The sequence below is a fragment of the Carettochelys insculpta genome, chromosome 24 (genome assembly GCF_033958435.1).
Source record: "Carettochelys insculpta isolate YL-2023 chromosome 24, ASM3395843v1, whole genome shotgun sequence".
NCBI classification, from domain to species: domain Eukaryota; kingdom Metazoa; phylum Chordata; order Testudines; family Carettochelyidae; genus Carettochelys; species Carettochelys insculpta.
In genome coordinates this window covers 5,263,864-5,403,328 of record NC_134160.1, presented here as the reverse complement: position 1 = coordinate 5,403,328, position 139,465 = coordinate 5,263,864, and the positions used below count along the sequence as shown (strand labels likewise).

The following is a 139,465-nucleotide window of genomic DNA, read 5'->3' as shown; positions in this document are numbered from 1 at the left end:
CTGGTGGGGGCTGGTGGGACAAGGGAGGTAAACCACTGGCTGGGCCATAGGGTTGGGGCCGGCCTGGCCCCTTAATGCCCCCCCCCCACCTGCAGGCCTCCCCTGCCATTGCACATCGGGGGGCGGGGGGGGGGGGGGGGCGGGACACGACACGATGACTGACACACACACTCTGCCAGGCTGTCTTTGTCACTGAGATTTTACTAAGCTGCTGGCTGCCTGGACGCACAATGAGGGTCCTGGCAGTGCACACCCCCCCCCCCCCCGGCCTCCCCCGGGGCCCCGGGGACACTGCAGCCACACAATGCCGTGGAACACCCCCACTGCCCCTACCTGGGCATACGCGGCCTGGAGCACAGCAGTGTATGGACCTAGCGCCCCCCCCCCCGCCCCGCCCCCACCCCCGCCCACGCCCACCCCCAGGGGTGTTGGCTGGAGCACAGAGCCTTGTCTCCAGCACAGCCACCGCTACACTGCTGTATGCAGGTGCCCACGCAAAGCGCCCCCCCCCCCCCCCCCCCCACACACACAGCAGCAATGCATAGCGACACATACGGCCTTGCCCTGCTGTGTACAGCCCCAGCCCAGCGTGACCATGCCCAGCCGAGGCATCTGACCGCCCCCCACCTCACAGCTCTGCAAGCGCAGCCCCCACCCCGCCTTTAGGCTGAGGGTTGCTGAAGTCTCGGCAGCGCTATTACACTCAAAACCTGAACCAGGGGGCCGGGGTGTGTGCAGCAGCAGTTAGTAACAAGGCTGGCGTTGAACAACTGGGTGCTCCACCGGCTGCCGCCCCCCGCCCCCACCCCGCCCCGACCCCGGGGCTGGTGTGCATGGGACATGGTGCAGACCGATGGGGCATGCACCCACCTGCAAGGCATGTATCCACGGCAAGGGCACGGAGCCCTCTTATTTTTTTCATCTGTGTGTGGAATAAATTTTGTTCTGTGCACCGAGGGTGCACCTCCCAGAGACACACAGGTTGCCACCTGTGGCTGCTCTGCTCATCAGCTGGATGGCATTGGCGTCTCTCCAAGCACTCAGCTCAGCGGGTGGGGGGGTCCACCGGGCAGCCAGGCTGGCGTCAGTGGGTGCTGAGCAGCGTATGGGTCACCGGTGGGCGCTGCGTGGGCCTGATGGGTGTGTTGGCACAGCTAGCGTAACACGGCCATGCATGGGTACAGCACAACCACTGGCACCAGCAGGGACATCCCCGCCCAGCCCACGCGCTTGTCTGGCTGCACGTTCCTGGCGTGTGTGCCTGACCAGGGTGTTCCAGGGGTCAGCGTGTGCTGGCAAAACAGGAAACCAGACAATGACAGGCCCTTTTATCTCACACACACATTCGTTCTGGGGGCTGGCCTCGCGAGGGGCAGGTGAGAGCCAGCAGGGCCCCTGGCTTGCTGGCGGGCTTGGCCCTCGTGCCAGGAGGGAGCATGCGTGGGGTGCGGATGGAGGTGGAGCGGGTGTGGGGGGGCGGGGGGGGGGGGGTGACATTACTTGAGCTCCTGCCTTGCGTTTGGTCGCAGAGGGGCCAACCTGCGGCATCACGCTGCACCCCCGGCACTGGCAGAGCCAGCCCCAGCCACACCCTGCACCAGTGTCACTTCCAGTCTCTCGTGCATCGCACGACCCAATCCCCGGGCAGGTGTGCGCACAACACGGCCATGGCCCTGCAAACGCAGCCACCCCGGGAGCCCTGTCCCTGGCGGGGACTGTTGCCAGCCCCAGAGCTTAGGGTGGAGGGGGTGTGAAGAGGGCACATCAGAGTTGCCCCTGAACATGAGGGCTCCCCAGCTGACCATTGCAGTGCTGAGCCCTTAGCTCTGCTGGGGTGGGGAACAGTCCAAGGCAGGGCTGGCAGCCTCGTGTGCCCATCATAGTGCCAGTGCAGCTCCCTGCCCCAGCAGGCTTGGGTGAGAAGGGGTGTGTGCGGACCGGGGGGGGGGGGGTTCCCTCTAATTTCCCCCGTGTGCAGAATAAATTTTGTTATGTGCGCCAAGGCAGGTACAGATGTGTACCACACACAGGCTGCCGGCTCTGGGCGCGCTGCTAATCAGCTGGACAGCAACTGACTCACTCCAGGGCAGCTGCCCACATGCTCAGCTTCCAGGGCATGCTCAGGAGTCTGTGCAAGCGTCAAACCCTGCAGTGACCACCCCACAACAGCCAGCCCCGAGCACCAAGCCCAGCAGCATGCGGGCATGAGGCAGCTGCAGCCAGGCCTCTGGCACTAAAACACTGGCAAAGTTGGCCTGCCTGTTTGTGCCACGGCCGATCCCCGCCACGGCAGTGCCCCGGGACAGGCCGTGCTGCTGGTGGCACTGGGACGGGCGCAGGGGCTTTGCTGCAGTAAGAGACAAGTGGCCTGCACCACCCCATGTTCCAGCACTGGAGATGCAGTGCCCCAGTGAGGGGCTGTGCGGGGTAGTGGGGCGCTGCGGGGAGGGCACGGGGAGCCGTTCTGCCCCATCCAGTCCTGGGCGATTGGTGATGGCTCCCCCCAGGCTAGCGCTAAGGGGAACTAGGAAGGAAAGCAACTACTAGCCCCGTCCAGCTGCCCATGGGAACTGCGCTTATACCTGGCTTCCCTTGGCCACTGCTGGTTAAACAAGGCTCACCCCCTCCTCCTCCACACCAAGCCTGCAGCTCCCCCCAGCTGTCTGCTCTGTGACCAAGGGGGAAGGGGTGAGGATTTTATTCCCCTGTGGTGCCTCAGTTTCCCTAGGCCCAGCATCAGTGCATAGCCATGAGAGGAGTTTCGGCGTGATGACGTCTCACCCGTATGCGCTTTGTAATGGAGGCAACCAGGTGACACCTTTCTTCTCCGGGAAACAGGACGAAGGAGGAGGAGGGGCCTGGCTGGTTTGAATTGGAACTGGGGTGGGGCAGTCTGGAGAGGTGGGAAGGGGGACCAGGGCCCAGCTCTGGGTCCCTCTCCCCAGGATGGATGGTACTGACGGCTGCTGGTTCCTGTGCTGACAAGTCTGTTCTACGCTGTGTCCCTGTCATCTGCTAACCTCCCGTTCTCCCGGCTGAGTGAGAGTCACGTCTGCCTGCGGATGGGGGACAGGGCCTGGGGACCCCCCACTCTGGGACATGCTCATCAGCAGCTTCCCCCCAACGCCCAGCCTGCAGTCCTACAACAGTGCAGAGCAACGAGCAAGAGTCCAGCTCTGAGAGCAACCTCCAGCCAAGCCAGCAGCTTTTTCCTTCACCCAAGGATACACACACCTCATAGAGCTGGAAGGGACCTCGGGAGGTCAACGAGTCCAGCCCCCTGCCCTCTTGGCAGGACCAAGCACCATCCTGCACAGATTTTTTTTTTTTAATTAGTCTATTTGCCCCAACCCCTAACTGGCCTCCTCAAGGATTGAGCTCATAACCCATTAGCAGGCCAGTACTCAAACCACTGAGCTAGCCTTCCCCTCCTGTCCCACTTAATCCAGGGCCAGGTTGGCTGGAGGCAGCGAGTGGCCATGCTAGTATCTTGTTACTTGTTGCACCAGCAGGGTCAGAGGACCATGTAAGGAAAGCTCCCATTGGACAGCTATGGAGTAATCTGTACTTAAAGGCATTTCCTTCCTGACCCCTGCCAGTCTGAGCTTGGCTTGTGCCTTGCAGCATGAGGATTTGGAGACAGGCTTACAGCTGGCCCCTGGCACAGCTCATTAGCATTGTTATGCTGTGGCCTGAAACCGACCTTTCACAGGGTTTGATTTCAGCCTTTGTTTCACTGACAAGCGTCTGAACATGCTGCAGTCAGGCCTTCACCTGCCAAGCATAGGGTGTTGCTAGTCAGCGTCTGCGGGACAAGGGGGCAGCCCCTGCTCAGCCACAGCTAACAAAAGAAATATAATGCCAGGCTGGGAGGTGGTTTCTGCGGGCAGAGGGAGCCCTGAAGCAGCAGGCAGAGTTTTGAATGAGATCCAAGCCTGGAAAATGAAACCAGACACATTCTGGCAGCAGTTTTTTAACAGGAAAGGTGATTAGCCCCTGGAATTTACCCAGGGAGGGGAGATACTCCATTGGTTGTCAGGGACGGAGGAGGGGGAGGTTGTTCTGCTACAATAAAGCGCTCTGGCTTGCCCGTCAGGTATCGGCTGGATTCAGGAGTCATTAGGGCAGATCGCTGGCTGGGCGATGCAGCAGGCCAGACGAGCTGACCATAGAAGCCCCATGTGGCTTTCCCCTCTGCCCCCACAGTTCACCCAGGCCTGAATTCCAAGTGCCACAGGATGGAGCAGGATCACGCCGCCTCCCAGGGAAATCCCCCCCGGGCCCCATGAAGAGACACACTCCTGCTGGTACGAGACGTCAATAATTTTATGTACAAATAAGCTCAATAAATACAAAAGACTCTTAAAATGCAGCCCCTCTGCGCAGCTCGCCAGCTAGCCAGGCAGGCCCACGGCGGTCTTCGTTTGTGGCTGGATACAGACTTGCCGGTAAGAGTGGCCAGGCCAGGGCCCCACCAAAGCATCCGCCACTCGGCTACCAGCTCTCGTCTCTGATGTGTGGACGGGGCTAGCAGCTACCCTGGGGACGGGAAGCGACTGGGAGCGCACACCCCGCCCCTGCTCCCGCCTGAGAACCAGGGAGCAGGTCAGCAAACACTGCAAAGTGTAACTTACTAGCTCCCGGCGGCCTTGAGCAGCTCCCGGGGAAATCAAAGTGGGGAGGAGGGATGGGTGTGTTTGCCACCGACACGCACAGAAAGAGAAATTCCCCTAATCGAGGCCTTCGGGAATGGACGTTTTCCTGCGCTGGGCCCTTTAGCACCACGGGGAAAAGGCAGGTTCCTGGGACGTGCCAGGCGGGGGAGAAGGTTACACTGTGCTCTGCTAAGACTGGCCCTGGGCCCGCCTGGCTGTCTGCTGAGACCGCTACCTGCTGGGGACCCATCAGGGCTGCCCCGGCGGGGCAGAGAACGCTGGTTTGAAGAACTCTGCCGTTCCTTTGGGGGCCCGGTTCTCGAGTGCTGTAGCTAAGACAGGGAAGTTAGGAGCCTGCCGCAGTGTGGCATTCACCCCAGGCCAGGGGTCCAGAGGCTGCCTGTGCCCACATCAGCAGAGGGGCAAATTGCCTCCCCCCGTCCCTCCTGCCATGTGTGCAAAACGCAAAGGCCCAGCTGGCCGTGCAAACACCCACGTGCACATGGGGAACAGGGCTGCTGCACGTGCTCACAATCGGCGCTCCTTAAAGCCACGGTGCTCACCTGGTTCTGCAGCGAGCCAGCCACAGGAGTCTGAAGCTCTCGCTATGGGCCAAGCCAAGGTGCCGCACTCAGCTGGCCAAATAGCCATGGGTGGCTAGCGCATCGGACACCGTGGCTTTAAAGGCACAGGGGCCTTTGCAAGAACAGCTGGCTCTGCTCTTAACTCAACCCCACTTCTTGCAAAGCCAGGGAGCCAGGGACGGGTGGAGGGGTGTGCAGCCGGGGTGGCGGAGGGGCATGCAGCCAGGGCAGGGGGAGGTGCAGCCTGTCTGATATCACAGCTTTGATGGTTTTTTTTGCAGCTAAGAGCTGAGCGGGACAATGGGGGGGTGGCCGGGGCAGGCCCTGGGCAGCCAGGGCGAGTGGGCAGGTCAGCTTGGGGAGCATCCCAGAGGGGAGCAGGAACCCCCAGCCAGGCCTGTGCGAGCGTTTGCCCCTGCCATGCCGTGTGCAGCCCGCTGGGTCTCTCCCCGGATGGAGCGAGCGCCCACCTGGCTTCGCTCCATCTCCATTTCTGCTGCCCCCCATCAGGGCAGAGAGTTACTGGCTCCCTGGGAAGCTCTTCACCTGCTCCCAGCCCTTCGGTGCCCCTGGGCGGGCTCCCAGGGCTGCCCAGCCGGGCCGAGCGCTGGAGTGGGGCTGGGGCGAGAGTGTGGCTGCAGAAGGCTTGGCGCGCTTGTGGCATGCAGGGGCAGCGCCCCAGCTGGGTGCTTTGCTAAGAGCATCCACCCCAGCGAGGATCCAGAATCCAGCCCTGCGGCCCCCCCACCCCACGCCCCCAGCCGCCCGGCACAGCTCCCCTCCCCTAGCTTTGCTTTGATCTCTGCCCCTGCGCTCACCCCTGGGTTCCCACTCCTGAAGCTGTGCAGCCCCTCGCCCGCCCCAGGCGGAAGCCGGGGCTGTCTGAAGATGGACATGAAAGGCCACCGCTGATGTCACCACTCCAGCCGGGCCGCTGCCAGCGAGGGTACGGAGAGCAGCCCCCGGCGCGACCCCCGGCACTGACAATGGCCTGTTTAGCCAGCTGGGATTAGGTGCTAAGACCCCGGCGGCCGGTACAAAGCTCAGGGCCGCGGTTCAAAGCCGGGGCTGGGGCCTCCCTTTCCAGGGCTCAGCCGCATAAAGTACGGGCGAGCGCACGGCGGCCTCGGCGTCAGCAGAAAGCCGGCTCTGCCCCGGCAGGGGGATGCTGGGGGGTCAGAGCTGCTCCAGGCTGGAGGACAAGGGGCTGAGAGGGGGCAGGCTGTGTGGGAGGTTGGTTGGAAATCCCTGGGGGCTGGAGTGGGAGACCCGGGAGTGCACCCAGGGGTGCTGGGGGAGTCCCTGTGCCGCCCAGGGTGGGGGGGATTAAGGCTGGAGGGAGGCTAGAGCTGTGCCACGGGTGGAGCAGGAAACAGCCCTGTCAGTCACTCCCCTCCCCACCAGCTGCGGGCATGGTGGTACCCCTGTGACCTCGGCTCTCCCACCGGCTGGAGGCAAAGGCCATGGCTCAGTGGCACCCTGCTGCACCGGGGCCTGGCTGCTTCCCCCGGAGAGATGAAAGGGTTAACTGCAGGTTGGTCTCTTGAGAGCCGGGGGGCAGGAAGCCATGGAGCCCTGGGGAAAAGCCCGGCGCTGGGTGACCAGGCGGGGCGGGGCGCCCTGAAGGAGGCAGCCCAAGATGGCAGCATGAGGGACCCATCTCATTTCATTGGCCTGTGCCCTGCCACCCATCGGGCACCCCCACCCCGATCTAGCATCCCGCTGGGGGTCCCACACGTCTCAGGGACCGGGCACGGCTGTGGCCGCCGGGCGGAGGCCTGTTACCAGGAGAGGGTGGCGTGCCTGGGTGGCAGTTCCATGACTCCCCCGGGGTGCCAGAGCTGGCGGCCAGCTGGGGCTCCTGGGGGGTAGCGACGTTGCTGCTGCTGGGGCCTGCAGTGGAGTTCAGATGCCCCCCCCCGGGGGGCGCGGCAGGGCTTGGGGGGGGGCAGCTCACTTCCGCCGCTGCACGTCCTCCATGCTGACGCGGCCCCAGACGCCCACCACGAAGGTCTCGATCTCACACTCGTTGGCCCCCCGGGCGATGCGGAAGTAGCCGCTCTCTCCCCAGTGCTGGCCCCAGGAGTTGGCGGCGACCTGCAGGGAGGCCAGGGGAGGACGTCAGCCGCCACGTGTGGTCACAGCCAGCTGGACAGACAGCCACACGCACACACGGCCCCGCCCTTCCCTGCTACCACAACAGCCCAAGAGGCAGCTCTGCAAAGGCTGCATCTCCTGTTCCACGCCGGCCGCTGCCCAGGCCAGCTGGGAAATGCCATGTCCTGGGACACCTGCAGCCGGGTCCCACGCATGGAACCCTGAGCCCCAGCGCGCCCGGAACGTGGCAAACATCCCTGGCCGCAGGCGGGACCTTGAGCCAGCCTCCGGACGACAGCCAGAGGGCTGGCCCCACGCTGAGGCCACCTGGCGGGTGTGAGGGGGCTGGATGGCACCTCCGCGGCATCCCCAGGACTCATCGCACCGTGCAACATGTCCTCCAACAGCAGGAGCGGCCAGAGGAGACAGGCGCTGCCTCCCACCCGTGGCGGTCCGTGCTCTAGCAAGCTGCCTCCGCCTTGCGACTGCCCCATGGCATTGCAGCGCCAGCAGGACACTCACCCTCCCACCGCTTGCTGAGCTACCCTCGCAGGGTTGCAAGGGCGCTCATTGCCAGTGGCCGGGGAAGCGCAGGAGTAGAGCGACACTCACCCAGTACTTCTGAGTCTGCCCGTGGGACGTCCTCTCCTCTCCCCACCTGTGCAGGAGCAAACAGCACAGATGGTTAGCTGTGTGGCTCTGGTTGTGGGTCAGGGCAGCAGCACCGAGCCAGACCCACTGATCCAACCCCCCGACTCTTGCCCAGCAGGAGCAGTCACAGGTGCCAAGCCTGGCCCTTTTCTCCTCGACAAGCACAAGTGGAAAAAGTTCCCCAAAAGTTACTTGAGTAAAAGTGCAGAGGCTTTGTGTGTGTACGTAAGTACAAGTCACCCGTGTCCCTTGGAAAACTACTTAAGTGTACACACACACACACACACACACACACACACACACACGTTACATCTTGATTGTACTCAAGTACCCAGAAGCGAAAGCAGCTGCAGGAGCCCTAGCTATGAGGGGTCAGACTGTGGCTATCAGCCCCCTAGCCTGCAGACTTCTGGCCCTGCTGCATGGCCCACCTGCAAGGACCTGGAACATTTAACCCCCACATGGCCGCTCCCTGTGGCAACTGCAGCCCAGCACCAGGGGCTGAGCCACCCTGCAGCAGCACATCGATCCAAACCCGAGCCAAGTGGCTTATGGGCTCAGGATGTGGGCAAGCTGGGGCGGCTACTCGGAGGCGGCAGATGTCGTTGTGTGCGCCTGGCAGTGCCCGAGGGCCGACACGCTCGTCTTGGTTCTGCCTGTCGCGGTGGGTCAGGCCCTGCTGTGACGAGCACATTCTGTGAGCCCTGGGGCTTGGCCCGCTCTGGTAATGCCTGGCCCGCACGCTGGCTGGGGGCGCCGGTATCGCAGCTTAACGACCCTCCTGGAAGGTTTGCGGTTAAGGAACGGGGAGCGCTGGGTCGGATGCCCCCTGGCGCCTCGGGCTCTCCCCCAGGGCCTCAGTTTCCCACCTGGGCAATGGGGGAATCGTTTGTCTGATAGGACCGGCTCCCTCTCCGGCTGTGCTGCACCTGGCCCCAGGGGCGTGGCTCTCCCTCGGGCAGCTCACTGCTCCTGCAGCACCAATGCGACCGCTCGTCATTGTGCTTCCAGCCAGCCCCTCACCCCAGCTCCAGCCCCCCCGCCCCCCCCCCAACCACTTATCCTCACTTCTGTCGGACAGTCCCAGCTGGCGGCCACCCCTCCCACCCCCGGCCATGCTCGGTGGGCTGGGCTGGGGCTGTTTTCCGCTCCCCCGGCTGAGTGAGGGTTACCAGCTCTGCCGGACCAGGCGTCATTACCACCAAAGGGCTTGGGGCTGCCCCAGCACTAGTGGGAGCCGTAGCCCATCCTGCCCTCCTCTGGCGCTGGACCAGCCGGCCTCCAGCTGGGCTTCCCCGATCACTGCGTCCCCGGTGGCTGGGTCGGGGCAAGGCTGGAGTTCGGGCCTTCCCTCCGAGCGCCGTGCAGCGCCCAAGCGTGACTCAGCGCAGGATGGCCCCAAAGCACCAGCTCTGCTTCCCCGCCGTCCCCTCCTGCCCAGCTTCCTCATCAGCCCGAGGAAGAGGCACTCCCTTCCTCCACTGCCTGCTCCCGGACGGAGGCAGCATTTCCCAGGGCGGTGCCTGGGATCCACTCAGCGGAGAGCCCAGCAGACCCCAAGTCGTGGTGAGCTGCTCCCAGCTGGGCCATCCCGGCAACAGGGGCAGGTGGGGCCACAGAGGGGAGCCATCCCTCAGCCTAATGGAGAACCTGCACCACTCACCGCACACCTACCAGCATCCAGACAGCCGGGGACGCCTCCCCGGGTGCAGGGCCTTCTGCACCTGCTCCCCCACCCCTTCCTGCACCCCTGGGAGCCAACGGGGGCAGGATCTGGGCCTCACCTCCCAGGCTGCACCAGCTATTCTTCACAGCTCCTAAGCATGTGCCCGGCACCCAGAGGGCAGCCAGAGATGGAAGAGCAGAGGGGCTGCGGACCGGGGCTGAGGGGCACCAGCCGAGCTGTGTGCAGAGCCCCAGCCCGGGAATAGTGGAGGGCAGGATAGGCTGGCACAGTTCTCCCAGCCTGAGCCAGGCTCCTGCAGCCCCCTGCTCCCATGAGAGCTGAACCCACCCTGCGTTTTCCTAAGCAGGGCAGGGGTGGGAGCACCAGGGCCTGACCGGGCTGCTGGAAATGCCAGCCTGGCAGCTTGTCCTGCAGCAACATTCCTTCGACCCTGGCTGTCCTGTGGGCCGGTGGGCTCTGGGCAGGCTGGATCAGCCAGGGGGCCCTCTGGGGACTGTTCTGCCATGCAGCCCCCAGCCCCACAGCGCCCAGCAGCTCCCAAGACAAGCTGCCAGGGGCATGGCCAGAGGAAAGGCTCCCACCCTCCCACAGAAGGGAGTGGCTTTGCCCGGCTGCCATCTTTCCTCCGGCAGCTGCTCTCCCTGCAGGGTTCCTCACGCTAGAGACAGCGTCGGCCTGGCAGGCATTCAATGCCACTCACAGGCCAGACAAGGGCAGCCAGCCAACGCCCCCACCAACACCCCTCCGCCCCCTCATACACAGTTCCCTGCGCCTTCAGCAAACAGCCTGAGCGTGACACCTCCCCGGTGTGTGCGGCCAGCCAACAGCCTCTCAACACCCCTCACACTGGCCTCCGTGCACGCCCGCACGGCGCTTGGGAGCACCCGACTCGTGCCCCCAACGCTCCTCCCCAGCCCACGAACTCCCAGGGGTCGTCCACACCCCATCCCCTGCCCCAGAACCCCGTAACCCTGCCCAACACTTCTCAGGCAGGTGCCCACGCAAAATGGGTAGGACGCGACAGGCAACGACCAGCCCTCCTCACCCTGTGATTTTCACCGAGTGGGTGCCGTGTCTCCGGTGGTGTTCCGGCTTCCCAGCCATCACCGGCGTGTGCCGATAAACCCCACTCTTGTACACAAAGAAATCCTCATGAACCTCCATGATGGCTGCAGGAAGGGAGGAGAGAGCAGAGTCACCACAGGATGAGGGGGTGGCTATGGTGCTAGAGTCAGTAACATGTTATCTACGTGTGCAGGGCCCATGTTGCCTGCTCGAGACCAGATTTCTTTCCCAGTTGTTGCCCTCTTTTGTCCCCTGCCCCTCTGGTGTCAGTAGCTAGGTGACCTCAGTGTGTACCAGACCTTTACGTTTCCTGGACCACTTTGAGAGGTGGTGAATGCAGCATGACACCGCAGAGATGCACACACTGTGCTCTCTCCCCCAGGCAGACTTGACTTTTGTTCTTCATTGTTTGTTTACCTATCTAAATGGAGAATCAGCCTGACTCAGAACAGATGAAGGCTTCGAGGGGAGGGATAGAACACAGCAGGGTGTTCCAGCTGGATTTTTCCCACCACCTTGGGCTGGCATTATAGGCCTGCTGACGGTGCCTGTACAACAGTTATGGTCATGCGGCAAATTAAAAATCAAACCAACAGGAATTTGAGATCAGCTCCCTGCAGTTAATAATTGAACAAGGACAGTTTGACAGGAGCGCAGGGTGCGTGCCCAGTGACCATTAACCAGCTTAACTGCAGCTTCACTACCCACTGAACAGGCAGAGGAATGTTGCTCCGATCAAACGGCTTGTTAAACATTAAACAACATCGCCCTTCCTGCCAGCTAACACCTGCCCTTGTGTCTGGAGGGGCTTTGCAAGGTGTTTACCAGTGTGGGTATCCTGCCATGCCGAGCTGCAGTGAGGAAGGTACTAGCTGCTTTGCCAGTACAATTCTGGCCCTGAGCTTTCAGTGTTTTCTGAAAACCTCCCAGGTTTCCCAAAAACTCGTGTTTGGTTTTTAGAGATTTTCACCCCAATTTGGGCCACTCAAGTACAGGGGGAAAAGGCCCAATTCCATGTAAAAAGTCCAGGACATCCAAGAGCTGTGTGTAGACTGTAATACGTTAGATTGGGGTGCACAGGTGGGGGGCGGGGTGAAAATAAGGTCTCCGTGGGAAAATTCCTCTGGGGCTCCCTGCCCGGCCGCCGCTGAAGCAGCAGAACTAGATGTAATTGGTTTAAGGGCCGGCAGGGTGGCGGGAGGGATCCGGCCATTAACCCAGCTGAATTTTGTTTCATTATTTCAGCGGCGGCCAGGCAGGGAGCCACAGAGAGCCCCTCACCTGCCCCGCTACCCGAGCGGCCGCACCCTCCGGTGAGCGTGGCTCAGCTCACCCCCCGCCAGCAGAACACCTCTATGCCAGCCCTCCTTCCCCAGGGCACACGGCCGCCCACGTCAGCTGTCAGCCAGCACCACGGATGGGTTAGTCCCGGGGGCTGGTTTGGGGTCGGGGCAACTTAATCCTGGGGATGGAGGGGTAAAGCTTGAGGATGGGGGCAGATTTGGATACCCTGTGGTGGGGGTGGGGGGTCCTTTCCACCCAGCACATCCTTTACCTTGCACCGGCCCGTTCTTCATCAGTTCCTTCATGATCTCCTTCTCCTGAAAGCACAGAGCAGGCCTGGGTCACTCCCAGCCCGGGAGCGGGGCAGCTGGAATGCCCTTGGCTTTAACCTTGGCCTTGCCCTCTCCCCCTCCCTCCAATGCCCCCCGAGGGCAGCCTGCTGTCCCTGTGTGAGGGGCCTCCCCCAGCCTCCTGGGCCAGCCTGGAGCCAGCAGGCAGTAACCCCAACGCCTGGACCCCACAGAGGTGGAGGCAGGCAGGCGGCACTTACGTTGGAGGAGAGGCGGTAGGCGGGGGTGGACTGGAAGATCTCGTTGGAATGAGTCTGGGGGTTGGGGCACCGCTGGGTGGCTTGTCTCTTCCCTCGGCCTGTGGCGCGGCTGTGCATCATGCAGGGGCGGCTGGCGGGGCCGCTGTCCTTCTCCCGGCTGGTGAAGGGGTAGCAGCTGGCAGTCACCACCCTGGCCGGCGAGACAGGGGTCAGAGGGGGTTGCACAGCAGCACGTGGGACAATCCACCAGACCCAGGGATGATGGGACAAGGAAGGGCTGGGGCGCCCGGTGCAGCTTCAGGATGGCTTCACCCAGTGGCTGGGAGGTGACTGAGCCAAGGGCAGACAGTTCTCAGGCGACACGAACGTTGGGCACAGTGCAGCAAGTCCTACCCTCTCGCCCTCCCGCACGGCTTTGCCAGTGCCCCTCAAGCCCAGCCTCAGCTCCCCCACTATAGTCTTGCACTGACCCTCATATGGGTCTCTAGCCTAAGCCTCAGCACCCCACTCTGAACCAGGGTTCCCTCTAAGCTGAGCACGCGGGCACCCGCCCAGGAGAGAGTCAAGTGCCGCCCAGCTGATGAGCAGAGCGCCCGCGGCCGCCAGCGCATGCTGGACGTCTGCACGTGCCTCGGTGCACATAACAATATTTATTGCGCCCATGCATGGAAAACATTAGCGGGACCCTGGTCTGGCCCACCAAGCCCGGCCCCATGGAGTCATTCCAATGTGCCCTGCAGCCCCCGCGGGGGAACCCTGCCCGTAGCGCTGCTGAGGCCATTAACCCTTTGTGCTGCTGCTGCCCAGCCCCATGGCTCCCGAGGCAGCCACGCTCACCCTCTGCGGCGCAGATACCACCAGGCCCGGTCAATCCGGCCCCCGCTGCAGCCCTGCTGGTTCCGGGTGTCGCACGAGATGAGGTTCTGCGGGGACAGGGCGGGCGTCATGTGCCCCATGGAATGGATGGCGATCCTGTCCGACGCCACCACTTGGAGGAAATGCACAGAGTTAGGGGGCTCCTACCATGGCGGATGCAACTGTCCCGCCTCCCTGCCCACCCCCCCACCTGGCCGTCTCACCCCAGGGGCCCGATGCAGCGTGGGGAGCAGCCAGCACTTGGCACTAAGGACAGGCCAAAGCTGTAGGTTGGGGCAACTGGAGCCAGGACCCATCACGGTGTCCCCGGCAGTGGTCCGAGCAGCAGGGCAGAGCCCTGGCAGAAAGGGGAGGGGAAAATCAACCATTGAAATCAACCTCCCGCCCAGCCCTAGCACCAAGCTAGCACCAGAGGCACCAGTCTCCCATCAGCTTCTGGCCAGCGTGTGCGACCAGGTGGTGCTGCATGACAGGGGAACGTACCAGCCGTGGAGAATGCCCAGGAGCCGGCGCAATCGCCCTGGTCCAGAGGCTCCAGGATCAGTCCGGGCCACTTGTCAGCAGCGCTGAAATGGCTGGGCAGCACCTCGTTGGTGTCCATGTTCATCTGCAGGGGCAGAGACAGGGAGCCTCAGTGGGGCACAGGGGGCTGAGCGCCAGAGCCCCGGACACCACAGCCCAGGGCGGCTGGACTCCCAGGCTGCATTCCAGAGCAGATACCCCAGGGCCAGCCGAGAGTGTGGCCTGTCTACCCCCACCCGCCACAGCCCTGCTACCAGCCTCTGCAGGATCCAACCCCACAGCCCCTCCACCCACTTGGCTGAGATGCAGCAGGGCTTGTGATTAAGAGAGTCAGGCTGGGACTCTGGAGCTCTGGGCCACTTCCTGCCACTGGCTGCACAGGGTGCTTGGAGACAACCCATCACAGGTATTTAGGTTCCTAACTCCCATTGCCTTAGGTAAGTTTCCAAAGCACCTAAGTCCCTTCTGCAAAAGCGACAGGAACAACAGAGCCTAAGTTAGAGACACACTTGCCAGAGATGGGCTAGAGCTGTGGTCCCCAAAGTTTTCCCTAGTGCAGACCTCCAATTGCCCCCCAAACTATTCATGGACCCCCAGTCGCCAAACCATTTGCAGATCCTCACCAAAGTCAATTCTAGCTGTTGTGCACACTTCATTAAACGAAAAAGGAAACCGCCACATAGATTTTTTGGGAAGCAATTAACATTATTGGAAGCCATTTAATTTAAAAATAATCATTGCTGGTAACTTTGCAATTTATTTCAAACTTATTTTCTCTGATTATTTTTATTTCTCTTTTGTTTTTGCCATGAACCCCCTGCAATACCTTTGTGGACCTCCAGGGATCTGCAGACCCCAGGTTGGTAACCACTGATCTAGATAACACTCAGTTCTGTCCTGAGTGTCAGAGACTGGACTAGAAGATGTCTCAAGGTCCCTTCCAGGCCTACAATTTGTCTCTTTGAACATCAATGGGATTTCGGCTCCTCAGTCACTTGGGTTCTTTAGAAATTTCCACTCTCTGCACCTCCATTCCCCAACTGCAAAATGGGGACCTGACTCCTCCCCTCTATCTCATACAGTGACCCCGTCCTGGATATGTACAGCCCCTGGCGCACTCCACCAGCTGTGTGTAATAAACCCTCCTGCTAGAGTCATACATGATGTCCAGATTTTGTTCCAACAAGCACCATGAGGGCCTGCACTTGGAGTCGGGCTCCTGGGGCTGCTGTAACAACAAGAGGGCTTCTTGCAACCTGGCTGAATTGCGAAGGTCTGTGGGTCACCCTCCTGTTGCAGAACGAAGGGCTGCCTTTTGTTCTGGGGTGACTTCCTGGACAACGCTGGGCAGCCCTTTGCGTCTGCCAGTCCTGCACCGGGGCGGATGCAATTCAAGTGTGGAGCACGTAAGTGCGGCCAGGAAACTCCTCTAAAAATACACCCAGGCAGGGAGTGAAGGACACGGCAGCCTTGGACAGGGCGGCTGCCTCCTGCCCAGGGCTGAGACAGGAAAGGGGGCCGACGTTTGGGCGATCTTCTCTCCTGAGCAATCGCGCGCCAGGGGCCAGCACCAGGGGCTCTCCAAAGAAAATAAAGCCAGGCCAGAACAACAGCAAAGTCTCCCTCCTTCCGCCCCCTGCACCGCAGCCATCTCCTGCTTCCCAGCAGGAGGAGGGATAAAAATAATCGTCTGGGGCAGGGATCAGCACAGGAGTCCTTTAGGGCTCTGGTCTTGGAAAGCCAGCTGGCAAGGTGTGGCCACACGGCAGTGGAGGAGAAAGGTGTAAGCTCCTTGACTTGCCCTATCCCTGCAAGACAGCAAGGGGTACCCAGCAAGGCTCCTGCGAATTTTTCCCCATTCACGTGTGGGATAAATTTTGTTACATGCACGGAGGCATGTGTGGACGTGCACCACCCATAGAAACACACACTGCCGGCTGCGGGTGCTCTGCCAATCAGCTGGGCAGCATCGGAATCTCTCCTGGGAAGCCGTCCAAGTACTTGGTTTGCAGGAAACACTGGTTCCCTGCCCAGCTGCATCCCAAGTCTCTAACTCCGAAGTACAGGCCATTCAGTGGGAGCAGGGAGGGGTGCAGAATAAGCAGGTGGTTAGGGTGTTACCTGCAGCCTTGCCCGGTGTGGGGTGACTGCACTGCCACAGTCACCACCAGGAGGCACCATGGAGGGTCCAGCCCTCAGGGTTGTTCATGGAATTGGAGCATGTTGAATCATGACTGCCCCGGAGCTTTGTCACCCCTAGCACCAGCGCGGCTGCAGCCAAAGGGCTGAGGTGTAGCTCCAGCCCGGCTCAGAGTACAGGGAATCCCTGGGAATGCAGAATGAAATCAACCGCCCCCGGCCGGTGGCCCTTTGCCCCATTTGCACCTCTTCCTGCCCTGGTGCAGCCAGCCCCTGGGGCCAGGGTCACACAGAAGAGCCAAAAATAAAGGGCAGCAGGCGAACAATAGGGCAAGCTGGAACAACGGCCTGGCCCATCCGCTGACAGCCTGCGTTTCCTGCCTGGCCGAGCCAGCTGACCCCCCTCCCTCTACTGGAAAAACAGCATCTTGCTCTCCAAGAATGTGCTTGGAAAAAACCAGTCTGAGCAGCGCCCGGCCGTCCTACCACACGCACCGGCAGGGACACCCGCCACGGAGAACTGGGCAGAGCTCTGGGGAAGGTTTTGCCTCCACCCTGGCCACTGCATGCCCCGGCTGTCCCTGCCAGCGTGTTTGTTTCAGCCGGAGCCCCTGGGGACAGAATGTGTCCAGGGTAATGCAGCGTGCTGCAGGCTGGCTTTGCAGACTCAGCAGCGACCCAGCAGGGGCCGGGGGGCCCGCGCCGAACTTGCTTTCCGATGGGAACGAACAGGGGAAGAAACGGAAAAGCAGCCAGGGATTGCGAGGCGGAATCTGCTGAGCTGGGCTTTCCAGCAGAACGAGCCTCATGAGACCCTCACACAGCCCCCCACTCCCCCCAGGCCTGGGACATCTGCCCACTTCTGTCTCCAAAAATCAGCAGGGCTTTGCAGCCTTGGCCTGCAGGTTTCTCCAGCGAACATGCCCCCTTCCCCCGCCTGCATCCGGAACCAGCCTTCCAGGGAGGCTGGGTACCTGGGCAGGGCTTGACACACAGGCGTCCTGCCTCCTGGGGTGACGCACAGATGCCTGTGACCCCAGCACCCAAGTCGGTGGGTGTGCTAGTGCGTCGCTGCCTCCAGGTGAGCGGCACGCTTTTGCACGTGTGTATGCACGTACGCTCCTGGGCACGCCTGCGTGCTGGGAAGCACTGCAGACAAGGCAGGCCCTCGCCACAGGGCCCCTCATGGGCGCAGCTCAAGAACTTGGCCTTGCAGCTTGTGCAGTGTGTGTGAAATCGAAGCGGGGCAGCCTAGGGCTTCCATCTCTCTGCAGCAATCAACAGCAGAGAGCGGCCCTGAACCAGGGAGGGGACAGGGTCCCAGAGCAGGGAGCCATTTCCAGTGCAAGGGGTTAGAGAGGGGAGGAAGGTGGATGAGTGCTAAATATGGCTGTAAAAGACTGGTGTTTAGTTCCCAGCTCAAGCTGACTTGCAGCATGACCTTGGTCAAGTCACTTAATCTGCCCTTTTCCTCAATGCTCATACAGATAAGGGGACACTGACACACTCACACACAGAGGTATCTAATCCTGGCTGCAGGCTGGGATGGGAGAGTCAGTTCCAAGTGCCACAGCCGGGGAGGGGACCTACACAGCCTTGGGGGATGTAACCAACCCCCACCCACTTCAAGGCCTGGGCCAGGCAAGACAGACTCACCTGCAGCTCATTCATGTTCATGACGGTGGAGGGAGGTTTGATGGTCCCCAGCCGGTAGCGGATCCCTTCATCCAGTGTCATCCCCCAGAAATGGCTGTAGTTGGCGGCTCTCCAGCTAGCAGGAGACAGGCACAGGTGAGGTTAGAGGGCAATGCCCCCTGGCATGCTTGCTACCCCAGAGGGCTTGGTCTGCAGCTCTCGGGTGCTAGCCAGCTCTACCCCCCGGAGCCCTTATTTGGGGGCATGAGGGTGTCTAGCCTGCAGATGATCCTGGACCAAACCCTCAGCTGCTGGGCACCTCAGCAGCCAGATTCTGCTCCCCCAAGATCAGTGAGGCCCCTCCTAGACACATTCATACCAAACCAAGGGCTTTGGTTTGGTCCATGACAGACTGCACTTACCCCAGCTGCTCCAGGCACCCACCTGGGCCTTGTTCCCACAGCATCACCCTTTCAATACATTTTTCCTGCCAACACCCCAGTCAGGCAGAGCGGTGCCTCCCCCAGCATCCAGACAGGGAACAGCGAAGGGACTTGCCCAAGGTCACACTAACAATGTGTAATGCTGACAGACCCAGGTTACCGGCCCCAGGGACAGAACCTGCAAGCAGAGGGTCTAAAGCTCCGTACTCTACCACGTGAGCTAAATGCCAGCTGGCTCTCAGCCAAGGCTGTACAGCAGAGACTTCACTCACCCCAGATGAGGTCTCACTGCCTCTGGGTACTACACATGGTTGGCACAGAACCCAGGTATCCGGCCAGTGTGGTAACCCTGAGCCCAGCTGCGCTCTTGGGTACTAAGGAGCCTTTAATGGCGTAGTAAGGAACACACGGTGACTCACACACAGGAGAGGGGCCAGCCCTGCACCTCTGCAGCGGGGCCAGAGGTGAAAGTAACAACATTCCTTCCAGGCACTGCCTGATTGTAACCCCTTCTTGGAAGCTCTCCCTGCTGGCTTGTGCCACCCCTCAGCCAACTCTTGCTGGAGCTGCACCAGGGCGCACCCGTTGACTCACCCCTCTGAGCACAGCATGGCGGCTGTAACCTCAACAGGGGCTCCATTCTCCTAGCAAGAGTCAGCCCTTGTTTGCATAAAACTAGCAACGTTCAGTGCAAATTACTCTCCAAAGGGGAGCCCAGTGGGTCTCAAGTATCAGAGAGGGAGCCGAGCTCGTCCGTGTCTTCAAAAACAACAAGAAGTCCTGTGGCACCTTATAGACTCACAGAGATTTTGGAGCAGCAGCTTTCGTGGGCAAAGAGCCGCTTCGTCGGACGATCTGGTTCTTTGCCCACAAAAGCTTCTGCTCCAAAATCTCTGTGAGTCAATAAGGTGCCACAATTTCTTGTTGTTTCCCAGTTGGTCTGTGGCTTCACAACTACAAGCCGTCCTGTAGCAAACTAAAGACTAACAAACGGATGAGGCTGTGAGCTGTCGTGGGGCAGACCGACTTCTCCAGCTGGCTGGACAATACACTGAAGGATTTGTTAGTCTGTAGGGCTGCGTTTACGCTGGGCCCTTAACTCAGGAAAAGATGCACAATTAGCACTATGTAAATTGCATATCCTATTTCCAGTCGGTTTTGAAATTGGCTATTTCGGGATGAACTTCGAAATCCTGAGCTATTTCGAGGCAGCCCTTGCTTGTCCTGCACTACCGGGTGCGTTTCCTGGATGTGGAGTTACTATTTTGAGCTACCTCGGTATCCCAAAATAGCTCTGCAGTGTAAACACAGCCTAAGGTGCTACAGGATGGATCATTAAAACTTAGCGTGCTGTGGGAATTTTTCCATTTGTTGTAAGAGAACCAGGCAGCCTTTTTCAGGCCTCAGGTAGTGAAAATGTCTCTGAAATGGTTGTCAGGACTTTTTGGCTCCTAAAACCAACCTTGAAGGGCTGAGGGCAGAATTTTAACCCTTGCTGGCCTGGCACTGGACAGCAATGTGCCTCAGTTTCCCCTCTGGAATAAACTCCTCCTTCCTCACGTGTGCAGATGGTAAACAGTGAGGGGCAGGACTTCTCTCTTCTGGGGTGTCTCTGCAACCACTCAGAGGGGGACTCAAACCTGGGCCCCCTGGAGCTTAGGGCAGGAGCCATCTGACTCTCAGCTAAGGCTGTAGAAGAGACATGGTCTTTCCCTGTGGAAGCGGTCTAGGTGCCGCTTCAGGGGAGGGCGACCCATGCCTAGGTGTGTGGGTTACACCTGTACAGCACCTGACACAGCTAGGCTAAGCTTGGGGCTGGCAGCGAACCTGGCCCAGTGCTTTACAGGTTTCTCAGGGCAGCAGCTGGCCCATGTCCCTGCAGTGGACCACCGACACCTCCAGCCTTCAGGCTTTTGCAGGCCAGCCTGAGGCAAGCCGTCACCCCCACCCTCCCGGCCAATGGCGCTTACCCATAATACCCTCTGTTGATGGCCTCGATCATCTCCTCGTCGATGAGGCAGGCGTGCTGCTCACAATCCCACTGCCCATTCCTGTCACAGGTGCTGGGAAGAGGAGAAGATAAAAGAGGGTCAGGCAGGGAAGCAGGGAACAATGGGACATGGCTTTGCTCCTGTCTGCCTGCACTGGGAGGCTGCAGTGACTTGTTCCCTCCCCAGCTGCACACAACCCACCTCCTCTGGGTATTGCCCACGGCAAAAGTCAGGGGAGCTACTGCAGGAGCCAGATGATACTAGGCCTTGGGGAAGCTGCATCCCTTGTTACTCTAGAAGGGCTGCAAGCCAGCGTTCCCGCTAAGTTTTTCCATCCGGGGCAGAATAAATTTTGCTGCATGCACCAATGCATGTGTAGATGTGCACCACCCATAGAAAGACAAGATGCTGGCTGTAGGTGCTCTGCCAATCAGCTGGGCCATGCCCCAATGGCTCCTGGGTGACCGCCCAAGCGCTCCACTTACAGGGAGTGTCACTTCAGCTGTGTGCTTGTCAGCTCCCACGTCTTCACACAACCTGCAAGAACCCCTCCCCTCCAGGCCCATCTACCTCCTTCCCCTTTGCCAGCCCGCACTGAAAGGGTCGGCTGCAGCCTTCAGAGACGGCCGCGTCCCTGCGCCTTGGAACGCCGTGGGGCTGCACAACGGACCCAGAAGGCCCTCGGAATCAGCCCTTGGCATGACACTCTGCCCCCATCCCTGCCGGTGGCTGCCGGAGCTTGGCAGGGCAAACGACGCCGAACATTCGCCAGGCTCTTCCCAACCTCTGGGGCTGGGCGGAGGTTGAAAGGCAGCAAGAGCTGCCGGGAATTTGTTTATGAGGCCATTAAAAACAAGGCCCACAAGGAGCGAGTCTGCGAATGACCTCGTCAGCCACCGGCTGTGCTGCAGGCGCTCGCGACAGTGAGGGCCCAGTCTTCCCGCAGCGTGGACGTGGACAGGAGCCGGGTCGCCATCACCGCAGGACCTCTCGCACCTCCCCAGGCTCCTGGGGCCAGCGGGGAGGAGCCATTCTTCCCCCGTCGGCGCTGCGCTTGCCCCCGGGGCTTTGCGCACCCCAGCCCGATGCCAACACAACCTCTCTGGGCTGCGCGAGAAGAGCAGGGGGGGAAGGAAGAGCTGGGCCGGCCCTGCGGCTTTCAAGCCAGCTGGAGCCATCCTGCTGGTCACGTCCTCTGACCTCGTGCAGGACTCAGGCTGCAGATCCTCGCCCGGCCGCTCCTGGAATGAACCCCCGAACTCCTCTGATTTGACCCCAAGTCTTCCATTCACAGAGCAGCCACTGCTAGCCCAGCAAGTGTCCTGTGCCCCACACCGCCGGGGAGACCCAGGACTGTGTGGGGAACCCCCCAGCGGGAAGGCAGCAGCTCCTGATCAGGGAGCAGCAGCCCCTCAGCTCTACCCCCATCCCCCATCCTCCCCACTCCATTCCAGTCCCCTGGGGGCTCACACACGCCTCCTCCAGCATTAACCAAGCTCGGAGCAATGCTTGGTATTTTCCCTGGGAGCCCTGCTGGTTTTTGCTCCTTTTCCAGCTCAGAGGCTGCTCTTCCTTTTAAGGCTAAGGAGCTGCCAGGCTGGGCTTGCCAAGGATAGACAGCTCAGCCTGGGCAGCAGCCTCGCAGCCCCGTGCCCAGCCCCTGCCAGCAGGGGCACCAAGGAGAAATGGGCTTCAACGGCAGCATGGGAGGCTTGGATTGGACGTCAGGAAGTATGTCCTACCCGTCAGGGTTGTCGAGCCGTGGGATAAATTGCCGGGGGAGGTTGTGGAATCTCCATCTCCGGAGATATCTCAGAGGAGGTGAGACGCACCCGGCAGGGGTGGTCTAGATGGTGCCTGGCCCTGCCATGGGGGCACAGGACTGGATTCAATGACCTCTCGAGTCCCAGTGGTCTCTGATTCTACAACCCTTCCCTCCCTGGATGTGGTGCAGGAGATATCGCCTGGCTTTCCTCCTAGCAAGGGACGCCTGGTGCCCCCCGCTGCTGGGTGTACGGGGCTGCTTGCACGGCTGGGCAGCTGGAGGCAGAGGGGCAGCGGTGGGAGGTGACACCCTTCTCACTGCCACCACATGAGAGAGAGGGGGGTGAGAACACAGCCAGGGTCAGGGAGGGGAGATTCCCCCTTCCTCAGCAAAGAAGGTGCTGGGGGGGGCTGTGGCTGCTCCTGCTCAACCCCCCTCCCCTGGCCAAACAGTGATCCCCTCCCTCCATCCCACGCTGGGATCCCTGGGCCAGCTGCCTGGAGAGGCCCTGGGTGTAAACTGCGAATCAAGGAGCAGAGCAGGCCCTGTTATAAATGGGGGGGAGAAGGAAGGTGTCAAAAGCAGGGTTCCCGCTATGTTTTCCCATCCCTGGGCAGAATACATTTTGTTATGCACGCCAAGGCATGTGTGATGTGCACCACCAGTTGAAACACAGGCTGCTGGCTGTGGGCGCTCTGCTAATCATCCGGGCGGCACCTGAATCCCTCCAGGGCCACATTTGCAGGCTGGTGGCTGGAGGTAAAAGGTGGCTTCCCAGACCTTCACACAGTCTCTGGGCCTCCCAGACTCTGGTGGCTGGGGCGAGCCTTGGGGTGAGCTAGAGCAGCCCCTACAGCAACCAAGTCGCCAGTGGCCCTTCATATTTGCCCTCGCTTGTTGCTGTGCTGGGGGACTGGGAGGAGGAGCAGCTCCTTACAGGTGGAGAGAGGCTTAAAGGCCTCTAACTCTGGGCCAAGGCAGGACTGGAGCTACCTGAGGCATCTCGCAGGTCTTGGGCGGGACAGTGGAGTGGGAGATGCTGGAATCACACAAGATGCAGGTGCAACTGGAGTAAGAGCTGGAAGGGGAATTGCTTCTGAACTGGGCCGGAAATAGCTGGGCAGGAGATGTCTTTGGCCCCAGAAGGCCCAGCCCATCTGGAAGATGCTTCTCCTTCTGCAGGAAAAGCTGCCAGCTAAACCTGGGAAACTTTGGCCCTTATTAAAGCCCCTGCCCTGGGCCAGGGCTCACCCATGCAGCCCCAGGAGCTTGGGAACTGGTCGGGAAAATGTTCACTTCCACACGGATTGCAGCCCACCCCTGCCTGCTGCTGATAAAATGCTGGCAAAGTTGTTCTCCAATTGCAACCCAGTAGAGGGCAGGCCTACAGGTGGGAGGAACAGGGGAGAGGGCATTGCCAGAGATGCTGAGTTGTGATCACCATCCACTCAGCACCCGCCCCACTTAATTCAGGGCTGCACGGTCTCAGACAGGGGTTGTGTTCACGAATTAACTTCCGACTTGCTGATCCAACGTGCTGCAGAGGTAGTTGTACGTAGCAGTCCCATTTCGGTATAAATCTGGAACAGCTACACTAAAAATTGGGGGAGTCCTTCAAGATTCACACCAGCATCAGTGAGATAGGAATCCAGCCCATTATTAGCAGGCAGGGGAATCCCTGATCTACAGTATTTAGCTGAGAGGCTTCTATGCCTTTGTTTTCTGTTTCCTGCACTTTTCAATCCATAAGGCTCGTGCTCACTGTAGAGATAGAAGTAGACAGCCATTCTGTGCTCAGGTAGGCGCACAGACTGTTAGGAGGCACATGCAGACGCGCGCTGTGCTCTCTCTTGCAGACTTATTTTATTCTCTCTTGAGCTCGTCATCTAAAATAAAGGTGATTCACACCTAAAGCATCTGTCCCCTGTGCCTGGAAAGTCATAAGGATGGCCATAGTGGGTCAGACCTAAGGTCCATCTAACCAAGTATGCTGTCTTCTGACAGTGGCCAATGCCAGGTGCCCCAGGGGCAACGAACAGAGCAGGAAATCATCAAGTGATCCATCTCTTGTCACCCGTTCCCAGCTTCTGGCAAAGAGGGACTAGGGACTGCCCATCCTGGCTAATAGCCATTGATGGACCCAACCTCCATGAATTGATCTTGCTCTTTTTTGAACTCTCCTATGACCTTGGGTTTCCACAACCTCCTCTGGTGAGGAGTCCCACAGGTTGACTGCTCATTGTGTGAAGAAACACTTGCTTTTGTTTGTTTCAAACCTGCTGCCTATTAGGGATTTAAATTTCAAAGTAGTTAACTGGTTAAATGATTACAATGAAAGCCTTTGACTATTGTCAGGGACAGAGCAGCAGGGCAGGGAGTTTTACCAGGGCTGTGGGTAGGCATGGCGGGGCCACAGCAGATCAGCTGGGACTGGGATCTGGGGCCACAGCAGCATATCCAGGGCTCCTGCAGCATGTTTGGGGTCTGGAGAAATCTAAGTCCGCTATATCCATGGAATCCCCCCTTGTCCCCAGGCTTTTTGACCGCCTCAAAGAATTCTAGTAGATTGACGATACATTATCTACCCTTTACAAAAAACATTTTGACTTTTTCCGAACAAATGATGTTCATTTATTTGTCTGACACTTCTGGTCTTTACTATAATTTCAACCAATTTGCCAAGCAAGGAAGCTAGGTTTACTGGCCTGTAATTGCCAGGATCACCTCTAGAGCCTTATTTAAGACTTGCGTCACGCTAGCCATCTTCTAGTCATTTGGTCCAGAAGTGGATTTAAAGGACAGGTTCCAAACCACATTTAGGAGTTCTGTAATTCACGTTTGAGTCCCTTCAGAACTCTTGGGTGAGTGCCATCTGGTCTTGGTGACTTATTGCTGTTTCCCTTATCAACTTGTTCCAAAACCTTCTCTAACATACCGTAACAACCCCCTCTGAATTTCCCATCTCCAATTTCTTGGACTCCAGAAACACTTTGGAAACGGATGTGAAGATAAATCTAAGCCATTTAATCAGCTCACAACACACAGCTGAGAAAGGAAGTCTGCTCTCAATGCCAGGATAGCTAGCTTTCACAAAGGGAGAGCAAACCTCTGTCAGTAGTGAGGCTGCAACATGTCAAGGAGGGATTTGGACCAAATGACTGCTCGAGGTCCCTTCCAGACCTGCATTTCTAAGCCACAGTGGGGTTATCATAGCCTATCTTGGTCTTGGTGACATCTCTGCAGGAAATAGCGATGAATCAGAAACTGACGAGAAATTCACCCCATCCGGGATTTCATCATCAATTGACCTGATAAAGCCGCAGGATTCACAAGGGGCCAAGACGCGCTGAGGCCCAGTTTCCAGAAAACCTAGATCTGAATGCAGCCCATGCAATTCCATTGCACACCCAGGGACAACCTCGCAGCTCCCGAAGAGGCTGGCACCCAGCTCTCAAAGCCGGCCAAGCCCACATGGCTGGGCAGCAGAGAGCGCTGGAATCTGTTAAAGTAATGCATCTGGCTGGACTGTCCTGCCAGGGCAGATGGGCCCTACAACACATTTCGGGCGGCTCTCTGCACTCTAAGGCAATTCTGCAAACTGCCGAGAGCTCTTTGTCTAGGGAGGGGCGGAAATGCTGGGGTGTGAGATCCCCTAAGGAAAAATACGTTTCCAATGGTTAAAAGAGAAACCCCAGTTGTCTGACTTAGCTGATGCAAACAACTCGTTAGCAGCCCAGGAAATAATTAGCAAAACTTGGCAGCAGCACGCAGGCTCAGGAAAGCCAATGTACTCACCAGAGGTTGCAGTTTTCTCTGTAGGTGGCTCCGGGTGGGTATTTGTGTCCCCCACGAACACAATCTGGACAGGTGAGATGCAAAGAACACAGCCTAGTGAGGAACTGTTATGCCAAGCTAGACACGAGGCAGCTTAGATCACCGCTGAAGCCTATAGAGTCAGCTGGGGTCTCTCCATTGACGTCAAAGGACCTGGAGTGGGACCATTAACCACATCACCAGCCCACACAGACCAAGGAGCCATGGTCAGAGAGAGAGAGTAAGTGACTTGCCCAAGGTCATTGAGGGAAGTCTGTGGCAGAGCAGGGAATTGCTCCTAAGCTTCCCAAGCCGCAGGCGAGCATCCAAACCATTGCCTCACCCTTACACTCAAATCCCTGCCTCCCCCATCTAGAATGGATTTGAGTTTGGCCTGGGAATATTCCTCACCTCTGAATCACAGCCAATCTTTTCTGGGCCTACCTAAGCCATCCCGGATGGTGCTTCCCGGGGTATGAAAGGATTAAGCACTGTCCCAGGGTAGGAGGAGCCAGCAGCCAGATTCCTGGAGGTCAGTAGACAGTGCTGATCTGCAGCTGCTGGCAAGACACTGCTGTGCTGCCCTGCAGATCCGTAACTCCCTCCTCCCTGGTTGTCTCCTGGGGCTGGATGCGACGAGGGCAGCTGGACAAAGTACAGTGAGGGACGCTGGGGCCGTGTGATTTACCAGCCTCTGACTCACTGGCCCAGGGCATGTGTGCGGTTTTGGGTTCGGTGCCGGCGGAGCCGAGCGTGGCCGAAGTGTGACGCATGCCCAGCCGGCCCCTGACATAAACACGGCCCGGGTTGCTCCCTGCAGCACAGCCAGCAGGCGCAGGTTCTGCTTACACAGGTGCAAAGCCAGAACAGCTCCACTGGGGAGCCTGGATTCCCACTTGCGACGGGGCCAGCGCCCCACACGCCCACCATTCCCCTTTGCTTTGGGACCCTCCTCGCCCAGGGTGGGGGTGTAGAACCCCCTTTTGGGCCAGCTCAACCGCGACTCCAAAAGGGGTGCGCACTGTCCCCCCTTCCACTGGCTTGAGCAAGACGCGCCTGGTGGTTTGTGCTGTTACGGTAGGGAGAGCAGAGAGCAGCATTCCCTGGGTGAGCTCATCTGAGAGGCTCGTCAGCCCCAAAGGGCCGCCCACGCCCACAGGGACTGGAAACATTTCAGATAAAGATACCAGTTACAAGGGCTCAATTCATATTTATAAGCTGACGGGTTCCTCAATGGCTTCTTAGAAAGCTTTTTGGTTCAGGCACTGGAGGGAAGGGAAAACAGCCAGCAGATACACGATTTCCCCACTGCAAGGCAGAGGGAGGCCCAGACTACACATCGGGGTTAATGTTACCACGCTGAGGTCATAATCAATGTTTCTGCTCATTTTTTTCCCCATCTGTACGTGGAATAAAGTTTGTTATGTGCACCAAGGCACAGGTGGATATGCACCACCAGTAGAAACACAGGCTGCCAGCCGTGGGCGCTCTGCTGATCAGCTGGGTGGCACCTGAATCTCTCCTGGGTGTCCACCCAAGTGCTGAGCTTACAGGGAATGCTGGTCATGATCTGAACGCTCATCAGGCTCTGATCACAGAAACAGCAACTTCAGCGCAAGGCCCTGATCATGGGTCAATGACAGGTCCCGTTTTCAAGGGTAACGCGTGGAACTGGCCAAATTCCAGCGTGGTTTGTTAGCCTGGAATTCAGCTTGCAGGGGCAGAGCACACACACTGTTCTCCTTCCCTCCCCTGTCCCGGCTGGTCCCGCAGCATTGCTAGGTGAGAGATACCACATTTCAGCCCCAGGGAAAGAGCCCCGTTTACCTAGGGAGGGTCAAATTCGTTGCCTGGCTGCTGCAGGTGGGGTTGTGAGTTGAGGCTACTGAAGGCAAAACTGTTATCTGGATTTACTGTGGTCTAGCACAATGTTCCCTGTAACCTTTTCCATCCAGGGGCGTTTTTTTTTTTTCCCTATTCCATGTGCAGAATAATTTTATGTGCACTGAGGCCTGGGTGAATGTGCACCACCAGCAGAAACAAAACCCCCCAGCTGTGTGTGCTCTGCTAAGCAGCTGGGTGGCATTGGACTCTCTCCTGTGGGTCCGCACGAGGGCCCGGCTTACAGCGGAGGCTGGCGTAGCAGAACACAGAATACCACTGTACTGCAGCATGGGTCCTTTCATGAAGGGGCAATAACTAATGTGGGGCAGATTCTCCTCTGGGGGACGTCGCCAGGACTCCAGTGAAGACTCTGATTTGTACCAGCTGAGGATCTGCCCCCTGGGAGGCTAAAGACAGAACTGGAACACACCAGACCAGGTTCTGCTCTCAGCCCCCACCCTCCCTGCCTGGGAACAAACTCATCAGCTCCAGTTGTGCTGCCTCTTCTTACAGCAGGATTGGCAGAGGTGGGAGAAGTACCCCAAAGGTTACTTGAGTAAAAGTGCAGCTGCTGGGGGGGAGGGTACTTAAGTACAAGTTACCAGGGTCTCACTGGAAAACTACTTGAGTAAATGCGCGCACGCGCACACACACGGCCCATCTAGATTGTACTCAAGTATCCACAAGTGAAAGTTACTCAGGTAACTTTTAAGGTACTTTCCCCACCTCTGCGGATTGGTTTGCCTGGAGCAGGATCAAAGATCTCCCTTCCAGGTCCGAGTCTCCTAGTGCCCAGCACTTCTGGGGCGAAGGTTCTTTGTTCAAGGGGCTGCCAGAGCTCTAGGAAAAGCCCTTGGCAGCTCCCCACATGTTGCCCGGGGCTGGAGACAGGCAGCTGTTGCGCGTGTGAAGTGCGTACGTTCCCAGCCGCGGTCGGGCGGAGGTCTCGCAGTTGCCAGGAAGATGATTACATCTTAAATAAGAGCTGCAATGGCAGGAGAGCTGGGCAGTGGGCTGGGAAGGCAGCCAGGTGGCTAGCAGACCAGCAGAGGGGTACAAAGAGATTTCTCCCTGGGTCTGGGACTTGGGGGTTGAGCCAGGGTGCTTCCCTTAGGGACGGGGCTGGGGCTGGGGCAGCCACGTGGGCAGGAGAGGGAACAGAGGCCCCATTGAGCAGAATCACTGTTGATGCCAAAGGAGAAGAGAGGAGGCAGGAAACTCATAAGTTGCTGGTTCAAATCCTGCAGCAGGTGAAACAGCCTGTTATAGCCATTTGAGGGGTGGCAGGGGCAGGTCCCAGCCTTGCCCCAAGGGGATGGATGTGACCTGTACAAACTTGACCTGAGAAGTCAGGAGCTGAGCAGGCCAGAGGGGCTGCCATGGGGCAGGAGCATGTGAGCATCAGTGCTTCATTGCTGATGAGCCTGTGTGAACGTCCTGGCCCTGAAGCAGGGATCCTTGTCAGCTGAGCACTTGGGCGGCCACTCAGGAGAGATTCAGGTGTGGCCCAGCTGATTAGCAGCGCACCCCCAGTGTGTTTCGACGTGTGCATGTCCATGGATGAAATGTATTCCATCCATGGATGGAAAATATTAGAGAGGACCCCTGGTCAGCCTGTGGGTCCGGTGATCTGGCATCACAGGCTGGAGGAGGCTGCCCCACCTACCTTTCTGCACAGGCAAGGGGGGTGGGATGCCCAGGCAGTAATCCCAGAAGTCAGGGCAGCAGTCAGAAACAGTGCGGTTGCAGAAGAGGTCGCAGTAGCAGAGGGTATCCAGGTAAGGCACGGTGCAGGCGTCGTCCCTGCCACGGCAGCAGGCATCACTCCTCTCGCAATACGAGCCGCTGGCATCGCGGATGCCCCGCTCATGCAAGCCTGGTGCCAGCTCTCTCCGCGTCCGTGCCCTGTGAGCAGAGAGAGACTGCACCACCAACAGCCAGAGGGTCGGGAGGGTCCACAGCAGCCTCATCTCTCAACGGACGTCCCCCGATGTGCAACGGCTGGGGAGAGAGGACGGGATGTGACGAACGCAGGGACCGGAGTGGACACGGCCTCCCTGGCCTACATCCTCGTCCCTAGGGCTGAGCTAAGAGCTCCAGGAGAGACATTGACGTTGCTGGGAGCAGGGGGGTCAGCGGGGAAAGGGTTAATAATTGCAAGTCCCCGTGGGACCCTAAAGCCACCATGAGCTCACCTTGGGCACCTGCAGAAAGACCAAAACGTTTGACCCTGAGCAGGGCCAATATCTCCAGTAAACATTCAGGCTGCCACTCGACCTGGACATACAGATGCGTAAGTAGAAAAGAAACGTTTAGTCAGACAGGATCTGGCTACTGTTTAATTTGGGTTTTGGATGTCTCAGGCTAGGTGAGGGATCCCCCATGTAGACTGTAACTTCTAAACTGAGTCCCAGGGCAGTAATTCTCTGTGCATCATTGCTTTCTGGGTATACTTTATCTTTTGTTAATACTTTACTTTTTTCGTAAGGTCGTGATTTGATTCCTGTGTCCTACAGGAGTGTCTGTGTAGATCCAGGCCTAAGACTGAAAGGTCAGCGATCAGATTGCAGCTTCCTTTCTTTCTTTTGTTTTCAGTCTGACACTCCCAAGTGCAGAAGGTGGAGGCTGGCAAAGATCTTAAAATGCCTTGTCTCTGTAGGCTCTGCTTAAAAAGCTTCCCACGATTCCCTGATGCTGGGAGGTAGACTGCCACTACCCAAGTGAGAAAGCCCTGCCTTGAAAACTCAGGAAGACACACTTGGGACATCTCCCTGTGGGAAGCCTCTCCTAGGAAATAGCTTGAAAACAAAAGAAAGAAATACCAAGAAAGTGATGAAGCACCGAGAATTACTTCCCTGGGACTCAGTTTAGCTGTTACAGTGTACGGGGAGGAGGGGGGGTATCTCACCCAGCCTGAAAAGTCCCATGCTGAACCCCAAATAACAATAACCGAGTCGCGTCTGACTAAACATTCCCTTTCTACTTACATACCTGTATGCCCAGGTCATGTGGTGGCCTGAATATTTACGTGATTTAGTTGAGCTTGCTCAAGATTAAACGTCTTGGTCTTTCTGCTCCAGCCAGTGAAAGAAAGACCCCCCCACCCTCAGCAGGTACCCGCCTCAGTTGAAAAGCTCCCTCTCTCTTCCCTTGGGCTCACCTGACTTCTGGCCAAGAGGGAACCCACTCTCCCTGGGTTAAACCCTTGTCAGGCATTCATTCATGACGAGGTCAGTGGCAGGTGACTGGCACCAGGACGTCTGAGCACAGGCAAGTGGGACCTGCCATGGGACTGCATTGGTGGCTGCCAGGAAACCCTGGAACCAAACTTTGCCCAGCCCAGTTCCCCTTTCCGACCGGCAGGAGTCTAAGGTCCCAGCTCCCTCACTGTCCTGCACCGCCCTGCGAGGCTGCACTGATCTTCAGTAAGCACAGTGTGGGCCACAGCTCTGCCGTGAGTCGCCGTGACCTGTTCTCCTTTGGGGCAGCCATTCACGCGGCTGGCACGCATTACTGCAGCCTTATAGAATGGGGTCTGGGTCTAGCACCAGCCTGATACAATTGGGCCTGGTGCAGGAGCACATAAAACCCTGCCCAACTGGGGACCCAGCTAGCAGAAACAACTCTGCTCTTGAAACTCATGAGCCAGGGCACCTCTGGAGGGAGAGGGGGAGATTTAACCCACAGCTGTGGCCGAGGAGCTGTGGGGCAGAGGACAGCTCCCCTCCCCCTCCTCCTTTTTTTCACCGTGGAAACCACCCTGGAAAGATGAAACCTTCCAAGCAGGAAGGAGGTTGATTCATCAGAGCTGCTGGTGCAGAGGTTGGGAAAGGAACTCAAAGGTATTTAGGCATCACCTGGGAGCTGAGCGCCCAAATTCCTTTCAGGGGCTGAACCTGTGAGACCAGAGGGAAATGCATGGAGGGCTGTTCCCTATAGACTGGCAGCTGTCAATCACTTAGCCTCACACTGGGTTGGGAAAAGGGGGCGCCGGGGTGATGGGCATTTGCAAGGTAGGGGAGAAATGGCCTGTTTGTTGCTTCCCAAATCTTTACCAGGCGAAAGGTACATAACACCAGGCTTGGCTGCACCTCAGATCACCAGCAGGCTAGCTAGGATCAAGGCTGCAGCAGGCCGCAATAGGGTAGGATCAAAGCCCAGGCTAGCAGGAAGCCTGATGAAACTGGCTGGGTGAAGTCATGCTTCCCCATGCTCCTGGTGGGCAGGGAGAAACCAGCCCTAAGCTCTGCAGACCTTTAGTACCAGACCAGGTGTTGCCTACGATTCTGCGGCAAGTCTCAGGGTTCCCTCTAATTTTGTCCATCCATGGGTGGAATAAGATTTGCGATGTGCACTGAGGCATGTGTGGAGGTGCACCACCCATAGAAACACAGGCTGCCGGCTGTGGGCACCCTGCTAGTCAGCTGGGCCGCACCTGACTCTCCCCTGGACACTCTCACGCAAGTGCTCAGTTTACAGGGAACACTGCTCAGGGTCTTTGCTATTTTCCTGAAAGCCTCAGCTCCAGGAGTCAGGTGATTTCCTGGGAACCTCAACTTTTGTTGAAAAAGCTAAGCAAGGTTCTCGCCCCTCTGGCTGCAGGGAGAAGGTGGGAAATGAGCCCCTAAACGCTCCCCTCAATAGAAGAAGCCCCCTCCATTTGCACCAGTACTGCCAAAGTGAGGGAATTCAACACACTTTTTTCTTCTGGTGGATGCCCAAGGGTGGCCCAGCCCCAAGAGTGAAAATAATTGCAATTGTGCGTCACTGGGCCCTGCGACCCTGCAAGCTGAGTGCTTGGGCTGCCAACCAGCAAAGATTTAAAGGCTGCCCAGCAGAGCGCCCACAGCCGCCCACAGCTGGTAGCAGATGTTTCTATGGGTGGTGCACATCTACACATGCCTCAGTGCACACAACAAAAATTATCCCGCACATGGATGGAAAAAAATTAGAGGGAACATTGGCTGGGACTGGAGCTGCTTTTCACCCCAAAAGGCACCATCTGTTCTGTGCAACTCTTCCTCTTCTGCCATTCCCTGCCGCTGCATTTCTTTTACCTGCCTCTTGGCTCTGTTCACGGACATGTCAGAACTTAGCCATTGTCCCGCTGTCTCTGAGCTGCAGGGGCTGGGGTGGCATCCCACAGGACTGAGAGCCCAGCAAGGGTGGCAGGGCAGGATGGAGGGGCACTGGCTGAGTTGTGGGTTGCGGGCTGTGGGATTTGGGGGTGAAGGAGGGAGAATGCAGGGCAGGATAGAGGGCACTGCAGCAGAGCTGTAGAAATTAGCCCATTACCTGCTCTGTTCCTCACAGCTTCAGCCTGAGTTTGACCCTTCCCTTCCTTTCATATTCATAAGTCCCTGACCAGCCCTCCCGCTGGAGAGGTCTGCACATGCCAGCTGAATGTGAGCAGGGCTGTGATCTAGGACTTAGGCAAAGTGATGAGTTTTAAGGTCTCAGCAGCTACCTTAGGCAGAGGAGTGGAGGATAAGGGTCAATCTATCTTTGCCAGCCACTTTGCTTTGCTCCAGGGTAAGCAAGCTGCCTTCCTTTTGTTAGCTTAACCCTCTGACCTAGGTCAGGGACTTCACGGGAACCCGGCAGCAAAAATCCTGGAGCAGCAAAGCTTGGAAAATGTTTGGAATCTGGTGGTCATTCACCTCCTCTGTACAGTAGCATCACTGTGCAACTGGAAAACACCACCTGTGTGTCACCCCGAGGTGGCTGCATTTCCCTGCGTGGATGAGCGCTCCCTGGGCAGCGCTGTGAAACAGCAGTTATGTCCCACCCCAGAGGAGGCTGCATTTCAGTGCTGGGTGGTCATGCAGGGCCAAATCCTGGTCTTATTTATATTCGTGCAACCCCTCCAAAGTTGTGGGACGCGAGTGGGGAAAGGGTGCTGCATGAGGCCAGCTCCTCTCCCCAGTTTGCAAAGCGTGGCGTGTATCCCCGGGTGGGAAAGGAAGCCTGCAAAATAGGAAAACCAGCTCCCTGCAGCAGCTCCGCCAGGAAAGGCCAGTGGAATTCTTTCCAGACTCAGCCCAAACACACCCTGCTTTGGGAGCATAACAGCTGGTTGTTCCCCCCGCTGCACCTCTATTAAACACACCAGGCTCAGAGCAATGATAGCCCCAGTTCCTCCCAGTAAAAGCTCCCTCCCACACAAACACACAGACCAAACCCTCCCTTGACACACAGGCCCCACTGATAGCTAGCGCCTCTTCCCTGGAAGGTTTGTAAAACCACCTGACGCGCAGCCAGTTCCTCCAGGCTGGGAGCGGCTGGCAGCTGTACCCTGGAGGGCCCCCAAGCCCTGAACCTAAATCAAAAGCTGCCTCCGGGTCTGCCAGAAACAAAATCGTGTCTCATCCCCCAGCAGTGAGAAACTCACAAAGCCAATTCCTTCCTTCCTCACCCTGCTGCCGAAATCAGCTGCCCCAGACCCACCCGGTGCAGGCAAAGCCCCCTGGCACCCGGCTCCTCAAGAGGAGGATTTTACCTGAGCTGTGCCTGTCCCAGCCCCAGCCCTGCAGCTGCCTGGACTTGCCAGCGAAAGTCCTCGTCCTCCTCCTGCGGTCCCCCTACAGGACAGAAACTCTCCAAGCAGGCAGAGCCACTCCTCTGGGCCTGGTTTTCACACGCACTGGTGCAAAGGGGCTCGGGCTCTCCTTATGTAGCCCACGCCTTTCCACCTCCACTCCCTCGCTGTGAGCCAGCCTCCCCCGGCTGGGCGCAGGCTGCAGCATTCCCGTGTGCAGGCCAGAGCAGGGCTCCGCATTCCTGGACAAGGGGAGGCTCCTTGACACTGGCCTGGCACAGAGATTTGTTGCCCAGGGCCAGCGCCGTTTCTCCCCCTCTGTGCACCCCAGTTAACCCTCAGCAGCACAGGCCCGGCACGATCGCCAGATGGGATCACCACCTCGCCCCGCTTTGGTGTGCGTGACCGTCGTCAGCGCCACCTGCCGCAGATGAAGGCGCACAAGAGTCAACGTCCTACCCTGCTCCTGGGGCTTAGTTTGTGATGGAAGAGGTGCTGGGCTCAAGCGCTCAGGGTCCAGGCACAAGGAGTATTCTTACACATATAACTGGTGCCAAAAGCCCAGAGGTGTTGCCATGATGCAACAGAGGGTGGTTGTCTGCAGGTGGAAATGAACCTGGGACGTTGGAAGCAGTGTGCAGGGATCCCAGCACTGGAATAGCAGGGGGCATTCCCAAGAAGTTCTCCGATCTCTCCCTTTCAGAGGAAGCCGCGTTCCATCTCTGACTCAAGGACGGCCTTTCTTTCCAAGGTCACGTTCCCTCTCGCTGCGGTTGATTCCCTGACAACGGACTCCGAGCTGGGTGTGTGGGAGCAGAGCGGGGCTGGAGATGGGCATCAGCTTCTGAAACCAGCCATGTGGAGTGGTGATGGCCAGGGGAGAGTAGCAGTGGTCCCCCCCTAGTACTTTTTTCCAATCTGTGTGTGGAATAAATTTTATGTGCACCAAGGCATGTGCATATGTGCACCACCAACGCACACACACAAGCTGCTCTGCTAATCAGCTGGGTGGCCTCTGCGTCTCCCGCCAGTGCTTAGCTTCCAGGAAACACTGGTGAGCGGAGGTCACGCCTGGTTGTCAGTGACCTGCCCCACTGAGGAGCCAGTGCCTCACGCCCCTTGCAGGGTGACTCCTCTAGTCGCAGATGCACAGGGTCTAAAAAGAGGGGGGCCGTGAGCTCCTCCGCCCCCTGCCATGGGGCTGTTGAGCTGCACACGCCCCGTCCATGCCAGCGCTCACTGAAGGGGGGGCGCCTGCAAAGGGGCGATCTCCAACAAGCTCCAAAAGGAGATAGGGGGTAGTGGTGTGGGAGGAGGGGGGTGCAGGGATCCCCTCCAACTGGGCTCCAGATGCTGTGATCCCCCACAGCCCCATGGCCCAGGACCCCTCCAGCCTGCCCTGCACGGGGGCTGACCCTCCCCACTCCCACACGCGCCATTACCCAATGGCAGCAGCTGCTGCCCCAACAGGCTCCGTGGGGCGGCCGTTGCTCAATGGGCCGTTAACCCTTTGTGGGGGTGTTGCTTTGCAATAAAAAAGGTGAAGTGAAACAGCCCCCGGGGGCTCTCTGTGAAAGGCCCTGAGACGCAAGGGAAGCAAAAAGACGAAGCTGAATCATCCAATGTCTCCCTTGCCCGGGGTGGGGGTGGGTTGCGAAACGCAGTCCGTGCCCCACCGAGTCACGCTGGGTGGGTGGCACAGCCCAGCCTCCCGCCAGCTGGAGAGGGGCTCAGCCGAGGCCCCCAGTCTGGGGAAGACAAAGCTAGTCAGTATCCCAATGCGTCACTTTCAAAGGCCGTGGCACTAGCCTGGCAGCCCCCCCCGCGCAGCAATGGCCGGGTCAGACGCCCAACGGCTCTGGCGAGATGGGGTCTGTGTCTGGGGCTGGTGACGGACCGGGTGGGTGGCCTGGGTCGGGCGGGGAGGAGGGAGTTAGCAGCAGGGTGACTAGGCACTGATCTCAGCGGCTACTGGGAGGGGTGCGGGCTAGCAGCTAGATGAATGAATGAATGAAGGAGAGAACAAATGCCTGGCTGACTGAACGGCAGACCAGCCTAGAGGACCGAAAAAGCAAAACACAACGTCTCCATATTAGCACGGTCCTGCCTTACCCAAGGGCACCCGGCTGCCCACACGTCACATCTGCTGCACCCGCAATGGCTTGGCCGTAGCACCTCCAACCTGCAGGCCCCTCCCAAGCACAGGAGCAGAAGAAAACTCAGAGAACCGAGAAACCCCCACACCCGCCGCTCAGGGTGCAGGTGGAATGAGGAGCACACACAGGGGAAGAGGGAACAGGGTTGGAGTGAGGGGGTGGAGAGCAGGCCAGAATGATGCTGAGGTAACCCAGCACCCAGCAGCGAGGGCAAACCAGCTGATGGGAGGAAGAAATCTGTAGCCACACACAAGTCCTACCTCATGGCTAAAGTGCCAGACTGGGATTCAAGCTGAGTTCAACCTGGCCTCTGCCACTGACTCCCTGGCATGACCTTGGTCAAGTCACTATTGGCCAGATGGTCAAAAACAGTCCCCATTCTCCCTAGGCACCTCCGTAAATGCCGACAGGGGAACTGTTGGATGCAGAGATTTCTTTAAAGAGAAAAGCTGGCCCATAAATGGCTCTGTGCCTCTGTTTCCCCATGTGTAACATGGGGCTATGAGGGAAGGAGACAGAGGGTTGTGTAGAGGCGGAAGACACTCACGTGCTGCTGTGGAAGGGCCCCCTTGGGCTAAGCCTTTCGGCAGACAGGCTGCTGGACTTGTGGAGCGTGCATGGGCCAGTTCTGACCTGTGGAGTGAACTAAAGGCAGCTGTCAGGTAACATGTAATTAGCCAGCAAAGGGTGCTGCTAGGGGAGACCTATAAAGCCAAAGGCTCCACAACAGAACAGGGTTTATCTGACTCACACAGGCATGTGCAAGGACGCTGGGAAAACGTGTGTGAAGGCCCCCACCATGGGCATGCTTGGGGGTGGGGCAGGAGGCAACGTTCCAGCCCTGGGACAGGAGTGCACAACGCGATGGCTCCCAGGAACGTCAGCCCTTTCTCTGCCGCTTCTGGCTGTGGCTGCATCCCAGGGGCCAGGTTTGAGGGCCCTGTGGTCTGCTCACGCCTGCTCAGCAGGCAGCTCTGTGCTGGTTTGGGAGGCACGCAGCTCTGCGGTGTGGGCAGGGCATGCTTCCTGCTAGGAGCGCAAGGCCAACAGCACCACGTCGTTGGCCGCTGGTGGGTGACAGCACACAGGCCCAGCGCTGCAATGGGATTTAAAGGCTGAGTTCAGCACCTGGGCCTTAGCGCTCACACCCGCACGCCTCGGCCACAAGGGCTTTCCGACAGACGGGCTGGCGTCATGAGGGAACCACGGTACTAAGCAGGCCACTGGGACGGCTATCGGAAGCAGACCAGTGCATCTGTCCAGCCTGGTCGCCTGTCTCTGACGAGAACCCCCCCCAGTCAGGGCATAACACGCCCCCCGGGAAGTTTCCTTCTGAACTGAGGTAGCTCATGCCCTGAAGCATGAAGGTTTCCGTCCCTGCCCAAGCTCTTCCTTTTGTTTTTAACCCTCACGCTCCGTACTACAGATTCTCTCTTCAGTCACACCCCTGGCTGGTCCTATCTGGGAATTCAGCTAAATTCTTGGCCCCGAATAAGTCCTGACTCGCAGCCCTGGGCTGACCCGACTCCCAGAGCTGGACACAGAGATGTCGCCTTGAGACAGCCGCAGCAGAGACTGGGTATGTGTGGCTGCAGCTGTCTCAAAAGAGAGGGGACCCCCCAGCTGCCCCTTTCCCCTGCCTGCCCACAGCTGAGTGCAGCAGGCTGCAGAAGGCCTGGGAGCTGGGTTGAACGCTTTCCACCCCGCCATTGTAGCCCCAGCACCGCACTGTCTTACTGGCACCGCTGAAGCACCTCGGGCAGCACAGTGCTGGGCAGGCTCAGGAGCCAGAGAGAAAACAGCCTGCGCCTGATACTTGCCAGGGTGCAGCCCCTGCTACCAAGGGCCAAGAAGGAGCTGGGGAGAACCTGGGTCATTTCTCCCGAGCGTGGAAGGGACACAAGCAACTATGACGGAGACCGCGTGTGCCCTGCATTTGAGAGGACCCTGTGCAGCCGCGGGCCTGCTGGGACCCAACGTGGCGCCGGCCAGCTGACAAGCAGCGTCATGAGGTGACTTCCTGTGGCCGAGGGCCTCCCCCACCCCACAGGCCAGGGTAGGGGCAGGGCTGGGCGACTCGGAAAGGCCGTGCCGCAGGAAGGCACAGCAGGCGCGGCCGAGGTCGCCATGCTTTCACGCTGCCAAGGAAGGTGAGTCAGCTCGTCCCCTGGGGAAGCAGAGCAGGCCCTGGCTGCATGGGCACCCCCAGCTTGGCTTTAGTTTGACCCCTGTCCTGTTGCTGGGCTGGGGGTCCCTAGCGGGGTGTGCACGTGTGGGAGAGCATCCAGCACGCAGGGTGTTAACCACGTGTAACAAGGAGCTCCCCTGGGGCTGCCCAGCTGCATTTACACAGTCCGGACCCTGTACGCTGCCAGTGTCAGTGACCAGACTAGCTTTAGGGGCAGCTGCTGCCCTCCGTGACTGAGGCTTCTCTCCTGGAGGTCTCCCTTAGTCAGTGACAGCCTCAGTCTGGAGACCCCCGTGCGGTCCTAACAGGAGCCGACTGATCGCCTTCCTGCGGGGCATGAGCCCCTGCGGCGGGGTCAGCACCCTCGCCAAGGCGGCCAGCTGAAATGTGACCTTCAACCTCGGCGGATGGGCCGAGGGCTGGGGATACTTTTCCAAGTCACTAACACTCCTGCTCACTAAAGCTTCATTCATAAATACATGAAGCTGCAGAGCTTTCCCCTTGAGGTGGTGGCTGGTAGCATTGGCTGGTCTTGTGTTACTCCCCCGGCGGCCTGGCTCGGAGTAAGCTCCTGGCTGCAGGGGGGGAGGAGGGGCAGGGCTGGGCTCCCGCCTCATCTGCCGATGAAAATCAGCTGGTGTGTGCCGCTCTTGGCGCCTGTGCCGTGCCGGGCATGGCTGACCCGTGCCAATAGAAGCACAGAATCATAGACTTCTGGGGCTGGAAGGGACCTCAGGAGGCCATCAAGTCCAGCCCCCTGCCCAAAGCAGGACCAAACCTGACTAAATCATCCCAGCCAGGGCTTCATCAAGCCGGGACTTAAAAACCTCTGAGGATGGAGATCCCACCACCTCTCTTGGTAATAATACAGCACTAACAGCCCGGCCTTCCGAAAGCCACGCCCCCGCCCCCCCACATTGGACCAGCTCTTCTCACCCCCCGACTGCAATGCAGCCACCTCTGGGGTGGAAGGTGGCGGCTGTATTGTAGCACACAGCACAGCTGGGTTACTGTGTAATCCCTGGACCCTGCCCCACGGGGGCACTGCTGCAGTACTGAATTCAGTGCTGCCCGCTGCTGAATCATCGACCCCACTGCCCCTGGGCCTCGGGTTCCCCAGCTGAGCCAGGCCCCACCCGCGCAAAGTGTTACCTGGAGTTTCCGGCCAACTCCGGCTGGGACGCGGCAGGCTCAGTGGGGACCCAGCGTCTGGGCTGTGCATGCGGGGGGCAGACAGGTTACCGACCCTGAACGGGCTGGACTCTGGAGTTCTGCCAAAGCATGTTGAGGTATCACAGAGGGTGTTTCTTTCACAGCCTCTTCCTGCGTTTGTGCCCTGTCCAGAGCACAGTCAGTCCCTGCCGGCCCTGGAGGGATGGGAAGGGTGACAGCCGGGCAGGGCACCGGGCTCTGGGGGTGGCAGGGGAAGTAAGGCTTCCTGCCATTGCTGGACGGTCAGCCAGGTACGGTTTTCTTCCCAGCCACAGCCGAGATGGGGATCGTAAGCAGTTACCGCACACACACAGCACCTGGGCGGCCAGGTCTTGGGCCAGCTGCTACTGCAGCTAAACAATGAGCTGCTGGGTGGGGGACTTGCTGCTTTGGGGTTTCACAGAGTGGGGGGTCCCCAGGCCCTGCCCCCCACCCGCAGGCAGACGTGACTCTCAGTGGGCAGGTAGCGCAGACGGGTTATTGGTCGACGGGGACACAGTGTAGAACAGACTTGTCAGCACAGGAACCAGAAGCTGCCAGCACCATCCATCCTGGGGAGAGGGACCCAGAGGGGGTCCCCAAGCCAGGCCCTGGCCCTCTTCCTCCCTCTCCAGCCAGCCCAGACTGCCCCACTCCCCAGCCCAGTTCCAATTCACACCAGCCCGGCCCCTCCTCCTCCTCTGTCCTGTTTCCCAGGGAAGAAAAGTGTCACCTGACTGCCAGGGCTAAAGAGCCAGCAGGACCTGGCCTGCATGTGAGAACTTGTCATTCCGAACCCCGCCTCACCGCTATGCACTGCTGCTGTGCCCAGGGAAACTGAGGCGCCCACCTGTGATTGCTACAGGGCAGTGGAAAACACATGCAACTAACCAGGGGAATAAAAGCCTCTCACCCCCCACATGGTCACAGGCAGAGCTGGGGGCGGCCTGCAAAGGCACCACTGGAGGAGAGCAGAGGAGGTAGAGGGCTTCTTCCCTGAGCCCCTCGCAGCCCTGGCCAGGTCCAAACTCACCCTGGCTTTGCCTCTCCATTGCACCGTCCCCTGTGCACACTGCGCAGCAGACAGCCCCCACTCTGCGCCCACCGCGTGCTTTGGCAGCCTCCTGCAGGCCTGGCGGCCCCCGCGTGGGCCAGGACAGGAGCTGAGCCAGCCCCTCCCAGGGCTGCGCACTTACGTGGACCTGGTGGTGCTCCAGCCAGCCCATCTTAAGGGCGTCCCTGGCCGTGCTCACAGAAGAGGAGCAGTGGGGGCTGGGGAGCAGGCCCAGGCCTCTCCAGGCAGCACGAGAAGCTGATGCCTGCCAGGACCCAGGCTAGCCAGTGTTTGTGAGGGCAGCAGCCTGGCCTGGCCGCCCCCATTGGTGGGGAAGCCATTCACCACCTACCTGCAAAACGTTCAGCTGGGCACTGCCAGCCTCCTCAGCCCGGGGCGCCGCAGGTAAGGTCCCCTCTGAGCAATGCCCCGCAAAGACAGGCCCATCGGAGGAGGAAGTCACTGCTCACCCCTGCAGAGCAGGGCGCTGCCCAGCCCCAGCAAAACACCCAGCCCGAGCCCAGCATGCCCTGGGCTGGGGCTCTTCAGGCAGCCCCTGACCCGCCGGCTGCTCCGAAGTCCAGATCTGGGGACTACAGGCGGTAATTACAGCCCCTGCCCCTCGGAGCTCATCCCCTACGGCCAATTTACCTGCCCACCCTCCCGGTTCCCCCGACCTCGCTCAGTGGGGGCACAAGCCGCTGAGCCCCACAACAAGGTGAGCCCCACACCCCTAACGCTAGAGAATAACTCCAGCACCCCAGCACTCTGGGCAGCAGCTTGTTCACACCTCCGCCAGGTTGCATGCAACACCCCACCCTGTGCTCCTGGGGGCAGTGCAGGGAAACAGCCCAACCTGTCCTGCTCTGCACAGATCGCACCGCTCTAACCCAGGACCTGCTCAGCCGGCATGAGTTGAGTTAGCCGGGTGACCAGTCAGCAGGGGTGTGGCCAAGTTTCCCGTAGCCACGGTGTTTCCAGCCCCAAGTCCTGGCTCTCTGTGCTGTTATTTAGCTCTAATTTATCCCTCAATGTCTTCTCAGAGCCCAGCCAGCGGTGGCAGTGTTGGTTATGTGCTCACCTCCCGTGGGCCAGCAAATTCTCTCGTCCGGCACCAGTCGGGTCCCGAGGGTGCTGGATGAGAGAGGTTCAACCTGCAGTTAAGTTCAGCTCCTTGAGATGTGCTTGTTTGTTTCCACACTGGGCCTCTCCAGAGGCTGATCTGCCACTTTATCGCCCCTGGTGCCACCTCCAAAGCTCTGCTCCACCGCGGGCGTGGCTCCGGCGGTGCCTCGCTCGTGCCGGCTCCTGGGGTGCAGCAGGAGGGCTTCCCCCAAGGCATAGGCACTGGGTGCTCGCAGCCAGCCGCCGTGGGGCCATGGCACAGCTGTGCTGAGCGCAGCTGGAAAACAACCCCGGCCTCTTCCCGGAGCCCCAGCCCGAGTTCACATCCCCAGCGGGCGCATCAAAGGCGACTCTTGTCCTTGCCAGGCAGCTCCGTGCGCTGCGGCGGGGGGAAAGGGGGAAACAGCTGAGCCTGTGCAGGAAAGAGCACTTTGGAATGCGAAGGACTTGGCATGTGGCAGCCCCGTTCCTAAAGAAGCAGGGAACATGTGAGCTGGCGAGACACTCGGCCAAGGACGGGGCGGCCCGGCTCATGACCTGCAGGCGTTCCCCTTTGCCAGCCACGCAGGGGTTAGGGACCAGCCCAAGGAAAGGGACAGCTCCAGGCCTAGCCCAGCGGCCATCTGGCCTTGGGTTTGACAGGCGCTGGGGCCAAGGCAGGGAGAGGGATTTGCCATAGGTCGGCCCCTGCGGTGCCTGACTCCCCGTGGGGTGGTGCTGGGCAGTTGTGCCAGGAAAGCCCCTGGTGCAGAGGAGCTGGGGGCTTTACAGCCTCCCTGGGGGGTGGGCTGCAGGGTTGCCCTGCAGTGTGAGAGGCAGGCACAGGGATGGCCTCTGCTGCCCTGCTGGAGGCTCTGGGCTGGTTTTGCAGCCTCAGGGTGGCGCCCCATTCCCCCATCACACTCGTAGGAACTCAGGCAGCCTGTGCCCTCACCGGCCTGTCAGCAGCAGCAGCTGGAGGAAAGGAAGGATGCCGGTGGCGTAGATCCCTGCTGCTTGCCCTTGTTCGGGGTGGGGAGGGCCCCATCTCTGCCCTGCCTGCTGGCCCCTAGCAAGTGGAGCCCCTTGGCAGGGCAGGGAAGTGGGGCTGGAGGAACTTCCAAAGCTGGGTTCCCTGTCAGCTGAGCGCTTGGGCGGCTGCCCAGGAGAGAGTTGGGCCGCCCAGCTGATTAGCAGAGCAGCCCCAGCTGGCAGCATGTCTATGGTTGGTGCCCATCCGCACAGTCCTTGGTGCACTCAAGACTTATCCCACCCATGCAGGGAAAAGATGAGCGGGCCCCTGCTTCCAAGTTGCGAACAAAGGCCCCTCCTGCAGCTGAGCGAGCCGGGCTGGTCTGGGGCGCGGTGGGGAGGCCCCACGGCTGTCACACAGAAGCTGCAGGCTGTCGCCAGGCCGGACATGCAGCAGCGCCGCACAGCCGGTCCGCCCGGCCCTTTACCACAGGCGCGGTCCCCCCCAGCCAGAGCCCAGTGCAGCGTGACTGCCAGTGAACCCGCCCCGGCCTTTGAGGCCAAGTTGGGCGCTCTGACGCCAGAGCTGGGGACGCTGCCACTGCTAGGCACCACGCAGGGGGGTGTTTGTAAAGCTGTGCCAACTACACAGCATTGTGTGGCCTGGTGCCAAGGGGCCGTGCAGTGCACTGGGCGTGCTGGGGCACGCACTGCATGGCACTGCGTGGCACTGCAGCGTGGCGCATTGTGTTGCTGGGAGGTGCAGTGTGTCACTGTTGCTGCTTGTTGCAGTGTGTATTGTCGCACAGTGCCGTTGCTGGGTGGTGCATTGTGTATTGTTGCCCAGTGCAGTGTGGCTGGGAGGTGCAGTGTGTTGCTGACGCAGCTTTGCTGGCTATTGCATTGTATATTGTCGCGCAGCACAGTATTGCTGGCTGTTGCATTGTGTATTGTCGTACAGGGTGGTGTTGCTGGGGGGGGGTGCATTGCGTATTGTCATATACTGTGGTGTTGCTGCGGGGGGTGGGGGGATATGCTGCCATGCAGTGCAGTGTTGCTGGGTGGTGCAGTGTGTATTATCACACAGTGCAGTGTTTCAATGTGTATTGTCACACAGTGCAGTGTTGCTGGTTGGTGCAGTGTGTATGGTCACTCAGTGCCGTGTTGCTGGGCGGTGCAGTGTGTATTGTCACACAGTGCCGTGTTGCTGGGTGGTACAGTGTGTATTGTGTTGCTGGGTGGTGCAGTGTGTATTGTCGCACAGTGCAGTGTTGCTGGATGGTGCAGTGTGTATGGTTGCGCAGTGCAGTGTTGCAATGTGTATTGTCACACAGTGCAGTGTTGCTGGTTGGTGCAGTGTGTATGGTCACACAGTGCAGTGTTGCTGGATGGTGCAGTGTGTATTGTCACGCAGTACAGTGTTGCTGGATGGTGCAGTGTGTATGGTTGCGCAGTGCAGTGTTGCAATGTGTATTGTCACACAGTGCAGTGTTGCTGGTTGGTGCAGTGTGTATGGTCACACAGTGCAGTGTTGCTGGATGGTGCAGTGTGTATTGTCACGCAGTGCAGTATTGCTGGGTCTTGCGTTGCCTAACAGGGAGCTCCAAGGACATGCATCCCCCCACTGTGGCGTGCCCCACTAGGGTGTGTTGCACGCCATGCTGTGCAGGGCTGGGTCGTGGCTGGTGGGCGCACGTTGTACAGTCTCCTGCACCTTCCCTGACGCCAGCTCACGAGTCCCCCCACCCCCACTGCGCCAGCGATTCATCAGCAGCCGCCCGGCCTCAGGCTGGATAACGCTGCCGGCCCGGCTGGGCCCCACAGCCCCGAGGAGTAGATCGAACCTGCCAGCAGCTGGAGGAGAAGCAGCTCCCGGTGTGGGGGTGGTGAACATGCTGTGCCCGGCCCAGGCCAGAGCGGTGCTAGGGCAAGCCCCTCCCCGGGGGGCCGAGAGCTCCCTGCTGAGCCGGGCCAGGCAGGCAGGGCGTTGCTGACGGGGCTCTCCTGGTACCTGCATCGCCCCCCACTCCTGCTGGGACCGGCTGGCGCCTGCAGGCGTCCAGGGTATGCCAAGTACCCAGGGCTGGCTGGAGAGGGTGGCAGGGGCGGCTGGGCCGGGTGCCTTTGCTGAGGTGCTAGGAGAGGGATGCTTCACATTCGTGGGATTCCTCAGCCCGGAGCAGCTCCTGTATGGCCAGTTCCTCAGCCCTCCACGAGCCCTGGGGGGAAGGGGGCTGGCGCCCTGCGGGGCAGCTCCAGGCTTCAAGCAGGGCTGGGGCTTGTTAAGCAAGACGGAGCATCTCTGAGCTATGCCCCAGACCCTCAGCCAGATGCTGCCCCTGCCACAGAGCCACTCCCCAGCACATCCCTGTCTCCTCCCCAGGTGAGACATACCCCAGCAGCGTGCCCGCCCGGCCCCTCGCCTGTGCCCCTGGCTGCATCGCCCCTTGGGAGAAAGCACGGCCTAGCACAGCAGGGACCCTTATTTCAGGACTCCTGGGTCCCACACCCAGTGCCTGAGCTCTAGTCTACTGCCCACTTGTGCGGCTTTGGGTGAGGCATGCTGTGCCTCGGTTTCCCCATCTGTAGCTCACTGATGGCCAGAGGGGCAGGAGCTTGGGTGGCTAAGTCAGCCTTGGCAAAGGGCTTTCAAAGTAGCAGGGGCTGTGATCTAATAAACATGACCCAGCACGCTGGGCTGGGGGCAGCTCAAGTCCTGGGGTCTGGTTCTCCCCAGCTCAGTAACTTCCCTTGAGCAGCGCGACTGGCGACACCCAGAGAGGGCCAAGGGAGGGTGTGCGGAGGGGGTCCCGGCAGGGCAGAGGGAGGGTGTGTGGAGGGGGTCCCGGCGGGGCAGAGGGAGGGTGTGTGGAGGGGGTCCCGGCGGGGCAGAGGGAGGGTGTTCGGAGGGGGTCCCGGCAGGGCAGAGGGAGGGTGTGCGGAGGGGGTCCTGGCGGCGCAGAGGGAGAGTGTGTGGAGGGGGTCCCGGCGGGGCAGAGGGAGGGTGTGTGGAGGGGGTCCCGGCGGCGCAGAGGGAGGGTGTTCGGAGGGGGTCCCTGACATGTTGCCCTCCAGGGTGGCTGCATTAGCCCGGCTCTATCCAAAGGGCTGGCAGCGCTGCTGGCCTGGGGCAGGGTGCCACCTGCTGGGGGCGATGCGAAGCAGCTGAGTCCCTTGCGCCAGGGGCGCGGGGAGGGTGGGAGAGGAAGAACCAGGCAGGCAGGCAGCCGTCTACAGAAAACTTTATTGACCCCAATAAGTTAATAACTTAGGCCAGTGAGGTAACTATCTTCGGCTCGGAAACAAGGCTCGTGGGAACCGACGGGAGGGGTTTCCTACTTCTCCTTCGGCTGAAGCCACCCCCGGGCCGCCCCCGCCTGCCCCTCCCGTGCAGCCGCGAGCCGCGGGGCAGGGGGGTCTCTATGCACAAGTCAAGACACATGCATGAGCATGCAAGCAGCGTGGGAGGAGACCGGCTCCAGGCAGGGCTCCCGGGGGAGCACGCGGCAGGCACTACCTAGGCATGGAATGCAAGCAGGGCCCAGCTGAGCAGGAGGTGCCCCGGCCGTGCCCTAGCTCCCGTGTGCGGGCAGCCACCAGCCGCTCTTCCCTTGCAGCTGTAAGTGGCTTGGGAGCTGCAGCAGGGAAGTGGGGGGTGAACTCCTCATGCCCTAGCCTGGCAGATACCTGCTGGGGCAGATGAAGTGGGGTGGGGGTCCTTGTGACCCGACCTAGATGCCCACCGTTGCGAGCAGGGCCCTGGCAGCCTGGGGGCCCCCAGGGCAGTGGGGTGGCGGGGGGGTGGCAGGGCTGGTAGGGTGTTGGTGTTCCACAGCTGCCCCGCTGTGGCTGCAAAGACCCACCTTCTAGAGCGGGGGGGGGCAGTGACTTTGGATGGGGGCACCCCCAGGTTTTGGGAAGCAGACAAGGGCTGCATTTTCCCTGGAGGAGGTGCAGGAGCTGGGTGGAGGTGGGGTGCAGAAGGGAGCTTGGGGTAGGGGTGTGGGGGCCGGGAGGGGGTGTGGGTGAAAGAGGGGGGTCGGGACCTGGGCAGGTGCTGGGAGGGGCTGGAGGTGCAGGAGGGGATTCTGGCCTGGGGGAGGAGCACAGGAGGGGGCACAGGGTCTGGGGGGGCTAGGGGTGCAGGAGAGGGCTCTGGTTTCTGGCCAATAGGAGCTGAGCGATTTTGCTGGGGGCGGGCAGCAGGCAAAGCCCCCCTCCACAGCGCAGAGAGCCCCAGGGCAGCTGCTCTGGGCTGTGGGGAGCGATCGAAAGGCTTGGGGGGCCGGATCAGGATCAGGATCAGGATCAGGGCCGCCCCCGTTCTAGAGCCAGGCTCACAGCTGAGCTGTCACAGGCTGGGCAGCTGCGCCAGCTGTTCTAGCCCCTTGCAGGACAGAGCTGGCCCAGGCAGTGCCCCCCGCCCGCACCTCCCCTTGTTTCGCTTCCTGGCAGGGGCTGCGGCCAGCGTAAATCCGTGGTGCAAACGGGGGCACCAGCACTCAGCTGCTGGGTCTCTGCAAATGGGGGGGGAATGCAGGGCACAGGGGGCCTGTGCGACCGGGCCCAGGGATCAGGGCAGGGGATGCCCCAGCCCAGCTGCCCCAGCAGAGGGGGATCATAAAAAGAAAGATCCTATCTGACGCCCCCAAGAAAGTGCCAGGTCCCTGCAGGCACCAGCTGGCCCCTTCCCCTCCCACACCCCTCAGGATGGGCCAGGAAAGCTGCTCGGGAGAGGCAGGGTGCAAACCCTTCGCTGCAAGCTCAAGAGCTGCTCTCAGCCACCCAGGAAGGCCGGTGCCTGGTGGAACCAGGGGCACAGGGCAGAGCAGCTGGGGCACATGCAAGCCGGGGCAGGGGACTGAGTGCACATGGTGAGAGACTGGGAGACACTTCACCAGAGGTGGGAAAAGTGACTTGAGTAAAAGTAAAGCTGCTTGGGGTGGAAGGGGGGTACTTAAGTACAAGTCAGTGACGTCCCTTGGGAAACGACTTGAGTAGAAGTACATCCCCGCCACATCTTGATTGTACTCAAGTATCCAGAAGCGAAAGTGCTGCACTTTACTCCAGTGCCTTTTGCAGTACATGTCCCACCCCTGCATTTCACTGCCTAAGAGGGGGAACTCGCAGGCACTCGAAACACATCGCACCTCCCTGTCGAGGCCGGGCTCCCTCGAGTGACGGGAGCCACACACACAGACAGACGGCGCCTCCGGCAGGTGTGTGGCAACAGTGGGGTTCCCATTGGGAACAGCGTTCTGCATTCAAAGCCAAACCTGCCCCGAGATGGACCAGACGACTCTGAAATCTCGGGGCCTGGCCCCACCTGCCCTCACACCAGGGCTGGTTCCTGCTGGAGTTCAGCCGTAGCCTGGCTAGAAAACAGGCCTGGGGAAAGGTCCCGAGTCCCGTGCTGAGGCAGCCAGCTCCGACTGCCCCCAAACGTTCCTGACCATGGAGAGCGTGCAGAAGTCGGGGGTCTTTGGGGAGCAGAGGCGGGGGGCTAAGGCCCCCTTCCTGCAGCAAACACACAGAGCCCCTGGGGCCTGGGTTTGAAACGAATCGGTGGGAGGGCAGGATCCAGGGCCATGGCCCCGCAGGGCTGTGAAAGCCGAGCAGGATGAGTGAGGAGAGCAGGTGTCCCAGGGGCGCCCCAGATACCCTGAGTGAGGCTGCAGAAGGGGGCAGGGAAGAGTCGCAATTCCCTTGGGGAACAGCCTCTGGGAAGATGAGGTCTGGGGACACTGGGTCCCTAAGCTACCGACGCCTTCCATGCCCCTAGATGTGTGGTGGCGGCAGCCAGGCAGGCAGACTGGACATGCTGGGGGCAGAAGAGCTAATGCTAAGTGACACCATTCTTACCCTTCCCCTCCTCCGAGCTGTGCCCACAGGTGCCCCCCAACAGCCACAGGCAACAGACCCCCTCCAGCTGGCTCTTAGCTCCGCAGCCGCCCGCAACAGGGCTGCATGTGGCCTGTGGGCCACTTACACTGTCAAGTCCAGTCCGGCTGGGCCCTGTGAGCCCCCAGTGACTTGAGCAGCCCAGGGTGTGGGGCAGTCACCGACTGCTGGGCCCGCCCGACAGGAGGAAAGGTGGCATGTTGAAATGCGGCGGTGTCCATGCAGCGGCCAGGCTCCACTGGGCTTACAGCGTCGCAGTGGCAGCTGCCGGAGCCCTGCTGGCTGGAAGATCAGAAACGCGGGACCACGAACCCGGCTATCCCACACCCCCGGCTCGGAAGGAACCGCGTTCATTCGAGTCACGATGGCCTTGGTTTAGCCCCGGGCAGTAAAGAGTTGTCTAGCCTTGCATAGCTGTCAGGAAGAACCCTGCTGCGACGGCAGAGGACGACGGCGAAGGCAGATCCGCCGACCTGCCTGCTGAGACGCTCTCAGTTCTTGCGTACCCTGTGTCAAAGCTCACTCAAGCACAGTTCTGGGGAGGCATCCATCTCCCTCCAGCGGAGTTGGCCTCCAATCACACCCCCCACAACCAAGGGTGTGCAGAGACTGGGGGTTTCCTCTGCGGAGGAGATACCTGCAAAGGCCATAGTCTGGAGCAGCTGTACAGACGGGCAGCTTAGCAACCAAAGCAGGTCCCCGGCCTCTCTCTCCTCGGGTTTGCAGGTTAACGCCTGAAGAACCTCTCTCTGCTGCAAGCCCAGGGCTCCTAGCCCCTCTCTGACCAGCTGGCTCCCAGGGGCCAGACACTCAGTGCTTAACAGTGCCGGTTTGCACAGGGTCAGAAGGAAGACTTGTTCAAGTAAAATCACGGGGAGGTTCATAGTGCATCAGGACCGAGGGTCGGTCTTGTGGCCTGCCGGCTATCGGTACGGCTGTCTACAGGAAGGTTCCCCCCCAGGCTTGCGCCCGGTCCCCCCGACTCTCTCCCTGTGAGGGGAACCCCTCTCAGTCCATGTTGGTGCTGGCCGACCTGGAGATGTTTAAGGTCTGGGCAGACATGGAGATGTCCTCATGCTCTACGGGGCTGTGGTAGTCAGAGGTGATGTCTGGGTCGAAGGCAGGGATCTGCATGGCCGACAGGGTGAAGGAGTTCATGGAGCCTTTCCGCAGGCACTGGGAATAGAAGCCAAGTAACAAGTCCAGCTTGTGCTCTATGGACTGCACCTGCAGGGGACCGGGAAGAAGAGAGGGGGACTGAGCGATGCCTGGTGTCACTGGAATGGGGGTGCAGATTGGGGGGACAAGGGTTCACCAGATTTGGGGCGGGGGGGGTTACGTCCACTGCTCTGTTTTGTGGAGCTGGAAATAGAACCCAGGCGTCCAGGCTCCTGGCCCCCACTGCTCTAATCACTGGATCACACAACCAATCTGGAGCGGGAGTGAAAACCCAGGAATCTTGACTCCCAGCCCCCGGCTCCTTTTACTACACTGCTAAAAAAATAACGCGAACTTTGGCCAGAAGTGGGAAAAGTACCTGAAAAGTTACTTGAGTAGAAGTGCAGCTGTTTCCGCTTCTGCGTTCTTGAGTACAATTCAGATGTGACGTGCATACCGGTGTGTACTTTTACTCAAGTAGTTTTCCAGGGGGGCACCGGTAACTTGTACTGAAGTACACCCCCCAGCAGCTGCACTTCTACTCAAGTAACTTTTCGGGTACTTTTCAGACCTCTGCCTATGGTCTATCTTCCAACACCCCCCAGGCTGTGGCTGGACGGACAGGGAGCCAGCTGGCTTGTTTCTTGCTCATCCACACATGGCAAGCCTAGGGGCCGGGCGTATGTTCAGAACTGTGCACGGTACTGCACCTGCTGCCCTCTTCCTGATCCCGGCCTTACTTGTTTCTCCACTTTGACCACCCGGCCCATCATGCTGAGCTCGTCCACCAGGTCGGGCTCCAGGGATGGCTTTTCTCCTTTCTCCCGGATCTTCTTATCGACGATGACGGCCCCCCGGCCCACGATCTGATCCACGCTGCGGGCGAGAAGACGACAAGAGGGGTGGGGACGGGGAAGGAGCAGGAGCCTTATTTCAACTACAAGGCGCACAGTGACACGGGTCTCATTGTCAGGCAGGCCCAGGCCCAGAGGTCACAGAGAGCACAAGGGAGACGCTGTGAGAGTTTACGGTCACTATGTTGGGCTTTAGGGGCACGAGAGGTGACTGTCCAGGCTAAGGGCTCAGTCTCAGGGTTTTGGGGTCCTACAGGGGTCAGGAGCACAGTTCTTACTGTACAACCACTCGCCCACTTCTAAGCCCTTTTCCCCGTCATCCTGCCTCTGTGACCTTGACTTGCCCGAACCCCGCCCGCGGGCTGCTTCCTGCTGGCCCCCAGGCGCTGCTACCTGTGCCAGGCTGGCTGGGGTCGTGCTGGCGAGACGGCACCCCCGACGCATTCACACCAGCCGCCTCCAAGTGAGCTGTGCCGGGGAGAGGCGTTTTGTAAACCGGCCGTCGGGGGCTCTGGGCACAGCCCCCTCTCGTCTCACAGCGCCAGCCCCTGCTGGTTAAACTACAGGGCGAAGGCCCCGATTTTTAACAGTGCTTCAGCCCCGCCATGCCGACCGCAGCAGTGCCTAAGTGACTGGGGCTCCTAAGAGTCTTTTTCAAAGCGATTTAGGTACTCAGGCGCCTCGGTCCCATTGGTGGTGAAAGGGCCTGTATCCCTTGTGACAAGGAGTGCGGGGGACTGAAACACCCACAACTGCTCAAGAGCTGGGCCCCAGGGCTCCATCCAGAGCTCACTGACTGCTGCCGGCCTTTGCCTGTCGATCTCAAAGGGCTCTGGGCCAGGCCCTTCTCTGGACCGGACCTGCCCTGGGTGGGGAGTGTGGGGGGGCACAGAGTTGCTCTCTCAATTACGTGGCACCGCGTCGGGTCTGGCCAGCGGCTGCAGTCGCCGGGAGTCGCCATCCCCAGTATCAGAGAGGCAGCCGTGTTAGCCTGTGCCTGCGAAACAGCCACAAGTCCCGTGGCACCAGATTTCCCGGAGCATCAGCGTTTGTGGGCGAAGACCCGCCCAGACGCGGCTGAAGTGGGTCTTTGCCCACTAAAGCTCACGCTCCCATACAGCTGTTAGTCTCCAAGGTGCCGGAGGACTTCTCGCTGTCCCCGGGCAGCGGGAGCGGCTGGGCTGGGGTGGGTGGTGCAGCTGCTCACCGGGACTGGAGGCTCTTGATGCGGCCCAGCATGTCGAGGTGGCCGGCGGAGTACTGCTCGATGACGTCCTTCACGTCGTAGGGCCGCAGGGTCTCCTTGAACTTTCTCTTCGCCACCAGGAACTTCAGGGTCCTGCTGGGACAGGAGGTTTTCTCAGCGGGGTTGGGGGAGGGTGGGTCTCAGCCGCAGGCTTGGGGCTACCTCTGAGGTTCTAGGACAGCTGAGTTCCAACCTGGCCCCGGTCCCTGGGGATGGGCAGACTCTGACCGTGGAACCCTGGACGACCCACCTCTCGGCACAAGGAGACCGTGACCACAGAACCGTCTGTCCCCGTCCCAGCACACAGCCAGCTGCTCTGCCCGCTGGGTCCGTCCCATTTCTGACCTTGCCATTGGAGGGCGGGGATCAGGCACACTGCAAGCGGAGGAGAGTCAGGCCGGGGGAGACAATCTCTCCGGCCTAGAGCCATTACCAGCTCACCCTGGTCCCTCGCCTCTCGCTATGGGAAGGCAGAGGGGAAGAACAGCCCAGCCTGTAACTACAGGTCGAACCTCTCTAATCTGGAATGCTCTTGTCTGGCACCATCCATAGTCCGGCATGAGTTCAGGTACCCGGACAGCCACTTCTCATGGGGGTGGCCCTGTTTCCCATGATCCCATAAAGTTCGTTTCCAGCCACCAGTCCTGGCTCTCAGCGTTCTGGGCTGTTATTTAGCTGTAATTTACCCCAAATGTCTTCTCAGAGCCCAGTAAGCAGTGGAAGTGGTGGTCACATGGAAGACAATTTAAACTCCTGTAGTCCAGCAAATTCTCTCATCCGGCACCAGTCAGGTCCCAAGGACGCTGGAGTAGAGAGATTCAACCTGTAGCTCCCTGCACCTGGGTCTTCAGTCACCAGCTCCTTCGCCACCAATTAGCAGAAAAGCTGCTAAGGCAGCCGCGGGAGAGAGGGCTCATTAGCAGGGCTGTGACGGAGCATTTCATAACCCTGAGCAGCTTTTGTGCATACAGGCGTCGTGAGCTCAGCTAGGACAAGCCACATGGGAGGCTCAGACGTGCGTTCTGCCAGCTGGCGCCAAGTGGCTTCACTTAGCTGGTGATGTTAGGTAGGCACATGCCCCCGGGGTGAAAGCCGGCGCTGCGGGAAGGGCTGCTGCCACAGACCAGCGGGGGCTGGGGTGTGCCCCCGCATGGAGGAACCGGCTGATAACTCAGGCGAAGAGGAAAAGCTGGGGGAGATTTTTCGCAGGCTGTTCCCCCGTTCAGTACCAGCAAATCACAGGCAAGTGCCTGGGCTGTGGGGGCAAAGAGCTACTGGGATGACCAGACCTCACAGCTGGTCTTGAAAAATGCAAGAAGAGAACTGTACCTCCAGGAGCTCTGACTACCAGTCTCCCCGTCCCCTGTCCTAACCACTAGGCCGCCCCTCCCTGCCCACACCTGGGAAGAGAACCCCGGAGCCCTGCCTCCCCCACACTCAAATCCTAGACCTCCCTCGCCTTCCAGAGCTGGCAATGGAACCCAGGTGCCCTGGCTCCCAGCCCTCTGCCCTGCTCAGTTAAGGGTGTGTTCTGATCGCGTAGGCAGTGTTCCCTGGAAGCTGAGCGCATGGGCGGCTGCTCAGGAGAGATTCAGGTGCTGCCCAGCTGATTAGCAGAGCGCCCCCAGGGTCTACTGGTGGTGCACATTGCACGTGCCTCGGTGCACATAACAAAATTTATTCTGCTAGTGGATGGAAAAAACAAGAGGGAAACCTGCTCCCAGTATCTACTTTACACCTGTGAGCGCCCCACATCCCCTCCCTGGTAGCGAGCCAACAGTGAATGGGCGAGGGGGTATTTCCACATAACTTCCCCCAGCTCTTCTCTCAGCCCCTCTGCCCCTCTCTGCAGTCCGCCTGGCTCAGAGATGAGGGAAAAGGCCGTCTGCTGTCGGCACAGGTTAGCCATGTGGAACAGAAAACCCCCCTCCGCTCGGAGCATGAAGAGTGGGATGCTGCAGAGGTCGGGTGCCTGGATCGTGGAAGGGGCCACTCTCATTCAGGGGTTTTCAGGGTAAATTAGCCCTGCGCACAGAGCTAGGCTGCTCCTCCCCTCCCGGTCACTGGCTGGCCCAAGCAGCCCGAGATCAGAGCCCTGAGGGAAAACGTCCGAAAGCCTGGACAGGGGAGAGGCCCCAACACAAACCTCCTGCCGGAGGCACCTGGCAGCTGGGGGGCCGGGAGGGTGTGGGGGAGGCCGAGGGAGGGCTGGTTAGCTGGACTCACCTGACAGCCCGGATGAGCATTTTCACAGCCGGCATGATGTCCTCGAAGGTCAGGTCACACTGGTAGCCCTTCTCCTCGGTGCTCTCCTCTGCCGGGCCGTCAGCTGAGGATGGAAAACGGGGACATTCCAGAAACAGCTGGGAATGGGCTTCGAGCCTCCCCCGCCAGGTCTGTTACATGGGTGCAAAGCTCCCCCTACTGTGACCCACACCCCGCTCCTCTCTGCAGCTGTCTGCATGGGCAGGCTCCTTTGGTTTACCATAGATAACATGGGCTTGACTGGGTTCAGCTGCAGGTCAGCGGTACCAACTGCCGGGCTCCTCTCAAAGATGGGCTTCATGGCACTTCAGCTTCTTCCTAGGCTCCCCCTCCCGCTCTTGGGCCGGCCTATCCCCATTTCACAGAGGGAGAAACTGAGGCACGGAGCAGCGAGTGACTTTCCTGACGCTGCCCAGTCGGTCTGTGTCTGAGAAGCACCAAAATGAACATGCAATGACCAGGTGCCCGGCCCCCCCCGCCGCCCCTTCGGGGTCCTCTCGGCTGGGGGAAGGGGCAAACGGCATTTACCCTCCACCGGCGGCCGCGGTTTGAGCCTCAGCGACGCCCGGAACCTGGTCCTGTCGTTGAAGCTCCAACTCTTTTGGACCTTGGTGGGGCTGATGGCCTCAGGGACGTTCTCGGTGCTGGGGGAGCGGTGCAGGGGCGGGGCCAGGTGCTGCTTCCCCCGGCCGCCCTGCCGCTGCGAGTTGTTGAGGCGGATGCGGTCCTTGATGCCCATTTTGTTGCTGTGGGGCAGGGAGGACAGTGGGCATTAGCCTGGGGAAGGGGCGCCGGCACTCAGCGGGGAGCCTGGGAGGGCACGCATGGCTTCTGCCTACTGGAGTGGCCAGATGCAGGGCTCCTTGCTCTGCAAAGCCAGCTGGAGCGCGCGCAGGGCTTGCCCTGGTGCTAAGGGCTGGGGAAGGAGGCTCACCTCAGCCCCAGGAGCGCCTCACAGGCGGGGGAGTCCCTGTGTGCGAAGGGCCTGCAGCTTGCAGGGGGCGGGGAGCCAGAGTCTCACTGCACGCTTTGCAGCTAGGGAGCAGACTGAGCCAGCTGGTTTAATTAGCAGTGACGGGGCCAACTCGACGAGCTGCAAAGCGAGCAAAGGCGCAAGCCCCACGGCCTCTGGGGTAGATGCACACTGCCCCAGTGCTGGGTGAATGCACCTGGTTAATGGTGCAAAATGACCCAGGGCCCGGATGCACTGAAATGAAAGATTGATGGGCCTGGATTATCCAGTGGGGGCAGGAGGTCTGGGCATTGCATTTTAAACATCGCACAGACAGCAAAGAGCAAGTCAACGGAGAGGGGACAAATGGGGCTACGGGTGACATGGAGAGAGAAACATACGGAGCACACGGCAGCCAGGCGAGGAACCACCTGGTATGAAATGAGGAAATGCAGAGACAGCAGGGCAGGAGGAGACAGACAAACACCTGCACCTGGCTGGGCTTTGGTACACAGCTTTGCTGAGCTAGCGAGCTGAGCCCCGAGGGCGCTGCCCCAACAACCGGCGTTTCCTCTACATTTTCGCCTCCATGGGCAGAATAAATTTTGTTACGTGCCCCAAGGCATGCGCGGATGAGCACCACCAGTAGAAACGCTATATTTGGGCGGCCCCTGGATCTCTGCTGGGCAGCCGCCCAATTGCCCAGCTGAGAGGGAATGCTGCTGCTTAGGACTCAGGGAAGACACTTGGGTCTTGGGTGTCAGGAGGTACTGCAGATGGCTGCACCGCAGCCGGTGGAAGCAGCAGCTTTAGCCTAACTGCAACCTATCCACACCGACGCCGAGCCCTCCGGCGTCCTAAGCCAGTGTGTTACTGAAGCACCTTCAAGGAGGAGCCACCTTCTCTGTCTCCGCACTCATCCCGGGCCTCGCCCCTTGCAATATCCTGCTGATCCTTTCAGCAGCAGATTAGAAAAAGCAATGCCGTGTGCTGATGGCTAAACTCTGCCCAGCCTGCAGAGGGGGAAGAAACCATTTGGCAAATGATTATTTAGGTGGGTCAGGACCTACTTCCACCCCCACTCTGGCGTCGCTTTAAAAGCTGCCCTCCGTGGAAGCTGTGCATTAAAACCCAGCCTCGTTTACATAGGACCTACACCAAAACAATGCTCTGTGCTCACCCCTCCGAGCAGCAGAGCCGCAGCCGTTAGCTCCCCAACACAAGCCCAAGGACCCCGGACAAATGAGGAAATACAACAGGAGGGACGTGTTTATTGCTACGGAGATGGAAAAATGAACAAGGGCCAAAACGAAGCAGGGGCGGGAAATGACAGATCAATAGGGAAACACGTTCCAGAGAGGGGGTTGGCAGACAGCGAAGACAAGGAATTAGACTCTTGTCTCTGGCATGGGGCTAGATCAATGGCTAAAGTCAGGTGAGTTCCCCGGGCACACAACAGAAGAGTCAGGGCCTAGCTCTTTCTGATTTTATTATTTGGCATCAGCTGTGGCAGCCCTTGAGAGCCCAGCGCCAGGCACTGCACACGCCTTATGGAGGCCTTCCCACACTGTCCCTTTTAACGGTTCATTATCTCAGCCATGTCTGGAGCTGCCATCTGGCTGGTGGGTTTCCAGACCTCACTGGCACCTGCCTAAGACCCAGCAGGGCCACAGGGGCGAGTGGACTGGTAAAGACAGCATGGGAGGCAAGTCTGGAGGGGAAGCCTCAGTTCAGCAAAGTACCAAGCACATGCTTCGACGCGTTGCTGAATCAGGGCGAGAAGACAGCAGAGGGGTCAGAGGAGTACAGGACACAAGGGCCACGGGGGCAGAGTCTCAGGAAGGCTCCCATTTAGCATCTGCTTGTAAGGCAAAACCAGCAGAATAGTCAGGGAGGGGAGAACTTGGAGGGGCTCAGGGACAATGGGCGTTTGTTACAGGACCAGAGTGCGGCAAGATGGCCATTGCGCCTTGGTCTCAAGACCAAATTTAGACACTCACTTGTTAACTGGACCTCGCTGGGGTGTTTCTAATATCACCACGACATTGCATCTCTTTGCCAGTTCACCTGCATCAGTGGCCTCAGGTGAAGGCATCTTCGCCATGCTGAAGCAGGTGAAAAACGATCGCCAGTCAACTCTGGGACAAGCACGTTGGACTGGGCTCACCCTGCTGAACACCCCCTGTGCCACTGCACGAAAGCTAGATTTTCCCTCGCTAATTCGTGTGTTCACCCTGCAACTTGTTCAATTTAAACAAAAATCCAAATTACGTCTTGCTCCGTTTTGGTGCCTTAGTTTGTTTTCATGTGGTGGTGTTTTTTATGTTTATTACGGCTGGAAGCCTCAAAAGCTGGGAGTGGCCCAGGCCTCTCTGGACTCTGAGAGGGCCCAGTTTGCTACGCAGCTGGAGTCTAAGCCCCAAACATGACCTTAGAACTTACTGCCCAGGCAGAAAACAAAGGGAAGGCTGCGCAGGATGGTCATGCTACTGGACTGGAGTTACCATATTTGTCTGTATCAGCATCTACCAACTTGTGTTAATGCACTATGTATATATACAGGTTGAACCTCTCTAATCCAGAACTTGCTTGGCTGGTAACCTCCGTAATCCGGCATGATTTGAGTTAGCCAGGCAGCCACTTATCATGGGTGTGGCCAAGTTTCTCATGGTCCCATAAAATTTGTTTGCAGCCACCAGTCCTGGCGGTCAGTGTTCTGTGCTGTTATTTAGCTGTAATTTACCCCTAAATGGCTTCTTAGAGCCCAGTCAGCAGTGGAAGTGTTGGTAATGTGCTAGACAATATTGACCTCCGTGGTCTGGCAAATTCTCTCGTCCAGCACCGGTCAGGTTCCAAGGGTGCTGGATTAGAGAGGTTCAACCTGGGGCACACGAATACAACATGATACAGATACATTCCTTCTCCAGGATGTCTTTTCTAAACATTCAAATATGGTAATCCTACACTGGAAACATGGTGAAGAGGCATTTGGATGGGCAGCTTTGGGGGATTGGGCCTGGCTCAGCCCCAGAGGGCTCTAATAAAGCAAATTTTCCCATTAGCAGCGTCACGTTCCACCTCCGAGCAGCTGGCTCCCCAGCGTGCCGAACAGTCATCTCAGGGAGCAGTGGGCAACGGCAGGCCTAGCTCCCAAGCCCAGCTGGACCACAATGGGCTTGGGATTGGCTTATAATGTAGACTTGCAACTGAAGCTTGCGTCCCTCTCCCGGAGGCTGGCAAGGAAAGCTGCGGGGACAACCTTGGCTGGTGTCACCTGCAGCTTCTGCAGGCCTGGCAGGTTCCAGAATGCGACCGGTTCTAGAACACGGCAGGTTCTAGAATGCGGTGGAGGTTCTAGAATGCATTGAATTCAAAGCCTCGAACCTCTTGGAGCTTTGCAAGGCTCCAGCACCACTCCAAGATGAGGGGTGGGGAGAGAGGCGGAGACACAACGTTCTAGATGTTCTCACCGGGTCAGGAACTCCCCCCTTCCAAAGCCCTGCCCGGTTCTAGAACGGCTCTTCAAGCCTTTCCCCCGCCACACCCCACCCACCCAAACCTGTCCGAGTTTCACCATCGCGCCGTGGGCACATGCCCCGCATGCCAGCAAGCACGACCGTCACATACCATGCAAACAATGGAGGCAGAGCCCTAGAGCCCATGATCACTACAGAACAGGAGGGGCGGGGCCTGGCGGTTTGTCATCAGCGATCGGTTCGGTCTCTCGATCGGCCCTTTCGCTGTGGAGAGAATAACACGACCATTTCCGCTTCGGCCTCTTTCGAAGGGGGACGGGGGAGGGGCGCTGGGCTGGAGCCAGAGATGGGAAAGGCCTCCCTCCCACCCCAACCGCCTTCAACCCCAGAACTCTTGGGAGCTTGGCCCATTGGAAGACCCCAGGAAACAATGTTGGGATTTTACCTGGCCTGAGGTGGAGGCTCCTGGCCATTCTCGGGGGTAAACAGATCGCTTTGTGCAAAAAGGTGGGGGGGGGGGGAAAAGAGTTTGCAACTTTCACAGCCCCCAGCCCTGCCTTGGCTCTGTTCCTCTGGGGATCTCAAAGCACTTTACTGCTGCATTCACCCAGGAGGTCGGGCAGATGTATCGCAGGTGGGGAAACTGAGCCTTTAAATGGCCCTGGTCAAGATTACAGAATACATCAGGCCTGGGACTAGAACCTCAGGCATCCTGAGCTGCTAACTCTCTCTGGACATGGGGGATGAGAGTGCCCAGCTAAGGGGAGCGCGACAATACCAAGGCTGGGTCATGGAGCCCCCCTGCCCCAAGGCTGTGGGACTTTGGTCTTCACTTGCTGGACTGTAGCCCCAAGACTAGCTTGATCCTCGGACAGGAGCTTGCATCAAACTCTGGGCAGAGCATCCTCAGCCCAAGCCCGGAGAGGAACCACCTCCAGGCTCATGATGGATTCAGCCCTCTCTCATCACTAACCCGCCAAGTGGCAGCCCCCCCGCTGTGGGATTCCCACTAACCATAATGTGACCGCTGTAGGAGAAGCTGCCAGCAACCCAGGGAGAGGAGACCCCCTCCGTAGCCAGGCAGGGGAAGTAATTGCACCTACACAGAAGCAGCCGGCTGAGGGGACTGCTCTGTGTACCTGCAGTACCCCATGACCCGGCCGGGGCAGCCTAAAGCCCTCTTAGCAGAGCTGCCACCAAGGCAGAGTTCTCGCTGGGGGGATTCCGAGATCTGGAGAGGGGGTTTCATCTCAGAGCCGGCCGAGAGGCCGAAACCTCCCAAGGTTTTGCCCCAGGAAATGTTCCAAAATGTTTTGCTGTCACTTGACAGCTTTGAGGTTGATGCCCTATCCTAAGAGATCAACCTGAACCCGTCCGCAGTGAACACGCTGGACAATTTCCGGCTGAGCAGTCAATGGAATCAACGGAGCTCTTGCAAACCAGTTCAGTTCCGCTGACCTGGTATTTTCCAGCGGAAACTGATTCCACTGGAAAGCCCCCCGCCCCCCGCCCCGTGGCTGAGCTTCCCAGCATCCATTTGCTTGGCCACATGGGGATGTTAGGAGAAGCGGAATTCAAGGGGCTGTCGTCGTAGAGGGGGCGCAGAGAGCAGGAGGAGGGGAAGGGGCTCAGGGTTCTCACTTCCTCCCTACGCAGCGGAATGAAGCAATCTACAAGAGCTAAGAGTCATTCCAGAATCGGTTCACATTCAAGCACCCCTAGAACCGTCGTGGGTAGATTTTCAGGGCAGCATTTCATGGGGCTACAGGCAGAGATGGAGGATGAACTCAGAGACCAGCCTGGAATTTGCAGAACTGCCTTCATCTGCTTTTGAGCTTTTGCAGAACAAAACCCTGAGGCGGTGGGGATGCAGACCCAGGTTGTATCCAGACCCCAAACTTTAGTACTGGGGCTGGGTAAACACTTTCACAGTGCGTCAGGCACATTCAGCTAATCCATCACCATGATGTCAGTGAGGCTCATCCCATTCCACAGAGGAAGAAACTGAGGCACAGAGGAAGAAACTGAGGCACAGAGCAGAAGGGTCACATCAGAGCCTGCCCAGCACTCTGATCACTAGACCACAAGCCTCTTCCATCACAAACGCTGCCAGTGTCGGTCCATCTCTACCCATACGCTTAATCCACCCCCCATGGCTGCTCTGGAGATGCACCGGTCTACATCAAGGAGAGCAGGCATATCTCCGTTCCTACAGCCCTCGTTGCAAGGCCGAGAGGGGTGGTCATGCACATCCCCAGCAATCTGCACATCCACGCAGGCTCTGCCCCCAAAGCAAACACTGCCCCCAGCGAGTCTTGGGAAGCGTTTCCAAGCCCACGCTACCTCTGTTTCCAGCCGGTGGGAATCCGAAAGAAATGCCGCTTACTACTAAAGATCTGGCTAGAGAGTGGAGAATAAAAAGGTACAGAAGAAAAGAAAGAGACAGTTAGGGAGACAAAAGCCACGGGGGGCAGGGGGCGTGGCTGCAGAGCCCAGCTCCGCTAAGGCGTGAAGCAATGGTACGGGTGTGGATGTCACCATCTGCAGGCTGGGAAAAGGACAGCAATGTCTGACATCCCCTGACAGTAATGCCACCGATGTGCAAGGTGGCAGGCGGCCTGCCGAGACAAGGCTGGAACTTGCGAGTCCCATCGCGCGGGGACGAGGAGGGCGTCGCGAGCGTGCTCAGCCAGCGGGAAAGGCCTGGGTGCGCGGAAGGAGTGAGCTGTGAAAGCGCCCGCAGGTGGCACGCTGAACTCTGTGGCACTGAGACTTTCCCGTGCAGTTCTTTCCCCGGAGCTTGTCAACATGGTGGCAGCGGTGGGCTCTGAGTCCTGCTACTGTCCCTGTCGTGCTTGGACGTGCCTCCCCTAAAGAGCCCCATTTATCCAAACAAACTGCCTCTGCTCAGTTTGGCTGGGGCAGAGCTCCAGGCTGGAGCCAACCACCAACCAAAGACAGAGGGCTGACCAGTGAGGCACAGCTGTGGAACGCCTCTCTCTCCACACCCCGTGCAAGGCCCTGCCGAGACCTCCGGCCTCCTGAGGTGGGCCAGCAAACCACCCAACCTGCACCAAATTGTCCCGCCAACGCCGTGACCTGAGGCGCTGGGGGCAGGAGCTGAACCCCCGCCGAGTGCTCTGAGGAGAGGTAAAAGGCTTTCCCCACTTCCTTGCCCTGCAGGAGACATCCTGGAGGGTTCGAGATCTTAGCGAGGGCTGTGAGGGACAAGGGACCCTGCAGGTTCAAGGGAAGGGGCTCTGGTTCAGTTTGGAAGTGGCTAAGCTGCACCTGCTGCACGTGAGAAGCAAGAGGCCCAAAGCACTGTAGTTTGTGTAGGTCCTACATAAACAACACAACGTTTCCCTCTCAGGCAGCGGGCCAGGGGGTGGCCAAATTCCTTAGCACTGGGGCTCGCTGTCAGAATGGGTCGTAAATAAAAATGTGTTGAATCAAAGTAACTCTTCCCTTTCCCTGACCTTCCCTAGGCTCCGGAGCACTCTGAACACGGCTCAAAATTCGACTCACAAGCTGACTGGCGGCATCTCCTTTGCCACTGCGCCTGCTATTTTCTGCCCATCCCGGGGAACGTGTTCTCCAGCCCCGCACGCGTCTCCTGGAGCAACAGCTGCAGAACAGGCCAAGGCTCAGGCGGGAGGGCACCTACCGTCGGGTGAGGCTCCGGGTGGGAATACAGAAATAGAGGCACTGCGGCTTGAAGAGGGGGGTTACCTGAGCCGTAAACACTTTGGGGCCGGCGCGTCTTCCTCTCTCCAGCTTCGGGGGATGAGTGGGGATGGGCGAGAAATGGTGGGGAGGTGGAGAGGGGGAGGAGAGAAAAAGAAGATGATAATGCATGAGAGGCGATGTCAGCGCAGCCGAACGACCACAGGACCGGACGGGGGAGACATGGACCCATCCAGCAGTATCTCACCTGAGGCCCAGTCCCGTCAGGGCTGCACCTTGGACTGGCCCAGCGGGATTCCAGTACCTGCAGACTTCCAGAGTCCCTTTCGCATGGCCTAGAGGCCCTCCAAGGGGGCCAGGCCCTGGGAGCACTGGTGTGAAAGGGACGGTGCAAAGCCCCACACGTTGCTCCTCTCACCGTGCACCAATGGCCCCTCCCTTGCAGGAAATGGAAGGGCCCTGGCTGACTCAGTGCCCCCTGGTCCCCTTTGATCGTCCAGCCCTGAGCACCCAGGATGGGGGGACTGTGGGCACATGGCTGCGTGCAGTCCCCGTGCATGGCCTCTGGGGAAGCAGGCCAGCAGCGGTGCAAAAAGCATCGTCTCTGGATGACAGCCTGGGCCTGGCAAGAGATTTCTCCTCCTGCCCTTCGCCCCTGGGAGCCGGAGTTGGCTCTGCAGGAACGGGAACGGACTCTCAGCATCTCCGGAGACTTGCGAAGGAGGCTGCTTGGGCGGTTTGGCCAAAGCTCAGTTCTGTTATGTTCACCGGGAGCCGGCGCATCACCGTGTGCTGGAGAGGTTCTAGCCCACGTATCCGCCGCCTGAATGGAAGCAGGTGTTATGATCACCCCAACACTTCGCCTTTGGCTCCCCCAAGAGCTTGTCACAGACACCTGGGTTGGGGCCATTCAACCCATTTTCCAGATGGGGAAACTGAGGCGCAAGGCCACACAGGAGCAGAATTCTTCTTTCCAGCCCCCAGCCACGGGCTCCATCCCCACCAGCAGCCTTCCCTGGAGGAAAAGCCAGGTCCTCTCTGTCACACTTGGCAGCTTGCTCTGAATCACAGGCCGCTAATCCACTTGGAACCACAGCTCGGAGGTTGGCCTAGGGCTAGTTAGTTCTTTTTGTGCTCGTCCAAACACGGCTACCTCCAAGGCAGCTGGTTTCCTGGCTGCTGCTGTCAGACACTGCATCTGCTGCAAGGGAGCCCAGGGGCAAGGCCAAACCCCTGCACACACACATCATCCCAAACTGCCCCAGCCTCATCTCTCGGCCACAGAGCCCCAGGGCCATTACATTGCTCTCCAGGCCTGATGCTGCATTCCCACCAGGAGTGCAGGATCGGGCCCATTCAGCGTCACTACAGGGCTATTTGTGTCTTTGGGGGCACGTGATTAGGAGGATCCCAGAGGGTTTGCCCCAGTTCGGAGCAGGAGGGCAGGTGACCGGGTAATCAGCCCACTGCAGACACGTTACACGACTGGGGAGTGGCAGCAATGGAAGCAGAGCCTTGGAATTACGGCTCACAGGGGAAACCTGGCCAGAGCGAGCGGTGGCCGTATCACACAGCGGATGAGAGCTCTGCTGGAGCAAAGCAGGGGAGCTCGCTTCTCTCCCTCTCTACGGCCAGCATCACCCGGAAGCTCTAAAGAAAACCAGGGCGGTGCAGGGCTTCCACAGACGAGCCGGAATCTCTTTGCTGAACTGGTTCCCCTCCGCTCCTTGGAGTCCCACAGACTCGTAGTAGAACTGGAAGGGACCTCGAGAGGTCACCGAGTCCAGTCCCTGCCCCAGTCCCGGCACCATCCGGACCATCCCCGATAGGTGTCTATCCAACCTGCTCTTAAATGTCTCCAGAGATGGAGAGTCCACAACCTCCCCAGGCAATTTATTCCAGAGTTTAACCACCCGGACAGGTGGGAAGTTATTCCTAATGTCCAACGTCAACCTCCCCAGCTGCAGTTTAAGCCCATTGCTTCTTGTCTTGTCCCCAGAGGCCAAGGGGAACAATTCTTCTCCCTCCTCCTGGAATCCCACTGGGACATCGGGATGCAGTGAAGGCAGCAACGGAGGAGCACTTCACCCCACCCAGCAGACAAGTCCAGGCAGGACCCAATGCCAAGAACTGGCTGGGACGTCACCTCGTCTGCTGGTTGCACACTGGTCAGAATAACCCTCTGCCTCCTGCTCCGTTCTCTCCCACGCAGCTGAGCAGCCGCTGGCCAGTGCTGTCCATGTTGTAGTTCTCTGAGCCTCCCATTGCCCAGGAGAGGGGTCCCACAGAGTGGCCACGTTTCTTCCAGATCCTTCAGCTATGGTGTGGAAGGCAGGTCTGCAGGGAACTCTCCCTTCCCCTGTCTTTACGCTCACTTTCATCCCAGCCCAGGACTCTTGGGCAGAGTTCCCCCTCATTTTTTCCATGCCAGGGTGGAATAAATACTCTTCTGTGCACCCAGGCAGGAGAGGATGTGCACCACAAATAGAAACACGAGCAGCCCCCTGTGGGTGTCTGTGGGCACTCTGCTAATCAGCAGGGCAGCACCTGAATCTCTCCTGAGCGGCCGCCCAAGCGCTCAGCTGACCAGGAACAAAGCCAGAGGAGAAAGTACTGCCCAGGGGGCAGCCAGAGAACAGCAGGGATCACATGCTTGCCGCCTGTGCAGCCGTAATGCTCAGATCCCGCTTGGAGGGAGGAAACTCGCCCACTCAGGGGCCTGGAAACGGGTCTTCCAAGCCTCTCTCTACCCTGGGGTGGCCAACCTGCGGCTCTCCAGCCGAACGGGGCTCTTTGAGCAATGAAACACAGCTCCTGCTTGGAGCCACGGGCTCAGAGTGCTGTCTGCCGCTCTGTGCAAGCCCCGCGAGCAGAGGATGGAGCAGCTGCGGCTCTGGTGAGTAGCCAGCATGGAGGGGAGGGGAGGGCAGGGGCATTGGGTTAGAGCGGGAGGGCTGGGGGTGCCTGGCTCTGGGGACGGGCGAGAGTATTGAGCCACATCCTACATACTTATCTCTCTCCCTCTATCCTCCGCTGCTTCGGCTCTAACTGGTTGGCCACCCCTGCTCTAACTTCTGCATCAGCCTTCCTCTCTGCTGAGAGTTTCAGCCGGATGGTTCCCCTCTGCAACACGCTGGAGTGCACTGTCCTGGGTGTCTGTCACTGGGAGCCTCTCTGAGGAGAGGCTGAAGAGACGTGTGGAAAGGAAACAGGCGAGAGGAGATATGTGAGAGGTAGAGAAAGTACAGAGGACAGTCGAATTTAGGCCTTCCCCATAACATCTGGGCAAAGAAGCACTCAGTGAGATGAAAAGTCAATGTGTTCAACCAACCAACCAACCACAGATTAAAGGGTTGGTTTTTTTTTTTTAAACCACCAGCTGGTTAACCTGGGGAACTCACTGCCACAAGACAAGATGGAGAACACACAAGCCCCTGGAACCACAGAACACACCCAGGTGAATTAGGGCTGATCCATGCACAAGTGTGTGAACACCCCTGCGTGAGTTGTCTGTGGGGGTCTCTGAAAAGACTGAAAAGCACAAGTCTCTACTGCCTGCAGCAAATGACCAGACGCACCAGCTAGAATTCAATCACAGATACATAAAACCTCTGTATGAGGTCCAGCAATGAAGGGGAGACCAGGAGCCAGCCAGGGGTACACCTGCCACCAACACCAATACAGACAAAAGCCAAACCACACTCAGAAGACAGGAGCAGAGCAGCAGTGGTCTCACACACACACACACACACACACACACAAGGACCAACACTGGGGACAGAGAGCAAACACCAAGGAGCAAGAACTGGGGGCACCCTACCTTTCCCCAGAGCAAAAAGCAGGGGCTCCGTCGGGCAATCTTTTCACCTCTGAATTCCTAACTCCTCCGTTGCGGCCGCGGTGCAAATGCTCAAACATGAGGACCAGCTCTCTGGGGGTGGGTTCAAATAAAAACATGGAGAAATTAAACATTCCAAGGCCAAAAGAAATCGAAGACAAGTGAAGGAGCAAAGCAGGATCCAGGCAGCGAAAAGCAAAATTCCCCAGGCTTTAAAGACCCTTTTGGAGCAGCTTCCATCAGGTCTCTGCAGGATGAAACTGGGTCAGCTCACGATAGCTTGGGGCAGGGGAAGGATGTGGCTGCTACGTTCCTGTGGTCCAGAATCAGATGTCTGCCTGAATCTGCAAACAGCCTGAAACAACGGCCTGGAGGGAGCTTCCCATTTTGCTCAATGGCATGTTTACCCTGAAGCCTAGTGGTGGCAGTCTGAACGTCAGCTGTGTTTCGTGTCTCACAACAACGAAAAGTTGTGATCCCATTTCACAGTCTGCACTGAGGGCTGTCTCACGTTGGCGTCATGAACGGGCAGAGCATGGGAAAGCACCAAGTTTTCAGGCAGTTTGCTCACTGGGATTGCTTACAAGGAGCGTGGCTGTAGGAGGAGACAGCTGGGTCTGCCCTGATTTCTCCAGGCTCTGTACAAACTCTGATCCATGGAGAGCAGTAGTGCAGGGTCAAATCCAGCTGTGGAGTCAGCGGATGCAGCTCCTGCTGATTTCAGTTGCTGTATCTGTTGACAACAAGGCTGAATCTGGTCCTGTATACTGCCTTGGCCTCCCTGTTTCAAAGGCCACTGGCCTCCGCAACAGAGACCACAGGGAGAAGTGAGTCTCTCAGTGCCAGCACAAGAGAGACCCTGGGCTTCGCTCACGCTGCACATCTGAGAAGACCCTTTGCATGAGGACGTAAATTGTGCAATGAAACAGAGGGGTCAGATGCACCTCTTGCTTATTCTGGCTGTAAATCAGAACCAACCGCACTCCTGGAAAGCCAACGTCAGGGTGTGGGGGTTGGCAGCCTCCTGCCCCATCCCTGTTTCTGATACTCAGGCAGCTGACCAGAGGTAGGAGTCTGGCTCGGAGTATGCCAGCCGGGGAAGGACGGGAGAGAACAAGAAGGGGGTGGGACACATCGCTCACCATACGCAGCGGTGTGCAAAGTGGGGGGTGGGCCCTCTCACCGGGGGGGGGGGGTGAAACTTCCTGAGGGGGCGCAGCACGATTGGCTGCTGGGTCTTAGGCTCATTCATCTCACGACAAATGTTGAAATCTGCGACTGTTCCTACGTCTGCGCGTTCACGTTTATTGACCGATGCATGAAGTTCTGGCCTCCTACAGGCTGAGTTTCTTACATGGCCCGAAAGGGGCACTCTCCCCTGCGAACATGACCGAAATCTCCATTGGCTTGGATGACATGAGACAGTTTGGGTGGGGGGACAGGGGCCGCTAGTTACAGGGCAGAAAAGCGGGACCCGACGTAAAGAGTTTGCTCATCTCTGCCTTAGAGCGCCGAGCCGAGCACGCAGGGCAAGATCCCATTTTAGCGCGGGACGGTCGATGTTCCCGTCTCTAGCCCTCATCTGAAGCCCAGCAAAATCAGGCAAATGACTCCTGTTGATCTCAGAAGGGCTCGAGTCTTACGCCAGTCACCGACCGAGCAGCAGATGGAACAGCATTTTGCATCTTCCTGCTGAATATTTTGCATCCATGCGCTGTCCGTCGCTCCTAGGTGCCTCTCACCACACCACATCAAGGCAGGACGGGGCTATAATTCCCAGGACAGAGAGGGGAAACTGAGGCACGGGACAGTGAAGGAACATGCTGGAGGGGGGACTTGAACTACGGCCGTCTCTGTGAAATGCAGCGTTGAAGTAGTACGGCAGCACAGGGGCAGTTTGACTCCTATAGTCAGGGAATAAGGGCAGCTCCCGTCAGGCCAATGGGGCCTCATGGACAGGAGGCCTATGCTGGGGCTAGCTGAAGCTAGCACCTGGGGGCGTTCCCCTAAGCACCTTCAAACTACAGCCACGTCTGAGAGAGGCTGAAGTTGGGAGCCAAGTGTGGCCCCGCCTCTCGTTTCCCTCCTCACTGGTGCCCAGGCTGGCCATTCCTGTGAACCGGACGGACGGGCTCAGAAGTGATGGAGAAGCTAACGGGGATTCTAACACACAGCTGCACTTTGCAGCTGGAGCCCTCGGGGCAATTTCTGCCCCAAAGGGCTGCACAGGAAGGACAAAGCTCTTGGGCGGTGCTGGGAGTTGAGGGGTTTGTAATCAGGTGGCTAAGAACGTATAACCAGGCGTCGCCTCAAAGAAACTCTCCTCCACCCGAGTGCAGGACAAGCCCAGAGTGACTCCTACGTCCATGGTCAGCTGCAGAAGGGAGGGTTAAGCACCGGTGGGGGATGACTCCTTCCCCAGCGCAAGCATGTAGACAGGGGCAATGTTATTACTTTGCCTGGTATCGGTGGCGCTTGGGGCTGTACAACTTCCAGTGCAGAGCTAGACCCTGCCCTGTACGGATCAGCAAGGCAGGCCAGTGGACAATCCAGAAGCAATGGTGATCCGGGGTGCGTCTTAGCATCGGAGACCCAGGAATTCCCCTTCCAACTGTGTATCCCTAGGGGGTCTGGGGAAAAAGCAAGGGTGTGGGTGGATTTAACGGGAGAGACAGCACACACGGATATCCCAAAGGCCTTCCCCTCCTTCCTCCCTGCCTTTACACAGACATTGTCTGCTCCGCACCGCCCTTCCGCCTCCCCTCATGCTGCAGCTAGTTGCACCCAGACCCCAGAGCACCGTGCAATCCTCCCGGGTCCACCAACTTCAACAGCAGCCACCAGCAGAACCCGTCCCTGTCGGTCCTGTCACCAGCAGAGCTCCAGCGTATGGGAGAGATGGGATGGAGTGAGTGGGTGGGGGGACAGATGGAGCAGGCATGGCTGGAACGAATGCACAGCCCGGGGCTCTCCCAAGGGAGCGACTCCTGGTGGCAATGGAGGATGAAGTCAGGAATTTTAGCAGCGGCTCCATTCTGCCCTCAAAAGCTGGTTCTCTTTTGCCCTTTGTGGAAGGGCTGGAGAGGAAGTTCAGCCCTGCTTCCCGCTTTGGACCCCAGGGGAGCTAATATCTGCAAAGCCGTTATGTGGCAACCCAACCACGTCCCCTTCCTCCCCTCGCAGGAAGTTATGTGACTTCCACTGTCCAAAGGAATTCTGGTCCTCGTGGCTGGGTCGATCGAGTCCTTGGCCTGGCAGGTTGGGGAATGCCGGCACAGGAAGGGTTGACAGGAACCTCAGCCTGACTTTGCACTTCAGATCTCGGACCACCCAGCACATAGAGAGGCCTCCGGTCCGGTTCCCATCGCACTGACACCAGGGTTACCCCGGAGCAATGCCCAGCCCCCCGTCTGACGCGGGGAGGGCAGATACTGGCTTGCAGCGTGACAGCTCAGCTGCAGGGGTGCCTGGGAGTCTGAAACAGACCATGGTCCACCCTGTGCCCCGCTTTCCTGGATAGGATGTTAGAACCCCTACCGCTAGATGCCACAGTCCCTGCCTCTGGTGGGCATGTGGATTCTTCCTCCTTAAACCCACTGGGCACACACACCTGAGGGCACCAGCTCTGCGAACTCCTCTCTCTGGAAGGGCACTGAGCGCCATGGTCACAGCCTGTTGCCAAGGTGCAGGGCTCCAGCGCTCTCCCACGTCAAGAGGCTGCATCACCAGAGAGAGCCCCTGGTGCAATGCACCATGGAACACCCCAGGGTTGCCAGGGGACGTGGTCCAGCACCAGGACAGGTGCTGGCACGGCACCGGCCACTCCAGGATTACGGGAGTGTGCCCCGGCATCACAGAGCTGGCCGGGGTCCCTGGAGAGCACCCCCACTCCATGGCACAGGGCACACCCGGCATGCCAAGCATGGGTGTCGTGCCCCACACTTCAGTCCCTGGAACAGCCCGCAGGGACCCATCAGCTTGCAGGGAGGACTGATGGGCGGCTGACCTGCCTTGCTGGCTCTGATGCTGAAAGGGTTAACTCCATCAGCTAAACCTTGGCCTCGGCCCTCTCCCTGCTCGCTGGGAAGTGCCGGGGGGCAATGCTGCAGGACCTCCCAGTATCCTGCAAGAGGTGCAGCAGGGTCGGGCGTGTGGCTCCCCCAGCACGGCTCTGCAGGGCTGTCCTGGGAGAGGACGACAGGGCCTTTCCTTACCTCTCAGCCGCGGCTGTGACTGGCCGCCAGCGCTGGCGGGGAAGACGGAGATGAGCAAAACCTGGCACCATCCCCGGCCAGGCAGCTCCCTGGGCTGTGTGGTGGGCAGGGCCGAATCCTGCGCTCACCTGCCCTCCACAGATGCAGAAGCAATCAACTTTCAAAGCACCCCACAGCCCAGGGCCGGGCGGCTGCTAGGGAACCTCCCCCCACCCCGGCCCGTGGTCCCCCGTGCCTACCTGAAGGAGGGGAGAATGCTGTCGTAGTAACACCAGGTGGCGGTCAGGTAGGCTCGGCTCCCGTCCGTGGAGTACAGGCGCCAGGCAGCCTGCCCCAGAGAGAGAGGCTGTGAGAGACCCAGGAGAGCTGGCACTGCCGCAGAGGAGACGCAGGAGCTGGCAGGGCAGGGAGAGGTGCCGGGCAGTGCCAAGGGAGGGAGTGAACAGGGAGCTCGGGAGTGGAACTCAGCAAATGCCGGAGGTGCTCAGGCACACAAGTGCCTCCTGGGGCTCCCCTCTACAATCCAGGCCTGCGGCTGGAGGCAGGAGCTCTCCTGGCATCTCACCGCAGCCTTGTCCTGGGCGGCACTTGGCCACACAGGCCCCCTGAGGGCACCAAAATTCACACCCGGGGCCTCTCCCCCAAGTCTGCCCAAGCAGCAAACAGCTGCCGTGGGGGTGGGAGTCGGCCCCTCCTGCTGCCACCCAGAGCCCACAGATCCAGGCCCCCCACTTCCTGCAGGCGGGACATCAGCGGTGTTCGCGCCTCTGGCGGTTCTGCAAGGAACATAACCAGCTCCTGTAAGCGCTGCCATCCGTGTGCACCAGTCTGGGGCCAAGTAGGCCAAGTGAGGTGTTTGCTGAAAGCCGGCGATTCACTGGACAGCTCACGGTCCCCGAGAGCGGGCAGGGACTGCAAGAGCTCTTGGAACCCAGCCTCCCGCACTCACAGCAGGGCCTATCGCCAGCCCAGACAGACTTTTTCCCTTTATAATCTAACCTGCCCCAGGCCCCGGAAAGGCCGAGTCGAGGACTGAACTCACAACCCTGGGATTGCATGGCCAGTGCGCCAAGTGAATCTGTTTATGCTGCTTGTGTAGCTGTGCCATGTTTGTACGTGAAGTTATAGCTCCTGTTTCTCTCATGGTAGGAGGAAGGTTTCAGTGCTGGGATTCACAGGGGAAGGTGTGGTCACCGCTCAGCCGGGAACAGACACTCAGACTTCACTCCACGTAGACTCACAGAGTCCTAGGGCTGGAAGGGACCTCAGGAGGTCATCGCGTCCAGCCCCCTGCCCAAAACAGGACCAACCCCGACTAAGTCCTTCCAGCCAGGGCTTTGTCAAGCCAGGACTTAAAAACCTCCAGGAATGGAGATTCCACCACCTCTCTACGTAACACATTCCAGTGCTTCAGCACGTGCCTGGGGAAACAGTTTTTGCTAATATCCAACCTACTCCTCTCCTTCTGTAACTTCAGACCATTGCTCCTTGTTCTGCCATCTGTCACCACTGAGAACAGCCTCTCTCCATCCTCTTTTGAGCCCCCCTTCAGGAAGCTGAGCACTGCTGTCAAATCCGCCCTCACTTTTCTTCTGCAGACTACACAAGCCCACGAATTTAACTGAGAGGTGTCCTCTGGGAATTGGCCAGTGGAAGACCTCCAGAGGGGAAGGACAGGTCACCTAAGCAGGTAACTCTTCACTGCCCACGTGGCAAAAAAAACAGGGGTTTCCCTCCACATGGCAAGTCTGGAAAGAGAAACCTGGCAGTGGCCATCTTGCCCTTACTGCTGAGACCGCTGCTCTCAGCCCCTCTGTTGGGAGCAGTTGGCAAGAACCTCTCTGCTATGAGCTAAGCCTGCAAGGACTGGGGATCCGTCCCGCAGAGGGATGTTCAGAGACGTTCAAGAGAACAGCTTTTCCCATCAGCTGTCGCTTGCATCAAAAGCTTTGTGAAGGGTGTATGTAATTTAACGACCTGAACAGTTCTTCTCCCTCGCCCTAGTCTGTCTGTCTGTCTGTATGAATAAACCTTTCTATTCTAAAGGACTGGCCCAGCGTGCTGCTCTGGGTGAGACCTAAGAGCATAATGGCCTGGGAATGTGGCTGGAAGCAGACGGCATAAACGCCCCTCCTGTGGCCTGCTGCCCTGCCAGTGAGATGGGGACCAGTTGAACAAACGCAGAGTGGAGCCCTTTTGGTGGCAGCCCAGCCAGGGTGCTCAGCAGCTGAGCCAGCCGGAGCACAGAGAAGAGGGGCACTGGGAGGAGGGGAGATCCCCTTTGATGTGGGACTGGGTAAATCCCACTCACTGCTCACTGCAGGTCCGGCTAGAACAGCGGAGCCAGTGGGAAGCTGTCACTGGGGATGAGAAGGGGGACAGTGCAGGGCCATGTCCCCAGCAGCCCCCCGCCCCCAGGGAATCAGACTGCCGTGGCATTGGCATCGCTAGAGTGGAGAACCAGGCTGGCTGCTCTTCTCACTCGCTCCCAGCACTGGCCTGCTTCAAGCTTTTCTTCCCAGGCTCTTCTCTTGCTGAGGCTACGGGTAACACTCCAAAGAGGTCAGGGTCGTTAATCTGATCAGAGCCCCTGCCTGGCCTCCTAGCTGCACCCATCAGTAGCTGGTGAATGCCAGGCAGTGCTGGTCAATTGCATCCCAGAGGTAGGGCCCTGCCTTCCCTCTAATTTTTCCATCCATGGGTGGAATAAATTTTGTTATGTGTACCACGACATGTGCTGATGTGCACCACCAGATGAAACACAGGCTGCCGGCTCTGGACGCTCTGCTAATCAGCTGGACAGAACCCGAATCCCTCCTGGGCAGCCGCCCAAGTGCTCAGCTTCCAGGGAACACCAGAAGGGCCCTTTGTCTCATCCCATGCCCAACTCCATTAATTAACGTCAGGCTTTGCCGAGATGAAAGGAGGAGCAGGGCTGAATTCAGAGGGCTGGGGAGCTCTGAAAGCCAGGGCTGGCTGGCAGCAGGAGATCGGCCTGGAGTGCCAGGGGATTCTTTTTGTGCGCCTGTTCTCTGAACAGGGTAGATAAGGAGGGAGTCTAATGTTTCACCTTTCTGCCAAGCTGTGCTAGACAAGGGCCCTGATCTGCCACGCTCTGGGGCTCTGTTACAGGCGCAGCAGACCCCTGCCAAAGCACACGTCAGATGTGCTGAAGTGTGCAAATCCGGATGCAGGCATGGGCACAGTTGTGCGACTCGGAAGCCTCAGAAGAGCAGGTTGCAGACTGGGAGAGGTGTCTCTGCAGGGCCGAGCAGGCTGCAGACTGGGAGAGGTGTCTCTGCAGAGCCGAGCAGGCTGGAGTCTGAGGGGGGGATGCAGGACCGGGGGATCACCGAGGGGTATGTGCAGAGCTGGGGGGAAGGGACCAGACTGGGACACAGGCAGTGCTGTGCTGTGCGTTCAGACTGAGGAGCATTGCGTGCGCACGGAGGAGCTCGTGTTCGGAACAGCAGAGGCGCTGCACGTGCAGAACGAGGGACGGCGGCACAGCTGCGTGGGCCAAGCCTGGTCTGGGCAGGGCACCCCCAGTCTGAGCTCGTGGGCCATCGGCAGAGCTGTGTAGTGGCTCCAGACCAAGGTGGCAGGTGGGATTCCCCCAGGGCCAGGCATGGGCGTCCTCCGTACCTGGATCAGGTTTGCTGCCGGCGTCCGCCTCTTCTCAAAGTGCTTCTGTCGGTGCTGCTCCTGGACTTTCAGGGCAAAGCCAGAGCCCAAAATCCCCTGCAGCAGAACAGAGCCAGCGCGAGTGAAACGGGATCGAGAACCTGCCTGGCCCCGTGCAGCAGCTGGACAAACTGCCCCTCCGCAGTCTGACCCCACAGGCCAGGAGTCTAGGGGGGCCTCAGCAGCGTTCCCACTAATTTTTTCCATCCACGCATGGAATAAATTTTGTTATGTGCACCAAAGTAGGTGCAGATGTGCACCACCAACAGAAACATGTCGCCAGGGTGGGCGCTGTGCTTATTAGCTCAGCATCAATTGAATCTCTCCTGGGCAGCCGCCCAAGGGCTCAGCTTACAGGAAACTGCCCCGACCCCAAAGCAGGACTCTTCTGGTTCTCCCAAACCATCTCTCCTCCCCGGGGGTGCCCAGCAGCTCCAGAGATCAGCAGCAACCAGCCTGGGTCCCTAGCTGGAGACACAGGGGTGGCTGGGGCATGGGGTGCCCCCATTCTCTCTCCACCATCCCGGTGGGGACATGGTGGGGGTGTTGCTCTTCTCTCGAGAGAGGGAAGGAGGAGAGAAAAGGGACAGAAAGGATGAGAGATCGGGAGAGAAACTGAAAACAGAGGAGGAAAATGACCATCGACATGTCCACGTCCGTCTCTCTATTCAGGAGCTGCAGCTGCCTGGCAGTGACCCCTTCAGGGGTAACAGGGAGGTGAATACTCCCCGACTGCCTGCCTCAGCGCCCAGGGGCCTGGCTCTCCCTCCCTCCAGCAATGGGTGTCACCAGGGCCCTGCGAGGGCAGAATCAGCCCCCCTGCGCTACTCACCGCAGGCAGCGCGAAGAAGGAGATGCCCAGGAGCGCGAAGCCAGCTGCCAGCACCCTGCCCAGCCACGTGCTGGGGGTTTTGTCCCCGTAGCCGATGGTGGTGAGCGTGATCTGCGGTGGGAGAGAGCACAGAGAGGCCTTGACGGAGCTCTCCTCGCCCCCCGGCCCACACCGCCCCACCCCGGTGGCAGCAGGACTCTACAGCCGAACTTACTGTGCCCCACCAGAGCGAGTCTGCGTAGGTGGCAAACTCCTTGTTGGCATCTTTCTCGGCCAGGTAGACGAGGAAGGAGGCGAAGATGAGGACCAGAAAACCGATGTACCAGGCTGTGATCAGCTCCTGCCCAGGGGAGGGGACGAAAAGCAAAATGAGGTATGGTCGAACGCAGGCCCCAGGCCCAACGCAGCCTGAAGCAACGTGACCTCTACAGAGCTCCCTGGAGATTGTCCCATCAGGAGCTGACCCCTGGCTACGAGCAACCAGGGCCCACAGGCAAGCGCAGGTACACGGAGCTGATCCCCCGTGACCCAGATGTGGGGGTGAGGATTTTATTCCCCTGGTCAGGTTGTGTGTGTTTCCTACTGTCCTGCTGTAACCTGAGGCGCGTGCCTCAGTTTCCCTCAGCACAGCATCCATTCATAGTGCTGAGGGGAGTCTCATGCATAGGCCAGGTCCTCCTGGCTCTTTGTAACCTAGGCAACCAGGTGACCCCTTTCTTCCCTGGCCCCCTCTCCCAAGGATGGATGGTCCTGACTGCTTCTGGTTCCCGCGCTGACAAGCCTGCTCTGCACTATCATCTCGTAACACTTCTGTTCTGCCAAGCGAGAGTCACACCTGCCTGCGGATGGGGTGCAGGGCCTGGGGCCCCCCCCACTCCAAGACACCCACCCCGCAGCAGCTGCTGAGAAGATCTGCCTGCGCACAGGGGCTGGGGGGTGCGCAGGAAAGGCACCAGGGCTACGCGACTGGTGGGGAACATTTTGCATGGCTGGTGTGGGGTGAGGTTCACGCTTAGCAGAGGGGCAGTTTGGAGATGAATAGGGAGCCACAGGCAGCTACAAGGGAAGAGCAGAGAGACAGCTCGGTGGAGGGAGACACCAGGCTCAAGGCCCGGCTTCATCTGAGACGCCCTGCGTGACCTTGGGCAAGTCTCTCCATGCCTCAGTTTCCCCATGTGGACTGGGGGACACGGCTCCGCCTCAGTAGCGAGGACAAATACACAAAAAAGGCTCAGCTCCCAGCCGTGGGGCCACACAAGCAGCCAGCCCAGCCCTCTCTGTGCAATACAGGGGAACGGGCCGCGGTCGGGGCAGGGCAGACTGGACTGGCTCTGCCCTCTCTCTCTGACCGCCTCCCGTGGTGCTGCCCCCCAGGCCAGCACCCTCCTCCAGCTCACCTTGCTGTGGGCATAGACCACCGAGCCCAGCAGCTTCCAGGTGCCCCCCCGGCGGTCCATGCGCACCATCCGCAGGATCTGCAGGAAGCGCATGCTACGCAGCGCCGAGGTGGCAAAGATGTTCCCCTGTGTGCCGGCGGCGATGACGGCCAGCGAGGCGATGAACACGATGAAGTCTGCGGGCCGGAGCACAGGGAGATGGGGAGGGGGCCGCTGGCTGGAGGCGGGGGGGAGGGGGTCGCTAGCTTGCAGAGATGGGGAGGGGTAGCTGGCAGAGGGTCCTTCAAATACAGGTGGGTGGAGCTGTGGCACAAGCCACCCTCAAGCTCCTCAATCACCAGCAAAAGTAACCCACGTGTGCCCCCCCCAGCAACAACCCCAGCAGGGCAGCCAATCCCCCACCCCACTCACTAGCGGAGCAGCCGTAACATCCGCCTGCAGCTGACGGCACCAGAGCCTGGATCTGCACCCTGGCACCATCCCCAACCCTGCCCAACTCCCTTCGATGTCACGGCCTGGATGCCAGCGGCTCTGCCCAGCCCCGAGCAGGACACCTGCACTCTGGCTCTAAGAGCCCCGATGGCTCCTCCTACCCTAACTCCAGTTTGCAGGAGTGGGGTCGGTGGCTTCACTCCGAGCGTGGGAATTTCCTAGGAATCCGACTCCCACATTCACCAGAGCCCTGGGCACCTCCTCTCTCTCATCTGTCCAGGGTAACCTGCTCTGAGCCCATCTCCTCTCAGCTTTGCTCCTAGGGACACCAGGAGGCTGAATGGCCTGGTAACTGTGAGCACCTGGGAGGAGCAGATGGACTAAGGCTCTCCTGATGTGCCCCTCACCACAGCCTCTGGGCAGCCCCGCAGAGACGTCCTGTGGCTCCCCATCTCTAGTTCCTCCGATGACCCGGGGCTGGTGGGAGTCCCAGAGATGGGTGCAGAGAGCAATTCCCTGCGGTGCACCCCCAGCTGCCCGGGGGAGGATCACGGGGTGCTCTGGATGGCTTCCCTCGCCCGCACGTACCAATGACGCAGAAGGGCTTCCTGGCAAAGCGGAACCGCCCCTGCCAGCCCCGGTAGCGGCAGCAGCAGCCCGCCGACCAGACGCGGATGATGTACTCCATGCCGAAGACCACAATCATCACGAACTCCTGCCGGGGAGAGGGAGAGACAGAGACTGGGAAGGTCTGGAGAGCAGTGGCCTGTATACGCCTCTGGGAGTGGGTGGGACCCTTCATCTGAGGCCCCTCCAAGAGGTCAACTGACTCCTGGCTCCCTCTGCAGAGATGCATCCTCCAGGTGACCCCTGCCCAGCTATCAGACCTCCACAGACCCTGCAGCCAGAAACAGGAGCCAGCAGCGGGCAGAGAGACCCGGGGACTTGCAAGGCACTTCCTGTAAAGGAGCAATCCCTCCCTGCGCTAGGGCCGGCCCCATATGTGCAGAGAACACTCCCTGGGGAGGAGGAGGAGGTGGGTGTTTGCCACAAGGCTCCAAGTTGTATTTAAGTCACCCCCAGCCAGGCAGGTCTCAGGCACCCTGGGCATGAGCACGGACTGAAATTGACTTGAGAGAGCACAGTGCTTCCGGGACTCCACAGGGTTCAGACCGGATACCAGAGCCACACAGCAGCAGCGAGAGCCTCTCTTTAGAGCATCTCTGGGTGGAGGGAGCTGGAAATGCACCCAGGGCACAACCCCCAGATCTGACTGCTCCGGGGCGTGACCCAGTGGGGTGTGTGATGATTTTAGTCCCCTGTGGTGCCTCAGTTTCCCTAGGCGCAGCATCAGGGCACAATGGTATTGGGAGTTTCACTGTAACAACTTCTCACAGGTAGACAATGGGGCTCCAGGCTCCTTGTAACCTGGGCAACCAGGTGCCACCTTTCTTCCCTGGGAAACAGGGCAAAGGTGGGAGGAGGGGCCTGGCTGGTGTGAATTGGAACTGGGCTGTGGAGTGGGGCAGCCTGGGCTGGCTGGAGAGTGGGGAGGGGGACCAGGGCCCGGCTCAGGGACCCCCTCCAGGCCCCTCGCCCCAGGATGGATGCTACTGGCAGCTTCTGGCTCCTGTGCTGACAACTCTGTTCTACGCTGTGTCCCTGTCGCCTCATAACCCGTCTGTTCTCCCAGCCGAGTGACAGTCACGTCTGCCTGCGGGTGGGGGCAGGGCCTGGGGACCCCCCGCCCTCCATGACAATAACTGTTGAGAATTCAGGGGCAAGTGTCCTTTCTTCTCTCCCTGCGGCGGCACCTGCGCCTGCGCAAGGAACCCCAGGTTAAAAGCCATCAGAGAAGTGGCCGTGTGCAAAGCTGCACAGATTTAACACCCCTCCTGCTGCTAACCTGGGGCGATCGCTGTGTGCAGGGGCGACCTAAGTTCTCCTGTGTGTTGATGCCACCCTCAGAGCTGCCACCAGTTCACACCCACCCCTGCTGCCTCTCCAGGCAAGATTGGGACACGAACAAATTTCCCAGACCAGCAACGGGCAACCGAGGCGAGTGCCTGGGCCACACGCGTGGCTCTCCTCCACCTCAGAAAGCTGCACGACTGTCACAGCCAAGTCCCTCTCCCAGGACAGGGCAGTTTTGCGAACAGCGCTGGCGTGAGTGCAATTTGCAGGGTGTGCCAATCCCACCAGCGCAGGACTCTGGCTGGCCGCAGAGGGAACACACGGCTCTCGCAGCCGATGTGGTGCGTAGGCTGCTCCCACCTCCCTTCCCGAGTCTGGCTTTATGCCTCTGTCACTTTAGTGACACTGGCAGGAAAAAACCGACCCGGGCAGAAACCAGCAGAACCTGGTGACCCTGCGCAGGAGCAACAGTGGCAGCGCGTCTTGCAGGCCAGAGACAGAACCCTACAGGCCACCGGCAGGGTCCCCTCTACTTCTCCCACCTGTGCCGCACATCAGTCTGGTTCTGTGCACCGAGGCAGGCATGGATGAGCACCCCCAACAGAAACACAGCCTGCTGGAGACTGCTGAGCACAGTCTTGCTGCCCCCTTACTAGCAGGAGGGAGAGTGGCCCCCTCACTAGCAGGGTTCCCTCTATTTCCAGCCATGTGCTCTGCTTATCAGCTGGGCGGCACCTGAATCCCTCCTGGGTGGCTGCCCAAGTGCTCAGCTGAAAGGGTTCGCTGACGGCAAGTTGCCCACCGCTGGTCTAGCCCACGACGTGAAACTTGGGAGTGCCCAGCTAGCTAGGGGAGCAGAATAGAGAGGGTGGTAAAGTCCCCTCCACGTCAAAGCCCCACTCCAAACGCAGCCCGATCAATGCAAAGACTGCCAGGCTCTTGGCTCAGGTCCTTAGGAAAGGGGAGCTCCAATGCAGGGCAGCTTAGCAAACCCTTGCTCCCCAGGAGAGTCAAGGAGATGAGCCCGAAGCCCTCGACTGGGGAGCCTCCCGGAGCCGCCCCACTCCCGCGGCACGCCGCCCAGGTAAAATATAGATGGGTAATTTTCCTCCGCTGTCAGCATTGTACTGTTTTGCCTCCTACCTTTTGTACACACCAGCCCCTATTTTGCTTACTAGTGAGAAAGTCACAAGGACCTTCCTAATTTAGTTTCCATCACAGTCGGGAGAAACCGAGCGTCAGCTCTTTCCGACGGTTTGGGGAAAAGTGGCTTTTTTTAGGTCTCTTTCCCCCTCCCTTCCTACTTGATTTTTTGCTTTTCCATACAGAAGTTCCCCTTGGTGACAAGCTTCCAAGGCAGATTCCACGGGAGCGAGTCCGTTTAAAAACCCGACAGGAGACGGTGCAGCGACGCCGTGCTGTTTAGGCATGGGCTTCAGCAACAAATTGCTCCTGCAAACATCTAGCCACAATGGGAACAGCAGCAGCAGCAGCATGGCCTAGTGGCTAAAATTAAGGTGACTGCAGAGCGGATAACCTTGGATTCCAGCCCCAGTGGTGCCACAGATCCTGGGCAAAGCCCTTCACTTGTAAGTCACGTGGGCAAGTTAAACCAGGAGGGAAAAGCCAGGTTAAAGCTGATCAGCTGAGAGCATCTAGATGCAAAGCTGCAGGTTTCAAATCACCTCTAAGCTAAACTGGTGCAATCACTGCATGGTGGCAAGCAGGTTTCCCTCTAACTTCTTCTATCCATGGGTGGCATGAATTTTTTTATGTGCACCGAGGCATGTACAGATGTGCACCACCAATAGAAACACACGCTGCCCGCCGTGGGCGCCCTGCTAAGCTGGGTGGCTCCTGAATCTCTCCTGGGTGGCTGCCCAAGCACTCAGCTTGCAGGGAACGCTGGAGAGGCTTAAATTCTCCACCATCCCAGCTGGCCTCAGTTCATATCCACTCTCTGTAAGAAAGAGCGTAACTGGGACATGTCAGAATTCCTGAGGCCAGTGGTTCCCCATCTGAGATCCACGCACACCTAGGGGGTCCTCGAGGGCACTGCAGGCGTCCATGAAAAAAATAAAATAAAAGCAAAACAAAAATGATCAAAGCAAATAAGTTTTAAATAAATTGCAAAGTTACCATCACTTATTATTTTTCAGCTAAATCTCTTCCAACAACGTTATGAATTGCTGTCCAAAAACCCTTGTTGTGGTTTCCTTTTTCATCTAGCAAAGCATACACAGTGGCTACAATCGGCTTTGTTGAGGTTCCTCAAAGGGTCTGGGGGGGCGACTGGAGGTCTGCATGGGGGCCACTGGCTATACTCTTGGTGTACAAAGAGGAGGGAACTGGTTGCACACAGCTGGCTAAGAAATAAGAATCGAGAAGTTGACCAAGTCTCTTCCTTACCAGGATGAACAGACATTGGTTGGCCAGCTTCTGATGCTCTGGGATGGTGGAGAACACGGACAGCACCAAGCACCCGAATACAAGGAAGAATCTGAAATGACAAATGATTGGAAGAGATAAGCAGGTGCATCAGAAACCTCCTGGCCAGTCCCACATCCGGAATGCCCAGCAGGTAACAAGGGTGACTGATCCAGGCCAGCTTCATTGTCCCCACAGCGTTTGGTATCACCTGCAAGGGAGGGTATGCGTGGGGGCAGCTCTTCCCCAATTAAACCCAGGACAAGCTGATGCTTTACGAAATCACTGGCCCATAGCAGCACCAGGGTATGACTAGCAGTGTCTTCCCCTGCAGGGAGCACGGCTCCTGGAGTGGAGCGTGGGCTTTAAATCGACATCTCAATGCCTGTTCAGAACCAAAACATTCTTCCTGCCTGCAGCCCCGCTCAGGACCCCAGGGACTGCCCCACTCACCAGCCCAGTTCCAATTCAAACCAGCCAGGCCCCTCCTCCTGCCTTTGTCTTGTTTCCCGGAGAAGAAAGGCGTCACCTGGCTGCCTAGGCTACAAATGACCATGGCCCCTCACTGTGTACATGTCAGGAGTCATCACATCGAAACTCCCCTCACCGCTATCCCCTGATGCTGTGCCTAGGGAAACTGAGGCACCCACCTCATGTTGCTACAGAACAGTAGGAAACACATGGCACCTGGCCAGGGGAATAAATCCTTACGCCCCCTGCTTTGTCACACTGTGGGGTTCTGGACATCAGCTGGGTGCTCAGTTTACAGGGAACACAGGTACCCACCAAAGGGATGCGCTGCTGGGGCCGGAATAAGGACCTCAAGAACAAGCTACCAAAGCTGTCCATAAGATCAGCAGCTTCCCACTTGCAAGACAGCAAGAGGCAGGTGCTGTAGGTGCTGCGGAAGGGTGAAAACTGGCTCTGTGGGATTAACAGCTTCACTTCTTTCCTACCATACGGGGCTGGGGAGGAGGAGGGAATTCCAGCCCCAAACGCGATTCCAAGTTGCAACATTTTACTATTGTTAGACACAACCCTGTGACTGGAAGCTCTCTGGGGCAGGGACTGTCTCTGTGCAGCACCGTGCACCCCACAGGGCTGGCCTGTGCCGAGGGTGGCCAAACACCCCAGCAATAGGAAGAATAAAACCATCATCGTCTGAGACCCTTAATTCAAGCTAGCGTAGAGAACAGGCCCTGTTTAGATGTCCCCTTTGCTTTGGCGGGCTTGTTCGCTCTTCAGCAATTGTGTGCGCCCGGGGTAGCCAACAGGCAAAGCACCAAATCCAGACCACCAGGTGCCTCTGAACGGACCCCTAATCTCCTTTTTTTTTTTTAATAAACTTATTATCATTATTACTGTTCATTATTATCTCTGGAGTCTGGACCTGGGCTGCACCTTGCCCAAGAAATCAGAACCTCGACAGAAAATGACAGATTCCCCCCTTGCCCTGAACGTACTATTCCCCCAGCAAGCGGGTCTCTGCCCACGAACGCTCATGCTCCAAAACATCTGTTAGTCTATACGGTGCCACAGGGCTTCTTGTTGTTCTCGAAGATACAGACTAACACAGCTCCCTCTCTGATGCTGGAGAAATAGGTATCAGAGAGGTAGCCGTGTTAGTCTGTAGCTTGGAGAACAACAAGAAGTCTTGTGGCACCTTATAGACTAACAGCTTATTTTGGAGCATGAGCTTTCATGGGCAAAGACCCGCTCGGTCAGACGCATGAGTGCGGGGGTGGTTTCAGAGGGGTATGTAAAGAGTGGGGTCCCAGTAAGAGAGAGGGCCAGAGCTGACACAGTCTATTCAGCAAGGTGGGCATGGCCCAGTATCAACAGTACTTATCAAAAGTAGCATTTCCCCAGCAAAACTTTACAAAACTGGAATGACCTGCAGGGGCCACGTCTGGCCCCGAGATGGCAGCAGAGAAACAGGAGGAAACGGACGACGGCTTCAGAAAGCTCCAGCGGAGGGATGAAGGGACCCAGGCTGGGAATCTGGGGGCGCAGTGGGGTGCATTGATTTGGTGATGGTGGAGGGAAGATTCATTGTTAGAGTATTAATTAAACTTCACAGACTCTCTTGGGCGGCAGGTCAACATCCACGTGCTCTGCTAATCAGCTGGGCAGCACCCGGTTCTCTCCTGGGTAGCCCCTTGAGAACACAGCTTGCAGGGAACAGTGGCTGGAAGGGGCAACCAGATGACTGCCCCTTCTCCAAACAGGGCCTGGGAGTCGAGGTATTTCTGATGGAGCAGCAGGGGCTGAAAGAACCTTTCGGTGCAGTTCCCACAGATGGAATTTCCCAGAGCCTTTAATGCCTGGCGGTTTCAGAGAGAGCAGCGTGAGAGCTGAGCGGAGGCCTTACAGGGACCCTGGGCTTGGTTCGGTCTCCTCTCCCACTTATGGAAATGTCTGTTCGACAGGACCCCAAAGGGGTATCTCTAGAAAGCAAACGATCACCTGCAAAGTCTCTCGCTTGGGTTTTGTTAGTCCCATCCCGTGCAACCCCGCAGCTCCTACGCGTGCCGACAGACGGGGGAGAGTGTTTGATTCCACTGCGGACGACTTCCCTAAGGCAGGGAGGCGAGAGCGCTGCCCTCTGTCACAGCCTCAGGGCAGCCAGTAGCCTCTCTGGTTAAAGAACAGGCTTTCTGAGACTGAGTTATTGTTACTGGAGGGAGTCAAGCAGCCAGCTTTGAGAGAGATCCCTCTGAGCTGGCACCGACAGGGGCGCTGGCTTGGGACCAAGCGTTCCAGCTAATTTTTTCCATCCACTGATGGAATAAATTTTGTTAAGTGCACCCAGGTATGTGCAGATGTGGCACCTAAATCTCTCCTGGGCAGCAACCCAAGTGCTCAGCTTCCAGGGAACACTTCTCAGGGCTGCTGGCTTCTGCCCCACTGCCTCCCAGTCCACCTCTTCCAGGCCACTTTAAATCTTGCCCAGCGGCTCCCGGAAACCAGCGGCTGCAGCCTGCCTCCTTGCAGCACCTCTGGGTGAAGAGCTGGAGAAGGAAAAGGCTGCAGGCTGCTGTGAGCTGGACTGGACCTTGCAACCCGCTCAGAGGCGGCTTTGCTGGGGAACAGCCCAGCAGGGACCGCAGCACAGCCAAGCAAAACCTGCTGTTCCCAGGGTTCTTGCTCTCCAGGGGATGCCAGCTATGCTGCTGGCTCTTGGGGCTGCTCACTTCCCCCACTGCCCTGCCTCCCACGCTGGAGAGGAGAGGACAAGACTCCACCCCTACCTCCACCTAGCCTGATGGGAGGGCACACAGCAGCCCAGCACTAGAGGCAGCGTGGCCTAGCAGACAGAGCACTGCCAAAAGTCTGATGGACACACAGGTTCTCGCCCCACCGCTGGCAGGACCTGGGGAGATTCCCCTCCCTGAATGGCCATCCCCCTGTCTGGGGCTGATGACACTGAGCTGGTTTGAGCATTGGCCTGCTAAACCCAGGCTTGTGAGTTCAATCCTTGAGGGGGCCATTTAGGGATCGGGGCAAATAGATTTAAAAAAAGGGGATGGTGCTTGGTCCTGCTGGGAGGGCAGGGGACCGGATTTGATGACCTCCCAGGGTCCCTTCCAGCTCTACGAGATGTGTAGTAGCTGCATGGAGATTTACCAAGGCAACTTACTGTAGGAGCATGAGGGACACCTGCAAGGCTGATAGCCCAGCCGGGGTACCACAAACCCCCCTGGATACAGCACGGGCCCACCCCCATGCGTCTCCCTTTGAACGGGAGCTGACACACACAACCCACACCAGCCTCACACTCGAGTGCACTGCTCCCATCAGAGACACCACAGTTCCAGCTCTTCTCTGCACCTGTGGGAGGCGCTCTAGCGTGGCAGTTTCCAACCGCCACGCTGAGCACCGTCCAGGCGTGCCCAGAAACGTTGCTGATTTCGCCTCACCACTGCTCTTTGCACAGCCGCGTGGGCGGCAGGGGAGGGGACAGAACTGACACGCCCCCGCCAGCTGGGGCTCAAGCACAAGCCTGCCTGAGTCCCAGCTGGGGCAGGGTTGGTCAATTTCCCCTCCCAGGTGTTCTTTGCAGAGCGGCTGCAAGGGGAGATGTTGACCCTACAGAAGCCGGTTCGTACCGCCGGAGGCAGCTGAAATGCTGCTTCCTGGCCTGAACAGGCTGGTGGGGAGCCCATCGCCCCCCTCACGGCTGCGGCAAGGAGCCTATGAGAGCTGGGACATGGCTTAAATGCTCACGCCTCCTCCCCACCCCCCGAGTGAAAACTGGGTGCGCCCAGGAATCATGCGTCTCATTGAACTGTGCCAAGTTACTGAAAAGGTGGGAACCACTGCTGTAGAGAGCCGCCAAGGAGCGAAGCATCAAGGGGATCCAACCTATCCCACGCCGGTGCCTGAATCTTTTCTGTGCCCGTGTTGCCCGAGCAGTCCTCCAGCAGTAGCCACGCACATTAGCTGCATTATGCTGCAAATGGCTCAAGCCAACCAGCCCCACTCAACCAGCCAAACAGCCACAGGTGGCGAGCGTCTCAGACGTCACAGTCTACGTACTAATTGAGCGGCTGCCTCTCCATGTTCCCATGCAAGTGTTCAAGGCCAGAGATGGGAAACCCAGAGGAGGAGCAGGAGCGAATGTTTCGCACAGCTATAAAATGCACAGGCACTTTCTCAGCTAGGGGCCGTCTGTTGCAAACCAAAGGGGCAGCGGAAAGGGAAGCAGCCATCCTCCAAAGCACTTGATCGGCCATAGCTCTGGAGCAGATGCACTCAGGGCTGCTTGGTGTGCACTCATTCAGGTGAGGCCTGCGCACCAGTAAAACAAAAGGGGCTTTCAAGGGAAGAAAAATTTAAAAAAAAAAAAAAAAAAAGCAGCCCAGAATCCGGAGACGAAGCAAATGGAACTCTCCAAAAATACATTTTTTCCCCTGATCCAGCGATTCTAAATATGGAAAGTGGAAGGCTCGTGCCGGGGGCTCACGTGACCACATACAAAAGGCCATCAATCTGCAGGAGCCGGCCTTGCGTAACAGCACAGGGAGGTCGAGCGAGCTCTTCCCCCGCCCGTATGGGCGCGGGCAGCGGCTGCCCAGGGACGTGAGCGTGCAAAGCACAGGAGTCTTTTGGTGGGAGTCACAATTTTTCCTTCCTGCTGCCCCCTGGCCGAAATCCCCAGGGCCAGTCCCCAGCTGATGTAACTCTGCGGGTGTCGGGAGAGTCGCATTGGGTCAGACCAGCCACAGCTCTGGTGCCACCGTCTCTCCGGGGATGTGTCCACCTTTCCCTGGTGGCGTCCTCCTGCCTGACTCTTCTCTGCTGGCTCCAGAGAGGGAAAATTAAATTGGAGACCTTGCCGGGAATTCACCCAGCATCCCAGCCCAGCCTCAGTGCTCCCCGTGTGGAGCTAAACCCCACGGAAGGGACAGGGGAGATCAAGGACATCCCACGGCTGCTCCATCAGCTCAATGGGTCTTGTTTCCACACACTGCCCCCGTCACCCCCGCCCAGAGCTGAGTCCCCAGATCAGGACCACGCTGGCTCTTCGGGAGCCCCACTGGGATCCTGGCACCGGGGGCCTCCTGGCACCTCTCCCTGGGATGCCAGAACTGCCTGGGAACAGCAAGGTTGGGAGGCTGCAGACTGCAGCGTGATGTGCACCCACTGGGGCTCGGCTGAAACGCTCCCAAAGCAGCTCCCCCGGCAGAATAAAACCCTAACGAGAGCGCCGGGGGAGGGGATTTTGTCTCAGCCCCTCTGTGGGGGAAGGGGGGGTGCTGCTCCCTCCCTGACATTGAGCCCCTGGAGCACTTCTCTCCTCCTTTTGCTGCTGACTGGGAGCATTAAAGCCGAATCAGCTGTAATGAGAGTCGGAAACCCAACCCAGGTGCCTTCTGCTGCGAGCTCGGCCGTGGGAAACACAAGGGGGGTCTCCTTCCCCTTAGCGCGCTCCCCTGCTTTGCTGCCTCGGCGGCACGGATGCCAGTGGTGGGTGTGCATGCCAGGCCCCCAGCGGCTGTGGCACCTGTGGGTTTGGGCAGGGGCCTTGCTTCTGCCTGGCCGGGGGTTAGAGAGGTGCCTCCCTGGGGAAGAGCAGCTGGGGGAGAAGGCAGAGGAGAGTGGGCGCCCGGAAGAGGGGAAGGTGGCTGGGGACATCCCCAGGAGGCCCCTCCAGCTACGGGCTGGAGTGGGTACGTCTCCTTGAGCTGCGGTTCATGCTAGATGCACCCCAGGGCAGCTTGAATGGCGCCAGGCAGAGCTGAGCTTTGCCCCTGCAAAGGCGGAAGCAGGGAGATCAGTGTTCCCTGTAAGCTGAGCTCTTGGGCGGCCGCCCAGTGGAGATTCAGTCTCAGCCAGCTGATTAGCAGAGCGCCCACAGCCAGCAGCCTGTGTTGCTGGGGTGGTACACAGCTGCACATGCCTCGGTGCACAGAACATTCATTCTGCACATGGCCAGAAAAAAAGTTAGAGGGACCGTTGGAAGAGATGCCAGAGCGGCAGGGGCCATCTGAAGGATTCCAAACCCCTGCTGGTTGGGCCATTCTCTGCCCCTTCCTCGCAGTGGCCTCCTCCAGAAATCCCCAGAAAAAGTCTGCCCTGCCCATCAGCCTTCCAAGCACCATTTCCACCAGCTCTTTTGGACCCACGGCAAAAAATCACCATTGCCCTATACCAGCATTCCATCTCGTTTTTGCCATCCTGGGTGGAATAAATTTTGTTATGTGCACCAAAGCATGAGTGGATGTGCACCACCAGTAGAAACACAAGTTGCCGGCTGTGGGCTCTCTGCTAATCAGCTGGGCTGAATTTGAATCTCTCCTGGGTGGCCAACCAAGCACTCAGTTTAAAGGAAACATGTGTACACCAGCCTTAGCAGAGCTGCATCGCCTTGAACTACAAGGAAGTGCGCGCTAGGCGTAGGGTCATGCCTGCCTATTTATTGAGGCCGTATCCAAGCTGGGATAAGAATCACAGTCCTGACTGTCCCAGGATGACCCTCTAGCATCAACATGGTCTGTACAGTGCAGAGTGATTTGTAAGGGTGTGGCTTACCCGGCTTTGAAACCAGCGTAAAGCTACACGGGTGTAAATCGAGCCTGCCCTAGGGACTCTCACACTGATAAGCACACGTTGCCCAATGCCTCAGGTCCAGGGTTACGTTCCTACCTCCTCTGCCTTTCTGGGAGTTTGGGGTTTCTTTTTTTGCAGAACTGCTGAGCCACCAGCAAAGGTCACAGGAAGAACGGCAGTGCCTCGAATCCCCACTTTCCCAGCCTGTCAGCAGAACATGAAACCAAACCTGGCCCTGTGGTGGCTGAATCCAGCCAAGGGAGCTCTAAAAAGAGAGAAGGAAACAGCTGGGCAAGTTTAAAACCTGAGCATGGTGGCTAGAGAGGGAAGGATTCCCCTCCTGGGGATCACCGCACGTGGGAAGAGGAGACGCTTGGCTACTGACAGGGAAGAAACTCAAGCAAACAGGGCACCTGCCAGGACTCAGGCAAGGGGCCGTGGAGAGTGGATGGCATAACGGTGGAGTCAGGCTCTGGCAGAGGGCTGGCAAAAGTAGGCAGGCCGGGGCTTGAGGTCAGCTCCTTACACTGACGTGCCATCCCCCAGCTAGTTTAGCTTGGAAAGGAGAAGCTTGAGATGGGACAGGAGAGCAGCTTTCAAGTACCTAAAAGGGTGTTACAAGGAGGAGAGAGAAAAATTATTCTCCTTAACTTCTGATATGACGAGAAACAAGGGGCTTAAATTGCAACAAGGGAGGTTCAGGTCAGACATCAGGAAAAACATCCTCACTGTCAGGTTGGTTAAACACTGGAATAAATTGCCTGGAGAGGCTGTAGAATCTCCATCCCTGGAGATACTTAAGAGCAGGGTGAGACAGACACCTCTCAGGGATGGTCCAGATGGTGCTTGGTCTTGCCATGAGAGCAGAGGACTGGCCTTGATGACCTCTCGAGGTCTCTAGTTCTCTATGACACAAACATCCCAGCCAGGGCATAACAGCAAAGCCAAACCCAAATGCAGCTTTTGTCCCTGGAAGCTTGGTACTTCCTTATTGTTAGTTCCACCGTGACCCAAACTGAGATCTTAAAACTCTCCACTTTGCGTGCACAAAACACACCCACCCACTGAACACCAACCCAGCCAAATCCGGCTCCCAAGATTCTCCCGCTCCAAGAAATTCAAGGCCAAGGGCCGCAGACACTCTTTCTCCCTATGAATTATTAACACAGCCCCTTCCTTCCCATGCAGCAGTTATGCAAGTAACTCTTTCAGCATGCGGCAGGCAAGTCCGGAAGCAGAAGGAGCTGGAGAAATCAGGAAAACCAGATTTTTGCCTCTGGAAGGTCCTAATTCCCCTGGGCTTCCAGCACAATCCCTCCAGCCCAGGGATGGGCAACCACAAACAGCGAGCGGGTGCTCCTTCGCCTCCGCGGGCCACGGCAGACCTCACCGGTGTTCCACCGGCAGCCTGACGGTACCCCTGTCTAGCCCCCTTCCCGTGTGCCTCGCCAGACTGGGGCACCCTCTTCCTCCCCACCCTCCCAGCACCTTCGGAGTGCACAAATCCCTGGATTCACACTCCAGCCTCTCTCCCTCCCCAGAGCCGGAACGCCGCTAACAGCTGATTTGCAGCATGCCAGGTCTGGAAGGGTGCAGGCGTGGGGACAGAGCACGAAGGGACTGGGAGGGAGGGCGAGGCTCCGGTGCCCTAGGCATGAGGGAGGGAAGCAGGCAGGGTCCATGGGCCACATGGGGAGCCGCAGTGGGCTGCATGTGGCCCACTGGCCGCAGGTTGCCCGCTGCTGCTGTAGCCTATACCCCGTGGCATGTGCAGGAAAGGCCAAGGTAGCAACACGGCGTGAGGATGAATGTCCGTTCTAAGAGCGCTCACACAAGTCCCCTCTACTCAATCCCCCTCTGGGTGGTTTCCATAGAAAGCCGCCAAATGAGCCAGTCCTCCATCGGGACGAACAAGCAAGTCACGACAGAGCGGCTCCCATCCTGCCGTGACCCTGCACCAGCAAGTCACGAGACCGTATTATCTCAGGACCTTTCCCCCGCACCAGGGCTTGGAGGACACCCAATTGCCAGCAGAGGTGGGCGGACGGGGTACTCGATACACCTCCCCACTCCGATCAGTTTAAAGGGCAAAAGAAGATCTAAGAGGCCGACGGTGGATCCTTCCTGCTTGAAGTATCAGCAGTCGAGATGACACAATCAGAATTTCACAAGCAATTACACGGGCAACGAGGCACGAAGCAGACGGGAACGCAGAATGCTCTCAGCCGTGTCAGCTCTGTGCAAAGGTCTGAGCTTCTCAGGTTTGGGAGAGGCGCCTGGGCTCCCTTTCACAGGTCACTTTCTGATCTCAGCCCCAGGCTGGACGCCGCCCCTCCCTGCAGATATCTCCCAAGAATCCCAGATCAGGTCACAGAGAAGTGGGATGGGCCACGGATGGGAAGACAGCGACAGCGACATGGGGAGAAGTCACATGTTCACACTGTGCACCCCGGACGGCAGCTGCCCCACAAGCAGCCGGCGTACCAGGCCACACAGCTCGAGGCCAGATGAGACCACCTCACCGCAGCCGACCTCCTGCAAGGACAAACTTGCCCAGACCAGGGCTCCCTCTCATTTTTGCCACCCATGGGTGGAATCAATTTTGTTCTGTGCACCGCAGTGTGTGTGGATGTGCACCACCCATAGAAACACACACTGCCGGCTGCGGGCGCTCTGCTAATCAGCTGGGTGGCACCTGAATTTCTCCTGGGCGACCTCGCAAGAGCTCAGCTGACAGGGAACACGGGGTGAGTTGGGTTGTCAAACTTCAGGAAGTGAACACATCCTGAGGGCTGGAACGAGGGCAGTGGGGCAGCTGCCTGCCTCCCCAGCCTCAAGTGGTTTCTATCCTGCAGAAGGTTAAGTAGTTTCCATGGCTCTCAGCACTTCCTCGACCACCTTGGTCCAGCCCCCCCCCCAAAACACACCTGCCTCTTTTGGGTTCAGCTGTCCCCACTCCAAGCCTGGCGCAGTTCAGCCGTGTTCTGCAGGGGTGAGGAGCACTAACCCAGCCCACAGGGGTGTGCTCAGGACCCTGCAGGCCATTCCACTGAGTGGTGCGAGAGGCCGGCCTCAGTGGAAACTTTCTGTGACTCCCAGATGCTCCAGCCTCTGTCATCCCCTCCCATGCCTGTCCTGGGAATCCCACCTGATTCCCAGCCACAGGCACTACCCCCACAGCCGGCTCTTTTCCCAGGACAGCCGGGGTGCTTGCAGCCCTGGCTGGTGGCGGCCGAGATTGGAATGGAAAAGTTCTCCTGCTTCTCTACTTAGCCTCCTGCACAATGAATCTGTTGGCCCCTTGCCCGGGAAGCACACAAAGGGACCATTTCAGACTCAGGAGCACCTGAAGGCGGAGAGCTGGAGGGTAACTGCTTAATACATGCACTAAGTGGGTATAAATTGTTTATACAAGCAGAACTCTCCCCGTGCAGCTCCTTGCCCCAAGATTGCCTGCCTGGGGTTTGCTCAGGGAGGGAAGGAAGACGAGGAGAGGGAGAGAAGGGGGATCTGTAGGACAGGGGGATATACCAAGAGGGCAATGGGCCAAGAAGGGAAGGCAGGGTTGGTGGTGGCAGGAAAAAGAGGAGAGATGGAAGGAGGAGACCACAGAAAGGCCAGAGGTGGGGAAGACAAGTAAAAGACACCTGAAAAAAATTGTTTGTCTCTCTGCAGGGTCCCTCCCCAAGCAGCGAACCTGGAATCTGCTTCGCTGGGAGGGAGGGGGTGGAAGCACAAGCTCTAGGATTTAACCATCTCATCCCGATGCCACCCACATTAGGCTCAGCTTTGCACCCCCCATTAGCAGCAGGAGAAACAGGACGGGGGGTGTTAAAAAAGTGTGTTTTTGGTCCGTGAAACGAACAGCCCAGGAATGGGGATTTAAACCCAGGCTGCCACTGTTACTGCCAGGAGAACGGAGCCCCTGGGACAGCTGGCTGTGGCGCTCCATGGGCATATGGAACAAACCACACAGGGCCACCTTCCAAGAAGAATCCAGGCCTGGCTGGTTCCTCGCTCAGCCTGTTGAGTTAGGACGCTGGCCCAGGGTTCCCACTAATTTTTTCCATCCGTGTGCAGAATAAATGTTGTTCTGTGCACCCAGGCATATCAGATGTGCACCACCCATAGAAACACACACTGCTGGCTGTGGGCGCTCTGCTAATCAGCTGGGTGGCACCTGACTCTCAACTGGGCGGCCGCCAAGCGCTCTGCTTACAGGAACACTGCCTGCCCCCTTTGGAATGGACCAGCTACAGCATCTGTCACTGGGGCATGGCAGAAAAGGGGCTACAAGACCTAAAACCGGGGCTGGGTGAAATACGACCCTGGGCTGGTGGCTTTGGCCTGCCAAGCCACTAGATCCAGCCAACAGGCGCCTCAGGCACAGAGCAGCCAGCTGCTGCTTCCGCGGCTTCCTGCTCCCTGCAGCTCTCTGCTCCGGACGCCTGGGGAGGCAGGGGGAGCGGGAGGCTTCGTGTGCTGCTCCCGCCCCTTTGCAAAATGCCTTTGCTCCCATGGCTGATTTACGACTCTCTTCTGCACCCACCCACCCAGACCCTGCACCTCCTCCAGTAACCTCATGGAAGAGCGCAGCCCCCTGACCACTCTCCAAATGCTGGGAGCGCTCCCATGCAAAATTCTCGCCCACCCCCACGTAAGGCTGTCCTCGCATCCCTGTGGAGCTAACCCAGCAACTGGCGTCTGCTGCCAGCCCAGGGTCCCCCGGTCCTGTCCAGCCCCCGTCCCCCACCTCATCCCAGCCAGCCGGCCCTGGTTGCCGATTAGCTCCAGGGAGCTGGCCAGGAGAGGCCCAGAGGGAAAACGCTCCCCGCAGACAGTCACCCGCTAGGAATTACCGCAGAAGCCTGGCTGGGTCCTGGGAGCGACTAAGCGGCTTAGGGAGAGTCAGGCGGGTGGAGGACCGGTCCCACGAGGAAAGCGCCAACCGAAAAGATCCAGGAGGTTTCCAGGGGAGACAGCTGGGGGTGGGGAATTTTGCAGGTCTCGTCGGTTGCCTGGCAGGCCCAGCGGGTCACTCTCCCTGCTACAGACGGGGCCTTTCCAGCGCTTGTTCCACCCAGGCTGAGGAGCAAAGTGCTGGGAGAGGCCCGGGCTGGAATGACCAGGGTCTGCAGCTCAGGAGTGAGAGGCACCAGCGGAGCAGCCTGGGGGGAGCAGGTCCAGTCACTGTGAGATGACAGCTGGGCCTGGGGAGGGGACAGCCAAAGCCACGATGCCAGAGCAGGGCCAGCACTTTCCCAGGAGGGAGTCAGCTGAGGCGGGTTCCCCGGTCCCAGCACTGGGCCGCACACTGGAGCAGGGCGGATGGGGGGAAGCAGGACCGGATGCCTTGATACCTGGGCTGCGGGAGAGGCAATCCAGGGAAATGGTTCGAGACCCCAGCCAGATCACAGTGAGAACAGCTTCAGCCCCTCTCCGGGGCTTACGGGCTGCTCTGCCCAGCCCAGCATTGCAGAGCACATGTACAAACCCAGAGACCCAAGCAGGCACTATCTGCCCCTCACTCAGGCCTGCTGTGCGGCCGTGGCTTTCCTAGCGCCTAACAGGAGACCCAGCCTCGCTCTGGGGCTTTGTGCACGGCTGACGACACAGGAGGATTGGCCAAATGAGCCCTGTCTCTTTTACACAGCTTTGGAAACCGAGGCACCAAAAGGGTTGGCCCCAGATCCTCAAAGGTACGTAAGGGCTTAACGTTCACTGGCTTTGCAGGCTGGGTCGGGATCAAACTGGCTCAGACTTTAGGAACAAAAGCCAAACTCAGGCCAGGTTTGTCCAGCTACGCATGGACCTTTCAGGGGATGTAGGCTGGGTCTGGGGATGGAAATCTGGAATTCATATATTGTTTCAAGTAGAAGCCACATAAAAAGCAGGGGCAGGGGAGGCAGATGGGTCTTGTCCTCACCACTGACCAGAGACCAGCTGGAAAGCGAACGCACGTGGGGAGAAACACGGCTGTGATGAGCGTGCGGGGCCCAGAGCGGGACTGGGGCTCAGGCAGGCAGAGTTCCATGCTCAACTCCATTGCTGGATGAGCTTGGTCACACGACATCCCTGCCCCATGCCTCAGTTTCCCCAGCTCTAACACAGGGGTAATAACCTCCTATGTAAGGCGCTCTGCAACTGACTCTTATCAGAGCGAGATGCATTATCGTCACATGAATCCCACCAAGTACTCAATCCTAGGCCCAGCCCTGGAGCAATCTATCAACACCACAGTTTGAGGGGCGGTAGGGCCAAGGGAGATCAAGATAGATGCCTGGGCAGCTGCAGCTGCTGCCACAAACCAACGTCCACGCTCCCCAGCCTCAACAAAATCTGCTGGGTGGACGGCACCTTAGGAGCGAAGTGGTGTCTGAGCAGCTGAGACCAGGGGAAGCTCAGCTCAGCAAATTTGTCCTTCGGGCTCAGGAGAGGGCACGCGGGCTGCACTGGGTTGATCATTTCTCCCTCCTTGGCTTCCCTTCAGATGGTCACGCTGCCTCTCCCGGAGGCCTGCCCGCGTCAGCGCGGCTGGTGGGCTCAGCTGGCACATCCATCCCATGCTGATCGCTCACACGATAGAAGTGGCAGCCAAGTCCCCAGCTGTTCGTTCGCTCGCTCGTTAAACTGGAGACCAGCACTTCCCAAGCGGAGCAGGATTTTCACTTTCCTAGTTGTCAGAGGGCGAGACTGGCGCTTCACGTCAGCTCATGAGCCGGGTTCTCGCTCATTTTTAACTCTATGTGGGCGGAATAAGTTTTGTTATGTGCACCGAGGCATGAACAGATGTGCACCACAATACAACCACAGGCTGTGGGTGTGCTTGTAACCACCTGGCAGCACTTGAACCTCTCCTGGGTGGCCACCCACCGCTCAGCTTACAGGGAACACTGGTCAAAACTGCAGCAGCTCAAAGACAAGGCACCTCATGGGGAAAGGAAGCCGAGAAACCCAACAGGGCCAAGTGCGTGTGCTGATTTCTGCGCTCAAGGCCCTGCGTGTACAAAAGCCAGCGAGCACCTTCACTGGCCAGCCATGGGCCTTGGCATTCCTCATCCCAAAGAGGAATTTCCCGACAGTCGGGAACCAGCTATGCACCCCTGCCACTGCCAGCATGGTGCAGGGGAGTTTGGTGCCTAAACACCATGCTAGCGTCCGAGCAGTGCAGGGCAGATGTTCTGGGCTACTCCCTGAACACAGACCCCGGCCTCTAGCAGGAGGAGTAGCTACTGATGGTATTTTCTGCTGCTTTGCTGGCTCGGGGCCGGGCAGGCAGCAGGGAGGCTGTGTGTGCAGGATGCGGCTCGGACATGGCAGACAAGTGGTCTGGGCTCTCGCTCGGTTTTAGGGCCGTCTGGGCTCTCAGGAGACTTAGGTCTAATCTCCTGCTCCATCAGACTGACAGCCTCTGTGCCTCAGCTTCCCCAGCCGGGCTGCCACCACTGCCCTGGCTCACAGAAGAGCTGGAAGGGTACAGATAATGTAGAGTTTGCTACTACAGCCGGGGGCGCCATGCAGAGTGTCTTGGCATCCGCTGAGTCTAATCCCTTCATGGTAAGAGGTCGCAGGTATTGCTGATTCCTCATCCTCTCCCCCACAGGGCAGCATGCTTGGGAAAGTTCCCCCATCATGGAGTGGGGGGTCCCCAGGCCCTGCCCCCCATCCGCAGGCGGAGGCGTCTCTCACTGGGCAGGGAGAACAGACGGGTTATTGGTCGACAGGGACACAGCGTAGAACAGACTTGTCAGCACAGGAACCAGGAGCCGTCAGTACCATCCATCCTGGGCAGAGGGGCCCAGAGGAGTCCCCGAGCTGGGCCCTGGCCCCCTTTCTCCCTCTCCAGCCAGCCCAGACTGCCCCACTCCCCAGCCCGGTTCCAATTCACACCAGCCAGGTCCCTCCTCACGCCTTTGCCCTGTTTCCCAGGGAAGAAAAGTGTCACCTGGTTGCCCAGGTTTCAAAGAGCCTGGAGCCCCATTGTCTACCTGTGGGAAGTGACCACACAAACTCCCCTCAGCGCTATGCACTGATGCTGTGCCTGGGGAAACTGAGGCACCCACTTGGTGTTACTACAGGACAGTAGGAAACATGCAACTCAACCTGATGAGCATAATCCTCTTACACCCCACTTTGTCACCCTCCCCATCAACTAAGAACAGGACAGGCAGGTGGGGTCCGGGCTGGAAAGGGGAGACTCCCGCCATTCATCTTCCTTAGAGCAGCTGTCGCCAGCTGCTCCGTGTCTGCACAGGCCATGTCAGCAGCAGAGGGACGAGCCTCAAGGCACAAAGGCCGGTGGGGAAACAGGTGAGCCTGAGAGCTGCTGAGTCAAGGGGAAAGGAGCTGGGCGCGCGGAGGAAGGAGCCGGCAATGGCCCAAGCCAGCCAGCTGCAGGAAGCGCTGAGCAAGGCGGGGGTGACGAGGAAGAGCTGTCCCTCCCCTGCTCTCATGACCCCGCCAGGGCAAGTGGGTTTGGCCGGGGGGGACCGGAGCGACTCCCCCCAGCAACCCTGCCACTGCAAGAGCACTTGGGTCTTCTGGATTCCCACATCCTGCCTCGCCTCCAGCCACACCCGCAGGGGGTTTGTGATAGCGCCAGCAGGTCCAGCACAGGGGAGCCAGTCCCCCGGCTCCACTCACCGTCCTGCCAGCAAGAGGGACGGGGGGGCTGGAAGGGCCCTGCTCGGCAAAGCGGTGCAGCAGGGGGTGCCTGGCAGGGGGAGAAGAGCAGGCGAAATTGAGGCTCAAGGTGCACGTACCCCTCGAACGAGCTGGGAACGGGCCAGCTGCTCTTGCACGGATGGTAAAACACCCTTCTCCAGAGAGTGTGCAGGCCGGGATGGGGAGCGCTGCGCCCTGTCCTGCAGCAAGCTTTCCTTGCAGCCCGCTCGCCAGAGCAGCGGGCACAGCCCCAGCACCAGGGCGCTCTGGGCCCCTGCAGCTAAAGTTTGCTGCCAGAGTGAAATGCGCCAGCTCTCTCCCCGCCCTTCCCGCTGGGAGAGGGCTGCGGTGCTGGTAGCCCCTTAGCTCCAGCCACTAGTGCTGAGAAGGATGGTCCGACCCATCTGCCCTAGCCACAGCTAGCTGGGTGGCACAATCCCTGCTGGCAGGGGGGCACTGCCCCAAGGCAGAGGAGACCTCAGTGGAGGTGGGTCAGGGATGGGGAAATACTAGTTCACAAGGGCCTGAACTCAGGCTGGGCTGCTGCCCCACAGGAACGCCCTAGAGATGGAGCGGCAGGCAGATCCGGCTAGGGAAAGCCACGAAACAGACTGGGGCCCCAAACTGCCTCCAATTATGAAGCTACAGACCAGGTGTCCGAGGTCCATGTGACAGCTTCCAATAAAAGCCACTTGCTCTGGTAACAGCCCAGCGGTGGGGAAGCCCCGGGGAGTTGGGAATACGCACTGCTCGGCAAAGGGAGAGCTCCCTGTCCAGCTACCCCAAGTGCACCTCGCTGCCCGACCCGAGAATCGACCTGCCGGGGGGCGGTTTCCTTCTGCTTTATGTCATGGGGTGTGGGGTCCCCAGGCCCTGCCCCCCATCTGCAGGCAGTCGTGACTCTCACTGCGCAGGGAGAGCAGACGGGTTATTGGTCGACAGGACACAGCGTAGAACAGACTTGTCAGCACAGGAACCAGGAGCCGTCAGCACCATCCATCCTGGGGAGAGGGACCCAGAGGGGGTCCCTGAGCCGGGCCCTGGCCCCCTTCCTCCCTCTCCAGCCAGCCCAGACTGCCCCACTCCACCACCCAGTGTCACCTGGTTGCCTAGGTTACAAAGCACAGGGAGAGCCCTTGCTTACGGGTGAGAAGTCATCACTCCAAAACTCCCCTCAACAGTGTGCACTGATGCTGTGCCTAGGGAAACTGAGGCGCCCACCCGGTGCTACTGCAGGACAGCAGGAAACACATGCAACCCACCCAGGGGCATAAAACCCTCTCACGCCTCGCTGCGTCACACTTTCAGCAGGGGCTGGTGTGCGCGTGGGTGTCTGCACCACCATCCCTGCCAGGAGACCCAGCCTTGACCCACACAGCGCTGTGGGGAACAGCAGGCTAAACGAGGACAGATCCCGCGGCAGCTGAACAGGCAGCCCGGCTGCGCCCTGCACCGTCACGGGGCTCATTGCTCCACCCATCCCGGCCCCTCCAGGTCCAAGGTCGTCCCTTCATCCAGCCCTGCCTCGGAGCGGCCCCTGGGCTGCAGGGAACGGCTCTTCCGCTGAGCCCCCAGCCACACGACAGCCCAGAACTCCTGACGCTCTGCATGAGAACAGAGGACAGCCAATCCCAGCACCCTGCCCCCTAGGGCTGCCAGGCCCGCTGCGCTGGGATTCAGGTCCCTGAACGCTATTCCTCGTCTGGCTTTTATATAAACAGCATGTCCTATAAATCCACTATCCCCCGCTCGGCCGCCCTTTTAGGAGCACCAGAGACGGCAGCCGATGTGCTTGGAGGGATATAAATAATCTGCTGCAGAGCAGGGTTGTTTTCACCCAGTAACCATGGCAAGGGCTGCTGCCTTGTTTATCCTGCTCTGTGTTACAGACTCCTGCCTTAGGCCAGGGCAGAGCTCTCCCAGGCCTTCAAGCTCCCTGCTACCAGTACCCACAGGCCTCAGGGTCTGGAGCCTGGTGCAACCCTGCCACTGAGCAAGGGCCTCTGTTAACCGGCCTTCCCCGGGGCATCCTGAGCAGGTGTCAGACACTGTGCCATTAGCACGCTGGCCCAAACGGCATCCGTCTGTGCCATATGAGTCACACCAGCCACTGGCAGCAGTAGTAGGCTCTTATCCCTTGTGGAACCGCCCCCGAAGGGGAAGGATGTACCACTTGCTGTGTCACTTCTGCACTGCAATATCTTTTGCAGGGTTTTCGCCTCCAGCGATTTGGATTCAAATCCTGGTCATGTTGGGAGATGACAGACTTGCTGCTTGTCAGAAGGAAATCCCGCACAGACGGTGGACAGCCGCTGGAGGTGGGGGAAGAGGGCCCACCAGGGCGGGGGGAGATATCAGTGCCTTACATACTCCACAGCTGGCCACATGAGGCAGGGCAAAGAGGGATGCTTGGGGCGCAGGGCCCACACAGCTGTGACTACCAGCCCCCGGCACACAGGGGCGTAGAACGGCCGGGCCAAGCCCTGGCTGCTGCTCTGCAGCCCGTGCAGGTAGAGGGGCGCTCTGCATCTCACTCCTGTGCCAAACGGCCATGCAGAGGGTTGAGGACGGCTCTTAGGTTTCTGAGCAGAGAGCGAAACCTTTTCCCAACTGAGTAATAGAGTCCGGCATCCCCCAGAGGGGCCTGGCGCGGCCCCAGCTGGAAAGTGCAAAGCCAAGGAGCAGGGAGAAGATCCCCGACTACTGCAGCCCCCAAGCTGCGGGAGGCTGCCATGCTATTGCCACAAATGCTGCTTTAAAACAACAGTCACACCTGCTGGGGACCCCATATAAAACATGCAGGGAGCTCTGCCTGCTCCTTCGCCCTCCACGCCCAGCTCTGAATCAAAGCCCACCGTGGTCACATCTATTTACCCTCCTGCGGAGCTGCTCACCCCACACGGCGGGGCTGGAGGGGCATCCCCACACCCTCGCCAAACAAACCTGGTTCTGGGGTCTGCTCCAACCTGGACACCTCATGTCCCACTACAGCAGGTGGGTCAGGGAGCTCTTCAGTGTAAGCCCAGCGCTTGCGCAGCCACCCAGGCGATTCAGATGCTGTCCAGCTGAGTAAGAGAGCGCCTACAGCCGTCCGCGTGTCTATTGGTGGTACACTTCTGCACTTGCCTTGGCGCCCATAACAAAAAAACTTATTCCACACACGGATGGAAAAAATTAGAGGGAGCGCTCAGCCGTGAGCAGGGTTCCTTCTATTTTTCTCCCTCTGTGGCTGGAGTAAACTTTATGTACACCCAGGTAAGTGTGGATGTGCACCACCCACCTCTCCCACATGTGCGGCTAACACTGCCTGTAGCTGACCTCTGTGCAAGTTATAGCATGGGGAGGGGTTGAGGTTTCTCTGCTGTTTGGATGCAAGAGTCCCAGGAAAGGAGCTTCCTAAAGTGCCTTTAAATTCAGGACATGGGAGGTACCGGAGCACTGCGCACGTCCAGAATTGTGCTTGGTTGTCACTGAGACCACATGCGTGCTTTAGGCTAAGCACTTGCACCAGCGCCTTGCAGGATCGGGGCCAGAGTGTCCTGCAAGCCCTGAATGTACAGCTTGAAGCTCAGGATCATGGCCTCCTGGTCAGAGGGGTAAGGAGCCCTGGTTTCACCTGATGGCTAAAGAACACCAGCCAGGGAGGCTGGCCAGCCATCTGCGCTCCCTCCTCCAGCCCCAGCGCAGCTGTTGCTTCTTTCCACCTGCAGCAGCGCCGCCCTCGTTGATTTGATTGTCTCAGTGGCTAATATCTCCAAACCAAGGCGGCCCTGCTTTGCACACAGCAAGATATGCAAAGCAGGCGGCTGGCGCTTGCTGTGCTTGCAGGCGAGAAATGGAATCTCTGGAAGTAAGTCCGGCTCCTCAGTTCCCCGGCCAAACCTGGCACAACTCCAATGGCATCAGAAGCGTTATTCGGGACAGGAGGTTTCTGGTCCACTGCACCCAGCTGTCGCTCCCAAAGCCCTCTCCAAAGGAAGGCCAGCAATGCGCCCTCTAATTTTTTTTTGCATCCGTGTGCAGAATAAATTTTGCGCTGAGACATGTGCAGATGTGAACCACCCAGGGACGGACGGACGGACGGACACACACTGCCAGCTGCGGCACTCTGTTAATCAGCTGGGCAGCACCTGAATTTCCCCTGGGGGATGGCACAGGTGCTCATCTTGCAGGGGCCGGTATCCTTGGCCTCTATTTTAAAGAAAGGGAGAAATGAAAGCACAAAGCCATTTATCTAAGACCAAAGAGCAAGCCAGTGGCAAAGCCCTCAGAGAATCTGGAGTCCTCCTGCCCTGGCCTAAAGCCAGTTCCATCACAGGTAGTTACACCTACTCGATTGCTAAAAGCTGCAGCACACCAGGGAAGGAACGTACCACTCGCTTTAGCCCTGACCTACACAAAGATGCAGAGGAATCTTTCAGGTCTTCTCCATTCCCACCCTCCCTAGACCTCTCTCCAGTCCTGGAATGGGTCGGAGCCTTGGATTCGAGAGCTGCACACCTTTGGGTTGGGTTTGAACGGAAGCTAATGCAAAAGACACTTGCACGTATCTCAGACTCCTTGCCGGGCTTGTCCAGCCTGCAGAGTGACATCACGTTGGAACATGGCCCAGTGCGAGTCCTGGGCACTAATACGGCATTGGACATGACATGGCTTTCAGTTCAGGCAGGGGCGGTCGTGTTTCGAAGTCCAGTAAGCTGCTCGGGGGGCCATGCTGGTATCCAGCCAGACACAGCTGGGATGGACTCAAACAGAGAGAGACACCGAAGGCAGCTAACACATTAAACACTCAGTATTGGTGAGAACATCCGGGGCCACATTCTGTTCTTAGTTCCAGCAGCGTAATCCCGGACTAACGTCACTGACGCTGATGAATTTACCACCACGTAGCAGAGCTCAGGACCTGGCCTTTGTGGGGGATGTGCATCGGGGCCATTTAGCAAAGCCCAGGCGGGAACTTTCTGAATCCTGTTGTCACTTTCCAATGCACTGACCTCAACCAGCACGGCTGGAGTGCCATCGCCTGCTCCTCCTCAGGCTGCAACTGAACCTGCCCACAGGCGGACTTAAACCCAAGACCTCTGGAGCTTTGCGCAGGAACCTCTACCTTAGCGGTTTCCACCCTTTTCAGTACCACAGCGCCCTTCAAGGAGACCAACAATCCCACGGAACACCCACTTTTTTCAGCTGAATCAATTGCTCATAAACGTTGCTCCTCCCCACCAGCCGGCTGGAGCTGGGACGCGGCATTTAAACCACCTCTCATCCCCAGCGGGCTCCTGCCTTCCCTCCCTCACGCCTTGCCACAGAGATTTCCCCCTGCCCGGGCTCTGCAAAGAGCTGCAGTGAGGGGAAACTGACACAGTTTTGGGGCACGCTCGGAAAGTTCTCACGGCACGCCAGCATGTCACGGCGCACCGGCGGAAAACCACGGCTCTGCATCTTGAGCTGAAAGCCAGCTGGCTCTCAGCTAAGGCTGTGGAGGAGACTCGTTACCGTAGGCACGTGAGTTACGTATTGAACAACATCATCAATGCTGCCGCAGGAGAACCCTAACTATCCATAGGGAGGACAGGCGCATGAACACTCGTGACCAGCACTGAAGCCCTGATCATTCACCAGCAACGTCGCTGGGCTGGTGCCGTGGTGCAGATGTCTGATCAGCGCCTCCCACAGCAGATCTGGGTCTCCGAGCTGGAGGGAGGACGGAGGAGCGTCGGGGGCCAGCGGAAGCCATATAAGGACGTGCTGAAGGCACACATGAAAACGTGCGGCATCGGTGCCGGCACTTGGGAGAACTCCGCCCAGGACCGGCCCGGGGGCAGAGCGGTAATCTGTGAGGGGGTGGCACAGTTGAGAGGTCCCGCCACTGGCAGACAAGGAGAGGTGAAGGAGAAGAAAAAACTGCCCCGTGCCGCTCCAACAGCTGCCCCTTCTGTGACAAGACCTGCAGCTCCAGGATAGGGCTGCTCAGCTGGCAACGGACTCACAAATAGGGTGACATGAAGACGGAGGAGGATGACCACCAAGAGGAGAGTTACACAATCACTTGAGGGCAAGGACTGTCTCTCACAAGGAGTTTATACAGCTCCCAGCACAACGAGGCCACACTTTAGACTGAGGCCTCCAGCCGCCACTATGACTTGGTCCTGCTAGTGACAGGTAACGCCCTCCCTTTCTCCCCACCATATTTTGCACTTCCACTCCAAACCCACCTGAGGAAGGTGGTTTATCTCCAAGAGAGCTCACGACCTACTGAATGTGTTGGGCTCTAAGGTGCCCTGGGACTGCTTGTTATTTATGATACAAGAGTCGCACCTACCAGGAACGCCAGGAGAGGATCTAAAGTACTTCTAAGGCACGCAGCAGCCAAGGACACGGGCACCAGAGACGAAACCAAACCAGAGAATGCCTCGGAGCAGTGCCAGGGAAAGAGCTGGGAGATGTACTGCGCTATAGAACACTTGTCAGGACCCAGGAGGTGGCCAGTCTGATTTAGTGGTTAGAGCGAAGGGCAGGCACTGAGAGTCAGGGTCAGGAGACAAGCCAAGGGGCAGAGCCAGAAGCTGGGAAAGGGATCGGGGCTGAAGCCGGCAGGAGATGGACAAGACAAGCACAGGAAAGAGTGAAGCTGTGGCCATATGCCTGTGACTGCTACAAGGGGTCCGGCCAGTCAGAGGACACAGGGGGCTCATGAACCGGGCTGAGGTGCCTAGCCCCTGCTCAGCAGAGGGAACTCTGACTCAGCTGTCCAGGGTACCCAGCAAAGCCCCTGTGCTTGGGACATTTAGACAGGATGAGACCCAAGCAGCCATCCTACAGCGGCAGAGGGGGAACTGGCTGGACCCAGACAGGCGTTGTCCAGGCCTGACTGCCACAGAGCTCAACTTTGGGCCAGCCCCCACGTTTTCTTGCGACTCCCATCGCCAGTGGCTGAAGACGGGTCCCTGGAAGGGGGGGCAGGTGGTGATCAGTGCCCGGCTGGAGGGGCTCCTCTGGCAGGAGGAGGGGGTATTCCTGGCAAAGCCCAGCAGCCAGTGGGCTGGATTCGCAAGGAGCTGTGACAGCTGCAGTTGGTGCCCGGGGAGGAAAGGTTCATCCCCAGGTTCCGCTTCCCACCTGGTAAGAGGACTGGGCTTTGCTTCCTGCTCCAACGTCCCCACGCAGGAGTGGGGGAAGCCGCCCACAGCACTCGGGGTCTCTCCAGCTAACCTGCTCTCCGCCCGCTTTCACCCGCCTGCATTTCACTAGGCTGGGTGGGGAGATGCGCTTTCCGGGCAGGGCCAGACCAGCAGCGGGAGAGCAGCTGCAGGACGGAGAAAAGCTCCCGACCCCCCTACGACTGAGCCGCCTTCTTAGAAAGACGACCCAAGCCTGACACGCTGGGTTGCTCGATGCAGCGAGAGCCTCGTTCTCCTGCCAGCCCTAACCTGGCACACCTAATGCAGCACGGTCTCGACAGGCGCGGCTCAGAACCTTTGCGAATGTTGATTTTCGCGAACGGGGGTGGAAGGCGCTCGGAGCCCCGGGGAAGCGGCAGCTGCAGGCGCTCTGGGCTCGGAGCCGCAGGGGAGCAAGGCCACCAGTCACGAATAACTGAACTTGCTAATGTGGTGCTTGCGAATGGCGGAGGCTAAGGGGCTTGTGCTCTGCCAGGACACCTGCACCAGGGTGTGTCGAGAGGGGGCGAGTGCTCAGAGCCCAGAGAGCTGCCTCGCCAGTTTTCTGCTTCAGCAGGACTGGGATGGGCCCAGCAGCCACAACGGGGTGGGGGGCTCAGATCCAGCCCAAGCTAAGTCAGAACTAGGAGCCCTTGCTGTGCCACTGTCACAGAGCTGGGGGCGGGGAGCAGGCCCTGCATCCCACCCGCAGGCAGACGTGACTCACTCGGCAGGGAGAGCAGACGGGTTAGTGGCCAACAGGGACACAGCGTAGAACAGACTTGTCAGCACAGGAACCAGGAGCCGTCAGTACCAGCCATCCTGGGGAGAGGGGCCCAGAGGGGGTCCCAAGCTGGGCTCTGGCCCCCTTCCCCCCTCTCCAGCCAGCCCAGACTGCCCCACTCCACCGCCCAGTTCCAATTCACACCAGCCTGGCTCCTTTTCATCCTTCGTCCTGTTTCTCCGGGAAGAAAGGTGCCACCTGGTTGCCTAGGTTACAAAGATGGAGGGCCATTGCCTACTTGTGAAAAGCCATCGCACTGAAACTCCCCTCACCACTATTCTGTGCCTAGGGAAACTGAGGCACCCACCTGGGGCTACTGCTGGACAGTGGGCAACACATGCAACCTAACCTGGGGAATAAAACCCTCGCCCCCCCCCACACCCCGCATCACAGCCAGTATATACAGCACATTAATACAACATGAGTTGCTAGAAACCAACACACTCCCTCTCAGGGGTGGCCTCTGTTTTACCCGTTCAAACACAGTAACCCTAAAACGTCGCCAAGAGGCTGAACCGATCCCTGAAGCAGCTGCGTTCAAAGGAGGAGAGGCTGCAAAGCGACACTGCCACTCGGCAGGGTGAGCCAGAACCACCGGAGAGACCCGGGCTCAGGGAGCTGGCTGCAGCCTTCCACACGGGCAGGCGATTCCACTGGAAACCAGGTCAGTCCACAAAGCCCTGAAGATCCAGGGAAACGCAGGCTTGGGAAAGGTTCCGGCAGGTCTGAGAGCTCCCAGCAGAGCCAGCCCGGTCTCACAGCCATCTAGGGCTGGATCTGGACTGGTGGCCTACAGGCCAAAGGCCGTCCTCACAGTCCAATCCCCCTAGGAGCAAGCCAGACCTCGACACAGATGGACCCAATTACAGAAGAACAGGAAGCGAGAGAAAGCTGATTCCTGGTGCTGAGTCAGCCATTCTCCTAGCACTTGGCCCCTGGGGATCTCTGCTTAGCATTAAAATATAACTCTAAGTACGCCCAAGCGCCAGGCCTCTGCTGGGAATGGGGCAGGGGAATCAAATGGGACAGCCCTCCTGTCCCCCCACGAGTTCTCTGCCCTGCAAGAGCCAGGCTGGTGCTGCACCTGTTGCACATGGGCGGGGGGGGGCACACGCTGGGTCCTGGGGGGCTTTAGGTGAGAGGTAACTTCCTGCGCTGGAGGCTAACAAAGGCGAGGTTTGGAGCATGAACCATAGCAGCAGAAGGAGGCGGGGTGGGAAATCAATCCACAGTTTCACTTTGTGGCTGAGTCGCTTAATTTTACGCCTTGGTGGCGCTGCGTCAGGCCTGGGAAACTGCAACATTGGCCTTTCTTGTTGTTCCTTCCCCGTAATATTTTTCACTCCAAGAGCCGAAGAGGGAGAAGTTAATTCAGGCCATACTCGCAGGAGAGAATTATATTCTGTCTTCCTAAAATCCCCCCGTGGCCACCAAACGGATAATTGTTTCTCCTCGCTTCCAGGCTAGAATTGTTACACAGTGTTTCATGGCTTTTAATCTTTGGTCAGCTTCCACCCCAGAACTGGCTGCATCTCCAGCTCCCTGACCAGGGTCAGTGTATTCTCTGTTTGACGGGTGGGGTGAGGGAGGCTCAGGAAGTGTATTGGAGGGTACTGAGGATATGGCTGTGCACCAAAATCACCCAGAGCAGCCAGGCCCAGAGCCTAGGGCTTGGGCTCATGTTCTGGGGATAAGAAGAGCCATACAGGTGACCTGATCAGGCTCTGAAACCTGGAGCACGGAGGGGGTCTCACAGCCTTAGGTCCAGGCAGAGCTGGAATATCTCTGTGGCTGTTTTCAGCCCTGTTAGAGCGAAGCTGAGTCGTAGCTGGCCTGGGATCTGAGCCTCATGGCTGGAGACGATTTCTTGCTGCCTAGACGCACTCTGAGAATCTTAACCAAGCCCAAAGCATCTCAAAGGTGGATGTGAGCTGCTCCTGCCCAAGGCTCCAGAGAAATGCAAAACCAGGCAGAGAGACGGGGATGCTAACCAGACACCAGGGCCCCCTGCGAGCTGAGCATTTTTAAAACGTGATTGAAAGTCACAAAGGAAAGGGTGTGAAACTGCCAAGGCTCTGCTCACCCTGCCACCGCATGGGATGCAGGCAGTGGCACAAGGACAGGGGGCACCTCCTGGAAGCCAAGCTCCCCTGGAGGAGGGCTCTGATCCATACCGAATCACGGACGCGTAGGATGAGAAAGGACCTCAAGGGGTCATCTTGTCCCACCTGCTCCCACTCTAAGGCACAGGTAGGGCCAGCTGTGTCTTAAAAACCTCGTCAGAATGCTTCCTACAGCGGTTTGCATGCTCTGGGGTGCATCTGCAACCAGGCAAGCGTTTCTTTACGGTCTCCAAACATCCAGTGCTCTGCAAGGGGTCCACCCCGGCACATGGAAACCACCCTTGGCTAAACACTCCTTTTCCAAAACACGCTTTAATCTGACCCTGGCCCTGGAAAAACTGCCTGGCCGACGACGGAGCCAAGTAAGTCACTGGGCACTGGGTCTGCAGGAGCCGGGCATTTGAGAGGGCTTCTTAAAAGACCCACATCCACCGTCCCCTGGAAGCTGAGCAGTTGGTGGCCCCTCAGGAGAGATTCAGACACTGCCCAGATGATTAGTAGACGAAGCCACAGTCACCCACAGCTGGCAGCGTGTGTTTCTACTGGTGGTGCACATCCACACATGCCTTGGTGCATATAATAAAATTTATTCTGCCCATGGATGGGGAAAATAGAAGGAACCCTGCCCACATCCCACAGTCCCCTTTGCAGGAATGAGTGGCCCTGGGGAGGACCGTAATACATCCTGTGGCGGCACGTCACAGAGAGACATGCTTGAGCTCCTGAGGATGGGAATAATCCCGTGTGGTCAGGCTCTGCCAGACGATGCCAGAGGACACAGGCGCCGACCTCAGGCTGAGACCTCCCAGGTTCTTCTCCAAAAACATGGTGCAACGCAAGGGTGGGAAGAGGCCACCGAGAGGGCCAGGGTAAGGGACAGCTGGCACAGCAGGCACTGATGTGAATAGCCACTAACATGGTCCCTTTGGCCCATGAGGAGCCAAACCAGCAGCCAGTTTGCAGACTGACTCTTCGTCAAGGAGCCACCTGTACAGCTCCCTCAGCCACCCAGTGGGAGAGAACGTGGCTGTACTTAGCGGCTTCCCCCAGCCCCCCGAGGACACCAGAGTACTTTACAAACATCAGGCTAACCTCCCAGCTGCCTCCCTGAGCAACTCAATACCCTCAGCCCCATTTTACGGAACAGGATGCTGCAACCTGGGACGACTAAGTGATTTGATCAAGGCCTTGGGGTGAAGCAGTGGCAGAGCCCAACACAGCGCTACATCCCTGTAGTTGGCAAACAGAAACAACATCCCCCTCTTTAAAGCCCCAAAACCTAGAGGCCCCCTTTTCCCTGCCAGGCACCTTGTGTCACATCGACAAAGCCCAGCGTTCTGACCTAGCAGCAGGCCGCCCACGGGGTGGAGGTTGTGGCGGCCAACAGCCCTAGAGCCTGTGGATTCAAAAGGGCCTCGGAGCACTCGGTTCCCCTTGACGTCCCTTCTGGAGCCCCAGGCAGTGCTAAGGGCAGGCGGGGGCAGCGGCAGGGGTGGTGTGCGCGCTGGATGATGTTGAGGGCTGGCTGCCCCTGCCCCGCCCCTTCTGCCCACAGCCACGCCCCCTTCTGGAGCACGGAGCTGCCCCCCCGCACACCTTGCCCAGGGGTTCCAGGGAGTCTGTCGGCCCCACAACCCTCCCTGAACAGCCCTAGGCCACCACACAAGCAGTGGGGCAGCCTCTGACTCTAGGGGGGAGAACTGACCCTGCCCTGCTGTCAGACAGGAACCCCTGCCCACCCCCTGGGGACACTCACCACCGCCCCAGGCCATCTTGTCCATGCCCTCATCTCCCCGGCTGTCCTTCCTGACCGCCCTCTTCCACCGCAGGGCGCTAACCCGCTGCATCCACCCATCCTTCCCCGCGCTCTCCCAGCGGCGAGTGGCGGCTGACACTCGATCCCTGTCAGTATTTCACGGCAGGTGTTTACTCCCGACCCCTTCGGCCCTTCCGTCGCAGTGCCAGGCCCCAGGGCCAGGGGGAATTTGCCGCCTGCAGGGCGACAGGGGAGTCACGCTGTGATTTGTAAAACCACGAGGCCTGGGTTCCCATCCAGGGGAGGCCCTGGGCTTCTTTTGCCAAATCCTAGCAGCAGCGTCTGCAAGTGTGACTGCTGGTTTTGGAGTGTGAGCAACTGGACCTGCAACCCCCGGCTGCCCTCTCGAAATCAGGCCCTAGCCTGGGGACAGGGCACCCAAGTACCCAGTAACCCCAAACCAGTGAGTCTTAACTGCCCTACACCCCAGCTTCTTACAGACAATGCTCTCAGGGGAGTGAACCTAAAGGAAGAGCAAAAGGGCACGACAGTTAAGGTCTCTAATCTTGGAAGACCCCTATTCAATTCACTCGTCTGACACAGACTTCCTGCATGGCCTTGGGCCAGTCACTTAGCCGCTCTGTGCCTCAGTTTCCCTCTGTCAGATATGGATAAGAGCACTGCTGCGCAGGAGCGTGGCAAGGCTGACACGTGAATAACAGTCGGGAGTGCTCCTCTGTTGCAGAGAGGGGCTGGAGTTGTTTGCACATGTGCGGTGCTTGGATTGCCTGGGGCCGAAGGCACAATAGGTCATGCACAGACTTAAAGAAAGTGCCCCAGAGTTAGCAGGTCCGTGAGTGTCAGCAAGACAAATGAGCTGGGAGGTGGCTGGCAAACCACCAGCTCCCCCCTGCACCCCATCGGATATTAAAGGGATAAAGAGATGGAAGGGGCACGCACCGGTCCCATTAAATAAACTATGTTATTATTCTCTGGGGAAAGCGCTGACCGGGTTAAGTGGAGACACCGTGCTCGCGCATGAAGTAGGGGTGGGAGGTACACGGGAGTTTATGCATATTTCATCCCCTGCTCTCCGGCTGAAGAGCGCTTCCTCCGCACGGCAGCGAGCGCCGCAAGAGTCGGCCTGTTTGCCAGCGTCCGGCCCCAAGTTAGCAGAGCCATAGAGAGAACAAGATACAGATGGTGCCCAGGGGGAGGGTAGGGGGAGAAGTCCGCTGCCATGCAATCGCCCAGGTCTAGGACGCGACTCTCAAGGCAGCGCCTGGCTGCTTGTGAGTTTGACGGTAGCATCTGGGGGTCGGTCTCCACTGCGCACTTAGCCCAACCCTCTTCCAGCCACGCACTTATCAGTCCGACTCTGCTCAGCCAGCCCCAGGTCTTTGGATCCTGCCGGGTCAGAGTCTGGGTCCTGCTCAGAGCAGAGTCCAACTGCTGTCGTTTTGCGGAGCGGACACAGGTCAAGCCGCAGCCTCGGCACAGCACGGCCCCAAGGAACAGCTGGGTCTGGCAACAGTAAATCCAGATTTATTGTGCAGTGGGAATGCCCAAGCGCAAGCTGGGAACTGCCAAGTGCAGGGCTGCACACTTGGGCCCGGCCCTTCGCCCAGCCAAGTCTGCTCTGGTCCAGCTGCGAGAGGGGCCGCACCATGCCAGGCGCAAGAACAGCTGCAACTAAGGTGTCGTGGAGTGGGGGGTGCCCAGGCCCTGCCCCCACCCGCAGGCAGAGTTGCCTCTCCCTCGGCAGGGAGAACAGACGGGTTATTGGTCAACAGGACACAGAGTAGAACAGACTTGTCAGCACAGGAACCAGGAGCCATCAGTACCATCCATCCTGGGTAGAGGGGCCCAGAGGGGGTCCCTGAGCCAGGCCCTGGCCCCCTTCCTCCCTTTCCAGCCAGCCCCACTCCCCAGCCCAGTTCCAATTCACACCAGCCAGGCCCCTCTTCTCCCTATTTCCTGGGGAAGAAAGGTGCCACCTGGTTGCCGAGGTTACAAAGACAGAGGGCCATTGCCTACCCGTGAAAAGCCGTCGCGCTAGAACTGCCCTCACCGCTATGCTGTGCCGAGGGACACTGAGGCACCCACCTGGGGTTACTACAGGACCGTAGGAAACACATGCAACTTAACCAGGGGAATAAAATCCTCACACCACCCACTTCATCACGTAAGTGGACAGGTCCTTTTCCCCTCAGGCCTATTGCCCCCGCTGCCTTGTCATGCCCCACTGGCACTGTGACGACGATGCCTCGGGATAAACGCAGAGAGATGTTCCATGGAGAGGCCTTTCAGCTGGCCCGGCCAGCGCTGTCCAGCCACCAGGTTCCTTGGGGTGTTTGCAGGGACACCAGGGCACACGCAGAGTGTGTCTGCTCCTGTCACGCCCTCTCCACCAGCCACTGGAGCCTTCCCTTTGTTACTGCCGTGATTTCCAATCCCTGCCCGACCTGCCAAGGCAGCTCGAGAAACGCTACACCCCCACGGCCCCTTTCATGTGCAGTCCGATGCTACCAATGAGACCAGCCAGCTTCCGCCCTCACCCGCCCACACACACTGCCCAGGTGGCCTCCTCTTGTGGAGACCTGGCTGCAGAGCAAATCTCTGGTGTAGCCACCCCTGCCTTCTTCCAGACCTGGGGTGAATCCCCCACTGCACTGGGGGCAATGTTCCCTGGAAGCTGAGTGCTTGGGCCGCTGCCCAGGAGAGATTCAAGTGCCACCCAGCTGATTGGCAGAGCACCCACAGCCGGCAGCCTGTGTTTCTATTGAGGTGCACATCCCCATATGCACTGGTGTATATAACTAAATTTATTCCGCCCACGGATGGAAAAATTAAAGGGAACTCTGGGTTGGGGGGCACGTGTGAAAACTGTCCTGCACCATCTCGGATGAGTCCAGCTAATTTCCCCTCAAGCCAGTATTACCTCCATATTATAGAGAAGAAAACTGAGGCACGGAATTGTTATGTGAGATGCCCAAGGCCACACAGGAAAGCAGTGTCAGAATCAGGATTAGCACTCTGGGCTCACGGCTTGGAAGATACCAGCAGCCAGTACCTTTGCCCAGCATCTCCAGCAAGAACAATGCTCTATTGCCTATCCCCAATCTTTGTGGAAGCTGGATCACTCTCAAAGCCCTTCCTAGGCAGATATGCCCAGAGACAAGAGAGAATCCACAAATGCAACAGCTCCCCGTGGCATCAGGCATTCGTTCAGTAGTGAAAGAGTTGCACAGACAAGCCCAGTAGGTTCTCATTTGCCTTCTCGCTCTGAACTCTGGACACATAGGTGAGATTTTAACAAGAAAGACTGCAGGTAACGTCTCTCATCAACACTAACAAGGGAAGCAAGGAGAACAGGTCGGCAGACTGCAGCTGTGCCAGGTCCGGGGGGTGGGGAGAAGCATTATAAATTTACGGGATTTGTTTTTGTTATTGGTTCAGTCTTTTGTAATTTGCCGCTGGCCAAATGGCTCTTTTAATGAAACTCTCCAGTAGGAAAGCAAATTCTGCTGAGCCAAGTTTGCAGAACCAGCTGTTTCATAACCATTGATATGAGCTAGTACGAACCGCATCTTTCAGAGCAGATGTATGGAAAATGATCACCTCCAAGAAGGGGTCTGAGGTTCTGCACTGGGGAGCACCCAGAGGAGGGGAGGGTCAGGTGTGCGTACACGTGGGTGGAGGTGGATGGAGAGAGGCAGGTACCTGAAACTCAGCCGAACAACCAAGTTTGCAAACAAACAGGACTGGGAAGCCTGCAGGAAAGCAGAAATCTCACAAGATTCCGCCTCGGGCTGCTCACGGCCTGAGAACGCCAGGCAGCTGCAGGTCATTTGGACATTTCTAGCCCAGAAGGGCAGCGGCAGCTGCTTCTGAGAGTTACTGGGGGAAGGAAAAAGTTACAGGAGATTTTTCCCCACCCTCCAAATATCTTTAGAGTCTGGTTCTCGCGTCTATTGAGCAACCCAGGGCAGCAATAACGCAGTCATATGAGAAGTGCTTGACAGGGTGGAGTGGCTCTGTGACGTACCGCACCTAGAACAGTGGGGTTCTAGTCCATACTGGGGCTCTGAGGTGAGGTTTCAATACAGCTTCGTAGAATCCTAGAGCTGACAGAGACCTCAGGAGGTCATCAAGGCCAGCCCCCTGCCCAAAGCAGGACCAGCTCCAACTAAAGCATCCCAGCCGGGGCTCTGTCGAGTCCGGACTTAAAAACCTCCAGGGGTGGAGACTCCACCATCTCTCTCGGCAACGCACTGCAGTGCTTCACCAAAGATCAGGGCCCCGTTGTACATACATCTCATAATACACCGGCCTGGAGCCAGAGGGATTCTGACCTAAGAGGACAAGAGAAGGAATTTGGTCTCAGCTTCCAGAGCCGAAGTCCCAGCCCTCAGCGTGCCAACGGGAAGAGAGAAGAGGCAGGGGCTGGGGCCCTTCCAACTGGTGTTAAGAGAGGGAAGTGTGGATTCCTCCAAACCCCCTATTTCGGCATCAGCGCGCGCCGAGCCGGCAGCACCCAGGCCTCTGCCGCAAACAGAGCCGCTGAGCTCAGCTGTCCTGCCGAGCGTGAGCAAGTCCCCGTCTTGGCCTCTGCGCTGCTCTTCCGACGGGAGGCCCTCCCCGAAGGCTGCGGCACAGTCAGCTCCTTCAATGGGACGACGTGACGGGAGGCAGCAGGACTGACAGGAGCAGCCTGCGCCGCGGAGGAAACCCTGGTAGCAAAACCCGGGTCTGCATTAGACACTCACTGCAGTAACTTCCCGGAAATGTTATAGGGTCACTGCCGCAGCAGACCAGGGATGGGCAACTATAAAGGGTGAGTGGGCTGCACGAATGGCCCTCCCTCACCTAGCGGGGCTGCAGCACCCCATGGCCCACTGGGGTGCTACCTGAGACCCGGTGCCCCTGCCCCCATAGCCCTTCTCCCCCCACCTATGCCTCTTACACATGGGGGCACCCACGCGCACCTGCTCCTCTGTGAACCTCCTGATTTGGGCTCTGTCCCCGATCCTCCCTCCCTCCCAGAGCTGGAGCACTGCAAACAGAGGAGCAGGGCTGGGGCGCAAAGCCGGCCTTTTGTGGCTTCTCTGTGAGGGCTCGGTGCGGGGAGGAGGAGTGAGTGGGGGGCTCCGGCGCCCCAGTGCATGAGAGGTGCATGCAGGAGGGGGCAGCCAGGGGTCTGCAGGCTGCTAGGGGAGCCCCACTGGGCTGCATGTGGCCCACAGGCTGCAGCAGACAGATCTTATGTTTACTCCACTCTGAGAGCCACTGGCTTCACCACCTAGAGCACACAAAACATTTCCAAATCCACCTCAAACGATGCTTAAGATCCCAGCTTCTAGCCCATCAGCAAGCTGAGCAAGCTGCTGCGATACTAGACGCGTTCAACACAGCCATGCCTCACGTGCCAACACTGGGGCAGACTGAGTGAGCAATTCCTGCACCTGTCCGGGACCAGAGGCAGAAAGAGTATCCAAAAAGTTACTTGAGTAAACATGCAGCTGCTGAGGGGTGGGGGTGTACTTAAGTACATGTCACCGCTATCCCTCTGGGAAACTACTTGAGTAAAACGCAAAGTACTAGCCAGTGTACAATCACAGCAAGCAAGTTCACATACACCGTGGGGGTGCGTGAAAACACACACATCACATCTTTATTATACTCAAGTATCCAGAAGTAAAAACAGCTGCACTTTTACTCAAGTGTCAGAGGGGTAGCCATGTTCGGCTGTACCGCAAAAACAGGAAGTGCTGCGGCACCTTGTCTAGGCTAACAGACTTTTCGGAGCATAAGCTTCCTTGGGTTAGTTAGACGCAACGTCATGACAAAGCAGGTCTTTGCCCACAGAATCTTATGCTCCAATAAATCTGTTAGTCTCTAAGGTGCTACAGGACGTCTCGTTACTTTTACTCAAGTAACTTTTGGAGCACTTTGTCCACCTGTCTGGGACACATCCAGATTCTGAGCTTAGCCCCGACACAAAGCTCAGAGCTCCTATTTCGCCCACCGCTCCCTACCTGCTGGACTGCGGGACACAGAACGACTCTGAAAGTTTCTCTAAGTGCCATGCTAGGGCTGTCGACACTTTCAGGGCCAGGCCAATTAGGCAGCTATACAAGAGGCCACAGAAACGCAGTCCTAACAGAGCTCTCCATAGCATGGGGAACTGTAGCACTGGGGTGAAGCCGTCTCAGCTTCCCGGATCGATGGCCAAGCGCGATGGTATTTATAGAATACCACCAAAAGGGAGCCCCGAGCGTATGCTGGAGGGTGAAGAGAAGCAGAAGGGGCAACATTGTGTTGCTCATTAAAGTTAACTCAGGTGCTCCTGGATGTCCTTTCTCGCCATCACTCCAGAACCCAGCAGGTAGGGTAAGGCTGTAACACAGCAAGCAAAACCAGGCAGGAAGGAAAATGCTGAGCTCTCAACAGCCGGCACACAGCTTTCTGCCCTGCACTAACCATCACTGACGAGGGGCATGGTATGGAGATTCACATTGCAAACTGTTCTGGGCAGGCCCCACTTACTGCTCTGTGTCTGTGCAACACCTCCAACGAGGGGCCCTGCTCCTGCTGTCCCGGAGGCACTAGCTTAATCAACAGGAGTCGTCATAATTCCGGGCATTGGAAACACCCGTCCCATGCTACCATAGGATCAATAACAAACAACCTGGCAGCAGCAAAGAACGAGTTCCCACAGCGAGGCAGGTAACTCCTTCCCCAAGCCCGCCTCAAGGTCTTTATGACAAGTTTGTGACACCATAATCAACTGCAGGGTAGAGACCAAGGAGGTCACAGACAGGCTCCTGGATGCACCTGACACAGTCAGAGACCATGCTCATCACTGGAGCAGAGGTTGTGTGCAGGAGGCCTTGCACGCCCAGGGCAAAGCCTGAACTCGGTACCCGGGAAAGGGTCACTGAGGATCACTGCTCCCTGCCCCCACCGCCAACTTCCAGTGTTGCCTCTTTGCTGGGCACTTGTGTTTGGGCATCTCAGTGTTCGGCGCACGAAGGGAAAAAATCTGCTCAAAGATGGAAAAGCTTAGGAGAAACATAGAGTCATAGAACACAAGAACTCGGTACCCCGGGAGAGGTCATCAAGTCCAGTCCCCTGCCCTCATGGCAGGACCAAGTACCATCCAGACCATCCCTGGTAGGCATTTGTCTAACCTGCTCTTACAATATCTCCAGGGATGGAGATTCTACCAGCACCCCAGGTAACTCACTCCAGGGTTTCACAACTCTTCTGGTAAAACGGTTTTTCCTAATATCCAACCTAGATCTCCCCCAACCCCAACATGAGACGATTGCTCCTCATCCTATCACCTGTCACCACTGAGAAGAGCCTCTCTCCATCCTCTTTGGAACCCCCCTTCAGGTAGTTGAAGGCTGAGACCAAATCATAGAATCATAGACCACTAAAACTGGAAGGGACCTCGAGAGCTCATCAAATCCAGTCCCCTGCCCTCAGGGAAGGACCAAGCATCTCTAGGACATCCCTGATAGATGTCTATCTAACCTGCTCCTAAATGTCTCCAGCGATGGAGATTCCACAACCTCCCTTGGGAATTTATTCCAGTGTTTAACCACCTGACAGTTAGGAAGTTTTTTGTGATGTCCAACCTCAATCTCCCTTGCCGCAAAAACCAAAAGCAGTCAAGTAGCACTTAAAAGACTTGCAAAATAATTTATTAGGTGAACTTTCATGCCACGAAAGTTCACCTAATAAATTATTTTGTGAGTCTTTAAAGTGCTACTTGACTGCTTCTGGTTTTGATAGCATATAGACTGGCATGGTTCCCTCTCTGTTACTATTCCCTTGCTGCAGTTTAAGCCCATTGCTTCTTGTCCTGTCCTCAGAGGTCAAGGAGAAAAATTTTCCTCCCTCCTCCTTGAGATACTTGAAAACCTCTCTCATGCCTTCTCTGTCTTGCTCCCTTCTAAACTAAACAAGCCCAGTTCTTTCAGTGCTTCCTTCACAGCTCATGTTCTCTGGGCCTTGCTGCTCTTCTTTGGATACTCTCCAATTTCTCCACATCTTTCATGAAGTGTGGTGCCCACAACTGGGCACCACACTTCAGCTGAGGCCCAGACAGCACCAAGTAGAGTGGAAGTTTTATAATTGGAGATACACATCTCCTAGAATCGGAAGAGACCTCAGGAGATAATCTAGTCCAGTTCCCTACCCCCTTGGCAGGGCTGAGCACCATCCCTGGCATCTATTTTCCCCATTCTCTGAAGAGCCTCCACAAGGACTGAACTCATGACCCTGGGTTTAGCAGGCCAACACTCAACCTGCTGAGCTATCCCTCCCCCAGAATGGCTTCATGTGCCTTGGTCACAACACTGCTGTTAATTACCCCAGCACTCACTGGGCAGGAGTCCTCTAGCACTGACCCTGCTTGGCAAGGCCTGCTGAGGAAACAGAAGCTGTTGGATGTGGCACAGAGACAGAGCGCACAATCCCTCTTCCAGCAGATCAGATGCTTGTTTGAAGGCTTCCAGATCACCACGGGAGTTGTGGCAGAAGCAGGGTTTGGCGAGCAGGGCGCTCGTTCCCCAGCTCCCATGACGAGGGAGCGCACGCTTAGACGTCAAGGATCTAACGGGAATCAGGACCGGTAGGGGGTCAGAGGCGGACGCGTCATGCTGCAAAGCCAGGTGCCGTCCCCAGAGTGCTGGAGAACCAACTTGTTTCACTGGAGTTATTTTTAGTGCAAGAGTGTGGGAGGGGGAGGGGAAGGCCTGGTGGCATGTGTGTGTTTGTGTGTGCACAGCAGACTCATTACTCTGAAAGTAAAGCGCCTATCTGGGTAATACACAACTACCAACCCTCACCGGGAGGCTTCAGCTGCCGCCAGCCACCCCTTGCAGGAGAGTCTTTATTTCCAGCCCGACATTCGCATCTAAAACAAACAACAAACGGAGCACCGAAAACACACACCAGGCAACGACTTTGAGGTGCCGAGATGAGCTGCAGGCGGCAATGGGCTGCCGTCAGATAGCCCCTGGGGAAAGCAGATGCCCATGATGAAGTGACGAACCCCTCCAGCGTCTCACCGGGCTGGCTTACATCAGACCCACTTCCCCAGTCCGCCAACAAGACCTGACTCTTACCCGTTCAGCGCTGCGTCACGCTCCCCCAAAACTAAGCTTGGGAGCACGACAGCGACATCCCAGCTGCTTTGGACGGCCTTGCCCTCAACGGGCAGGAACTGGATGCTTGCAGCAGGAGCTAACCATAGGAGCCAAATGACCTGGAGGTGCCCAAGCAGCAGGACCTAGCTGCATCACACATGCACCTGCATAGGCAGGTTTACGGTAGCCTGGACGCTCAGCGTTATGCCACTGGTTGGGGCTGGTCTGAGCTATTTTTAGGAAGGGACCGGTCCCCACTCGCTGACTGCATAAACCTCCCATCTCTCCCAGCCAGGTGGCTCCCAGCTCCCCACCCCGCTCCATTCCATTAATGATCCATCTCTCGTCTTTTCCCAGATTTGGCCCCATACTCTGCTTTGGCTACTAGGGCAGCGCCTCTATGACGCAGTGGCTTGTGTGAGGATTTCATTCCCTTGGTTAGGTTGCATGTGCTTCCTACTATCCTGCGATAATCCCAGGTGGGTGCCTCAGTTTCCTGAGTATCGGAGGGGGAGCTGTGTTAGTCTGGATCTGTAACAGCAACGAAGGGTCCTGTGGCACCTGATAGACTAACAGAAAAGTTTTGAGCGTGAGCTTTCCTGAGCACAGACTGATGAAGTGAGTCTGTGCTCACGAAAGCTCACGCTCAGATCTTTTCTGTTAGTCTATAAGGTGCCACAGGACCCTTAAGTTTCCCGAGGCACAGCATCCACGCGTAGCAGTGAGGGGAGCTTCAGTGTGAGGACTTCTCACATGTACTCAATGGCCCTCCCTGCTCTTTGTAACCTGGGCAACCAGGTGCCATCTTTCTTCCCTGGGGAAACAGGACAAGATGAGAGGAGGGGCCAGGCTGGTGTGAATTGGAACTGGGCTGTGGAGTGGGGCAGTCTGGGCTGGCTGGAGAGGGAGGAAGGGGGCCAGGGCCCGGCTTGGGGACCCCCTCTGGGCCCCTCTCCCCACAATGGATGGTACTGATGGCTTCTGGTTCCTGTGCCGACGAGTCTGTTCTCTGCTGCATCCCTGTTGGCCAATAACCCGTCTGTTCTCCCTGCGCACTGAGAGTCACGTCTGCTTGCAGCTGGGGGACAGGGCCTGGGACACACACCTTCCGTGACAGTCTCCCTGTCTGGACTTCTCTTGGCTGCAGAGCACCTCGTGCCTGGATAACATTGTCTTTGGAAGTTGGCCTGAGCAGAAGGAATGCAGGTTCCCTGGCGGCTGCCAGCTAAACTCCCTCCTTTGCTCACAGGAATCCTGCGCGGGATACAGAGAGGAGACCATGCTCCACAGCTAGGACTAGAAGAAGAGGCGCAGCCAACGGCAGGGTGCAGGGGGAGCAGCATTTAGCACAGGCAGATCAGAGGGTACATAACACTTCGCACTTGCAGCCAGAGAGCTCCGGGAAAGGATAGGGAAATGCCCTGTTTCCCATCTGTAAAATGGGGAAACTGAGGCCAGAGGGTGCAGGAGGGAAATGACTTTGCCCAAGGTCACATAGCAAACCCCACGCAGAGCCAGGATCAGAGCCCAGGTGTCCCGAGTCCCTGTCTAGCGAAGTTCGGGTTTTCTGAAGATATTCTGCCAGCAACAAGCAATTTGTTTTCCCTCTGATCAGCTTCCAATCGAGGGGCACTTCGTCTCATCACGAGGGGTCTCCCAGGGACGTTACAGGCAATCTGGGACCAGTGCCCAACTGCTAGCACCCTGCAAGTTTGCAGATACCCACAGCCGCAGGTGTGGGTGCGGGTACCTGCAAATCATTTTTGTAGCGGCAGATGTGGGTATCAATATTACATCTGCACAGGACTCTACCAGTTCTACCCAGACTCCACTGTAGCAAAAGATCCTGCGGGGAGTTTAGACGGTGGCTCAAGCCCCACGTAAACCTTGCCAAGAAACATTCCCTTTTCAGAAGATCCAGCAGACGCGTGGGGCAAACGCCTGGTTGGCTGGGGAGGACTGTTGTTTCATTCACCGCTCCCCTGTGATCAGGCCCTCGCTGGGTCTAACGAGATACCAAGCTGTGGTTTAACACGCTGAAAGCCAAGTCATGGGTCCCCACTGCCGGCATTCCCTGTAAGCCCGGCGCTCGTGTGGCTGCTCAGGAGAGATTCAAATGCCGCCTGGCTGAGGAGCGGAGCTAGATTTTCCCCTCCTGGTGGTGCATTTTCACGCATGCCTTGGTGCACATAACAAAATTTATTCTACCTCTGCATTGTCGCCTACCCAAAATGAACCCGGCAAGGGCACTGAACAGAGGGCGTCTTTGTGGGCTTCCTCTTCTCTGTTCCCACCCTCGTGAAAACACCCAGTGCAGTTAAGAGGGACTTGGAAGGAGGAAAGAGGTGAAATAAACTAATTCCAACCACAGCTGGGGCCACGGGCGCCCTCCTGTGTGCACATTCTCCCCAGCGAGCTCTCCGCAGGGTTTTCCCACGAGGCCCTGATAGCGACAAGGAGGCACGGTCCCAGCAGCTCTGCTCGCCTTGCCTCTGGCTGAACCTGCTGACAGCCCTGGGTGCAGCCCCAAGGACATCTGGCGGGGGAATGTGATGTGCCTGGCTACTGCTGGATGAGGGTCGAGGAACAGGGTAGATTCTCCCCATTCACTTCTCTCCCCGGGGCAGAGGAAGGCTGCAACCCGCCCTCCCCACCTGATAAGAGGAGATGGAAGCAGTCATTGCCACGAAGAGCGAGACAGGCAGCCCCTGCCCCGCAGTGCTTGCAATCTAAACAGGCTGTTCAGCAGGAGACGGCTGGGATTCACACTCGGTCATACAAAAGGTCAGTCCTTAGAGGTCTTAGAGCTGGGATGATCCCTGATCTCCCCTGCCCCACTGTGCTACTCACTAGCCCACAGTGTCGCAGCAAACCTCTGCATGTGGCAGCATGTGGACTCTATAACTCCTTCCAAGACATTCAGACTCTGTGCACTTCAATCAGGATGTGGCAGAGAGGGAAGAAATCCAGGTACACAGAGGACCCGTCTCTGGTTTTGTTTTTTGCTGTGTGGTCAGAAAGCTTCTAAATATAAATGTATTTACATGTGCAAACTACAGAATCCCAGGGCCGGAAGGGACCTCAGGAGGTCACCACGTCCAGCCCCCTGCTTCCAGCAGGACCAACCTCAACTAAATCACCCCAGCCAGGGCTTTGTCAAGCCAGGACTTAAAAACCTCCAGGGATGGAGATTCCAGCCCCTCTCTAGGTAACACGTTCCTGTGCTTCACCACCTCCCAGTGAAATAAACCTGCTGCTCTGAGCCCTCATCAGGGCTCCCCATAAGCTGAGCACTTGGGCAGCCGCCCAGGAGAGATTCAGGTGCCGCCCAGCTGATTAGCAGAGCGCCCCCAGCCAGCAACGTGTGCTTCGATTGATGCACATCCCCATCGCCCACAGCAAAGCTGCTGTGACAAGAATCCAGGACCCAGGAGACTCCTTGCTTCCCCTTCGCCCCAGCCCAAAGGATACAGTACAGTTATGCCATGTGGGACCATCAAGAGGAGAGACATTGGAAGACCTGCCCCCAAGCTCTTTACACCCAGGGACTGGGGCTTGCACCCGGGATCATCCAGTCCCTGCTGGTTTCCTGGGGAGCATTTGAGCCAGGCACATAGGGGGACTCCTCTTTCTGTCCCCGCTTCCACCTCCTGGGCAGAAAGGTGCCTGACTCCAGGAGGGGATGTATGGCTGTGAATCCCAACCAGAGGGAGCCATCCTCCCTCCAGCCCAAACGCAGGCACCTAACTCCCTTTGGTTTCTGCTCTATCCCTCTACTGGGCATTTCTAGGTTGGCTATTAGGAAAAACTCTTTCCCCAGGAGGGAGAATGAAGCACTGGAATGTGTTACCTTGAGAGGTGGTGGAATCTCCATCCCTGGAGGCTTTTAAGTCCTGGCTTGACAAAGCCCTGGCTGAGATGATTTAGTTGGGGTTGGTCCTGCTTTGGGCAGGGGGCTGGACTCGAGGACCTTCTAGGGTTTCTTCCAGCCCTAGAATTCTAGGATTTCCCCTTGACTAGTGTACAGAGGTCCCTTCTCAGCCACTGCCTTAAGGGTGGTCCTTTTTGGTGCATGTAATATGGAGCCTGGAAGACTTCTGCCAGGCAGCTGAGCAAGGCATTGCAACGACTGGGGTTTGAGTCACCCTTACCGGACTGAGCCCCAGATTCTGACCTGCATAATCCCAATGGCGTCCCACCCTGGGACAGGCTCTTCTTTGGAGCCGACGCCAGTTCCTAATTCCATCTACCTATGCAAAGGTGTTCCCAACACTTCTGCCAAAGGGGCCAGAGCCCCAGGACAAGGGCAGGGAGCCTGTCTACTGCCTTTTCTTCCCCTGCCTTTGTACAACTGAGGGGAATTACAGTAAGAGCACACTGGCTAAAATAACCCACTTAAAAGAGGAAAACACATGCCTCTGGGATGCAGAACACCTGCTCTGTGATTTATGGACCTCCTATTTACTCAGAGCACTGCTGCAACTGTTTCAAGCACACACACACCAAAAAAAAAATCACAAGCTATCTAATTAGGCAGAAAGACAATTTGCTAATTTCCTGTGGCAAAGCCCCATTCCCCCAAATTAACACTGTCTGATGCTGGAGTGACAGGAGCTTTGCAGGCCTCCTGGTCCCCCTTTCGTTTGGCAATGATTACCCTTGGTGCGGAAACCAGGAGACACTTGCACGACAGTAGGACCTGGCTGACGGTGAACGCCTGCATGTTGTACAAAGCCAATTATTCCACAGCCAGTGCCGAGCTGGGGTCCTCTAATGCAACCACTTTTCGTTTGGTGCTTCCCCAGCACACACACACAATTCCGTTCCCTTCTAACGCACAGGTTGATAAATTATGCTGTCTTCCCTTTGCCATCTGGGGGGTTAATGAAACTAACAGACTCCTGTACACACCAGGTAGTTTGCCCCCCAGAGATCTGTTAAGGGATGAATGTGTTTTTCTAGCACCCAGACCGGTAGAACCAAGGCCTCGCTGCTCCAGCCTTTCTGAGAGTTCTGTCTCGGATGGACAGAACCTCAATTTGAACATTAAGAGAAATAAACAAAAGCCCCCTGACCCACAAAGGCATTTCTGGTTTTTGCTCCCTGTGAGCTGGAGGGCTGGCTAGCCTATTTAATGGCCTTTTATTAGCAAGTTGCTGACCATCTTTGAGCGGCTTTGGTTTTTAAATACCAAACAGTAAAATGAAAAACTTTTGGGACAAAATGGAAAGGGAAGGGGGAGTAACACAGACCTTTTATTCCCTCAAAATGAAAAAGCAGTCCAGTAGCACTTTAAAGACTAACAAAATAACGTATTAGGTGGTGAGCTTTCGTGGGACAGACCCACTTCTTCAGACCTAATAAATTATTCTGTTAGTCTTTAAAGTGTTACTGGACTGCTTTTTTGTTTTGATAGTATAGAGACAAGCACGGCTCCCTCTCTGTTACTTTTATTGCCTCTGACAGAAGTTTCACTCAGCAACCCATAGTCCTTCCGCCACATACAGACACCAATTCCCACGCTGCGAAAGGGATTTTCAGAGGATTCCATTATGTTTTCTGGGACTATCACAGCTATTCTGTAGCCCAGGGGTATGCAAAGTGGGGGGAGGCCAGGCCCCCAGGGGGCACTAAATTTCGTAAGATGGTGCAGCACCATCAGCTGCTGGGTCTCAGGCTCGTCCATCTCATTACAAATGTTGAAATCTGTGACTGTTTTTATGTCCGTGTATTCAAGTTTCTAGACCAAATAATGATGCTTTTACTTTTTACAGACTGATTTTCTCACACGCGCCAAAAGTTTTTTTTTTTTTTTACATGCACATAACCAAAATTGACATTTGTTTAGATTACATTAGACGGGGGGGGGAGGGTTGCACGAAAAGTGGGACCCAACATAAAAATTTTGCTCATCTCTGCTCTAGTTCATGACAACTATCAAACCTTGGGCCTAGTCGCTATCTAGGGAACAGTTCCCTACAGAGAAAACCCAAAAGCCACCCTCACCTCCCCGCAGACTCACATCCCTGATGTGTTCTGGGTCCATTCCAGGACTTGACGCTAATAAACTCTCCAAATTGTTATTGAGCAGCAAAAAACACTACACCCGGCCACATGCACACACGTTCAAACCTGAAGTCCTGCAACGCAGAAGATTCCATCTCAAACTTTAAAAAGAAACACACTGAGAAATGAAGTGAAAATTCTACCCAGGGGGGCTTTTTTTTTTTTTTTTTTTTTAAGGCACAAAAGTTATAACCCAGTCCCTGCATCGCCAAACCCCAAGATGTTAGTGGACAACTCAGCATGTCGGTCACAGCAGCAGAACCCAGCCCAAGGCGTTAACATGGGAAAGGTGTCAAAGGGAGCAGTGAGAACAGAACAGTGCAAACTTTGGAAGTGGCATGGGAGCAGGTGGTGGATACTTGACATTCACATGGGGACAGGAGAGAGGAACATGGGTCCCAGGGACTTCTTTCCCCAGCAGGAAGCTCAGAGCTCGCTGGAGGGGGAGGAATCAGGGTGGAAAGGGGATTGACCAGAGCACCGGCCGCCTGGGAGCAAGAGACTGTGGACGTTGGGCTGAGGTGGTGGAAGGGGATCAGGACTGGTTCAAGGAGGGACTCTGGGGTCGGAGGCAGTGGGGGACGGGACGGCTGTGCTGCACAGAGCTCAGACGAGAACCTGCCCATCATGGGGCAGGGAACTTGCACCCACCCGAACGTGCGGCCCTTCGGAAAGGAGGAGAAGGACCTCCTGGGGATTAGGGGTCAGCGTGAAGATGGGGGAGGGAGTGGATCAGACCCTTAAAGAGGAGCCAGCCCAGCCCACGGCCCAGGACTCAGACAAAGCTGGGTGGGGGGCTGGGGGACTCCCTGAAGGGTCAGGCTGGGCTCCCATTCACACCTGGGATCCTGCCACCCCTAGGCTGCACTGCGGTGGGGACCTAGGGGTCACTCAGAGCCCCCTGAAGGTGGAGAGAGTGGGGGTGTCAGGCTGGGAGCTCCCAGAAACTGGCAGAAGGTGGGAACGGGTGCCTGGCAGACTTACGGGAAGGCCCATGGCTGGGTGTGAAGCTGGAGGAGATACGGATGGACGTCCTTGGGCTGGGCGCCTGTGGGGGGGGGGAAGGACCAGGCCGGAGGAGCCGGGGATGGGCGCCCGGGAGCGGGGGGTGGGGAAAGGACCAGGCCGGAGGAGCCGGGGATGGGCGCCCGGGGGGGAAGGACCAGGCCGGAGGGGCCGGGGATGGGCGCCCGGGGGGGCGGGACTCACATGAAGACGTGGTAGACGAAGGCCCAGCCGCGGGGCCGCTCCAGCACGTTGTACAGACAGTTCTGCAGGCGGCGGTAGCGCTTGTGCGCGGCGGAGCGGGCGGCGGCCCCGCCAGGCGGCGCAGGCAGCGGGGTGCCCAGCAGACCCAGGCGCCGGGGGCTGCCCGCGGCCGGCTCGCCCTTCTCCGCCTGCACCGCCGTCAGCGCCACGAACTCCGCCCGCCGGGGCTCGCCGGGGCCGGGCGGCGGCGGCTGCAGCCCGGCCATGGCCCGGGGCGGGGGGGGGGCGCTCAGCGCAGGGCCAGGGGCCGGCCCCCCATGGCCCGAGCTCGGCCAGCCGCTGCGGGCGCCCCCGGCTCTGCGCCCCGCGCCGGAGCCTGGAGCGCCGCCGAAGTTTGCCGGAGTTGCTGGGTCAGCGCGCAGCGCCGCTCCGCGCCACCTGCCGAGTGCGGGCGTCCCCGCCCGGCCAGCGCTGCTCGGCTCGGCCCGCCCCGTCCCGCCCCGCCCCCCCCCGGCCGCAGCCCGTAACTTTTCCCGGCCGGGAGCGCAGCGCCGCCGCCAGCTTATTCCCTCCGGGGCGGAATGAATTTTACGCGCCCCGAGGCGCGGGCGGACGTGCGCCGCCAGCAGACAGGGGCACCTGACTCTCCCCGGGCGGGGGGCCGCCCCGCTGCCCGCGAGCGCTGACCCCGGAGACGGGGGCACCGGTGTTCCCGTTCCAAGCGCTCATGCGTCAGGGCGCAAAGCGAACCCCCTGTGGTCAGGAAGGAACCTCCCTCCCCCGCCGGCGTCGCACTTGCTCCATTACCCAGCTGCGTCTGAAGGTCTCCTGCATCTTCCTCTGACCTGCTGGCCCGCCTGGGAGAAGGCCTGGCTGCTGCGGGCTGCCAAGCGCGCTGCATCCTGGTTTCTCTCCCTAGCGCTGTTGTGCTCATTTCCCCAGTGCCAGCAGGCGCCCTTCACCTGGAGTGCATCGAAATCCCTTTCCGAATAGGGGAGGGACTGGTCGGCAAAGCTCCTTGAAACCCCCAGGGCTGTCGGGTCCCCAGAGTGGGGAAGGGGCTGCAGGCCTTGGTCATTCTCCCCCCACGCCCGGGGCTCCCACCTGCAGGTGCTTTGCAGCCCATAGGGTGGAGCAGCTCTTAGAGGTTCCAGCTCCCAAAACGTGGAATTTGGGCAAACCCCACTAATGTTCAGTCCCTGGACCAGAAAGTAAACCTCGGGCTTAGCCAGGTAGCTCCCTCCCAGCGAGGCCAAGGCTGGCTGGAAAGCACTGGGAGAGCCCAGAAGAACTGGACTAGGACAGAGACTCAAAATCAGCTGAGTCCCCTGTGTCTTCTGGCCAGCACTGGGAACCGGCCAAGCTAAAGCATCAGCCTGCACAGCTAGAGCTAAAGGACTGTCTCCTCTGGCCCGACGTGCAAGGTTAGGTCTACGTGGCACGGTTATTTCAAAATAACTTTCCTACCACCTACGTGACACAGCCACACTTTCGAAATAAATTCAAACAGCGATGGGCTTATTTCCCAACTGGCAACCCTCCTTGTGCCAATTTCGACATAGGCCAGTGGGCGGCCACTGGCTCTGTTTCGACATCGGCTGGGTGGGTGCAGATGCTGTATTTCGAGAGAGCGAAGTGCTGTGTCGAAATGCACGTTTGTGTGCTGCAGCGTTGTTGTGCGAAAGGCTCTGGGGGAAGAGCTGTTCCTGAAGAGCTTATTTTGCAATAAGGCTGCGGGGTAGCCATACAGGTCAGGGACAGAGGCTTCCCCTGTGCTCTCCCAGCAGGGCAGATGGGACGACATCCTTCCTGGCTGCCACTGAGAACTCATAGAATCCCAGGGCTGGAAGGGACCTCAGGAGGTCATCGAGTCCAGCCCCTGCCTAAAGCAGGACCAGCCCCAACTAAATCATCCCGGCCAGGACCTTGTCAAGTCGGGACTTAAAAACCTCCAGGGATGGAGATTCCACCACCTCTCTAGGCAACACATTCCAGTGCTTCACCATGCGCCTGGTGAAGTAGTTTTTCCTAATAACCAGCCTACACCTCCCGCACTGTAACTTGAGCCCCTTGCTCCTTGTTCTGCCATGTGTCCCCACTGAGAACAGCCTCTTTCCATCCTCTTTAGAGCTCCCCTTCAGGAAGTTGAAGGCTGCTATTAAATCTCCCCTCAGTCTTCTCTTCTGCAAACTAAACAAGCCCAGATCCCTCAGCCTCTCCTCATAGGTCATGTGCTCCTCCCAGTCCCTGCCCTGCCCTGTGGAGCTCCTGGTTCTCAGGCTAGGCTGTCCCTGCTTCTGACGGCCATGGGTCTCGGCCACCAGACCCATGGCATGTACACTCAGACCCAGCACTCAGAGCCTCTCAGAGGTAAAGGGCTGAGCCATGTGCACTGGGGCCCTGGGTTCATGCCCTACAAGCAGCCCTAGGCCATACCTGATTGGTTTATTTCCCAGGCAGCCTCTAACACTACCATCCACTTGCACATCTCCAGCACTTGCTGAGCGACGCCTCATAGCACCCCGACACCCAGAGGCAGGTGGGATCACCAAGTTATCTGGGGACACTGAAGCACAGGCCGATTAAACAATTTACTCCACATGTCACTGGGGGAGAGGGGTCAGTACCAGGCACCACAGGCCTGGCTCCCTCCCTCTCCCCTCAGCTGCACTGCCGCTCCAAGACATTAAAGACGCAGCTTTAATTTTCAAAGGCAGATTCCCCCAAGTATGCCCTAGGGCCTGCACTGCTGCAAGAGCAGGCGCACAAGTGAAAATTAAAGGCTTATATGAGTAAATTATTTAGCACGGAGGTTGAGGATCCTGGCCCAAGAGCCCAGCCCCTGCGAGCTGGGAACCTCCTGCAATAGAGAAATGACTGGATAATACATTCGCCACCTAATGTGCCTCCCCGTGAAGGATTTCCTGGCACCCTCGGGGAAGCTGCAGTGTGGCAAGCGAAGCAGAAGGACTCTCTTCTCGTCCAGGAAAGGCGAGCCCCAGTTCCAGGGCCGAACATTCACTGCTGTTAAAGGAAAGCAGACGTATAATAAGCATGGTGGACGTGGGTCTCACCACCCAAGCAAATGCAAAGCATGGGGGGGATCAGCGAGCCAGGGTTAATTTAACTGCTGGACGGGTGAATCCCAGGTAGAGTGACCGTCGGCTGGAGAATGCCAGGGAAACCGGCTGCCCCCTGGTGTATTCACAGAATCCCAGACACCTGGAAGGGCCACGAGAGTCCAGGACTGTGGCAGCAGCAAGGAAACCTCCCTTGCTCCCTGGCTGGGGTTTGTCCAACCTCTTCTTGAAACCCTCCGACGATGGGGACTCCCCAGCCGCCCTGAGAACCTGCCCCAGCGCTGAACCAACCCTCGCGCTTGAATGTTGCCCTCCTAGTTCGCGGCAGCCGGCCTTGCTGAAAACAGAGCCGATGACTTTGTGTCCTGCCATCGGTGGACACAGACAGCAGCTGATCCCACCCTCTTGCTAACAGCCCTTTGCCCCGGGGCGTCAGGACTCCCCTCGGCTGCCTTTTCTCCAGGTGAAAGGCGCCCAGGGTTTTAGCCATCCCATGTCACCAGGCCTGTGCTTCTGGCTTCAGGCGCCTGACACAGCCGGAGCACCTGCATCCCCCTTGCTGGGGAGTAGCTCTTCGGGTGGGCTGGGGGCGGGGGGCTATGTGCAGGGCTGCAGGGCAGGAGAAGGGCCCAGAGGTTGCAGCCGTGTGAATGAGGAGCAAGGGGAGAGCTGGGCTGGGAACGGAGAGGGAGCAGAGCTCTGGGGTAAAGCCGGGTGTGGGACTGTGGGGAGGAGCCAGGCTGGGAAGGGAAAAGGTGAGGGTGAGAGAGGCAGGGCTGGGAGAAAGGAGCCAATGGGGGCAGGGATGGCTCTGGGGCAAAAGATGGGCAGAGGCGGGGAAGGAGCTGGGCAGGGGACTGCTAGGGCAGAGCTGGGACAGGGCAGGAGGGCACCTTCATGCAAGTGGGGATGGGGTCCTTGGATTGAGGGGTGGTGCTCAGGGTTTCCCTAGGCTGGGGGGGTGGGGGGGTGGCTCTGTTCAAGGGAGGAGTAGAGGGGGCCCATTAACTGTGCTGTCCTGGGGCTTGGAATTCCAGTCAGTGGGCCTGAGGACAACCACCCCTACCTCTTCCACACACCAAGCCTCTTAATACTTCCCTTCGCAGTCTCCGCCTTTGCTACAACTGCAGCCCACTGCTGGCTCCTAGTCAAAATGCTGCTCCCTGGCAGCTGCTCCCCAGGTGGGAGCAGGTGAGCCCTAGCACTGCCACACAGCAGCAGGAAGAAGAGGCCGTGGGGTTGCTTAAGACGACCCAATCTATGGGGAAAAGGGATTTTTCCTCAGGGTAGATTTCACCCTGGAGTCCTGATACCACAAGAAATGGCTCACATGAAGCCTAAAGGGACCAGGAGGCATTATGGCACGAGGGGCGGATGGGCAAGTAAGGGATAGCAGGGAGTCCCAGCATTTGAGGACATAGCTTCTGTCCCGCTTGGTTCAGACGTCTCCCACCATGGCTTCGGAAAACATCCTGCAAACACCACCAGGCTCGAAGCCATGCAGGGAAGGAGCTGCTCTATTTGTAGCAGCTGCTGGTTATTCCCAAGAAATGCATCCAGTCTCAGTATCATTCTTCTCTCCAGGCGCTGCTCTGTGACTTGGACACCCTGCTCCACAAGGATGTGATTGTGGAATTCCTGATAGCTGTTGTCTCTGACATAATTCTGGAATTTCTGGCCTGCTGTAAGGCATGTGGGCAGATAAAATACCATCTTTCATCATCCCTTTAAAATGAGGAAGGCTCTACTCCAGCAACCTGATGGGTAATTCTGGCTCAAACATCACACTCCTGGGCTCCAGGACTCCATAGATCCACTAGTGTAATTCTCTTCCAAGGTAGCAGCCTCTAAGCCTGTGCCCATACAGCAACCTCACCTCACAGCAGCCCTCATTCATTCAGTGCACACACTAGAGACAGATTTATGTTTCAAGTGGCCACAGAGGAAAGCAGATTGCAAGAGGGATGAGGCATTGTGAGGGTAGATTTAACAGAGGACTTTTAATCAAGGTGAGTGTTACCTTTGTAAAGTAAAAGCATGGCTTGGGTGGTTGGATTTTGTTTGTTTATTCTTGTTTTCACCGGGAAGCTAAATCAGGAGTGGCCAGCCGGGTTTTCCCAGGATGGGCTGGCAGGCTTTTTAACACATTGTTTCTCCAAACTGCTCACAAAACAGCTGTTACTCTGTTAAAAAGAGTATTTATCATAGTCTGTATTAAAATTCCCAGATCAGCTTTCCCCTTTTGTGTTTTCCTCTCTAAAAATCAGGCCCCAAATCTCTTTCCTCGCTCGAACTAAAACAGAGATTATTAAAAGAGAAATAATTATTTAAAAATCAATTTAACCCCCCACGCCTTGTCAATGGGCGGGTCTAAGGAGCAGCAGAAAGAAACCAACTGATCAGTTTCGCTTCTGTTCCAGTTCATATTCCAGGGGCTGGCTCCGTGCATTTGCACCAGTCCCAGGTAGTTGGGTTACAGACATCACACTGGTGGGGGAGAGAGCCCAACCAGGCCCATTTCTATTCTGGTTTAATTTCTATTGATCCTAGGCTATTTATAGACTTAGTTATCAAACATACATTGGGGGTTTAAACTGCCCTCATCATGTCTATTTAAGGGATATTTTCAATTTTAGCTCTCTCCTCAGGGTTCTTTTCTCTGGAAATCAATCACATTTGTTTACATTGGCTCCTAAGCTAATGGAGACGAGCTGCCATTGTAGGTGTGTTCCCCATCAGGATGTGTGAAGTCACTGTAGAGCAGGAGTGGGCAAAATACGGCCCGTGGGCTGGATTAACAGCCTGCCAGGCTTCTACATCCAACCTATGGACCTCTTCAGGCAAAGAGCAGCTTTAAGGGGCTCCCAGCTCTCTGTGGTGCTCTGCTCTGGCTGCCAGAGCGAGGAGGCTTCGTGTGCCGCTCCTGACCCCTTGCAAATGTCTCAGCTCCCATTGGCGGGTTTTTGATTTTCTTCTGCACCCAAGCTCCTGCCCAGCTCCTGCACCTCCTCCATTAATATCACAGAAAAGCGTGGCCCTCAACCACTTTCCAAATTCTTGGAGTGGCCCCCAGTGAAAAATTATTTCCCACCCCTGCTGTACAGACACACCTTTCTAGAGCCCAGATGGGTAAGACCAGGGATCAGCAACCAAACCAGCAAGAAGAGCCAGCAAATTTGGCAAAAAACTCAAGAATTCAAGCACTGCAATGCATGTGAATACACAAGGGTCTTTAATAAATAACATCAAACCCTACTGGTGTTTTTGTCACCCCTATTTTAAGAACGGCGCACAACGATTTGCAATGCCATATGCTTACTGCAGGATGTTCACAGACTTTTTACAGATTCTGTTTCCTTGCACTTTACATGAGTGTTTGTACCACTGTCTCCCTGACTTTCATTTCCAAACCCACTATAATTATTACACTCATTTTACCTTCCATTTAATTTCCATTTTCTTTCTTACAGCATGTGTTGCCCTTCCCAGCAGGAATGCCACCAGCTTTCTTTTCCTTTGCAAAGTCAAGATTTTCTTAGAAACACAATCAAAACACGGATGCAGTATCATATCCCACAATGCACTGCACATATTAAAGCGGGAGTTATCCACCATTTTGAGATTGCACACGGTTTGCTATTTAGATACCCGTTGGGCTCTTTGTTGGGTGTTTAGACATTCACCACCGAGCAAAAATCATCAGTTTTTGTTTGCTTGTTTTTACTTCGCAATTATAGCATCGGGGGCCACCAAGAAGTCCTTAAAGAGCCTGCAGGCTGCAGACCTCTGGGTAAGACCTTGAAATGGCACCGGCTGAAGAAGGGCTGGCTCTGTTAAACTTTGGTAGCTTTGCCTCTGCTTTCAGAGATCAGCGCATTCCCCTTGCTGGCAACTGCTCCTGGATTCTAGAGTGAAGGGCTTGTCGGTTCTCTCGCTGGGGAAGAGCCAGCAAGTCGCGATCAATATGGCACCAACCTATCCATCAGAAGGTTTCGGGAAGCTCACCCGCTCCACCGGCCACTTCACCCCACCCCACCCCAGCCCTGTCTGGCTGCACCCCCTTTTCTCTCACCTGCCACCTCCCCCTCCGCACGATGGAAGTTTAAGGAGGTTCACCAAGGCCTGGGATCTTACGCCTGGGGAGGCCTGTGGGCTTTGAGCCCATTGCCCTTTTGGGACTGCAGCGTAAATTCCTGGCACAGAAGAGAGGACAGAATTTGCATGTGCAGGATTTCCAGCAAGTTTTCAGATTCTGGACCTGGTAGCAAATTGCTGGGGCAGGGGGGGTGGAGGGGTAAGAAAGCAGCAGGGCAGTTACCCTGGAAGGAGTCGCAGGGTGAATAGGAGGTGAGTCCTCACAGAATCTAACAGGGGACAGGGGCTGTATTCCAGCCCAGAGCTCAGGCTGCAGCAGCAGGAGAGACTCTCCCAGGTGCTCCGGCTTTGTGCAAAGGGTGCAGACTGCCAGCCCCCTGCTCAGGATCCCGGCACCAAGCTGAGAGCTCGGTGAAACCACAGGGAAAATCCAAACAGACCTGTTCCAGAAAGCCACAGGCAGTGCATCTCACTGGGGCAGGGAGCTGACCCTGCAGCTTGTCACAGCCCTGGGCCTGTGTGCCCACAAATTCTTTCCATCCATGGGTGGAATAAATTTTGTTGTGTGCACCGAGGCATGTGTGGATGTGCACCACCAATAGAAACACAGGCTGCCAGCTGTGGACGCTCTGCTAATCAGCTGGGAAGCACCCAAATCTCTCCTGGGTGGCCACACAAGCACTTAACTTACAGGGAACACTGCTCTGCAGGCACCCTGCTTAAGTCACGTGAAAGTTCAGAGGGATCCCTTGGGTCCTGTTCTTGCACCCCCAGAAAGAGTCCCAGAGCTTGGGCTATGCATGACTGTCCCCTGGGGGCCTGAGACCAGGCGCAGAGAAGCAGCTGCAGCCAGGGGTGCTGCTGATGGGAACCACCTATTTGGATTTTTACTACTTCAATCCAGGGGTGTAGCAGCACCCCCCGTTCCAGCAGCACCATCTGCAGCCCAGGAGGGAGATGCATTGGCAGGGTGGGATGAGCAGGCAGGTTGGATTTGCAATGGGGATGCACATCCAGGCTGAGGGGTATCTGCAGAGCTGTGAGAAGAGCCCAGGGGTGTAATAACATGACTGGCAGCAGGAGGGGCTGGGCAGAGCAGCATGGAGGGTGGGAGTCCCAACAGCAGACAAGCTGGTGCTGGAACGCCTGCAGAGCACCTGCCTGCGCATACCTGGCCCAAGTCCAGGGCTATTCATTCCTGGCTTTCAAACTCACGCACACTTGAACCTACTTAACAAAGACTTAGAAGGAGGCCGTCCCCTGGCGACAGCAGCGCCTGACAGCTAGCAGCAGGGATGGATTCCAGCAGCTCCAGCCTTTAACCCTGTCCCATCTGCACTCCCCCAGCCTCCTGGCCAGGGGCGAGGTCAGCGGGAAAGGGGGCATCGGTGCTCCTGGGGCCTGCTGAGTCAGCAAAGCAACACCAGCCCCAGGGGCCTAGCAGGGCCATGGCAGATGCTGTATTGTGGCTGCTGCAAAGCACCCAGCCCCAGGAGCGGACAGACAGGGGGATGGGCAGACAGACCACCCAGCTGTTGCAGGATTGGTCCCCGGCTCTGGACCTGGAAAACGAGCCAGGATGTTACCAGAGTCCCGGGCGAACTCCAGGTAAGCGAATAAAGAGCTAAATTCTCCTATTTCTTCATTTCCTTCCTCCTCTTTCCCCGAGAGTGCAGCGTAACAATTACACCCGTGGAGCTGAGGGGGCAGGGCTGCTGGGTTCTTTCCGCACCTCTGTGCGAGCAGGGAATGGGACGGAGCCATGTAAGAAGGGGAGTCCCAGGCAGTGTTCTAATTCTTCCAGATGTGTTTGGAATGAATTTTGTTACCTGCACTGAGGCATGCAAGGATGTGCACCACCCAGGGAAACATGCTGGCAGATGCAGATGCTCTGCTCACCTATTGGGTGGTCGCCCAAGTGCTCAGTTTCCAGGGAACACGACTCTTGGGTTCTCTTCCTGGTCCAGAGACAGCATGAGACCTTGGGCAAGTCAATTACATCCTCTGGAGCATCCAGTAAATGGAGATCACAGGTCAGCCTGCCCACGAGGCTGAACTGACGGTTGTCTGTGAAGTGCTTTGACAGCCTGGGGTGGAAGGTGCTGACAGATCAGCAAAGCATTTAGGGACAACGCCAGACAGCCTTGGCCTCGGCATGGAGGCAAGGAAAGAGCCCCACCTGCAGAGCACAGGACAGCCAGCCAGCAGGAAAGCAGCGCAGACACCCCAGGGGACCAATTAAGCCCTGCTCCATCGTCAGAGACAGCGTTTGCTGGGGGAAGCAGCTTCCTCAAGGCCCTTCTCCCCCAGCTGGCGAGGAATTGATCTGCTGCGATCGGCAAGGAGTGCCGAGCCCTGGCTGAAACGTGGCGTGTTGGGAGCAGCCTTCCCCAGTTGCTTTCCAGCATCTCAAATCAGGCGATGACGTTTCCAGGTTTTTCTGGGGGTGGCTCGAATGCACCAGGCTGATTTTGGGTCCCCGCCAGTTCAAGTCTTAGGGTCTGCGCAGCCCCAGCCCAGCCATCGAGATTGCAGGGGAGGGAGAGAAGGAGGGCAGAACTCAGCTCCAGGCTGAGCACTTTCTTTCCGCAGCTTAGCACCATCCACATTCAAACCATGCCCAGGAGGTTCCTTCCAATGGCAGAGACAGCTCGCTGCTGCCTGGGCCTTTGGTTTGTGAGTGCCACATACATGCCAGCTGCTCATGGTTTGGTGGAGACGCCAGCGGTTAAAAGTTAAGCTGAAATCCTCTCTTGGGCCCGGCTTAGCTCGTGAACCCAGACTGAGCAACACAATGCCTCTCAGAGATGAGGGCGTCAGTCCCCCGCTGCCTGTAACTGGGAGGAATCTTGCAATGGCATTTGTTAGGTTAGGGTTTACTACGGGGACCGGGGGCGGGGAGAAGAGGAGAGCCGGGTCCTTAGTGCTCGTTACATTAATCCCTAAAACAACAGATGTGAGTACTTGTCATCCATTGACCTGAAAGGCAGGTAAGTGTCCGTCCCATTTGACCAAAAGGGAAACCGAGGCACAAAGCCAACAAGAGACTTGCCCACGGCCACCAGCAGAGCTGGGAATAAACTCCATCTCTTCCAAAACCCAGTTGCCCTATTCTGTTAGTCCCACTGCCTGGTATAACCCCAGAGAACTGGGGGAAATCAGGGGATGCACTTGGCTCCTCTTTAATAAGGGGCAAAACTGGGGTCTGGGGAAAGCTGACTTTAGTACCACGGAGTAAAATGTTTCCAAGCAAGAAACAAAAGGCATAGCGGGTGCTGACACACGTGGGATAATGTCTGTATCCACACAGACATACGTGCAGGCTGCTGAGCACAGGCGCTGGTAGTGCCATTGAATCAAAGGCCAGAAGGATCTCAGCAACTCCCCGTATGAATCTGGATTAGCTGAAGACAATAGGTTTACACAGGCATAACCAAGCTCAGAATCTGGCCCCAAGCCTCTCGTCCATTGATCATTCCAGTCTGAGTTGCCCAGGAGAGGTTCAGGTGCCTCCCAGCTGAGTAGCAGAGCACCCACAGCTGGCAGCCTGTGTTTTCCCTTGGCGCACATCTGCACCAGCCTTGCTGCACATAAAATTTATCCCACCCATGGATGGAAAAAAAGTTAGAAGGAACACTGAGCATGATCAAAGTGCTCAGGACTGGGGGTTTCACTGGGGCTGCTTTCAGAGGCACAGATCTGTGCCAGTCTGGGGAATACCGTCTGCATCCACAATAGGCAGAGTTACAAACCAAGCAGCAGCCTGTAGAGCAGGTTAGCAGATAGCAAGTTTCCTCCTCATGCAGAATGAAAACAAAAGTCAAACTCCTGACATTTTTCACACAACAGTGTTCTTGTTTTCCAGCCAGCCCCTTAAAAAAAAATAAAATCAGACCAGGGTTTGTCTGAAGAGGGAGACGCTCACACGCACTCCTAGGCTGAGAGCAGCACAGAAAACAACCCATCAGCTTTCTTTCCTTGGAAAATTGTGCATTGGGCTAACTGGAAAGTTTTGCAGAAAGCTGCTCGCTTTCCTCAAAAATTGGTTATGGCATTCCCCACCCCGACTCCACCCTTCTGCAGTTTATAGCTAAAAATGTTTGGCTGGGGATGGTATTTTTCACTGCTCCCATTGTTTGCCATATCAGCTGTAACATGTCATGTGTAGCTGATTCGTCCTCATGTTCAAAATGCCCTGGTTTGAGACCACAGGGAAGCAATGTCAGACAGTCACGTCAGGCTTCCAGGCTGGCAGCAGCTCTTTTCCCTGCAAGTATTTAGCAAGCAGAAGTTCATGGGGTTCTCACAGAAAGCGCTGACTTTTGGGAAGTTCCAAAGTTGTCATGAACTATTGGGACTCACTCCCTGTGTGCTCTGGGCCGTGAATCAAGAAGGGTAATCAGCACCCAATGGTTAACCAGCGGATCAGGGATGCTATTGGTGGCTCAGGGAGGGGCTCAAGGGAGGGCGGAAAGCACCACCTGGTGGATGTGTGAGGGCCACCGAGAGGGACAGGGTGGGGGCAGAGGGTGGGTGAGGCCTCCAGGCAGAGCAGAAGTGAAGCATCTGCAGGGAAAAGTAGGAGTCGGTATCTATGCCATGAACTCCCATCATGCATCTCACAGCTAGGCTCCCTCAGCGCTGCCCAGCAGGGGACAGTCCCGCGGACAGGTGAGACGTAAGAGGCACAGAGAGCCGTGCAGCAACTCACCCAAGGTCTCATAGTGAGTCAGTGGCAGAGCCGGAAATACACCCGACATGTCTTGAAGCTCAAGCTCATGTGTCTGAAAGGTTCCTCCCACTCAGCCCTTTCCTTTAGCCTGGGCCAGGCTCCGTGTCAGCACATTCCCTTACCGCAGGGCAGCAGTTAGCACAGAGGACAGGAGCTTGGCCCTTTGCCAGAGCTGAATGGCTTTTCTCCCCTCACTTCTCCAATCAATACAGCCCGGCCCCAGCCTGGAGAGGCAAATCGAAGCTCCCAGCAGGCCACAGCCACGAGTGGGCCACCATTCTGCATGCAATGGTTTGCGGCAGACCGAAAATGTCTGTTAAGAGACTGAAGAGTCACCTGGGAGAAAGGGGACTGGACCAACACGTGGTGGAAATAGACACAGTGACAGCCAGGCCGGGCAGCAGTTGGCTGGGTGCAGAGGCCCAAAGGGAGCAAAAAGCCTCCAATGAATTTCTTCGTGGGCTGTCTGCGGTGCACCGAGCATGGACAAACGGTCGCCATACGGCCTGGTGCACGGGTCCGAGGAGCAGCCACTGGCCCGGTGTTGGTTGGTGTTGAAAGGAGGCAGGGAGAGGCTGGCTGTGTGGGGTGGGCTGCAGGGGGTGAAGTCTGACAGCTGGGGGAGGCGGGATGGGATGCCAGTGTCGCCCAGGGGAGATGGGGTGGAGTGTCACCTTTTGGCTGCGGGCCAGGGGGGGATTGCCTCAAGCTACAGGTGTGATTCAGAGTAGGCCCTTGGCCCAGGTGGCCACAAGCAAAGCACCTGTCAGGCAACTGAAAATACCAGCCCTTTATACTGCAGTGAAGGGACCATCCCTCCTGCAGAGCAGGTCCTGGCAGAGCCATTCCCCTCTCTCCAGATGGGGGTTTGTTTATTTCCTTCTCTTCTGCCCCAGATAAGAAGGGCAAGACCCACCCCCCCACTGAGCCTCGGCACTCTTCACAGCTCGCCCCCCACACCCAGGGGATGAGACCACAGGCTCCCAGCCCTGCAGCTCAAAGGTGACCGCTGGGTGTTCCCTTGCAGGGGCTGGACTGGAGTGAGAGCTCATAGCTGCACATCTGGCCAGCGTCATGCCAGCTGCAGCTGTGAGCTAACACAACAGCCTGAAATCAGAGGACAGGGAACTTATTTCCCCACTTGCTCCTCTGCAGCTTTGAAATGCATTTCCCCAATGGAAAGTAGGTTAGTTCCCTGGTGTTTTACAATTGCAATTGAGAGAATCAGGAACAAAAGTGCAGAGCGGTAAATACACACCTTAGAAAAAGGAAACAAAATATTTTGAAGAAGTCCTGAAACTTTTTTTTTTAAAAAAGCTAATTTTCACGTCTTCCATGTTTTCTAATGAAATGTGAAATTGAAAAGTTTCAGTTTTATGTTTTTTCACTGTCTCCCATTTTTGGGGAAAATGATTTATCCCAGTTTGGAGCAGCTCTAGGGGAAATAAAAGGAGTGAAACTGTGAACCTCCTCCCCACCTCCCAAAAGCGGAACACTTTCCAGTTTTTAGTAATGACTCTAAATTAATTTTCTTTTAGAAATACACCAAGCAACAATTTCAACATTTCCCACTAAGTTTCTTTACTCTTTTTCCACCAGATCTAGTGACAGTCCCAAGCGTCCCGGCCAACGTTGCCTCCAAGGTTTTCCATTCGTACATGGAATACATTTACGTGCACCATGACAGGTGTGGATATGCACCAATGGTAGAAACATGCTGCCAGCTGTGGAGGCTCTGAGCAGCATTCGAATCTCGCCTCGGCAGCCACCCAAGTGCTCAGCTTACAGGGAACCCTGCTCCAGGATAATTTAAATCTAGATTGGATATTTTTCTAACAGAGCTGGTCCAGGAGCTAAGTTTTCTGGTTTGTGTTATACAGGAGGCTGCAGAATCATACAATATTAGAACTAGAAAGGCCCTTAAGAGGTCATCACGTCCAGTCCCCTGCCCTCATGGCAGGACCAAGCACCATCTATATCATCCTTGTTCTAAATATCTCGAATGATGGAGATGTTCCAAACACCCTAGGCAATTTATTCCAGTACTTAACCACCCTGACAGGAAACTCCCTGGGGTCCAACCTAAACCTTCCTTGCTGCAATTTGAGCCCATTGCATCTTGTCCTATTTTCAGAGGCTAGGGAGAATCATTTTTCTCCCTCCTCCTTGTAACACCCTTTTACGTGTTTGAAAGCTGTTACATCCCCTCTCAGCCTTCTCTTTTCCAAACTGAACAAACCCAGTTCCTTTAATCTTCTCAGTCATATCTGCTAGACCTTTAATCACTTTTGTTGCTCTTCTCTGGACTCTCCAACTTCTCCAGCTTTCCTAAAATGCGGGGCCCAGAACTGGACACACTACTCTAGTTGAGGCCTAATCAGTGCTGAGTACAGCAGAAGAATTACCTCATGTCTTGCTCACGACACTCCTGTTCATACATCCCAGAGTCACATTGGCTTTT

General features: G+C 57.8%; 2 protein-coding genes across 5 annotated transcripts; both read right to left on the bottom strand.

Moving 5' to 3' along the window:
• Positions 1-4,308: 4,308 nt before the first annotated feature.
• On the bottom strand, positions 4,309-34,535 carry TINAGL1 (tubulointerstitial nephritis antigen like 1). The gene is made up of 12 exons (XM_074976128.1): positions 34,141-34,535; positions 29,308-29,642; positions 25,740-25,803; positions 20,159-20,251; positions 17,767-17,881; positions 13,933-14,056; positions 13,411-13,561; positions 12,574-12,763; positions 12,295-12,340; positions 10,720-10,843; positions 7,949-7,994; positions 4,309-7,336 (listed from the first exon to the last, which is right to left on the bottom strand). Exons 2-12 carry the CDS (start codon positions 29,609-29,611, stop codon positions 7,193-7,195), a joined length of 1,401 nt encoding a protein of 466 aa, XP_074832229.1. The 5' UTR covers positions 29,612-29,642; positions 34,141-34,535; the 3' UTR covers positions 4,309-7,192.
• An 11,545-nt stretch (positions 34,536-46,080) lies between these two features.
• Positions 46,081-125,488, bottom strand: KCNQ4 (potassium voltage-gated channel subfamily Q member 4). Of its 4 annotated transcripts, none has more exons than XM_074976048.1 (15): positions 125,098-125,488; positions 81,104-81,194; positions 77,369-77,495; positions 76,349-76,524; positions 75,166-75,291; positions 74,952-75,089; positions 74,081-74,176; positions 70,675-70,763; positions 66,204-66,314; positions 61,040-61,096; positions 54,797-55,014; positions 54,230-54,332; positions 51,965-52,096; positions 50,644-50,779; positions 46,081-49,972 (listed from the first exon to the last, which is right to left on the bottom strand). In XM_074976048.1, exons 1-15 carry the CDS (start codon positions 125,361-125,363, stop codon positions 49,754-49,756), a joined length of 2,085 nt encoding a protein of 694 aa, XP_074832149.1. In that variant the 5' UTR covers positions 125,364-125,488; the 3' UTR covers positions 46,081-49,753. The 4 variants fall into 4 exon arrangements, with proteins under 4 accessions (XP_074832149.1, XP_074832150.1, XP_074832152.1 ...); XM_074976049.1 differs by having other exon boundaries at positions 74,952-75,062; positions 125,098-125,486; XM_074976051.1 differs by lacking the exon at positions 66,204-66,314.
• Between the last annotated feature and the right edge of the window lie 13,977 nt (positions 125,489-139,465).

Bases quoted from the DNA above. Each gene is read 5' to 3' on its own strand.
- KCNQ4 (XM_074976048.1), bottom strand. From the start codon at position 125,363: ATGGCCGGGCTGCAGCCGCCGCCGCCCGGCCCCGGCGAGCCCCGGCGG. The intron at 70,764-74,080 runs GTACGGAGGACG...TCTCTGGGGCAG, and splicing joins CGGCAGCAAACCTGATCCAG to GCTGCCTGGCGCCTGTACTC. The intron at 54,333-54,796 runs GTAAATGCCGTT...TTCCATCCTCAG, and splicing joins ACCGCGGCCGCCGGTGGAGG to CTGACGGCCCGGCAGAGGAG.
- TINAGL1 (XM_074976128.1), bottom strand. From the start codon at position 29,611: ATGAGGCTGCTGTGGACCCTCCCGACCCTCTGGCTGTTGGTGGTGCAG. The intron at 14,057-17,766 runs GTGAGTCTGTCT...CTGCCCCTGCAG, and splicing joins TGAACATGAATGAGCTGCAG to ATGAACATGGACACCAACGA. The intron at 10,844-12,294 runs GTAAAGGATGTG...CCCTTCCTGCAG, and splicing joins GAAGAACGGGCCGGTGCAAG to CCATCATGGAGGTTCATGAG.